Source organism: Lampris incognitus, chromosome 5 (assembly GCF_029633865.1).
Source record: "Lampris incognitus isolate fLamInc1 chromosome 5, fLamInc1.hap2, whole genome shotgun sequence".
NCBI classification, from domain to species: Eukaryota; Metazoa; Chordata; class Actinopteri; order Lampriformes; family Lampridae; genus Lampris; species Lampris incognitus.
In genome coordinates this window covers 33,300,887-33,402,239 of record NC_079215.1, presented here as the reverse complement: position 1 = coordinate 33,402,239, position 101,353 = coordinate 33,300,887, and the positions used below count along the sequence as shown (strand labels likewise).

Here is a 101,353-nt window from a genome sequence, read left to right as displayed (position 1 = left end):
ACACAATTGTGACACCCTGTACTGTGTTAATCATGCAGATCTTCAGAGCCAAGTAGAGTACAAACATGTACTTTACTGTACATTAACAGTGTGTGTGAAAAACAGAGTTGCATCTCACCTGATAGTCTGATCAAAGGAAGCACTGAGAATCTGACTACAGTCTTTGGAGAAACTCAGACATGAGACGCCTTTACTGTGAGCCCGCTCAAACCTGCGCAGACATAAGCCACTCTGGATCTTCCACACCTGGACCCACATACCCCAAAACACAATCATTAGGGGAAGACAAAAGGATCTTTGGTTGATTTCTCTTGATCACAAAAAACAACTTGTTTCACATAGTCTTGTATTTTGTTGACAGGCTATCAATTAAAAAAACATTGTCTGGCATCTTTTATTTGCCACTGTCTTGTGTCGCGTATCTCACAAAGGTACAGTAATGATGTTGCTGAAAAATTCAATCCACCAAAGACAGAATGACCTAGAAAGGTTCGTCAGATTTGAGCAACAGTTCTCATCAAAACATTGATCAACATTCAAAGAAAGACGCTATGACTGGTCACATATGTGTAAATAAACAAAAGCAGTCCATAACAACAAATAAACAAATAATATTTTGGACATATTAAAAAGGCAAGACCTTTATTTTGCCATTCTGAGCCCCAGTGGCCAGTAGTTCTGCATCCTCACTGAAGCACATGCAGAGCACGGCATCGTCCATCATCATGTAGCTATCTTGTACCTGGTACGATAAATCCTAAGTCACCAGAAAAACATAGGTGTATATACACAGAGTGAAATCATTTTATGATAAATGATTAATAAACCTATATATTTGTGAAAATGAACAAAAATAAACACTGCAGTAGCCAGAGACTACTCAAAGACAATATTTGTGAGGATATTGGAAAGATTTTACCTTGCTAATTTTTCCAGTGTTGAAGTTCCAGGCCTCAATGAACCCATCCACTGATCCAGTTATTAAGTACTTGCCATCGGGGGAGAACCGGGCACATTCCACGTGGGACCTTTGCCCAAACTACATGAGAAACAATGCAAACACAACATACTTACCTATCTCTGTTGTCCTATGAGTACAGTATGATCCCCTTTTGGGGGTTGCAGACCAGCTGGGTAACCAGGTACTTATGATTCCAAAACACTAAGAAGTTTTATTGGTATTTTTAAGCATTAAGCAAGGCTGTTGTCTGTAATATCCATGCTGGATCCTTTAACCTTGTGCATCGAACAGCAAGGGCAGGCAAATTCAAGCCAGTCCATCTGGATGCCAAGTGGTTAACAAACAGCCACTGACTTATGGGGTTGCCCTCCAGTAAGAAAAGCAATTATCTCTATCTGTGTGTGTGTGTGTGTGTGTGTGTGTGTGTGTGTGTGTGTGTGTGTGTGTGTGTGTGTGTGTGTGTGTGTGTGTGTGTGTGTGTGTGTGTGTGTGTGTGTGTGTGTGTGTGTGTGTGTGTGTGTGTGAAAAATGTCGGTGGGTGGTTTTTCTAAGAGATCAAAAGTTTACAAAGTAAAGTGGTAAATGACTCATCAATCAGGCGAGCTCACTTGCTTAAAACACCCTACTAAAAAAAACGACAGTTCCTGGCTGCATTGGCTCTGTATTGTGAGGATTTATTATTTGTATGGCAACCACTTTCGAGAGGAAGGCCAAAGAGGAGGTTTGTGGATGTGGTGAGGGAGGACAGGTGGCTGGTGTGACACAGGAAGATGCAGAGGACAGGAAGAGATGGAAATGGATGATCCGCTGTGACGACTCCTAACCGGAGCAGCCGAAAGAGGAAGAAGAAGATGGTAACCACTTCCAGTTCTAAAGTAAAATTGGAGCATCAACTATCAACTACCACACTTGGGGCAAAGCACAATTCACATAAAAATCTGAACACGAATTCACACTGACCTAACATAATAATGAGCACTATATCAGATAATACAACAAAATATCAATTTGGGTGTGTGCTCATCCACCTTGATGTGATGGTAAAGTTGAGTTGGAAAGCTTTCTTTGCTTGGATTTCTCTCTGAAGCTTTTGTCTCGGACATCTGGATTTTCATCTCTTGGGTCAGGTGACCCTGGTGGTGCTGTATCCTCAGAGACTGAGAGACAAAGGGATGTACAGATAAAACAGAGAAAAAGCTGACCATTTAATTTTCACTTATAACCAATAAGCAAGACACAGAGGGTTTGGATGGTGGTTTCCAATCCAGGCCATTGGGGGGGGGGGGGCACAGTACTGCTGGTTTTCTATCATGCTGAGTAGTTTATTACATTCACCTGTTGTATCAGACATTACTGTCTAATCAAGAAGTGCTTCTCAGTAAGTGTACTTGTGGGTCTACCTGGGTGTCCTTGTAAACTTGTGAAATGTCATTTGTCACAGCCCAAGTACTGTCCCGAAACACAAGTTTGTATTTAGCTAAGAGCATTTCAAATGCCTGGACATCTTCGTGATCCACCCACTAAATTGACTATGCATCTTTGAGATACTCAAAGATCCCAAAACCCGCAACTGTAAATTATTGACTTCTGAGAAAATTTGTGATGAGAAATGTAGTAGATTTTTAAAAAATTGCCATTTTTGGAAAAGTAATACCAACTTTTTCATAGCTGGGTTGCCTCACAAGTTGGGGGTACTGCACAATACCAGCAATCCCCTCTCCTCTCAATCTGTAAATGGAGCATTCTTTGTGTTTGTGTTCTTGCGAGCTTGCCGAACTTGTCAAACACAAGGTAATATTTGGAGTAACACTGCACTGAGAAACAGCCCCTGATTGGATGGCTGGAATATCTGACACAACAGGTGAATACAACCGACTATCTGGGAAAATAGAAAAACAGCAGCACCAGGGTGTCTGAGGACCTGAATGAGAACCACTGCTTTAGGGCATCAGTGTGGCAACTTTTTGTCAACGCTCAGATGGTGCAGTGCATGTACTCACGCTGACTTGTTCCAGTAGACCCATAAGACGGGACGGGGGCACCACACTGACCTCCTTCACCAACGCCTGGGCTATTGCCCTGCGGCGCTTCACCTTGCTGCTGCCCTTTGGGTACGCCTGTGGCAAGAGAGAGAGAGAGAGAGAGAGAGAGAGAGAGAGAGAGAGAGAGAGAGAGAGAGAGAGAGAGAGAGAGAGAGAGAGAGAGAGAGAGAGAGGGAGATGAGAGAGAGAGAGAGAGAGAGAGAGAGACAGAGAGAGAGACAGAGAGAGAGAGAGAGACAGAGAGAGAGATTATTGGATGGTACGGATGGCTTTGACAATTAGGCAACTTGGCATAGTTGTTCAAATGTGCAAAGATGCAGGGGTCGAACCTCGCGTGGGTCGAAGTAGGAGCGAGTTAGCAAGCTCTGCAGGTGTGTGTACCTCTCTGACTGGGTCTGCTTCATCATGATCATGGGGTCAGTTTGCCTCATTAGCGAGCGGGCTGCTCCCTCCTCTCTCATTTCAATGAGTTCAAGAACCACCTGCCAGAGAAATCAGTGCCCATTCATTTCAGTCTGAACTTTACTACAGCTGTGCCAGCTGCACGCAGAGAAACCTATCATGAGTTATATCCAAGCGATGCCATGCAACCTCACCTGCTCATAAAGGTCAATAAGTATGTTATCAGGCAGTTTGAGGGACTCAATGGCTAACAGTACTGAGTCCCAGTGTCCTTTGTTGATGTCTGCAATGAAGCTGTCGATGCTTTCCACGGTGTTGAGTGAGACAGTGGTTTCCTCCTGCAGAGTGGTCAGCGTCCGATAGAGGTTGTTCTCTTTCAGATATTGCATTATCAGACGAATCACACTAAAAATATAGAAGTGGGATAATTGTTATCGCCAGAAGATGTTTATACAACCTGGTGAGCCTTCCTACAAAGCCTGTAGTAATCTACCACTACTGGACATGTACAGGATGTAATGATAGAAAAAAAATTGCATTATGACAACTTTATTTGGGCACTGAACTTTCCCCCCCACCTCTTTACAGTATCTCATATAGTCGGTAACTTTCTGAGTGGTCAAGTATCAAAGTTTAATAATAAGGCTAGACTGCAAAATTATAAGAAACAATGCAGTCATGCTGAGAGAAGGTCGCTTGAGGACTTATTACCTGGAGACTGGATTTAAACCTCTGCCCAGGGATCATATTCAGGTTTATTTGGTCTTTGACAGTTTTTGTAGTACATGCACCATTTAACCTTCCCCTTCTCCAATACGACAAACCAGCTCAAATCGCTCCCCGAATCTCTCGTGTATAACGTTACATAACTCAAGCCAATGGCAATTTCTGCTCGTCGGCTATGAGAAGCTGAAAGATAATACAAGTGGCATGACATATCTATGACATCCTGACGACGGAGTGCGCCGTTATGACAGCTCTGCGGATTTAAGGCTACACAGCGACGACGGATAAAAACAAGCACCACGTGCGCTGCCAAGCAGCGTCCAACGCGAACAACTAACATGTGCACGAGCAGCTCCGTCACTTTATTCATGCCAAAACACATCGGGAGTGAACTTTATTTGAATGTCTACTCATTAATCTTTTAATTTATCATTTTTGCTTCTTGCGCCTCTTCACCACCAAGAGAAAACATCAGTACACACGGCAGAGGCATATAAAGGCTTGGTTTTCCAATCACAGGTTAAAGAAAACTAGAAGCTGTCACCTTCATCTGTTAGCCACTCCAGCTTTAAACCTTTAAACGGGAAGGAATAAACAGAAATATTAAACAAGCACTTACTCTGCAGATTCCACCTCCAAAGCCATGATGTCTCTCTCTCTCTCTCTCTCTCTCTCTCTCTCTCTCTCTCTCTCTCTCTCTCTCTCTCTTTCTCAGTTCCTCTACTATCTCTCTCTTTCCCTGTTTCTCTCTCTCTCTCTTTCTGTCTGTCTGTCTGTCTCTGTCTCTGTCTTTCTCGTCTCTCTCTTTCTCTGTTTCTCTCTCGCTCTCTCTCGGTGTATGGCTTTCCGTTGCTGCAGCTGGACTCGGTCTACTGCTGCCGCGGCTCTCGGGGCTCCGCTACAGAAACACGTGAAAGACGTATATTGGGGGACCACCCACTATACACGTGCGTTTGTGTTTCGCATTTCACGGTAACGTTACAGTCTCGTCCCAAAAACCCCTGTGCCTGCCACCGAGCCCACCAAGTCTCCCTCGGCGATCGGCACACGTCTGATGCATGCTAATGAGAAACGTGTTTTTGGGGTTTTTTTCCCCCCTGAGCACGTTGGCTGCAGCAGACACGACCGGACTCCGAGATGCTGCAGACACAGCACCATGGACAGCCCTCGTGTCCGGAAGCGTGCCAATACTGCTCTGACTGTTTTTTTTAATGTTGTGATCGAGAGAGAGAGAGAGAGAGAGAGAGAGAGAGAGAGAGAGAGAGAGAGAGAGAGAGAGAGAGAGAGAGAGAGAGAGAGAGAGAGAGAGAGAGAGAGAGAGAGAGAGAGAGAGAGAGAGAGAGAGAGAGAGAGAGAGAGAGAGAGAGAGAGAGAGAGATTTGTGGTAACCGCCTCGCCCTCACCATTTTTTCCTCCTCCCTGTGATGAGCCGTTTAGATGTTGATCGATTTGCGACCGGACACCTAAGGGCACCTTCCATGTACTCCGAGTCATTAAAGACTGTATCATTATTTGAGAGTAAACGCGAGTGCGTAAAATGCTTCCACTTGCCGCTATTTAGGACATTAGTCTACGTGGTCTACTCATTCATTCATTCATTCATTCATTCATCTTCAGCCGCTTCTCCGGGGTCGGGTCGCGGTGGCAGCAACCTAAGCAAGGCACTCCAGACGTCCCTCTCCCCAGCAACGCCCTCCAGCTCCTCCTGGGAGATCCCAAGGCGTTTCCAGGCCAGATTGGACATGTAGTCCTTCCAGCGAGTTCTGGGTGTAGTACCCCGGAGTCTCCGCCCAGTTGGCCGTGCCCGGTAAACCTCCAAAGAAAGGCGCCCAGGGGGGCATCCTAATCAGATGCCCGAACCACCTTAACTGGCTCCTTCGATGCGAAGAAGCATGGGCTCTACTCCGAGCTGCCTCCGGATGTCCGAGCTCCTCACCCTATCCAAAATCAGCCTTAGAGATGGGGTGAGGGTGTGTTCTTCCGTCGGACACAAGAAACTCATTTCAGCCGCTTGTATCCGCGATCTCACCCTTTCGGTCACTACCCAAAGCTCATGACCATAGGTGAGGGTTGGAACGAAGGTAGAAATATGACCTTATAAATTGGCTTCCAATTTATGTCTTTTTTTGTCTGTGAGAAATACCTTGACATAGATTTGGATGTGGTGTTATACTGGCTGCGTGGTTTGCTCTTTTCCCTTGCTTTGTAAATGTGGCTGTTGTTGCTTGCAGCTTTCCTTACATCCGTTGGGTCAATGAACTCAGACAAACCTTGATCTGCTCCATTACGTGCGGCCATCCTCCACCACTATGGAAACACTGTCATGTCGTCTGCCCAGCTAGTTGCAGTGCATTTAAAATAAGCATCTGAGCACAGACATGTTTCATATCTGTATCACATGTTTGAATTCCCCATGATGTAAATAAGCTTTAATTGCAGAAGATTCCTTAAGTAGTTTCCCAGGTGGCAAAGGAAGGGCAGAACAATACTAGTACTGCTTGTCTCTTCCACCATTCAGAAATCGTGCCTTGCTATGAAGAATGCACATATTTTGGGGCACTGTTTTTCTTTTCTTTGTCTTTCAGTGATGCTTGTCTTCTGTGCAGTGACTGGTTCATGCAAGGCCCAACATATTGCTCTTTGTGATTTTGAGAAACATAATTTTGTAGTGGTTATGGGGCTGTAATGATCTGTGCCCTCTGGCTATGTTAACTTATAACATTAATAAAGCAAGGACGACTTCTCTCGTGCTGGGTGTTTATTCACCGACCGGATTCCCACTGACGTTGTTACGTACATCACGTGACTTTGTTGTGGCGCTACGGAAAGCCGTAAGGGACATCAGCAAATCAAATATTACTAGCAAATATTACATCTCCCTTTTTCTGAAAAGTGCTGCTTTCTCTGCAGAGATACAGACCACGTTGAGCACGTTTATAAGCGAATACAATCTTAATAAGAAAGAATATGAAAGTGGAACTCTTATATAACTGGACTGCAACAAGTAGTGTAAAACATTTCCTTCACTGTCTAAATGTGACACCGTAATAACATTTCATCTTTTTTTTTCATTTCATTACTGGTAACTGCAAACAGCAGGTAGGTACACAAGGTAAGTGAACGCTGTAAATATTTCTTTTCAAAACATAGCAGGTATAGTACAGGTTGGTGTAAAATTCTCTTTTTTTTAACATTCATAAGTCAAGGATTTGTCTTGGTTTGATCGTGCGACCTGACCTCGTGGTGTAACCAGGCTGTGTGTCTGGTTGTCGCTGATTGTTCGTGTCTGGAGGTTCAGCATGCTCTGGCTGATGGGCTTGTGTGTTGCTGTTAGCGCTGGTAACAGTCTGCTGTGAAGTGTGTGTGTGTGTAGTGTGAGTGTTCACTCTGCTTTGTCGCAGGTGTTGACGGTTGCGTTGGTAGATCTGACCTTCTTTGGTTTGGATGTGGTAGCTCCTGTCTGTGTTCGCTGGTCTTTCCACAGTTGCAGGTCTCCAGGATCCATCCTCCTGCCGGAAGCGGATTGGTGTGCCTGCGGGCAGGTGGGGCAGAGGTTTGGCTGTTCGGTTGTAGTATGCCTGCTGGCGCTGTTGACATACCTCTCTCCTTTCGTGAACATCCTCCTGACTGGCGATCTGTGTCTGCAGGTGTTTTGCTGTTGATGGGAGAATGGACCGCAGCCTCCGACTCATCAGTAGCTGTGCCGGTGATTTCAGGTTGTCCACCAGTGTGTTGCGATACTCCAGTAAGCTCATGTAGGGGTCTTTGTTCTCAGCTTTGGCTTTGTCCAGGATGCGTTTGGCCGTCTGGACAGTCTTCTCGGAGAGGCCGTTGCTCTGTGGGTAGTGGGGGCTTGTGGTGTACCTGAGAAACCCCATGTCTGTGAGAAGTTGCGGAACTCACCAGAGCTGTAGCACGGACCGTTGTCGCTTATGATAGTCTCGGGGATTCCGTGTCGAGCCATTGCTGCTTTCAGCTTCATGATGACGGCAGATGAGGTGCAGCTGTAAAGTCTCTCTAGCTCGAAGAATATGGAGTAGTAGTCCACAGTGACTATGAAGTCCTGTGAGTTCCATGTGAATAGGTCTGTGCCTATCACTTGCCACGGCCGCTCGGGTATGGCGTGTGACATCATTGGTTCCTTTGCATTTGCGCTGCGCCGTTCTTGGCATATGCTGCAGTCTGCTACCGCATCCTCGATCTGTTTCCCCATGCCAGGCCAGAACAGTAAGTCTCTTGCTCGGCATTTGCTTTTTTCCACGCCAAGGTGGCTGGCATGGATGCGCTGTATCATGTCCTTGCGAAGCTTTTGGGGGACAATGATTCTCTCACCTTTGAACAGGATACCGTCCATTTCTGAGATTTCTGCTCTGTGGTTCCAGTATTCCTGGATGCTGGGCGGGCACTTTTTCTTTGTGTCTGGCCAGCCACTGAGTGTGGCTCGTCTGAGTGTGGTGAGCTGTGGATCTTGCGCTGTTTCCTGCTTGATTTCTGTGAGTCTTGTGTCGCTCACAGGGATGTTGCTGAGGACTGTGTGCACTTGGGCCTCCATCCCTTCCTGTAGGTCACTGTCGTGCTGTTCTATTGACTTGCGTGACAGTGTGTCGGCCACTGGTATGTCCTTACCGGGGCGGTGGATGATTTGGATGTCGTATTTTTGGAGCGCCAGGATCATCCGTTGCAGCCGGGGTGGTGCTGCTGCCAGTGGCTTTTTTAGTATTGCCTCCAGAGGCTTGTGGTCTGACTCCACAATCACTTTTCGTCCGTACATGTACTCGTGGAACCTCTTGCAGCCGAAGACCACAGCGTAGAGCTCCTTCTCTATCTGTGCATAGTTTTCTTCAGTGCTGTTGAGTGACTTGGACGCATAGGCAATTGGTTTGCCATCTTGGAGCATGACAGCCCCAAGGCCACTTTTGGATGCATCCACTTGGAGTCGCAGCTCTTTCTGCGGGTCGAAATATGAGAGTACTGGACCTGGGTGCTGTGTAATGAGATTCTTCATCTCTTGGAACGCCTTGTCGTGGACTGCATCCCACACAAACTCACTGTCCTGTTTCAGAAGCTGTCTGAGGGGTGAGTTTATCTGTGAGAGGTGTGGAGCGAATCTGGCGAGGTAGTTGATCATGCCGAGGACTGTCTCCAGCTCTGCTTTGTTCTGTGGGGGTTGCATGTCCTTGACCGCCTTCACCTTGTGTGGGTCTGGTTTGATGCCTTCGTGTGAGAGCGTGTGGCCGAAGTAGCTTACCTCGGACACGCATATGTGACAGTTGTCGGGGTTGAGCCTCACCCCTCGCTCCCTTGTGCGCTTCAGCATCGCTCTGAGACGCTGGTCATGTTCCTCTTTAGTCTTGCCGAACACTAGTATGTCGTCCACTATGGCTGTCACACCGTCCAATCCTTCATATGTTTCATCCACGCGTCTCTGGAACTCGTCTTGAGCGGACACGATTCCGAATGGCAGTCTGAGGAAACGATACCTGCCAAACACTGTGTTAAATGTCGTCAACATTGAGGATTCAGTGCTCAGTTTGATGGCCCAATAGCCTGACCGCGCGTCTAACACGCTAAAGTACTCAGCTCCAGCGAGCTTTGTGGTGGCGTCCTCCAGCGTGGGGAGGGGGTAGTGAGGTCGTTGTATCACTTTGTTAAGAGCTCTGGGGTCTAAACACACTCTAAGTTTGCCTGTCTTTGGCTTCTCAACAATGACGAGTGCGTTCACCCATTCTGTGGGTTCTGTTACCTTACAGATTATGCCGCCTTTCTCCATGCTGTCAAGCTCGTCCCTCAGTTTGCTGCGTAGGGCGATGGGGATTCTGCGTGGCGGGCAGACGACCGGCGTTGCATCTGGTGTGACGCGGAAGGTGCACTCGCCTGGGAACTCTCCTATTCCCTGGAAAACATCTGCATACTCATCCATTATGCTCTGTGATGTGACATTGTTTTCCTCGCTCACAGCCATCACTATTTTTACCAAGTTTAGGTCACGGCATGTTTTCATCGCCATGACTGGTGGGGCGTTTGTGTCAATGACGTAAAAGTCCAGCATCATTGCATTGTCTCTGTACTTACATTTGAGTTTGCATGTGCCTTTCACGCTCAGCGCGCCTCCTCCATATTCAGTGAGTCTGTGTATTGCTGGTTTCAGTGTCACATTTTTGAACAGCGCCTGGAACAGGTTGGTGGGAATAGTATTGGCCTGTGCCCCAGTGTCTAGTTTAAACTTTACCTTCTGGGGAGGTGTGCCAATTCCAACCTCTACGTAAGCCTGCTCGTTGCTTTTTCCGTTGTTCTCTATTGAGATGCAGTCTATGTACAGCTCTGTCTGTTCTCCCACAGCGGTGCTCTCCACTGTAATGTTGTCGAAGTACAGTTCTTCCTGCTCTCTGTCAGTGGTGTACTCTTCTGGGTTCTCTCCGACGGCATGTACTGTGCCGCGGTAGTACTTTGTCTGTCCCTGGGAGCTAGACTTGCATACTTTAGCAAAATGATTGAGCTTCTTGCATTTAATGCATTGTTTACCCTTAGCTGGGAAAGTGGCTTTAGCGCCGTGTAGCCCTCCACAATAGCTACACGCCCTAGCGGCGGTGCTAACGTTACCTTCCCTTTGTCTGAAGTTAGCGTTAGCTGCTTTGGGTGCGTTCGGTTTGTAAGTCTTTCTGCCTATTGCGTGCACCGTTTCATGTGTGCTGCCCTGGCCCATAAACTTTAGCTGTTGCTTTGCTAGATCGTGTGAGCGGGCTACATCTATGGCTTTTTCTAGCGTTAGCTCAGCTCCCTGGCTAAGTAGCTTTTCTCTCACTCTGGGTGAGTTGGTAGCAAACACGATGCGGTCCCTGACCATCTCGTCGGCATTTGGGTAGCCACAGTCTTTGACTAGGAGCTTTAGCTCAGTTACAAATTGTTCGAAGGATTCACTCTCTCCCTGCATCTTTTCATGAAATGTATATCTGGCATAAATCGGGTTTGCTTTGGGGGTGATGTACTCAGTGTACTTATCGTAGTAAGTTTCTAGCTTCTTGGCTTGTTCTCCGCTGAGTGTCCAAGTGTTGTGCACATCGCGCCCTTTTTCCCCTATCCAGAGCAGGAGGTAGCTGCATTTCTCCTCTTCGTTCTTCCCGCGCAGGGGGCCCTTGAACATTAGCTCCGTTGTTTGTCGAAATCGTCTCCATGCTTCAGGTAAGTTCGCCGATTCCCAGTCCATCCGTGGAGCTGGAACGCCGTACGAATCCATATTGGGTATTTAAACTCCGCTACTCTGACACCATGTAATGATCTGTGCCCTCTGGCTATGTTAACTTATAACATTAATAAAGCAAGGACGACTTCTCTCGTGCTGGGTGTTTATTCACCGACCGGATTCCCACTGACGTTGTTACGTACATCACGTGACTTTGTTGTGGCGCTACGGAAAGCCTTAAGGGACATTAGCAAATCAAATATTACTAGCAAATATTACAGGGGCTACATAATTCCCCTTATTGAGCTAGTAGGAACGTTAGTTTACAGCTGCTGTTTCCTCGGTTCGGGTTTACAGTGACACACTTCCGCTGCGCGGTTTTTTTTTTGTTGTTGTTGTTGTAACGGTGGAAGGAATAAATGGTGCACGTTGTGTAGCCGAAAGAGAAAGTTGTCACGACTCCTGCTTGAGCTCCTCTACACTGGTGACCCCGACGTTTTTCTCTTGGTAGTTATCAGAGACAATCTTTCGAACGAACATGGTTGACGAAATCAACGCGGTTTCTCTCAAATTGCCAGAGTTCTGGGAGTCATCGGCAACGACATGGTTCGCCCAGGCGGAAGCGCAGTTTGCTATCCGCAAAATAACGGATGATGCTACTAAATACTACTACGTGGTATCGGCGCTCGGATGTTCGACTGCAACTAGAGTGGTGAGTCTCCTTACAAATCCTCCGGCGGCAGACAAATACAAGGGGCTCAAAGATCACCTCTTGAAGATTTTTGAAGTTTCCGACGCCGAGAGGGCCCACCGTCTCTTTTCTCTGCAAGGCTTGGGTGACAGCAGGCCATCCGAGCTCATGGACAAAATGCTGAATCTGCTGGGACCGGCGCACACACCTGATTTCCTCTTTGTACAACTGTTTCTGCGACAACTGCCTGCTCAGGTGCGGGCGGCTTTGGCTAACACCAGCAATACCGATTGCCGCAAGCTAGCTGAAGAAGCTGGCAAGTTCTTCCTGGCCAGCCAACAGCAGCATTGGGCGTCCGCGCTCACCCCTGCCCACCCCCACACGCCACCACCTGGTGACTCCATGGTGGTTGCCGTGGCAACCCCCGGTCGGCGACAGGAGCCCGGCCTGTGCTTTTACCATGCAAAGTTCGGGGCCAAGGCGAAAAAGTGCACCTCCCCGTGCAATTTTAGCTCGTCGGGAAACGCCAAGGCCGGCGCTCACTAGTGGCCATGGGCGTCGGCGTGGAGGACAACAGGCTACTTTTCCTACGAGACTCCATCTCGGGGCGGCGTTTCCTATGCGACACTGGGGCGCAGAGGAGTGTCGTACCTGCATCGAGTGTGGACGCCCTGTCGGGCGCTCACGGCCCTCCCATGGAAGCTGCTAACGGCAGCTCTATCCGTACGTACGGCACGAGGCACATTGACATGTGTTTTAACGGACAGCGGTTCAGCTGGGATTTTGTCACCGCCGACGTGGCATCTCCCCTCCTCGGTGAAGATTTTCTTTGTGCTCATGGGCTGCTGGTGGACGTCAGGAATCGACGCCTGATTGACGCCGTCACCTTCGCTTCACACGCGTGTGCGCTCAGCGATACAGGCTCCGTCAGGCTGTCCAGCATGCTCTCCAATGAGGACGTGTTTCTCCATCTTCTCTCCGAGTTCCCTGACCTCACTCAGCCCACATTCTCGTCATCTACGACCAAACATGAGGTTGAGCACCACATCGTCACCACCGGCCCGCCGGTGCACGCCCGAGCTCGGCGCCTCGACCCGACCAAGCTCTCTGTCGCCAAGGCGGAGTTTGAGAACATGGAGCGCCTCGGCATCATCCGTCGCTCCAGCAGCCCGTGGGCTTCACCCCTCCACGTAGTGCCTAAGACTGGCGGTGGGTGGCGTCCATGTGGTGACTACCGTCGGCTCAATGACGCAACAACACCGGACCGCTACCCGGTCCCTCATATCCAAGATTTCTCCGCCCACCTGGCTGGGAAAGTGATCTTTTCCAAGGTGGACCTCGTCCGTGGATACCACCAGGTGCCCGTCCATCCCGCTGATGTCCCCAAAACGGCTGTGACAACTCCGTTCGGACTGTTCGAGTTCATGCGCATGCCGTTCGGGCTTAAGAACGCCGCGCAGTCCTTCCAACGCCTCATGGACTCAGTGTTGCGGGACCTGCCTTTCCTCTTTGTGTACCTGGATGACATCCTGGTCGCTAGCATCTCCGTGTCCGAGCACTTGTCCCACCTCAGAGCCCTTTTCGAGAGACTCAGCCTGCACGGGTTGATAGTTAACCCGGCCAAATGCCAGTTTGGTCTGAGCACCATCGACTTCCTGGGCCACCGGGTCACCAAGGACGGGGCGGCCCCCCTTCCATCTAAGGTGGAGGCCATCGCAGACTTTCCACGCCCACACACGGCCCAGTCCCTCCGGGAGTTCATTGGCATGGTGTCCTTCTACCACCGGTTTATCCCTCGGGCTGCCGATCTCATCCGCCCCCTATATGAGGCTCTGAAGGGCACAGCCCCCAAACACGCTGTGGACTGGTCTGCAGAGAGGGACACGGCTTTTAAGGATGTGAAGGCTGCCCTGGCTGACGCGGCGATGCTGGCACACCCTGTGTCTGGAGCGCCCATTGCCATCACGACGGATGCTTCGGACTACGCTGTGGGCGCGGTTTACGAGCAGTGGGTGAGCGGTGCGTGGCAGCCGCTTGCCTTCTTCAGCCGGCAGTTGAACCTGAGAGAGCGCAAATACAGCACCTTTGATCGTGAGCTGCTTGGCCTTTTCCTCGCTGTTAGGCACTTTCATTTCCTACTGGAGGGCCGTCAGTTCACAGCTTTCGTCGGTCACAAACCGCTGGTGTTCGCGATGGGCAAGGTGGCAGAGCCGTGGTCAACCCGCCAGCAGCGACAGTTGGCCTTCATCTCAGAGTTTACCACCAACGTGAGGCATGTCGCTGGGAAGTCCAACCCGGTCGCTGACTGTCTCTCCCGGGCCATCGCTGGTGCCGCCCATTTGGGACTCGACTACAGCCAGATGGCGTCTGACCAGGCCGCCGACTCAGGAGTGCAGGCATGCAGGACCGCCGACACAGGGCTGCAGTTGGAGGATGTGGCTTTCGACGACGCCGGCGCCACGCTCCTGTGCGACGTCTCTACGGGTCAGCCCCGACCAGTCGTTCCGACTGCTTGGAGGCGACGGGTCTTCGACGCAGTCCGTGGGCTGTCTCACCCTGGCAGAAAGCCTTCACAGAGGGTGGTGGCGGCAAAGTTTGTCTGGCATGGACTCAAAAAGGATGTGAGGGACTGGGCTGACACCTGTGTGGAGTGCCAACGCTCCAAAGTGCTCTGGCACGTCAAAGCGCCCCTGATACCTTTCACGGTACCTGAGAGGAGGTTCGACCACGTGAATGTGGACCTGGTAGGCCCCCTACCTCCCTCCCGTGGTTTCACATACCTGCTCACCATGGTCGACAGGACCACGCGATGGCCAGAGGCCGTCCCGCTTTCGTCCACGACAGCGACTGAGGTTGCCCGAGCGTTCATCGGAACCTGGGTCGCCCGCTTTGGCACCCCATCTGACCTCTCCTCGGACAGAGGGCCGCAATTCACGTCAGCGCTCTGGGAGGAGATCGCCGCGGGTTTAGGGGTGAGGCTCCATCGCACCACAGCATATCGCCCTCAGGCGAATGGATTGGTCGAGAGGTTCCATCGCTCGATGAAGGCCGCATTGCGGGCTACCCTCAAGGACGACCGCTGGGTCGACAAACTGCCTTGGGTCATGCTTGGGCTCAGGACAGCTCCCAAGGAGGACCTCCAGTCCTCATCCGCCGAACTGGTCTACGGACAGCCACTTCGGGTCCCGGGGGATTTCCTTCCCACCGCCACAGCTCCCTGGTCCGCCAGATGCCAACGGACTGCGCTGCAGGAGGAAGCCAGGGCTTTTGCACCGGTACCCACTTCTCAGCATGGCGGCTCTCAGTCCTATGTCCCCACGGAGCTGCGGTCGGCAGAGTATGTTTTCATCCGTCACGACGCGCACCGCGGTCCCCTGCAGCCACCCTACGACGGCCCATTTCGGGTACGGGACACTGGAGATAAGCACTTTGTGGTGGAGGTTGGCAGCAGGCTGGAGCGGGTTTCTGTGGACCGCCTCAAGCCTGCTCACCTGGACTTAGACCGCCCTGTTGGTCTTGCCCTGCCCCCACGGCGGGGGCGCTCCCCTGCTCTGCCCCCCTCCCCCGGCGAGCCGCCCCCTGCTTCCCCAGCCCCTCCCTTTCCCCGGTCCAGCTGTGAGGACTCTGCTTCTTTGCCTGCGGTTAACCAGCCCCCAGCTCCTGTTGAGCGGAGCCGTTGGGACAGAGAGATCCGCCCCCCGCGCCACACTGACTTTTCGTATTAAGGCGAATTCTGGGGGGACGTGTGTAATGGTTATGGGGCTACATAATTCCCCTTATTGAGCTAGTAGGAACGTTACTTTACAGCTGCTGTTTCCTCGGTTCGGGTTTACAGTGACACACTTCCGCTGCGCGGGTTTTTTGTTGTGATGGTGGAAGGAATAAATGGTGCACGTTGTGTAGCCGAAAGAGAAAGTTGTCACGACTCCTGCTTGAGCTCCTCTACAATTTATTAATTTCTGGTGTATCTTATGTTAGCATGGCCACTGGGTTTCTCTCGGAAAATTTGTGTGGAAGTATCTCTGGAAATAAACTGAATCATACCCTATTGTTTTACCATATCCCACCTAACTACAATAAATGCCAATATAGGCCCACTGCCTCTCAATGATAAATGGCATGTTTGATTTTGTTGAGCAGGGTTGGCTGCACCAGTCTGGTAAGAGTATGTCAAGGAGCACACATCATACATAGCCAGTGAAATAAACCTGAGGGTGTTCTGAGTTATATCACCTATAACTGCTCTCTCTCTCTTCTTTGGGATAGGTCTATGGTTCTTCAAATTAGGCAATGCATGTAGATCAGGGGGCGGCACGGTGGCACAGTGGTTAGCACGGTTCCCTCACAGCAAGAGGGTCCTGGGTTTGAGCCCCGGGGTAGTCCGACCTTGGTGGGTCATCCTGGAATGTCCTCTGTGTGGAGTTTGCATGTTCTGTCCGTGTCTACGTGGGTTTCCTCCCACAGTCCAAAGACATGTGTAACCGAGCTATTTTCTCGCCCGGTGTACTGCACCACAAGGCGACATCACTAACCGCTCGACTAAAGGGCCAGACCCCCTAGTCGATCGGCCAGCGGGTCTTATTAGTAGTTTACAGTCCTCACCCTCTCCCGGAAGCGCGCCCTCGCGCTTTGTTATTCCCGCGCTCCGAAGAGACTTCTGAGGATCTGCACGCTTCCGGATCCCACCGCTGCCACCAATGTAACCGAGCTATTTTCTCGCCCGGTGCGGGATTCGACACGGAGTGTACTGCACCACAAGGCGACATCACTAACCGCTCGACTAAAGGGTAATGTAACCGGTTATTTTTTCGCCCGGTGCGGGATTCCTCACGGGGCGTACTGCACCACAAGGCAGGATAAGCGGTTCAGATAATGGATGGATGTAGATCAGGTGAAAGGAGTGGCAATTGTGACTACATTTACACGCTGCAGAAAAGAAGGCAGATTTATGATATTGTAGTGTAACCAGGTTAAAATTAATGTTTTCATTTTATTTTGTTTGAGTATGAAATATCACCAAATCCTGTCTGTGTGCTGTTATTTGTGTTTACTACATTTTATTTTATGTCATTTACTTTTATGTATGTTTTCCAACGACCGTCATATACATGTACTGTCGCTTTAAGAGAGAGGTCTTGTGGGTACACGGAAGAGGGAACGCGGGAGAGGCCATTTTTGTTTTGTGGGAGGAGTCTCAAGCAGCAATCGAGCCGAGCCACACGTGTTTCTTACCGTAGGACAGTTTTGCTGGTTGAGGAGAACGTAACCTTGAGTATCCCTGTAAGAAGATACTGCAAGCTGTAGGATAAAATACTTGTTTATCCTTTCTTACATCGGAGTCCCGTGGACGGTTTCTCCTTCTAACGCACACGAGTGAAGTTCGGGCAGTGGTTGAACTTCGACCCCCACGTCCGTAAGAAACACCGCTCCCGCTGAGGACTGGACGTTTGTCGAAGGGTTTGAAACCAAAATAAATGGCAAGGTGGGCCAAATAGAGTCCTGTGTGTCCCCCCCCCCCTCCTTCCTTGATCATGATGATGATGATGATGATGATGAGAGACTGAGGGCCCCCACAACACCTGGGGCCCCACCCAACTAGAACACAACGCAGAGTTAATGATGAGAGTGACGGGCATGCAGCAGGCTGACCAGCATAGAACAGCATAGGACTGCCCCCGTTACATTGGTGCCGTGATCCTCCTGGATCCTGAGAGTGACATCAGTTGCTCGCCGCGGGAGGCTGCTGTCGTCATCAAGCCCCAGACGTCCTCAGGTATTTCTATAGACTGTACGCTCATGTTACAGTGGACTGGAGTTGAGCTGTGTGGACACTGGACAGTCATAGCTGTGGTTACCATGGACTGGGCTTGTGAACAGGACATTTGTATATACTGAAGGAAGAAAAACACACGAAAAAAAAAAAGGAAAAAAAAGGTTAATGTTGATGTGATTGAAGGACTCGTGTGAATAATCTATTGGTGAATTTGTTGATTGTGTGTGATTGTTTCAATCTCTTAGTGATTTCTAGATTCAATTATTTAAATGAATTGAGCTTTTCACTTTTTTATTTTATTTTTTATTTTATCTGAGTGTTAGAGGTAGGAACATGGCAGAGGGTGGTTCGTACGTAGGTGGGGGTAACATTGCTGATCAGGATCTTTTGGATCGCCAGTGTGCTATGGAGAGGGGGTACCAGTTAGATGTGGGTGGGGGTTTACGGCTAGGTGTAGGTAGGAGTTTCGGGCAGCTCTTAGAGGGCGGGGAACCAGACACCAGAGCACCAGGGCCTAGAGACCCGACCACATTTGGCACTCCTCAGTTCACCTCCACACGCTACGTAGAACGGGCCAGGCCAGGTGTCAGCGAAGGGGCTGTGCTAGGTAACAGCGAGCAGCCAGTGGGTGAGTTAGCCATGCTCATTACTCGGTTAGCAGAGAAGATAGGAGAGTCAATCACTGCTAAGCTGCAGGAAACACAAGTGCTTAGAAACACACACACAGACAGTGCTAGGTCTGCTGAACAGCGTTTGGAGACAGCTCCTAGTGTTAGAGTAGTAATGCAGACAGACGCTAGGGAGCCTCCTATTTTCAGGGGCGATAGCTCTGATAAGTTTACAGTTCATGAGTGGGAGAGCCTTATGACTTTGTATTTGAGGAAGCGAGCCATTCCAGTTAGTGAGCAGTCACATGAGATTCTAGCTAAGCTTATGGGGAAAGCAGGGGACGTGGTGAGGATAAAGCTGCGCAACACATCTGTCGACCACATAGCGAACCCCCACATTATTTTTGATGTACTGAAGCAACACTTTAGTGACCTCACATACTCGAGCATGCCCCTGGCGGACTTTTACAGTACGCTGCCCAAGCCAGGTGAGGACGCTATGGAGTATTGGATTAGGCTTAATAAAACAGTGGAGGTGGCTGACGAATGCTTGAAGTGGCAGGGCCGTAGTATTGAAGAGCCAAGCCACAAGGTAAGCATGATGTTTATCAAACACTGTCCAGATCAGTCTCTTGCCAATGTTTTTAAGTTCAAGTCCGCAGGGAAATGGTCTGCTAGCGAGATCCAGGAGAGGCTTGATGAGCACATGCTGGAGAGGAAGTCCCGTGTTGCTGCAGGTGGACAACGTGAAGCAGGCGCGGTAGAGCGTAGGTTCCATTCACAGGTTCATGTCCCTGTAGTCGACATGGCTCCCGACTTGAACACGACCGTGCCGGTGGTGCCATCTCCCGTCCCGGCTCATGCGTCATCTCCTATACCATTTTGTGCAAGGTCTCCTACACCGTCTCCCGCACCGTCTCCCGCACCTGTCTCTGGCGGTGATGACTATATGAGGAGTTTGGTGAGCTTGCTAGACCGTTTGGTCACAATGCAGACTCAGGTTCCAGTTAGCGCTGCAGTCCGGACACCGACGCTGACTCAACCGCCAGCTAACGCCGCAGGGCGGGTGCCAGACGCACCACAGAGGTTGTGCAGGGTTTGTAAGTCTCCGGATCACTCCACATTTTCCCACTGCAGCCGGGAGAACCGATGTATAAACTGTTTGTCTCCTGGTCATTGGAAGAGGGACTGTCCTCACCCTCAGCCGCCCAACCAGCTCCGTTCTCAGCCTGGTGGAAGAGCTGGTCGTCAGTCTCGTCCGTTAAACTACTAAACCCACACCTAGAGAGGGATGGTGTGGGTAATGCAGATGTATCCCTCACTGATGTCTCCGACCTGGCTCACTTGTATGAAGACAAGTGTGCCAAAGCACCTCAGGGTTCGCGTATGGTCATTCAGGCGACACAGAGGATTCAGGCTTTCAGTGACTTGTTCTATGCTCCTGTTCTTGTCAACCAGACTGTGCAGCTTAATGGCATGTTGGATACTGGCTCTATGTCATGCAGTATCAGTGAAAATGCAGTAGAGAAGCTCCGCTCTGGGGGTGTTTTACCTGAGAAGCAGCAGCCTGAAGAGAACATTGTCTTGATTGGCTGCGGTGGTCTGGAGACTAGGCCTGATGGTTTTTATGACCTCAACATGCAGCTTTATGGTGTTTCCTTTGTCATACCCACTCTGGTCGTGCCCGGTCAGCATGATGATCTGATAGTCGGCACAAACGTCATTAAACATGTGGCCCATGTACTCAAGAGTGGTACTGAGTACTGGGACATCGCGTCCAGACAGGAACATCCGTCTAGTCCTGACGTTGAACAGTTCTTGTCCATGTTCACGAATGTAGAGCGCTGGAGGGGTGGTGCAGTTCCTGAGAAGATAGGTACTGTTAAGCTCACCCAGGCCGTGACACTCTTACCGAGGCACGAGCACTTAGTCTGGGGCAGACTTCCTGCTAAGGTGCCTATGTCAGCTGGAAGCACTGTTGTTGTGGAGCCGACAGACTCCAAGGCCATGCCACGCAGTGTCCTCGTAGGTCGACTTGTCACACCGCTCTGGGGTGATAGGTGGGTACCCATGACTGTTGTCAATCCATCTGACAAAGCCATCACACTGAAAAGGAACTGCAAGTTGGCTGATGTGTTTCCATGCTTGGCGATTGAGGACTTTAATGTTTTCCAGGGACTGCAATCAGTTGCAGGGAGGCATGAGTCCAACGCCACAGATAGTGCCTGTCCCCCTGTCCAGCCGGCTAGGAGTTTGTCAGAGCTCGGACTCAGTGACATTGACCTCAGCTCCTGTCAGGTTAGTGAGGCATGCAAGTCCCAGCTCACTCAGCTGCTCACCGAGTACCATGACATCTTCTCCAGGGACTCTCTGGACTGTGGCGAGGTCACAGGATACACACATCGCATCCATCTGGTGGATGGGCGCCCCTTTCGCTTGCCCTACAGGAGGGTTCCCCCAGCCCACTATCAGAAGTTGAGACAGGTTCTCACTGATATGGAGGAGAAAGGGATTATCCGGAAGTCCTCGAGCGCATACGCTTCACCGCTGGTTATGGTATGGAAGAAGGATGGCGGGCTTCGGATCTGCACTGATTTCAGATGGCTGAATGCTCGGACCTTGAAAGACGCTCATCCCTTGCCACACCAGTCGGACTGTCTTGCCGCGCTGGGTGGTAACTGCCTCTTTAGTACGATGGACCTCACCTCTGGCTTCTTCAACATCCCAATGCATGAAGATGACAAGAAGTACACTGCTTTCACGACTCCCCTTGGGTTGCATGAATACAATCGCATGCCACAGGGCCTTTGTAATAGCCCTGCAGCCTTCATGAGAATGATGATTGGGATCTTTGGGGATCTGAACTTCATGAAGCTTTTGTGCTATCTTGATGATCTTCTTGTCTTCGCGCCGTCAGAGGTTGAGGCTCTGTCGAGGCTCCGCACTGTGTTTCAGAGGTTGAGGGAGAACAACTTGAAACTGGCTCCGAAGAAGTGTCATCTGCTGCAGAAGCGGGTGCGGTTTTTGGGCCACGTGGTTGATGGCGGAGGTGTGTCTGTCGATCCCTCCAAAGTAGAGGTCATCTCCAACATGACAGTGCAGGATCTCATGGAAGGTGATGGGTGCACGCTTTCTGTTCGTAGGATCAAATCTTTCCTTGGTATGGTATTTTACTACCAGCATTTCCTCCCGAACTGCTCCTCCGTGGCTAAGCCCCTGTTCGCCCTTACAGCTGGACAAAAGAGGAGGGGGAGGTCAGCTAAGGATAAGAAGCCCCATGGCAGCTTCCGTAAGCTTACCTCCGCAGACTGGACGGTGGAATGTGGGGAAGCATTTGATCTGTTGAAGACGATGTTACTGGAGTGTGTGGTGCTTGCCCATCCAGACTTTGAGGTGCCTTTCATTTTGTCGGTCGATGCGTCTTTGGACGGACTCGGCGCGGTGCCGTCTCAAGTGCCCCGAGGAGAGTCCAAGGCCAGACCTGTTGGTTTTGCAAGCAAGTCCCTCAGTGCCTCACAGCGGAAGTATCCAGCTCATAGACTGGAGTTCATGGCGCTGAAGTGGAGTGTTTGTGAAAAGTTCAGCCACTGGCTGAAGGGTCAAAGCTTCACCGTTTGGACAGATAATAATCCGCTGACTTATCTCCTAACGAAGCCGAAGCTTGACGCGTGTGAGATCCGCTGGGTGTCTAAGTTGGCGTCTTACACTTTCGATCTCAAACACCTGCCAGGGAAGAAAAACGTGGTGGCGGATGCCTTGAGTCGCGACCCTTTTTCCAAGCCCGTCAGTCAGAGGCTACTTAGGGAGCCCTACCCGGCCCTTGTTCAGGAAGCCGACGGGGTTGAGGGGGACTCTGTGCAGGATGTTTTCAGACTCAGTTGCCAGTCCCAAACACTGAGTAGTGCGCGATCTGGGTTTGCTTGTGATGCAGCTGAGGTCAGGGCTTTTTGTCAAGCCAAATGTGACTGGCCTGATGCATCAGTATTCACAGCACTCAGTTTGGTCCAGCACGTTCAGCATCTGTCGGGTGGTCAGGATACACTGCCAATGTTATCCACCGAGGAGCTCAGGTTGAGTCAGGAGCAGGACCCCTGCATCTCCAAGGTGTTGCCCTTTGTCGCTGTTCGGAAGCGGCCATCGAGACGTGAGAGGCATGGTGCTGACCAGAAGGTCCTCAGGCTGTTGAAACAGTGGGAGAAGTTGGAAGTCAATGATGGTGTCTTGTACAGGGTGACAAAGGACCCAGTGTCCAAGCAGAGGAGGTCTCAGTATGTTTTACCTCTGAGTCTGAAAGACAAGGCACTGTCTGGCATCCACGATCACGCTGGTCATCAGGGCCAGGACCGTACTCTCTCTCTTGCAAGGCAGCGTTTTTATTGGCCTGACATGGAGAGGGATATCAGAGCATATGTCAGATGCTGTCGGAGATGTGTGTTTGGGAAGACCCCAGAGCCAGCTGCTTGCGCGCCCCTGGAGAGCATTAAAACTTCCGCACCGATGCAGCTTGTGTGTATGGATTTCTGGTCCGCTGAGGACAGTAAGCAGCGGTCAGTCGATGTCTTAGTGGTTACTGACCACTTCACTAAGCTTGCTCACGCGTTCCCCTGCACTAATCAGACAGCGAAGCAGGTCGCCAAGAAACTCTGGGATCATGTATTCTGTGTTTACGGGTTTCCAGAGAGAATACATTCTGACCAGGGCACAAACTTTGAGAGTAACCTGATTGCAGAGCTTCTCAAGTTGGCGGGTGTAGCGAAGTCCCACACGACGGCCTACCATCCTATGGGTAATGGCGGGACAGAGCGTTTTAATCGCACGATGGGGAATATGCGCCGTTCCCTTCCGCTTCAGCAGAAGCAACAGTGGCCTCAGCAGATCCATTCTCTCACGCTCGCGTACAATGCCACTGTTCACGAGACCACGGGTTATGCACCTTTCTTCCTGATGTATGGGCGTGTCCCAAGACTGCCGGTGGATGTTATGTTCAGGCAGGTTTTGCATGATCCTCACGTTGTTGACTATGACTCTTATGCTCAGTCTCTGCTTTCCTGTCTAAGGAGTGCAATGGAGATCGCTCAGAAGCACTCCACGGCTGAGCAGCAGCATCAGGCGCGACAGTACAACAGACATGCCAAGGGCACTGTCCTGTCTGTCGGGGATCGTGTTTTGGTTGCGAACCAGAGTGAGCGAGGGAAGAGAAAGTTGGCTGACAAATGGGAGAACGGAGTGTACACGGTTGTCGGTGTCAACCCCAATATCCACGTCTACAAGATTCAGGATGCAGAGGGGCACACCAGAGTGGTGCACAGGAACCGTTTGTTGGAGGTCAACTTCTTGCCCCTTCCTGAGTTAGATCAGGGTGAGGAGTCCAGTACAACCAGTCAGTTGCTTGACTGCGCAGAGTCCGATGAGGAGGACAGTGCAGATGGCCTGACGGTCTCAGGGGATGCAGTGGGGCTAGCAGTCTCATCACTTGGAGACTCGCCTAGATCTGAGTGGGCAGAAGCGGAAGAGTTCATTCCGTCTAGTCTGGTAGTCAGTCCTGTGGGGGCCACTGCTCAGACTCCACCCAACACACACGCACCACACAACACACATGCACCACACATAGAGGCATCACACTCACTCGATGTTGGTGTTATATCTCACACTGATTCGCACACAGAAGCACCACACTCACTCGATACAGATGTTGCAGCTCGCACTGTCTCACGCACACAAGTAGAGAGCGATGGTCGGGTTAGGACACGCACAGGGAGGGTGGTGAGGTCAGTGAACAGGTTAATAGAATCTATGGCTCAGATGCCATTTCTACGGAGTGTGAGGGTTTGAACTTTGATGGAGGTTGGAGTCATTCAAACTAGTTTAATGTGAGTTATTAGGTGTCTATCAGACAGGGTTGTTTTGGGCCAAGTGCATGGTGTGGCGTATCAGGCGTCACATTGATCTAGGGGAATACTGAGACTTGATCAACCTCATTATTTTCTGAACCTCGTAACCGAGGTAGCTCCTAAGTTGACTGGAGGACTAGGTCCTTCTTTTCACTTGTGCCAGTAGTCAGTGATGGGCTTTTCCTTTCCTCTTTCTCTTTTTATCCTGCTGTCAGGATGTTGGTGAATTTCAGGAGGGGTGAATGTAACCAGGTTAAAATTAATGTTTTTATTTTATTTTGTTTGAGTATGAAATATCACCAAATCCTGTCTGTGTGCTGTTATTTGTGTTTACTACATTTTGTTTTATGTCATTTACTTTTATGTACGTTTTCCAACGACCGTCATATACATGTACTGTCGCTTTAAGAGAGAGGTCTTGTGGGTACACGGAAGAGGGAACGCGGGAGAGGCCATTTTTGTTTTGTGGGAGGAGTCTCAAGCAGCAATCGAGCCGAGCCACACGTGTTTCTTACCGTAGGACAGTTTTGCTGGTTGAGGAGAACGTAACCTTGAGTATCCCTGTAAGAAGATACTGCAAGCTGTAGGATAAAATACTTGTTTATCCTTTCTTACATCGGAGTCCCGTGGACGGTTTCTCCTTCTAACGCACACGAGTGAAGTTCGGGCAGTGGTTGAACTTCGACCCCCACGTCCGTAAGAAACACCGCTCCCGCTGAGGACTGGACGTTTGTCGAAGGGTTTGAAACCAAAATAAATGGCAAGGTGGGCCAAATAGAGTCCTGTGTGTCCCCCCCCCCTCCTTCCTTGATCATGATGATGATGATGATGAGAGACTGAGGGCCCCCACAACACCTGGGGCCCCACCCAACTAGAACACAACGCAGAGCTAATGATGAGAGTGACGGGCATGCAGCAGGCTGACCAGCATAGGACTGCCCCCGTTACAGTAGCAAATTTGGGGGCCAGTCTGAGAGACCGCCACAGCCGGGACGCGAACTAGTGGTTCCCGCTTCACAAGCGACAACGTTAACCAGTCGACTAAAGGATTCGACCTGTTAGTCAAGGACCAACGTGTCTACTTATCCATGCACGTTACAATATCAAATTTTCAAAGGCTGTTTGTCTCAGAAACCGCAGTATGATATTTCATCAACGACAGAAAATAAACGCTCCAATGAGCTGAGTGACATACGGGTGGGGTCATAGTCACACCAGGTGGATGTCAGGATCGTGACACGTTTTCCCGGTCGAAAGTATAAACGTGGCAAATGCTACACCCGAGGCCTCATCCATTCGTCCATCCATCCATTATCCGAACCGCTTATTACAAAGAAATATGCCATGAGCCTTTACATAAGACGACTTTATAGGGCCCACAGTAGCCCCTACGATCAGCTGTGCCCTGTGCTTAGGTGAATGTTCGCTGACTACTCACATTAAAAAAAAACTTCTACGTCATCGCCTTGGTTCACCTGTTGACATACCACGAGAACAGCGTTCCCACAGGTGAGCAGCCAGAAGCCCCATCAAACTATGTCCCACATTTCATTGGATCAGGAGGAAAGATAGCTTTACACCAGCGTGTTTAGAACTAGTATTTGTTGCAACGTAAGTACTTTATCCTTTACGTTTAATGGTGTTCTTGTGCAACACGATATATTTGGGGTAAAAGTGATTGTTATTCTACGTGTGACCGAAAAAGTTTCTTGTTTTGTGTTTTTTTTATTTCTTTTAATCAAAGTACGGAGAAATATGCCGAGGAACAACAAGTTGAATCAGGTGAATGTAATCCTTGCCATTTCCACCTCTCCTGTCCTCTCCCGTTTTAGCACCAGCCGCATTTTGCGCTGCTCCTCGGCAACCCCCCTTGTTAAAATGTAAACGTTTCATCTGGTGCGTTTTTAATGTTGTTTTGAAACCGTAAACTTGAAGTTAATTCGCTGAGGCCATTTCTCCTTCTTGTATCAGAATGCGTTGGTCAGATTGGCCAAGTTGTCCGTGGTCCGCTCAGCCTGCGTCTGTGTGTCGGAGTTTTACGCCGACGCCAAGTCCAGACACGCCGGCGTCAAGTCCGCGTGTGATGAGGTGGAGAGTCGCATGAAGACGCTCAACCAAGTTGCCTATGGAGGGATTTCTCCTCTCATTGACAAACTGGAGCCCCAGGGTAAGCAGTGTTACTCCTGCATATGTTTTTAGTTCATCGCAAGCTATTGGTCACGAATTTCAAACGCAAGCCCCCCCCATTTAAACCCAATGGTCACTGTAATGATTTGATATAAAAACTGCTTGATTTGGAGTCTGAGGTTTTATTTTCTTGTTTGTTGACCTGTTTGACACTTTTAACCAATGTTGATTAAATATTTCCTTTTGTGACGGTTAAACTCCTGGACAGTGTTTTGTTTTCGTTTTTTTGGGGGGGGGGTTGGAGGTGAGGGTTGACTCGACCGTAATTGCTTATGAAATTCATTACCTGGCTTATTAATCCATTCATTGTAAGAATGTGAGAAAGGTGAGGTATGCATGTGAGGACCCATTTTAAAAGTTGACTGACGTCGAGGGGCAAACACGTCGGACGTGGAGAAACAACTATTTGTGGCCTTTTGTTTGCCGGTCATAATATCCAGAATCGGGCCAGTGTGTAACCTCAACAGCGTCAAAAACCACTGCTCATTCAGTCAGCATACTCTCAGCATACTCTCACCTTATAATGAAGGTGGATGCTTGAGTTCTGGGTTTGACTTCCCTGCTAAATACAGACAAAACATCTGCTGTGCTAAATGTATGGAGTTCCCCCCCGGAGAGGGCTGCAGACTACCACATGCCTCCTCCGATACATGTGGAGTTGCAAGCTGCTTCTTTTCACCTGACAGTGAGGAGTCTCGCCAGGAGGACGTAGCGCGTGGGGGGGGGGTCATGCTATTCCCCCCCCCCCGAACAGGCGCCCCGACCGACTACACGAGGCGCTAGTGCAGCGATCAGAACACATACCCACATCCGGCTTCCCACCCGCAGACACCGCCAACTGTGTCTGTGGGGATGCGTGACCAAGCCGGAGGTAACACGGAGATTCGAACCGGCGATCCCCGTGTTGGTAGGCAACGGAATAGACCGCCACGCTACCTGGACGCGCCAGTGCTCCGCCTTAAGGACAGTATTCATTGTTGTACAAAAATAAAAGTTTTTTTCTGTGGCATCCTCTGTCCTGGAATTTTTTTTATTTTTAGTTTCCATTGTGAATGATATAGCATGCAAAGGTCTGGATTGGATGGAGACTGCATTCCCCGTGCTCCAGAAACCTACACATCAGGTCACTTTTTTTTCCCTTAAGTACAAATAACAGTATAAACAGCAGTTTATCAGAAACCAAGGTACAGGAATCACCTCTGTGCTTTTTACCCTGTACATCACCCAGATTGTTGCCAGTGCCAAGAATAAAATGCATGAGGTCAAGGATATGGCGAGCATTGTAAGCAATGGAACCATGGACTGTGTTCAACATACGATCACTTGGGTGACTGGGAAGATGCAGGTAGACTTGTCTGATCCTGTCAACGAGATGGCTGGTGACAGCAGGCTTAACCACTCACTAGTGGAAACCACTAGTGAGTGGTCTCCCTAGTGGAAACCACTAGTGAGACCACTAGTCACACTGTCAGTGTGACTAGTGTGGGAGTGGACTCCGTATTAAGCATAGCAGAGGCTCTGGTCGCCCAATTGCTTCCTTTGACTAACGCAGATATATATGGGTGAGTGAATGTTAAATGTGAAAGTCACAGTGGCTGCCATAAATGATGACAGTCAAAGCTTAGTCTCTTGTATTCAAACTTAATCATGGATGCAGGTATGACAGCATGTTTCTGTCCTCCATTATACACTGCTCAAAAAAATAAAGGGAACACATAAGCAATGCAATGTAGCTCCAAGTCAATCACACTTTTGAGATATCAACCTGTCCAGTTAGGAAGCAACACTGATTTGTGAATCAATTTCACCTGCTGGTAAATTGTCTAATTTCCACCTGGTGGAAATTAGACAATTTGCAAGACAACCCCTATAAAAGGAATGGCTTTGCAGGTGGTGGCCACAGACCATTTGCCTGTCCTCATCTTTTCTGGCCGATCTTTGGTTAGTTTTTCATTTTGCTAGTGCCCTCACCACTAGAGGTGGCATGAGGCGGTATCTGCAACCTACAGAAGTTGCTCAGGTAGTGCAGCTCATCCAGGATGGCACATCAATGCGTGCTGTGGCAAGAAGATTTGATGTGTCTCCCAGCACAGTGTCCAGAGCATGGAGGAGGTACCAGGAGACAGGCCAGTACACCAGGAGACGTGGAGGGGGCCGCAGGAGGACAACAACCCCGCAGCAGGACCGCTATCTGGTCCTTTGTGCAAGGAGGAACAGGAGGAGCACTGCCGGAGCCCTACAAAACGACCTTCAACAGGCCACTAATGTGCAGGTTTCTGCTCAAACAGTGAGAAACAGAATGCATGAGGATGGTATGAGGGCCCGACGTCCACAATTTGGGTCTGTGCTCACAGCCCAACACCGTGCAGCCCGACTGACCTTTGCCAGAGAACATCTTGGTTGGCAGATTCGCCATTGGCGCCCTGTGCTCTTCACAGATGAGAGCAGGTTCACACTGAACACATGTGACAGACGTGAGAGAGTCTGGAGACGCTGTGGAGAACGTTCTGCTGCCTGCAACATCCTTCAGCATGACCGGTTTGGCAGTGGGTCAGTGATGGTCTGGGGAGGCATATCCTTGGAGGGCCGCACAGACCTCTACGTGCTAGCCAGAGGTACCATGACTGCCATTAGGTACCGGGATGAGATCCTCAGACCCATTGTCAGACCATATGCTGGTGCAGTGGGCCCTGGGTTCCTGCTCATGCATGACAATGCTCGTCCTCATGTGGCCAGTGTGTCAGCAGTTCCTGTATGTCGAGGGCATTGATGCTATGGACTGACCTGCACGTTCCCCAGACCTGAATCCAATCGAGCACCTCTGGGACATCATGTCTCGTACCATCCGCCAACGCGATGTCGCACCACAGACTGTCCAGGAGTTGACCGATGCCCTGATCCAGGTCTGGGAGGAGATCCCTCAGGAGACCATCCGTCGTCTCATCAGGAGCATGCCCAGACGTTGTAGGGAGTGCATACAGGCACATGGAGGCCACACACACTACTGAGCCTCATTTTGAATCGTCTTGAAGAATTTCCACAGAAGTTGGATCAGCCTATGTTCTCATTTTCCACTTTGATTTTGAGTATGATTCTGAATCCAGACCTTAATGGGCTAATGATTTTGATTTCCATTGATCATTCTTAGGTTATTTTGCTCTAAACACATTCCTCTGTTTAATAAATAAAGATTTTCAGCTGAAATATTTCATTCATCAAGGTCTATATTGTGTTTTTAGGTGTTCCCTTTATTTTTTGAGCAGTATACTTATCTAGAACAAGAAGCTAAGGCATTGGAAGTTGCCGCAGTCGGCACCAGTTGCCATGTGCGAGTGGCCACACTCACTGCCAAGCTGTATAGAAGAACCTGCCATAAGGTTGGAGCCCAGATGCACGTTAAGGTTTGCAGTGAGGAGACTCGTGGATTTCGGGCAAAGAGGGGTGGGGTACAAATTAGCATTGTCTTCATATTGGATTCAGGATCACTTGGTTCATTTACTATGGAGCTAGCACAGAACCAAGTTGAATTGGCACAAGACTCAAGTCACTTTTCTTCACAGATTACATAATTTGTGGTCAGTATATATGCACACAATGTGCTTTGTGCTGTTAAATTCTCTAGAAGGCAATAACATGCTTGGACAGTGAATCAGTGTATCATTTCTACACATTGTTGGAAAAAAAGGAAATGTATTTATTTCCCCGTATTTGTTCAGTAAAACAATGTAATATGCTATGCAGGAGATGCTCGGCGTAATGGTATCTAAAGAGTGTCCTGCTCAGACTAAGCAAGTAATGAAGGTATGGAGGTTGCTTTTAATAATTTCTGATTGCATATGTGCAATCTTAGTTAATCATCACTTTACTTATTGTTTAGACAGCTTTTCATCATCAACCCATTGCTTGGGTTTTAATGCAGTAAGCCATTTCTGACGTTAAGAGCTGAAGTTCAGAGACTCCAGTAATGGTTAACTAATTAGTTTGTCCTCTGCTCAACAGGTTGTGCGTAGCATTAGCTGGTCTCCTGGATTGGTTCAACAAATGCAGACCAGCGGGCTGACTTTTGCCTGGGGCCTTCTCAGCCTGCCACAGCATATTCAGCATCAGGCTCTTTCTGTGTACTTCTTTATCTCACAAGTGTACAATTTATGCTGCCAAATGCATGAAAAACGGAGACGCAAGTGCAAGGTTTCCCTTGACTCTGCTCTTGCCTCAAACAACAGCTCCTCCACTTCACATTTGGGTCCTTTTACTTCTGAAACGTGTCCTGTACTCGAAGTTGCAGTGAGTAGTCGAAGGAGAAAGAAGCCTAAGATTACTCCTTTTGACCAGTGCAATGCAAAGAATGAGCATCCTTGATGTTGACCTGGTGATTTCAATTAGGTCTTCCTACTTCACTGCCACTGGTCTTTTTTTGAATGTTGTCAACTGACTGACCTAAGATTTAAAGATGCATATTGTCAATTGTTCAATGCAACTTCCCTAATCTTATAATTATCCCCATGTCTTTTAAATTGGAACTTGGCTTTTGATGTCAATAATGTAAAGAGTATAAAAATACTCGTCTCATCCAAATGAAACTATATAAACATTACCTGAACTCTTGCCTTTACAATTTACCCAGATTCTTGAGGGACTTTTCTTACACTTGACAGTAGTTATGGTTTAGAATCGTACAAACATTGATCACGTGTAAAACTTTACCACTTTCCTGCTAAGGGGCAATCATTCCAAGACTTAAAAAAACATATCCTAGGAAGTGAAAACCTGACATATTGCAATGCAGCTGATGCAGTACATCAGCTGTCTTTTCTGCATTTGAGCAGGAAGTCTTGTAGCATTAGCCTACAGCCATGCATTTCCTGGGACCAACAGATTTGGCAAGAAAACTAAATGGAAAGGACAGTCAAACTTGATAAAGGTTTGACTTGTCTATCGTTAGGGTTTAAGTAATGACATGTCAGTTAGTAAATATTTAAGCCCAGCAATACAAACGTTTAATAACCATTTTTTCAGTACTGTTTGCAGTGTTGGCTTTTTTATGTTCAATTTAACAATGGATAACCTTGAAGAACTCGATACACAAGAACATTTGAGCAAAGTCTTTATTTCATTTCTATAATTTTACTTTTGGCTGGACTCAGACTTGGATGTGGATGCTCTCAGGGAAGAAAGACGGCGCCTCTTGGCAATCTGTTCCTGGCGCTTCTCCTTGGCCTCCTGTTGCCACAAAGAAATATCAGAAACAAGAGCTTCAGTTTACATCACCGAAAATGACAAAATGCTAGATCTCTAACCTAACGGCTAGTCAAGGGAAGACTGGAAGTCTACACTAGGGATCGACCGATTATCGGCTTAGTTGTCATTTTTCATATCTGCATATTTTTATCGGTCAGCCAATTTTTTTAATCACATTGAAAATGTTTTATTTCCTTACATAGAGGTTTTGAAACAATCAGATGGAGATGTGAAAAGAGGAGAAACTTGTAGAAAAACAGCAAGCAAGAATGGTCAGGCTATGTGTTCAAAAGAACAACTACAGCATTATCAGGAGTAAAATTTATTAGACACCAATAAATGCAGCAATCAAATTTCACTGAACATTAGATTAAATTGTCAGATAGTGCCTTGAACAATGCACTTGATTTTTATCTTTTTCAAATATTTTCTATTAAACATATGTTCACGTAAAGGCAGCCTTGTGTTAAAGGCTGTGTTGCTGTAAATTTTGGCGCATTTTTTTTGACATTTACTGCAACTGAATATTGGCCCCAAATACTATCTGCCTCTATAACATTAACTACATTCTCTCAACCGCAGAACATCCATCTGGTTCTGCTGAGGTGCGGTGTAATAATGTGCACTGCATAGGTGCACTTGTGCGAAGGAATAGACATTCTGCGGTTGCGAGAATGTAGTTCCACATGGGAGGGTTTTGTCCGTGTCCCATTCCTCAACTTCCACGCCGGCTACTCCTGCTGAATCTCCAAACTGGCAGCGCACAGACGCCCATCTACTGCAGTTAATACATTGACTATTGATAAATGCCTAATGCAACCCCACTTAAAAAAAACCCCATCACTTTAAAGATATGAGAAAGGGAACATAACACTAATGTACACTTTTCCATTCAGTCAAAGCCCGCTAGGAGTACCTTAATCAATTTATGTGGAATTATTTCATAAATTATTCAGTTTGATAAAAGTTTACTTCCTGCTGTCCATGCTGTTTAATTCATTCCATTGTCATGTTTTGGTAGTTATTTTTTAATTGAAAAACAATTCCACTCATTGTTATCTAGTGCCTTGAACATCATGCACTTTATTTTTTCAAATATTTTCTGTTTTACGCAAAATTCAAATAAACATATGTTCATTTAAAGGCAGCCTTGTGTTGGGGTTTGCCTTGCTGTAAATTTTGGCACAACATTTTTTATACATATACTGCAACTGAATATCGGCCCCAAATATCAGCTGCCATAACTTACCAATAATCAATATTAGTATCGGCCCTGAAAAAAACGTCAGTCGACCTCGAGTCTACACCTCACAATCTGTCAGTTAGCCAACTTCAGATTACAGTAATCAAAACCAAGACAATCAAATTTTAAATGAGAAACATTCTTGCTTGAATATGAACTAGTATTGGTGGAATTCTTAATTCTAATGAATTTAGTATTTACACAATCTGCAAAAGGCTCTTGGCACACAATACATATGGGTTTCAATGAGAAGGTGGTATATTTTACAGAACTTCCAAGTTGCAAAAGATTTAGATATATTCTTAAAATAGGCTTTATCGAGTACCAAACACAGTGTACAACAAATCTGCAATTCACCTGCTAATGCAAACAAGAATCAATTTGGCGCCTGCAAATGAAGGATGCTACACCCAAATTGGGGGACATTATATAACAATAGGCTTGGGTTATAACTACATTTGGAAGTTAGCAACGAATTCTAGAGAGGGATGAGGGAGTCTTTAATTCCTGAGGGGAAATTATTCTTTGCATCAACTGTGACAAGAAATGGGTAGTCACAGTGCTGTGCCCATGGACGAACTATCAAGTTCTGAGTACCTGATACCCAACACCTAATACTGTACGTCTTTCGACGCTGGAAGAAAGGGAAGTAATGAACACGGATGAAACCCATGTGAACACGGTGAGAACATGGCAACTCCACAGAAGGTGGACCTGGGGCCAAATGTATACAACTGTATATTTAGGTATAGAAATATGTATACACACAAAACAGGAAATATGCATAGTCTTTTCATCAGATTTATAAAACCCCATGTATGTCTGTTCTCACGTTTTTTTTCTCCCCTAACACCCGTCATCCTGAAATTGTGCGCACGTGTATGAGCCTTTTGACCGTGTCCACAATTTACTATAAATGGCTTCCAATACACCCCAAATTGCCTGGTGTGCATACAAACGGCCAGCATTTAGTTTAGTTTTGAGGAGAAATGGCAGAAGCTTTAAAGAAGCAATTGAATAAGTGCAATTTAACAGACTATAAACTTGAAATAATGGTTGGGAGAAAACATTATTTGGAAGCCTAAGCTTTGGCATTACCAACAAAATGAAACGCGTTGAATGGCAGAAAGTAACCGAAGCAGTTAACGCTGTTTGTTTCTGATACACGGACCCTGGAGGAGATGTTAAAAAAAAAAAGAAGTCACACCTGAAGGTGTTGGTTATTCTGACTTCCCAATAACACAGAATAACCTTTATTTATATACAGATCATGCACTATTTCTTTGTTTATTCATCTTTGAAGATTATTATCCTTATAATTGTATTAACGCTTAGTGAAAAACATTTACTCAAGATAGAACGAAATTAAGGGTTGACAAAAAAAAAAAAGGTTGGTAACCATTGACGCATCACTGTCATCCTAGTGAAGGTTTTTTTAAACTACAGATTACATCATAACACAATGTAGTGAAAGAAAAAAGCTCTGAATAAAATGTCACCCAAATTCACACCTTTCTCATCTTTTTTTGCCAACTCACAGCATCACACTAATCAGACTCAAAAGACTGCATATATGGTACGCTTGATGTGAAAGTTGTGTACTGGTACACAGATTCTCACCACCCGTGGATTTTTATACATTCAGAAACCATTTCTAAATTTTTAAATGATTACTTAGATGACTCCACCCTAACAGACTTGTAAGAGTCAGTAATTAGATATTCATGTGTCAACCTACAGGCATCTTAAGAGCACCAAGCAGAAATTGTTAAACAAAACAGTGCATGCGCACAAATGATCGTTAGGGATCAAAATTAGAAATTAGCTGGACAATGCCATAAATCATAACAGTTATGCTTAGAGATTAATATTGGCCTGAAAAATCCAAGTTTTTATCCCACTCTTAAATGAATAACAGAAATGATCAAATTTTCAGAAACAGTGAAGAGCTTCGGCTTACATCACCAGAAATGCTAGATCTCTACTACTAACCTCGTGGCTACAGTACCGTCAAGGGAAGACAGTTATCAAAATACCTAAGTACACAAAAATCTACACCTCACAATCTGTCAGTTAGCAAACTTCAGATTACAGTAATCAAAACCAAGGCACAATCAAATTTTAAATAGAGCTGAGAAAAACTAATTCTTGCTTGAATTTCAACTAGTATTGGTGGAATTCTTAATTTGCATGACTAGCATTTACACAATCTTCAAAAAGCTCTTGGCACGCAAAATAAGAAATACATGGATTTCAATGAGAATATGCGATACATTTAACAGAATCTCAAGTTGCAAAAGATTAAGATACATCCTTAAAACAGACTTTATCGAGTATCAGAAACAGATTCTTGAATGTAAAACAAATCTACTGCTGCAGTTCACCTTTTAATGCAAACAGGAATCAATTTGCCACCTTCAAATGAAGGATGCTACTTTAACTACAACCAAAGTGAGGGATTTAGTAGAACCCTCTGATATAGAACAGTAGGCTTGGGTTATAATAATCATTACATTTGGAAATGTGCAGCAAAAAGAGGGGTGATAGAATAGCAAGTCTAATCCCTGTGGAGAAATTCTCTGCATTTCACCAATCCTAGGACTATGATGAGAAATGAAATGGGTAGCCACAGTGCCCATGGACCAACTTCCAAGTTCTGAGTATCTGACACCCAACATGTAATACTGCATGTCTTCTGATGTTGGAGGAAAGGCAAGTATGAACCCGGATGAAATCCATGCGAACACGGTGAGAACATGCAAACGCCATTCAAAGTGGACCTAGACGAGAACTCAAACCCAGAAACTCTTGCAAGGCGACAGGTGCTATATTCATATGTCAACCTACAGGCATCTCAGAGCACCAAGTAGAAATCGTATAACAAAGAGAACATATTAGGTGCAATCATTGAAAGTGCACACAAATGATAGTAGTTGGGGATTTTAACTGTAAATTAGCTGGATAATGCCACAAATCATTTTAACAGCTATGCTTAGAGAACATCTAATATTAGGCCTGGAAAAACAAGTTTTTATCCCTTTTTTGAATGAGCAATACCTAAGAGTTAACAGTCTACAATCATGTCACGCATCTATTTACTGACGCAGAGTAAGACCTCTTAAATTTTTGCAAGTTTAATCTGGAACCTTTTTTAATGTTAAGAAATTTAAAAAGTCCATACCTTCATTCTCTTGGCCAGCAACTTGGCATACTCTGATGCCTCTTCCTTGTTCTTCTGGGTGCGCTTTCTCTTGAGGGCGATGCGGCGGCGCTTATGCTGCAACACACGTGGCGTCACCAATCTCTGGATCCTGGGGGCCTTGGTTCTGGGCTTCTTGCCTTGTAGGAGAAAATGGGGAAAGAGAGTTAACAAGGGAATGGAATTCTCTCTCATCAAAGTATCCTCAGTATGGCTAACCTAAAACTATAACAATGGTGGCAAAGTTGTTTCTCAGAATTTAAATTTCCCGCTAACTACCTACTGATGTGCAGGGCGTAGAAACGAGTACTGGGTTCTTTCAGTTTGTGACACCAGGTGCCTACTGGTTTCCCAACACCAGTCTCCTCTAACCATGCCCATCTAATTGGTGGCTTTACATTTTTTTTTTAAAAAAAAAACCCCACTCCATATTTCAGCAGCGAATTTTTAAATCTTGTGCAAAGCAGATGAGTGGAATTAGGAGTGGCTACCTCAGTAAGGTGTCTTATTGAGGTAGCCACTCCTAATTGGATAAGAAACATCCCATACTTGCAAACCACTAGGAACTGTGAAACAGTAGGTTGCACAGCCACAAAAATAGACAACAGCAGAGAGAGAATATTGCATTTGTTTGGGTTTTGCAAATGAGCTTGAAATGTGGTATTATTTTGTGAATCCAAAACGACCATACGACAGATAAGTCTGCCAATATATGACACAGTATAGAAGATGGTGACTGAAGATCAAATACTTTCATTTATGGAGTGGCACTGAATCTTTGCCTTCTGAAAGCTACATTAACAGGGAGAAGGATTACTTTGGCACTTCATGGTAACCAAATTAACATCAACTCATACAGCAGTTTACCTAGGAGAACTGCACCCACTATAGGGTAAAGACCATGTAACCATGCCGCTTGACACCAATTGTTAAATCTTCAAACTGTTTCCAGGCCAAGTTCAGGAGAAGAACAAATTTTTGGTTACAGCCGAGAAAACTGATCTGGTTTGGTATATTTATGCAAACAATCAAAGTGATGACTTTTCCCTTTGTCAAGGAATGATAAATTGTGCATTTGAGTTTAGTTCTGTGGCCAAAAGCTTGTTAGATGTACATTCTTAACACCTGACAATTAAATAGCTAACTAGTCGACTCCCGTATTTTCACAATGTGTGTCTGGTGTGTGTCTGTGTGGGAGTCTATAAACGGCCAAACTAAAGCACTTGGGGCCTTGATTCTTTTTGGAGGTTATTGGGGATGATCAGGGGCACCTATAAAAAATAGCAGAACATTAAAATTATGCATAATATGCGGAATATTCATAAAATATGTGGAATCCCTTCATAATCCTGAGCAGTTCAACAAGATGGTGGGCTCTGGCTACGTCACGACTCGGCTCTTTCCGCCGTTCGCACAAACCTCGCGTTCTTAACGGGTTGCTGGATGGCGGTCGGAGACAGCGAGCAGCGTTGGAGATAGAAAGCGTCCGTGAAATAAGCCACAACGTCAGAGTCGCATTTGCATGGGTCGAGCACGGGCGTATATGGCAGCTGTCACGTGAAGTGAACTCAATAAAGTTTTCTGTTTTTCAATGTAAATCAGCGCATGCGGGCGGTTCGGGTTTTGGCGGGTCTGACAAACAATAAAGTTGTCCGCTGTTGCGCGCGTGGAAGTGTCCGAGTGTCTTATCTGATGAATCAGATTTAAAGGCCCAAACATACTCGGGCGGAACGTACGCGGAGCGGACTCCACTAGGAATGTCCGCAGTCATTTGGGCTTCCCTAGTCGAGCACACTTCCGCGCTGTAGTTTCCTGTAAAACTGTCCGTGAAACACTACATTACCCACAATGCTTGCGTGTTGTTTACACTCTTCTGTCATGGCGTCCAACACTGACGACGAGGAAGAGATGCTCTTGCCTGCTGGCTCTACAAGAAAATAAACTGAAGAGACGGTGGTATGTATCCTCTCTGTGACGTGTCGTACAGGTGTGGGTACGTTCGCACCTTCTACTCATATATTTTCGGAATGTGTGTGTGTGGCGTTAGTGTGTGTGTGTTAGTGTAGATAGCGGGACCGAAAACTAAAGCATTTACGATCCTAATTCTTTTTAGAGGTGGTAGGTATTGTTTCAGAGAGTAAGGGAAAAATCCCAGAAAATTACAATTATGCATAATTATGCATAAATATGCATTTTTCTAAAAATGGCTAAAAACCACTTCTTGGCATTTCAGATGATTCTGAGCATTTGGGGGAAGGGAGTTGGAGTAGGGGGGGGGGGGGGGTTAGGGGCAGGGGGAAGGCGGTTTGCTGGCAGGATGAAGAGGAGGGAGATTTAGACGGGTGGATAGCTAATAAACATCATGATCACCGCAACTTGGTTGCGGGTCACTTACTAGTTACTAATACTTGTGATTGACCTCTATTTTAAAAACGCCATGTCAAATGGAGTAATATCATAAGGTGACTGATATCGATGGCTTTTTAAATAACTATCACTCCAAACATAATAAGATACTAAATTGAGTCTTGAGAGCAATCGTGTGAAAAGCCAAGCACTGTTTACTTGAGGGGGAAAAAAAAACCCTACACGTGAAAAATTCTCAAACTTCCAAAGAAATAGGCCAAGCTCACCTTCTTTAGTCAGGGGTCTCCTCACAACATACTGCCTTACATCATCTTCCTTAGCCAGGTTAAAGAGCTTTCGGATCTTGCTGGCCCTCTTGGGACCAAGGCGGCGAGGGACAGTGCTGTCGGTCAGCCCAGGAATTTCCTTCTCGCCTGGAAAGCAAACAATTAGGAAGAAGATAGGACTTAATCAAACCGTTAAGAGATATTCCAGTCTAATTTTGTCCATCTTCATATGAAGACTGAAGAGAAATATAATACTGGTTTCAGTTTAATATCGACTTAAAGTTCATAATAAGTTATTACAGAAATCAAAGAATGGGAAAGCCAAGCAGTTTGACCAGCTATGGTTTTGAGTCAGGTCACATCTGGAAAAGCAGCTCTACAGTTAATCTAGCAACACACTGTCCCCCCTTGATGACTACAGGCCAGTCAAAAAGGGTCTACTGGTGTGCTATAAACATTATTTTGAAGGCAAATATTAGGAACCAACCCAAAATTCTATAAGCCCCCCACAAAAAAAGAAAACAAGCCCCAATTAGGTAATATCCCTTAGCTTGAATTACTTCCCCTGAGATTCAAGACTAAAGCCAACCTGTAAATTTGTACACAAATATAAACTTGGTTCATATCTTCAGTTTTCTATTGGCTAACAAGACTTTTGCATCAAATTCTGCTCTCATAGATGAGCATTTCTCTGTACACTATTGTCTTTTCTCACCCCAAACATTTTTCGGTAGCACTTGTGTTTGTACAGCTTCATGGACCATTAAATAAATACTTGAGAAAATTTTGGCATCCTTAAACCTCAATGCGGACAATTCTTTTGGTTTTTTTTATCAGTGTGTGAGCATTTTTCTATATCTCATCTGTACACCATTTTAAAATATGGGAAAAAAGGGACATGGAGATAAGTCAAATAGAATATTGTACAACTGTAGTTACAATGACACTACAGCATTTAATTGTCTTGACAGGTTATGGAAAGTGTTGCAAAGACTCAGATTGAGAGCAATAGTGCATTAAAGTGTCTGCGTCTCTTTAAATAACCCCACCAGTACACAAATAGTTCATATTTTGATGGAAATACTACAGAAGAGCAGTTATTTAGACTATGATAATAAAAACGTTATGTAGCAATGTCTTATTCAGGATATCTTCTTAATCAGACAGTGAAATTTTGGTGTACATGTAAACAATCATTCATAGCACTTTTACTGCTACTGATGTAGGGAGAAACACAGGACCCACCATCTTCAACCAGCCAATATCATAGTGTCATTTATGATTTAAACCATTAAAAATGCAGAAAACAACACGTATTGCATTAAATAGCAAGTTATTCCAAACGTGTCAAAATTTCCAAACTACAAAAAGAAATTATAATCAAAGAACAGTTACCCATTAACATTAAAAAATCTGTACAGTGTTACTTCTTTAGTTCATTACCTTTCTTGATGATGACCAAGTTGAGAACACTAAGGTTGGCGTCGACTATGCAGCCACGGACAGACTTGCGCTTGCGCTCACCAGTCCTGCGGGGACGGTAGCAGGAGTGGCCTTTGCTCAGCAGCAGGCGCACACGACCGTGAGTCAGTACACCCTGCTTCATGGGGAAGCCCTGCTTGTCGTTGCCTCCACTGATGCGCACCACATAGCCCTAAATACAAAAAGGAGTATTCATGGTGTGTTGCATGAGATGCAGACTGTCCCTGTATGAAAACTCACCTGTTGTGAGTTACATGCTAAAAGCCATCACAGAGATACACAAACAGGAGACAACAATTTGCAATACACCCTCCTGGAGGAAGGGCAAAAAATAAATAAATAAATAAAATAAAAAACACATCCCTGGAGTGGTTGATTGTGTTGATGGAGGAGACTGGATTGTGAGAGCAATGCAGTTCAACCTATCACAATTATGACCAGGTCGCATCTGGTAATGCAGCTCTGCAATTACTTTGGCAACATGCTGTCCCCCCTTAAAGACTACAGAACAGTCAGAAAGGGTCTACTGATGTGCAATATTAAACTCGTAATATATGAAACACCTGCCATTGCAAGATAACAAGTGGTGAACTTTCTATTTGAACCTTAACTTTTCAAAAGGGTATAAAAATGAGAGGAAAAAAATAACTTACCTTCCACTCATCTCCCAGAGGGTCAGCTGCCACCTCAGTGGCCATACGCTTCTCATAGAAAGTGCGCAGCTTGCGCTCATCATCAACTTCAATAAGTTTCTGACAGCCAGTAGCGGGGAATGAGATGTTCAGCTGAAAGATAATAAATTACACCGTGGATTAGTTTATGTTTATTACCTAGTATCATCGGCCATCTCTACTATGTGCAATAGCGAATTCCTTTAGAGGTGGGCGGTATTGGCTGCACTTACAGAATAGCAAACTTGGAAATGAATAAACAGTAGATAAATGTGCAGAGGACTCAATACAACGGAGATGAGTTTGCGTACCTTGACGTAAATGTGTCCAAATAAAAACTATTGGCTAGCACCGGTGGCGTTTAAAGCTATATTTATGGCCTAATAAGTGTGGTTCCTGCTAATATTAACAAGTTAACTTATTGCAGATCTGTGACTAGACAGCGACGATGAAAATTAAAGGGTAGCATTAACTTGAAACAAATAAGTCCACATTTCTTGAAGTGGCCCGCCATGTTTCCAAAAGATGCCTACACCGGCCTACACAGTGCTTGCTAGCTCCCAGTCCAATCAATAGGCATCCTGAGAGGTAACGTTGTATTTAGTACAATAAAACAAAGCGTTAAAAAGTTCATAATCAATACTTCAAACAAATTTGGATAGTTCGATAAAAACAACAGAGCAAAATAAAAATAAATATGTAGGAACTTGGTACCTTCATCTTGCTAAACCGACCCAGCGACGGTCCGCCACGGAAAAGAGGCCGGATATCCGCCTCGATGTTTCACATAGACACGAAGAGATATCGCGATATCGTATACTGTCTTTGGTTGTATTCGAATACTTGGACTCTACTAGATATTATTTTCGCATTGAAAATATTATTGTAAACAAATGTTGAACCACATACTAATATATTTTATATTTAAATTAATGAAGAACTGTACACACAGTTAGAGTGATTGGAGGGCAATGAATATCGCGTCGTTTGTCAAATGGTTCATATATCTTCGAAGATAATACAGCCAGACTTTTTTTTTATCTCGAAACCTACAGCAGAGTTTTATTAATAGATATCTCAGACATTTTGACAAAAAAGGTTTATCAACACAGTTGACACTGCGCATGCGTTGGTCGAAAGGTTGCCCGATATTACGACAAGCGGTTGTCACTAAATGGAGTTGAGCGTCACGGCAAGTGACAGATGGGAGGACGGCAATCCGACATCGATTTGTTTGATACAGCGCATACTGGGACTAGCAATACACACCGAGGCGAATATGTCAAAATTAGATATTTAGTCAGCCGGCCGTCCGTAATTGACCCCCCACCCCCCCAGCCCCGACTGCTTTATCTATAACGGTGACGGGGAGTCTCGTCTGCACTGTCCGCAGGAGGAACAAGTCAAGACATGAGCAACGTTAATCTTATTTTTTGGGACCAGTTGCAAGCTGGTAGCTCCGAGGTGGACTGGTGTGAAGGCAATTACCTTATCTACCCGAGCATTGCTGAATTTTACAACACGGTTGGTTGTCATAATTACATTTGTAGCCCCCTTTGTTGTCTCTGTTTGGTTTTGCACTATGCTCTTTTGTTTACAGCCACACGCACGCCGCTAAATGGCTCCGACGGCTTCTCGGTCGCGAGCTCAAGTGCGATCCTTGTTGTTATGATGTTAGACTTCGAACCGTTTGTAAAGTTCAAGGCACCAGTATACAACAGCGATTGTGCTTTGTGCAGCAATTACTGATGTAAATCATGGTAGAGTTTACAGATTAGTTTGCTGTTAGGTACCAGAATACCCATTTTCACTTTGTTTTTCTTGCTTCTCTGTGCTTGTAACTTCAAATACCACAGAGATTCTCCAAAATAGGACTGAGAATATTCATGGCACTTTTGAAAAGCATAACATTTGTTTGGTTAACGGCGATGTCATTGCTTACATGTTTCGCCTTATTTGTCATTTCAGATAAGCAACATATTGTTTTTTATTCTTCCGCCTATTTTAATGTGCTTGTTCCGCCAATATGCAACGCATTTCAACAGTGGGATCTACCTCATATGGATTCTGCTAGTTGTAGTTGGTAAGTTGTCTTCCACGTTGTCTCTTACCCCTTCATCTGTTTGTTACATTGAGGTCCCTCCATTAGTCTGAACCATAAATGTGGGTGATCAAACTAGACTGTTTGTTCTGTAAGATGACACGTGGAAAGAGACCACCTGAGATCATGACACCCCTTTAACATAAACAGTGGGCCCAAAATCCTTTTTTTTTAAATTTAGGTTTAAAAGAACCATATTCCAAATCAGATCAAATGTTATTTGTATGATTGAATGATTGTATAGCGCATTTCACAAAATGAATGTCTCAATGATGCTTCACGTAGAGGTTGGAGGACAATAAAATAAAAACAGATTTAATCATTACAATTCCTAAAATGTAAACATGTTAAAAGTGAAAAACAAAAATGAAATAAGATAAAAGGAATAAAAACAAAAAAACAAACCAAAATAAATATGTCAACCGTCAGACTTCCGAATCTTGACTGGCAGTTCATTCCATACCAGAGGGGCTCTATAAGCAAACACTGTACCACCCATCGTAACTTATCTGTTCTTAGTTTTAAAAAGTGAAAGCATAGACCACTGTATGACCCTGTTTTATTTATTTATGTATTTCTCATATTACAAGGTCAAAATGGCTCCCATTGAGTGAAAATCAAGAATGAAAACCAGTTTGAATACATATTTGAACACCTTATGATAAAACAACCTCGTAACATATGGGGGTTGGATGACTAAGCCTGTTGTCTAGTTAAGTTGACAGCATATCTACTTATGGAATAGTGTAACTGTATGTACCTTTCTGTCTGAGAGACAGTACAATGCCCTTTCCCTAACCGCTGTACTGAAAACACCCCTTTTGCACTGTCAGCATAGATAGAGAAAGTTTCATGAGAGGCAACCCCCACTGCTAATGTCCTTGAGAGGTGACCATAGGATTAGAGGACAGCATAAGTAGCCATTGTACAGACTTTCCCTAGAGATGAAGCCAGTGTCAGTCACAGCCACTGGAAAGCTTCATGATGTGTGAATCAAATGCTAAATAGGTAACTAAAGCTGAAACTAAACTGTTTTTTCCCCCAGTCTTTTGATCTGCGCATGAGAAAGAGAGCAGTCCGATATATTCTATGTAACCTCGTTTAAGAAGCAGGTCAATGTCTTTACATTGTTTAGCTCGCCCACTCCAATCTGTACATTTTGTGGTGTGGTGTACTTTTTTGCAGAATGGGATGTGTTACAAAGACCGAAGTGTATCAAATCAGGCATGCTTTATGCACAGGGCCATTTTATACATATATATATATATATAAAAATCCTGCTTTGAAAACCCCTGAAACTCTTCTACCATCTGTGGGGTTTAAAATGGAATCTGAGCACAATAGGAAAACAAAGTTGCATGTTCCACTATAAAAATAACTTCAGCTGCTTAGCCCAGTGCACTCTGGCCCGACTTGTGAGGTCAGTTTTTCAGATGTGCTTGAGGCCAAAAGTATTGGCAGTTTTCCCCATATTTTCTGCAATAAATGGAAACGGGAAAACATTTTGGCCCACATGTTTTTGTGGAGTTGATTTACTTAAAAAAGCGGATTAAAAAAAAAGAGTGAAGCAAAAAAAACTAAGCACTTTTTAATGAATAAAGGAGACACCGCTACCCATTTCCTGTGTAGCTGTGTCTCAGATTCATTTCACTTTACCTGTGTTAAACTGCAGATGACTTCTGAGGGGGCATTCACAATTAGTAAATTCTGAATCAATTTTTCTTAAACCAGGACAGGAAAAGAAACTTGATGTGGATATCAGAAATAAAATCATTACAAAGCATGGAAGTTTACTAAATTGGAAATCTATTTCCAAAGTCAGTGGAATTTCTGTTTTAACAAGCTCACAATCTGTAGCACATGGAACAATAGTCAAACTCTCAGGGCTTGGGTGTAAGAAGAAAACTGGCCACAGGACTCGGCAACAGTTCAATCAGGAGAGACATAGTGAATGTAAGTAAAGATCAAGTGGAAATTAAGTCATTTCAAGAAAGTCTTTGGCACTTAGACTCAACAGAGAGATTTTTTTTAATTGAGGGGTTTCAGCCCTGAGCAGCAGCATAATAAATCCCCCCATGGAGTCCAGACACTGGTGGTGGTGGCTGATTACTTCTGCTGAGATGATAAGGCTGATGATGCGGATGAGGCGATGAATCCAATGATCTGCAAGGACTAGGCGGTGATGGGGAGGTGAAGGGGCGCACATAACAGCAGCACGAACACACTAGAGGCGGAGAGAGAAACATATTTAAAATGACAGCAGCAAGATGATAGGCTAACCATGCAGGTGTGTTGCTGTGCTATTGGATAGATGAGAACAGTGATGTGAGCCGCTGATAGTGCAATTGACAGCTCCAGACAATGACAGCAAGGGAAAATATGGGTGAGCATGTATGAGAAATGAGAAGGGCAGGATAAAATAAGAAATACAACTACAGGCCCATGCATGCAAAAGCTAGTCTTCCAGATTGAACTTTTGTTAAAGCTCCATTTAGACAGAATTGTTGGAGGAAAAAATTGCCATGCACATCTGAGGAACTTAAGTTTGATCTGGGAAAGTCAGGTACAAATGTTTCAACTCATACCATCTGCAGGACACTAAACCAAAAAGTATGATGTAGTTTGATGCCCAGGGTACCCCACTGCTGAAGAAAAGACAAGATATATTAAAGCCTGACTGGCTTTATCTCCCAATCAAGCCTAAATCTTACTGTAAAAATATTCTGTTCACAGATCAAATAAAATTACAACTCTGGAAATGCAATTTGTCTAGGAGACAGGCAAATCAAGCATTTTTTGGAAAGAACAACTTCCTCACAATCAAACATGAAGGAGGTTTCATAAGCAGTTGAGTGGCTTTGCAGCCTCTAGTACTGGAGGCCTTGAACAAGTGCATGACATCATGAAACCCAAAGACTATCAAGACATTGCATGACATTGCTGAATGTAATATCCTGAAACTGGGCCTTCATCGAAGAGCTTGGTCCTCAAGCTGTTCCTAGAAGATCCTGAGGACCAAGATCATAATCCAAGAAGGTCCTTGGATTATGATCTCTAACATACGTTCAAAAAGCACTCAGGATTAGGTCAGAAAGAAATGACGGACTGTCCTGGAGCGGCCTGCAATGAGTACTGTTCTGAATTTCATGAGACGTTTATGCTTGCCTGAAAATGGCAGTGGGAAAAAGGTGCCCTGCAATCATTTAAGTATTAGAGTGGTTTGCTGTAGATCAGTGTGGAAAGGTGTCAGTGGGGAAAAAATGCCTTTTTGTAAACGACAATGCAAAGATTTACTTTTTTGGTTCACTATTTTCATTCTTCCTGAATTGTAAATCAACCTGATAAATGTGTGGGAGCCCAAATGTTACCCTGTTTCAGTTTATTTCATAAGAGAAGTTGAAAACTGCTATTGCTGCAGTGACAATAATTTTGGTCCAAAGTGCAGTTTTCAACATAACACTGAGTATATTTATGTATTTAGTATATTTATCTATTGGGTGTTAAAAGCATTCTGAAGTCACTAGATTGGATGTTCTCTTTAATGAAGTTCAGCTTTGTTCTCGGGTTACAGTGGCTCTATTGGATGATCGGAAATCCCTGAGTGCCCTAAAAAGTTGTTGTATTTAGAGTATCTAATGTCTGCAAGAAGCAGGGTCTTTCATTGAGGAATTTCTTGAAATGTAACAATGTCCTGTAGCGCTTCCTATGAAAACAGATCATCGTGATATGGGAGGGCCTGTGGGACCCTGATAACAAAGGGGCAATGACTGCTCCATCCTACTCAGAATTTGAACATTGTTGATTACAGGGCTGATTTGTAGTTAACCCTTTTAAATACCATTATAGTAGTATTTTAAGCCTTTGTTAAAAACAAAAAAACAAAGAGGAACTTGTACTCCTTATCTGTCAGCATTCCCTTTTATTACTGTTAATTTAATGGAGGAAGCTATTTTTTTTGCCTTGAACTGAGTCATAATGATGAGTGATAGACATCCTATCACACACACCATAAATCCATACCCCCACGATAATTTCCTGCCTGTGAGTGCAGTAATGGATTCCAGGGCCTGAACAGGGTTTGTTCCCTAATGATACACATTGTTTTCTCAACTGCATATTCAGTGAACTGTTTTCAATTCGATGTATGTTCGGTTATCATTCCTGCTGCCAGTTGACACACAGCATGGCTGATGGTGTTTTTTTTTCTTTCCTCCAAGCATCTTCAACAGCTTCAGGTCATTTTTTAAAAATTTATTTTCTGAGTTGGTATTTGTATTTCTTTTGTTCTCTCCTCTAGGTATTGGGTCTACATATTTTCATGCCACACTCAGCTTCCTTGGCCAAATGCTGGATGAGTTGGCCATCCTGTGGGTGCTAATGTGTGCCATTGGCATGTGGTTCCCAAAGAGATACCTCCCGAGGATGTTCAGGAAGGATCGGTAAGTTATTCATGCATGATACGTTGGATTGATTTCCATTTTTTATGCATCTCTTTCAGATGTCAAAAGATTTCTAACCTACTTGCAATGTGTATTGTGTCATACTATTTGAGCAATATTACAGCTATGTTGGACATGGCTACATAAAACACTACGTGTCGGGTGCATTTTAATAAATTGAATTTAAATAAAAACAAATATTTTTTTATTTTAAATATTAAATATAATATTTAAATAAAATTTTTACATTTAATTTAAAATTAGATTTAAATAGAAAACTTCAATATTTACTAATGAACGCAGCACAGACAATGAGGGTTCATACGGGGAGGTTCTATTTTAGATTGAATTCTTTATAACATGTATGTTATGAAGATTAAAGTTACGTATTAATTATAAATAAACATTAACAGACATTTCCTAACGATAATTTCTGTGAATCAAATCAATATAAAGTGCATCCGGAAAGTATTCACACCCCTTCACTTTCCCCACATTTTCTTATGTAACAGCCTTATTCCAAAATGGATTAAATTCCTGTTTTTCCCTCATCAATCTACACACAATATCCCATAATGACAAAGTGAAAAAGGTTTTGTAGAAATTTTTGCAAATGTATTAAAAATAAAAAACTGAAATATTGCATGTACATAAGTATTCACATCCTTTGCTATGACACTCAAAATTGAGCTCAGGTTCATCCTGTTTCCACTAATCATCCCTGAGATGTTTCTACATCATGATTGGAGTCCACCCGTAGTAAATTCAATTGATTGGACATGATTTGGAAAGGCACACACCTGTCTATATAAGGTCCCACTGTTGACAGTGCATGTCAGAGCAGAAACCAAGCCATGAAGTCAAAGGAATTGTCTGTGGACCTCCGAGACAGGATTGTTTCGAGGCACAGATCTGGGGAAGGGTACAAAAAAAAATCTACAGCTTTGAAGGTCCCGAAGAACACAGTGGTCTCCATCATTCGTAAATGGAAGAAGTTTGGATCCACCAGGACTCTTCCTAAAGCTGGCCGCCCAGCCAAACTGAGCAATCGGGGGAGAAGGGCCTTGGTCAGGGAGGTGACCAAGAACCCGATGGTCACTCTGACAGAGCTCCAGCGTTCCTCTGTGGAGATGGGAGAACCTTCCAGAAGGACAACCATCTCTGCAGCACTCTACCAATCAGGCCTTTATGGTAGAGTGGCCAGACAGAAGCCTCTACTCAGTAAAAGGCACATGACAGCCCGCTTGGAGTTTGCCAGAAAGCACCTAAAGGACTCTCAGACCATGAGAAACAAGATTCTCTGGTCTGATGAAACCAAGATTGAATTCTTTGGCCTGAATGCCAAACGTCACGTCTGGAGGAAACCAGGCACCTCTCATCACCTTGCTAATACCATCCCTACAGTGAAGCATGGTGGGGACAGCATCATGCTGTGGGGATGTTTTTCAGTGGTAGGAGCTGGGAGACTAGTCAGGATCGAGGGAAAGATGAATGGAGCAAAGTACAGAGAGATCCTTGATGAAAACCTGCTCCAGAGCGCTCAGGACCTCAGACTGGGGCGAAGGTTTACCTTTCAACACGACAACGACCCTAAGCACACAGCCAAGACAACGAAGGAGTGGCTTCGGGACAAGTCTGTGAATGTCCTTGAGTGGCCCAGCCAGAGCCCAGACTTGAACCCCATTGAACATCTCTGGAAAGACCTGAAAATAGCTGTGCAGCAACGCTCCCCATCTAACCTTACAGAGCTCGAGAGGATCTGCACAGAAGAATGGGAGAAATACCCCGAATATAGGTGTGCCAAGCTTGTAGCTTCATACTCAAGAAGACTTGAGGCTGTAATCGCTGCCGAGGGTGCCTCAACCAAGTACTGAGTAAAGAGTGTGAATACTTATGTACATGCAATATTTCAGTTTTTTATTTTTAATGAATTTGCAAAAATTTCTACAAATTTTTTTCACTTTGTCATTATGGGGTATTGTATGTAGATTGATGAGAAAAAAAAGGAATTTAATCCATTTTGGAATAAGGCTGTAACATAACAAAATGTGGGGAAAGTGAAAGGGTGTGAATACTTTCCGGATGCACTGTATATCATTACGTTAACAAAATAATAGAAAACAGTAGAGCACCGAAAACATCGGGCCACTCCAGTGAATGTTTGCAGAAATGAGGGTCCCCATACAGGACATCTGTAGTAAGCATGTGTGGAGCCCCTACATTCCCCAATGGTTTGCAGCACTGAGGGTCTTAATACAGGTTAACAACAGCTACATTTTCCAAACATTTTAGTGTGATTTGATTCATTTAACATAAATTTTGTCCATTTCAGTAAGAATTATTTCCTTCTTCCATTGAGCAAGGTTATTTGTTGGGTTCCCTTTTGGCCAATATTTGTAAAGTCATGTGTCCACTGGTATGGGCAGTGTTTAATTATAGGCCTGTTCAAGTTAGCTGACGCCACTAAAAGCTGCATCACATGTCTTTACTTCTCTTTCCATTGTCACAGAGCCATCATGCTGCTTTTCACCTTAGGTTTGTCACATCAAAGATGAAGCCATTGCTTTTATACACTGCTTGAATTTTGGTCTTGTGAAACTGTGTTTTATGTTGTATGTTATCAGCTAAGATTGAATTGGTAAGAATAGCAATATCTAAAAAAAAATTAAAAAAAATACAAGTGCTTTGTCACAAAAGTCTGGGTCTTCCATTAATTGCATTTCATTTGCTATTCATAGAAGACATCAATGATGCCTATTGCTTTGCTTTTCCCATTCAGGTCAAGGTTCAAAGTGGTCATTGGCATCTTGTCTGGCATTACCACTGGGTTGGCATTTGTTAAACCTGTTGTCAACTCATTGTCACTAATGACCTTGGGCATCCCCTGCACTGCACTGCTCATTACCGAGCTCAAAAGGTTAGTTTAGCACATTGAATGCGCTATAAAAAGCACAAATACTATATGTATGCATGTTTAGGAGTGAGCATGGGTGATGATGCATGGGAACGAGTGATGTTTGCAGTGCATGTGTGTCTGTGCTTGTGCAAAGAGCAAACTCCATATCCCCATGTTAGGATATTGTCAGACTGAGTTGTATGATTTGACAGAAGGACATCAGAGATGACGCTCACATTTCATCATCAGAGTTCATGTGGGTAGTCGTCAGTCACGAGTAACCTTTGGCCTATTGTTCCCACACTGACCGCCATAATATGCTGCTGTTGGTTTCCTTGCCATTCTCCTAGATAATTTATGATGTGAAAGAATGGTATAAAACACAAACATCCAGCTGTGCTTGTTTATTTTGTATCGATGCACTTGTGTTCAAGCACATTTATGTGTACTTTGTGTCTCGGTAATGAAGGGGCCTGCTCCATTTTCCAATTCCCACAACCTTGACTCACTGCCTTCATTCATCTATTGTTAAACCTTTTGGTAATTCTTGACATACTTGGCGATGCCAGTCATCTATACTGGCTGTTGTTTTTGTTCTGATAAGTGGGTAAGACTTCCTGTTGCCTTGACTGATTGACTGCCCCTGTTTGGGGAGTTTATTGGTAACTGTTTTCAGAAAGACTGGTGCACAAGTGTTTTTTTTGTTTTTTTTTCACAAAACCACTACTTTGGCAACAAAAAAAAGGTAATGTAATTGGTGGTGCACAGATACTAGTAGTAGGTATTGACCTTAGTGCACAATTACATGTCAGTGGCTTAGGCTGGAGCTGCCAAAACTGTACAGTGTTGATGCTGAAATACTTAGAAAATGTGAAATTAAACATTTTGATATATATATATATATATATATATATATATATATATATATCTCCGTAGAATATGAAGTATGTTTTCAAAATAAATGGGAAGATGCAATATCTATCTATACATATCCTTGAAAATGTAGGTTATTGCTCTACCTATCTTTTTCCTCCCGTCTTTCTGTTGTCTCCTGATCAAGGTCACAAGTGTTCATATTAATTTTATAGTTTTCATATTTCTTCATCAAGCAAGGTTGTTGGGAGTCATCGTCTCTTGACGACATATTCACAGCACAGTCAAAGTTGATCAGATCACAACAGGAAGAGCTCTTCTCTAAATCGTCTACACACTGCGTCTTGCTTCGCTTCCTCCATATACAAGTGTTTCCTTCGTCCATTCCCCAGAGTAAAAGAAGCTTTGCAGTCATTTTTTATCCTAAATAGACTAAATGCTTTACCAGTTAGTCATCTCTACCACGAAACGGTCAACTCTGCTTGTAACACCACCTGACGTTACCCTACATGAGTCATATTTTATTTGCTTTGGTTTTGCTGCTTGTGGTCGCAATATGCCGTGGGTCCTCTGTAGGGTTTCTTTTGCTGAGCGAGTTGCTGCTGATGTTTACTTTCTGTTAGTGTGTGTTGGTAGGTGAAGATGGGTGATGGCTTACTTTAAGGCAGTTCTTTGACGCAGTGGTTTGTGTTATTGGTTTGTAGTGTCGCAGTGGTTAGCGTTGTCGCCTCACAGCAAGAAGGTCCTGGTTTTTAACCCCAGGGTTGTCCAACCTTGGGGGTTATTCCAGGTCATCCTCTGTGTGGAGTTTGTATGTTCTCCCCATGTCTGTGGTGGGTTTTCTCCGGGTGCTCCGGTTTCCTCCCACAATCAAAAAGACATGCATGTTAGGGTCAATACTTCTGTCTGTGCCCCTGACCGAGGCATGGCAAGACAAACTGGAGTTGGTCCCCGGGCGCTGCACGGCATCTGCCCACTGCTCCTAGCTACACAGCTATGATGGATTAAATGCAGAGCGTAATTTCCCTATGGGGATCAATAAAGTATCTCAAAATCAAAAATCAAATCAAAAACTATATTGGTTGATTGATACAGATGCGGGTTCATCTCTTCAGTCGACATAGACAGTGTTAAAACCCAACATCTACTGATATGATGTAGGGCTGACACGCTCACATCCTTTTTCCTTCCTGAAAATTAAAAGAAAAAACAAAACATTTGCACGTCATGTCATTATTTTCAAACTTCCTTTTGCTGATATGCAGCCAGGATGATAGATTGCTTTTTTTTTTGTTGTCTTGGGGCCTGTTAAGTAAGATAGTGTCAGGTTGCACTAAATGACTCCATGTACCCCAACTAGCTGTGTTGTCCAGGAAAAAGACAATGGTTATGCAGAATGAAACCTCAAAATTGTGAAATTTTTTGTGTTTGTCAAGTACTCTGCTTTTTAACCAAAGGTGGCAAAACTGTTTTTCAAAGTATCATGCCACTGTGCATCGTGTGTTTATACACAGTCTAAATGAACTGTAAACTTGCCCTGCCCTGTCTTTTTGTTTTGTTACCCAGCATGTCCTTCACCTCGGCTGTAGGGCTGTGATTGGTATGTCTGAGGAGGACAAGGCTAAGAATAGCTATTCAGCTCTGTGGATTAGTGCACGTCGCTTTGGGTCAGTGGTGGAGTCATTTGGAGACATTCATGCTGTATGCCAGACCAAAACATTTTGTGCTGGTACAAATCAAGTAAAGCTCAGCAAAACAAATTCAGCACAAATAGCAAGGTGTTTTGCACACTAAACACAGTAATTACTGGTTGATTTTCAGTCTAAATTCACACGATTACATCGCATTGTACAATATATGTAGAGTAAAAAAAAATCTATTTCCTCTTATCTCAATTAGTGGATCTATTTATGAAAACAAATACATACATGCAAATGCCAGTGTATCTTTTATTATTTTTTTAGACCCCCCCCCTTTTCTCCCCAATTATACTTGGCCAATTACCCCATTTTCCAAGCTGTCCCCGTCGCTGCTTCACCCCCTCTGCCGATCCAGGGAGGGCTGCAGACTACCACATGTCTCCTCCGATACATGTGGAGTCGCCAGCCGCTTCTTTTCACCTGACAGTGAGGAGTTTCACCAGGGGGACGTAGCATGTGGGAGGATCACGCTATTCCCCCCAGTTCCCCCCTCCCGAACAGAGGCCCCGGCTGACCAGAGGAGGCGCTAGTGCAGCGACCAGGACACATGACCACATCAGGCTTCCCACCCGCAGACGCAGCCAATTGTTTCTGTAGGGACGCCCGACCAAGCCGGAGGTAACACAGGGATTTGATCTAGCGATCCCCGTGTTGGTAGGCAACGGAATAGACTGCCACGCCACCTGGACGGCCCCAAACCTCATTATTTGTGTGCATTGCCTTGGCTATGTTGCTCTTTTTCTTGTTCATGAAAGTGCCAAGAGAACTACAGCACAGACTGCTGGGCTATTACCATGAGATGTGTCTGCAGGACAGCAGGCACAATAGATGAAATCAAACAGGAATTAAACTTAAATGCAAAGCAGTAAGACAAAGGGCATACTGTTAATTTGTCGTTTGTCAGTGTGTCTGGGTGTGCATGAATGTAAGTGTGTTTGGATTACGATGGAAAATGTAGATAATATATGCATGAAAGAGTTAACACTATTTGGTAACACATACGTACCTCAAATTTAATCCTGATTACACTGCAGCCATGACCTGGACCATATTTTTTCTCTTGCTAACGATGATCTGTGCATTAACTTTCCAGTCTCTTTGGTCTATGCAGGTGTGAGAACCCCCGTGTCTTCAAGCTGGGACTAATTTCAGGGATATGGTGGGCACTTGCTCTCCTCTGCTGGATCAGTGACCGGATATTCTGTGAAATGTGGTCCTCTGTCAACTTTCCCTACTTACACTGTGCTTGGTAAGCCTGAAACCAAATGAAGAGATACTATATTGTGTAGGAGTTCGCTTACGCTGCTGCACTTGTGAAAAATATCACACTCTTGTTAAACATAAGCGGATGATAACACTGTTCAAAAAGCACTTTGCTGTCTGGCGTGAGCTGTTCTTACTGTTAAACAACTACTTGTCACTGAATGATTACTACCCCTGCAAGTTCATGGCATGGTGGCTCAGTGGTTAGCGCTGTTGCCTCACAGCAAGAAGGTCCTGGGTTCGAACACCGGGGTTGTCCAACCTTGTGGGTCATCCCAGGTCGTCCTCCATGTGGAGTTTGTATGTTCTCCCTGTTTCTGTGGTGGGTTGTCTCCGGGTGCTCCGGTTTCCCCCACCATCAAAAACACATGCATGTTAGGGTTAATACTCCTGTCTGTGCCCCTGACCGAGGCATGGCAAGACGAACTGGAGTTAGTCCCCAGGCGCTGCACTAGGGGCTGCCCACTGCTCCTAGCCACACAGCTAGGATGGGTTAAATGCAGAAAAAGAATTGCCCCACGGGGATTAATAAAAGTAGTAAAAAACAAAACAAAAAAAGGTCATAGATATGTATACTTTTTGTTTCGTTTGTCAAGATATTTTGGTTCATCCAAATTCTTCTTGGCTCAACAGGCACATCCTCATTTGCCTAGCTTCCTACCTGGGCTGCGTGTGCTTTGCTTACTTTGATGTGGCAACGGAGGCCCCGGAGCAAGGTCCTGTCATCATGTTCTGGCCTAATGAGAAATGGGCCTTCATTGGGGTGCCCTATGTCACCTTGCTATGTGTCCACAAGAAGTCTTCTATCAAGGTGACCTAAGTTGAACAATCTCACCAGGACTGTCTTCACAACATAGACACAAGGTATTTCTTCCATACTTTGAGTCCACCAGCGCTTTAGTGACTGCATAGCGTAAATTATGTATATTTTGACTGATAATAAGGACTAACCTTTTCTTTTCTCCCTGTTGGATTTCTGGTCTCTTCTGTGTTACATAGCAGTGTTTATGCAACTCTTTGTCTAAAGCACAAAAGGCGTGCCAAGGTTTTCTGCCTCGGTGATGTATGTAGAGTGACAAATTCAACAAGAACATTGTCCCGTTATGTTTGTACATGCACACCAGTTTGATTCTTCGGCTTTGTACAGGAGAGCATGCGTTCCATTGAGAGTACAGATGTGTTCTTTATGCATTTCAAGGTTCTACTGAGAACACTTATTTCATGGTAAACCCTTTACTCCAAGAGCCTCATAATGATTATTGCCTTAAAAACATAGTTGTAGCATCTCATAGGTGCAGTTCAGTAGTTAATCATTACAAAATAATTTGCAAAAGCAATAAGACACTGGTGACATTAACTGCTCTTGATGTGTAGGGGCATTAAAGCTCCATGGTGACATTTTGGTTACCCACTGAGCACACTATGCTCAGTGAGTAAATCAGCAAGCTGCTATTAAGTGTTCTGTAAGGTATTACAGAAGCCTTACAAGAACATCATTCATGTAAAGCCTTGTGTATGTTCAGCACATAATGGCTTCAATGTTCCTTACTCTGCCAACTGTTAAGGCTGATCGTCTCCTTGTGTAGGTAATTGATTTCCAGCATGACAGAGTGAGCTTTCAGGATTTTTTTTTTTTAAGTGAATAGATTTCTGTATTTCATTAACTCATAATCTGATGTAGTTATTTAAAGGAACATTTTATGATGAAACATTTTCACTGCCTATATTTGCATTACTCTCTTGGAGCCAGCTAACTTTCGACAAAGCACAAAAAGTAGCTATTTTGTAAAAGCTATGTTAACAATATTTACAGTGTGAAAGGATTGTTGGTACTGTCTATTGCCTTTAGAGTCAGCACCGTACAGTCTACGGGTTTCCTTCTTTTTTCTTTATAATATATTTTTCCCCATTTTTCTCCCCAATTGTACCTGGCCAATTACCCCACTCATTCTGAGCTGTCCTGGTCGCTGCTCCACCCCCTGTGCCAATCTGGGGAGGTCTGCAGACTACCACATGCCTCCTCCGATACATGTGGAGTTGCCAGCCACTTCTTTTCACCTGACAGTGAGGAGTTTTGCCAGGGGGACGTAGCGCGTGGGAGGATTGCGCTATTCCCCCCAGTTCCCCCTCCCCCCAAACAGGTGCACCGACCGATCAGAGGAGGTGTTAGTGCAGCAACCAGGACACATACCCACATCCGGCTTCCCATCCGCAGATACGGCCAATTGTGTCTGTAGGGACACCCGATCAAGCCAGAGGTAACGCAGGGATTCGAACTGGAGGTCACCATGTTGGTAGGCAACGAAATAGACCGCTACACTACCCGGATGCCCCCTACAGGTTTCCTTTAACCAGAGACAGGCTTTACCTTCACTTTCAGCTCATTGACATTATTCAGTCTGAAGATGCTCCAGCCCCCCCCCCCCCCCCCCGATACATTTGACCTCGCATCTCAGAGGTTGAGAACGCTTCTTTGTGAACTTCACCCTGGACCACATTGTCAGCTTTTAAGTTGCGCAGATGGTTTATTCGTTTATTCGGGGTGTAACAGCAGGCGGTGCCATCTTCAGCCCCGATAATCTTAACAACGAGCTTAAAGGGAAGGCACGGAAACCTGTAGACTGTAGTGTTGATTCTGAGTGCGACTGTCAGCACAAGCAATATTTTCTCATTACAGGGATTCGTTTGAGTCACCATTAATATCAAAATATTGTTTAATGCAGCTTTAAAGTGCTGAACATCAAATGTGAAGTTATTAACAATAAATTTGTCAGGTGTAATATTCTCCTGTAACAGTAAGTGCAGTAAAAAATGACTTTTCAAAGGTAGATCTTGTGGAAAATAATTTTAAAATAATGTGTGGAAAAAAGTGGAAAATATTTTGTGATGATAACTTTTAAGTTAAACTTTTTCTCTCGTTGCCATTTCTCAAACCTCTGCTCCAGTGATTTTAGCGATAGCATTACCTTTGCTCCTGTAACCAAACAGTGATAGACAAAGGATGTACCTGTGAAATCCTTTTCAAAAGTTGTTCTACGATACAGCATCTCTCTTTGATGTAGAAAAAGCTCTGATGCAGACATTTTTTTCAGACATTACATGAGAAACATCTCGAGAAGATGGGTTATTTTACTTCTCATAGCTTGTACTATAGACTAGGCCTAGACGTTTTAGGCTCTACATTTTACACACTGGCAATAACAAGTAAGTAATGGGAGAAGCCTTAATGAAGCACAATGTAAACCTATGAACAAACATTGGGTTCAGTCAGTGTACTTGCATTACGTTCTGAAACTTGTTTTGAATTTCAGAAGTTCTCATTTTTGGAGGGACTATTTACTCAGTGTGATGTGCATCATGTACAGTGGATAGAAATTTGGGACTGGTTAGTTTTTAGGACACCTGACGACCTATTAAGTCCAACACAGAAAAATCTGCGTGCAGAATTTACATGTTGAGGATATCATCTGTTGTACAAAAAAATACTATAACTGAAAAACAAAGCATTTTCACCTCAAACCACCATTTTTCACACGGCTGTTGTAAACTGCCTCGGTCTACTCTGTTAAAGCCACGATAACTTTAACAGTTAGCTGGAAACTCCGATCCATCAAATTTCAAATATATGAAGGCTATCACAATGTACAAAGACAGGGAAGAAGAAAGAAATATTCTTTGTTTTCTGAGGTTTTGAAGTAATATTTGTAACAAACGGAAGTTTTGTTTTTTTTAAAGCCAAAACGAGAATTTATATTTTTGCCAGCAAAGCTCAGCCAAATTTAAGGCAAATGTCTAAAGGGTGCATGATTTCAGTATTGTATTATTAGTATGTTTTTACTTTCATCAATTCTAAAAAAAAAGAAAAGAAAAAAAGAGGTTCCTCAATTGTTTTTTTTTTTTCTCTATGCAATTTCAGAAGAACGTTTGAGGACCCTTTCATAACAGTGTTGATTTTATAAAAGTGACTGATTATAAAGTGCAACAGTTTGAATTTTGTGAATGTGAATGGACATGATTTGATCCTACTGAATCATTTAACTGATCCATCCATGCAAGGTGCTTTATTTCTATAAACCGTCTAGCATCCACACACAGCCTACCAAGTTTATGATATTCAGCAGTAATGTTGGCCTGCTCTAGCTATATCGCGTTATGTGGTATAATTTTACACAGCAGGTGTTCGTTCACATGGAGGTTTCAAGAGCCAAATATCTATTTAGAAAGGCTTGGTTTGAATACTTAAGGAATGCGTTTGATGTTTTTTAATAAATGGGTTAATTTCACAAAGAGGACATCAAAGTCTTGACATTAGCTGAAAGAAATAAAGCTAGTACCTTGTTTATTGCTATCTTATGTATTATGATATTCATCTTTATATGAGCTGTGGTTATGATGGCTAAATATTTGTCAGTTTGTCGACAACGAATTTTTCTCAGTCTATCTCTACCTACAATGAAAGTAGATATATTGCACAAAGTATTTATTTTCCTAATTTATCCAGTGTGAAGACATTTCTTTATACTATAACGTCGTTTTTATTGTATTATTTTTATACAATAAACTACCTTTACGCAATACACTGTGCCATTGACTTTTGTGTTATTTTCCCTCCCGTGTTACATGACTGACATGTTGTAATAGCATGTTTCTGTCAAAGCACTCGTCGAGCCTGCAGCTCAGTTTGATTTCTCAGCATGATTTGTAACACAAATGCCATGGTTGCTTGAACCAGAGGCCCGTATGGCAGGCCATTTTACCACTTATTCATTGTAAGGCACTAGTCACCAACATCTAAACACTAGTACTTGTTTTTTAAACACTAGTCACTATTCTGACTGTCACTGTTGTAACTCACTAGTTGCTAAAAATTAGATACTAGGTATATTACAATAAGCATTAGTTACTAATTTGACTATGACTAGTCACTTTTCTCTTACTAGTAAAGATTCAATAAACACTAGTTCTTTTATTTACAAATAGCAAACCTAAAAAGCATTAGTACTTATTCTAATAGAATTTTTCTTAGCTACTAGTAACTTCACAATAGAGAATACTGTTTTAAAAAAGTAAGTACTTGCATTTAATCTTTAGTGACTAGAGCCTAAACAGACCATAGTCCACTAGCCAAATGCAACCCACCATAAAAAGATGGCTGGGGTAATTAGGCACTACTCACTAAAACTTAAACAGTAGTATGTATTGTCTTAAATACCAGTGGTTATTTTGGCTGTCACATGACACTATTGTAAAGTCACTAGTTGGTAAAAATGTCTCTTAAGACAATTCTCCTAGTATTTATTGATATATTAGTAACTAGTATGTGTTAATGCCACTTGCTGTTCTAGTATTTACTAGTGAATGTACCACTGTTACTAATTGCTTTTGAATGAAGCCTAGTAGGTTTTTAAAAATGACTGGTTGCTATTCAGTTCATATAACTTGTATCCAATTTTTTAGCAACTAGTGATTTTACAATAGTGACGAGTGTTTAAAAAATAAGCACTTGTCTTTTTTTTTATTAGTGCCTTAAATGAATAAATAATAAAATGGCCTGTCATGCCCTTAGTCAGTAACTGTTTTGCTTTTCTCAGACAAAACTGTTTGACACTGAGGTGTTTATGTTTGCACCATAAATAAATTAAATTAAATGTCAGTAAAACAGTTAACACACTATAAGGCTATATACATTTTATGTGAACCACCCTTTTCTTAACCTAAAGAAACTGCATATGCTTGAAAACATTAAAGTTTTGTGTTACAGGCAGAGGCTTCTCTTGCTAAAGTGTTTATTCTATGCAGATTAGTTTTTTAAATGTCACAGTTCATATCTGGATGCAGCCTAGATAACTTGTCAGTTCTTATGCGTTTTATTGATGCTTGTAAAGCTTTTGATCGTGTCAATCATAGAACGTTTGTTAAATTGAGTCAAAGAGAGGTGCCTAAATAAAATTGTGAGAATTCTGGTTTATTGGTATGCCTACCAGATTATGCAAGTAAAATGGGGTAATAGTGTTTCAGCCCCATTTGGGGTCTCCAGTTCTCTGCAATTTATACATTGATGATTTGTCCAAGCAGTTGAAAGCCTGTAACACTGGTTGCATGATTGATGACCTTGTTATTCTTAGTCCCTGTAGCGCTGGTCTCCAGCAGCTCGTTAATATATGTTCAGTGTATGGTGTGGAGCATGATATCAAATGCAATGCTAGTAAGAGTGTTGTCATGATCTGCAGAACCAAAGAGGTCAATGGTCCAAAGTTTTCTGATTTTAAATTTTCTGATAATGATCTTGGGGTATGTAATAAGGTGAAATATCTTGGACATTATATTACTGAGCAAATGACAGATGATGATGATGACATTTATAGGCAATGCCGCATGATGTATGCACAAGCAAACACTCACACAAGTTTGGTATGTGTTCAGTTAGTGTGAAGATGTCTCTGTTCAGAGCATATTGTACACCACTTTATACTGCACATCTGTGGTTAAACTACAAAAAAGCAAGTTTACAGAGGCTTCGAGTAGTGATGCTATGAGAATACTACTAAAAAGACCTAGATGGTGTCGTGCAAGTGAGATGTTTGTGGCTGCAGGACTCAGTACCTTTCAGGCTCTTCTAAGAAATCTCATGTATAAATTTATCTGCTGGCTCAGTGACTCTGATAATGTAATCATCAAGGGTTTAACTAATATACGATTCAGTGCCACACGCTACCAATTCCAGCAGTGAGACCACTGGTATAGCTGCCTTCTTATAAGACTGACTTGTTCCTTTTATGTTATTTTATTGTGTTCACTCTGTGTATTAACTAGGGTTTGTCTTTTACCTATTTGTCTTTGTCTGTTGTGGACCCTGGATCTGCAATAAAGTTTTGAATTAAATTGAACTGAATTGAATATCTGGGAAGACACGTTTAGTTTCCCTGCCAAGTTAAGTGATCAAATGGTTACAGGTAAACATTTAAGAAGGCCGTCAAGTCAAAACATCTCCCCTCTAACTTCCATTGGCTGAAACTGGCGCTGGCGAAGGAAGGGTCCCCCCTCTTCTTGCCTGGAAGGGTTCCATCATTCGTCTCAGAACCAATCAATAAAATAACAGCCATGGATGGATCAGATAGAGGAAGACTAGAATCACATGTCACGTCGCTCAAGTAGAGACTGAGGACAGTCTCGCAGCTTTCGTCGCTAAAACTGGATGGAAACAATTAGAGAGATTTAAAAAATTAAAAAACTGCATTGCAGAACAATTTCAAAGTCTTCAGGGTGGCCCTTCGTATTGCTTGTAAACGCTGTCCTAACAGCAACGTGCATTTTATAGGATGGCTCAGCCGCAGTCACCGAAGACAACTCCTTCAAAGTTTGTTGATGTCTGTTGCGTTTGCGGCGAAAAAAATTAAACGATAAAAACAAACACAATCTATAATGTAGTCCATTTTCAATGGTTTAAAAAGCTCTCTGTAACACGGAATTTGTATTACTACGGAGGAGGACGAGGAGAGGCGTCATTTCCGGTAAGGCGTGTCCTTTCCAAAGCAGTAGGTAGGCGCTGTCATTGATTCGGTTCCTTGCTGCAATACGTCAACGTCGCCGCCAAATTGGGCCGGGCAAGCTCGCTAGTAGACGAATACATGTAAACGGGAGCTACGATTTTTCTGGATTAAAAAGCTTTATAAACGTTTACACTTCTCAACCAATTTCAATAAGTCGTTTTTATATTCCAGGGTTTATGATCTACACGAGTACACAAAAGTGTTGTCTCCAGTTACGTAGTGTCGATAGTTGGGTTATCGCTGCTAGACGTTCAAGAGAAGTGTATGTCAACGTTAGGCTTACATGACCTGAATTACTTGTGTGGTGGAAAATAAGTCGTTGTCATAAGGGATAGTTAAAACTCACGTTTGTCAAGCATGTATTTGGCTTATTTTCCCTGGTTAACACTTGTGGAGACGCCGCTATGTGAACAGGTCCCTGATATGAACTAAACTGAAACTAAACCCCTAAGTGCTCTTGATGAGCAGATTGGCGCTTTGCATGGCAGCCTCCGCCATCAGTGTGTGTGACTGGGTAGGTGAATGTTATGCATGCGCTGTAGAAAAGTGCTATATGAATGCTTTTTTTTTTACATTGTGGGTATGGCTTTTTTCTGTCTAGGTCCAGATCATTTTAGCTTTTCTTGTGCTCCAGGTCAGAACACAACTCTTTCACTTTGAAATACTGGGGGGGTCGAAATACTGCATCTTTAAGTATTAAAAATTGACCATCACTGAGAAAAACGGAACAAAATCGACAAATCAAATCATCATCAAATAGGCGGACACTGACAGCCTGCTTTCTATATTCTTATAAGAGTGACAGGGTACAGATACTATACTCAAAGACGGACAATTACAGACAAAGACAATTGTAAGATAATAAGATAGACCTTTATTGATTCCCAGAGTGGAAATTCAGATGTTAAAGCAGTATATCATATCTACACGATATGGTAAATAAAAAATAAGTAAAACTATAGTATAGTATAAATAGTAAGGAATACAAGTGTAATATAGTATTGTGGAGGATGAAAGAAAGGAGACGAGACCGCTTCTCCTTTTGACCACACAGCCGTGAGGTCGTTTATTTCCTCCAACTAACTCTAAGTCAACAGTTCATTCTGCTTCAAACCTCAGCCTCGTGTCTACCCACAATACCCCTTGCTAACCCCCACCCACTGTCTTAAACGGACTGTCTCTGGCCCGCATGGTGAATATCTAACCTGCAAGTAGGTCACTACACCCCCCCCCCCCACCAAAATTCACCATGACAAAAAAAAATCAACGTGGTGGGGGATGAATAGTGCGGCCAAATCGGCTCCTTTTGACGGGTGTAGGAGCAGGTGGGGGCGTCCACGCCCAGGGGGCTGGGCCAGCTGAACCGGCCTGTCCAAGTCCAGGTAAGCCAATCCACCGAAACCCACTCCTGCTTACCGACGACATCCACAACAAAGTTCTCAGCCCCCGCCGCCAGGAAACGGAAGGGGCCATCGTAGGGGGGTCGCAGGGGGTGGGTGTCATGGCGGATGAAGACGTACCCGGCCGACTGCAGGTTCTTGCCGCGAAGTTGGGACTGGAGTGAAAACGCCGGCAGCGTCCTGTAACACAGCCCGTTGGCGGGCAGCAGACCAGGGTGCCGCGCCGTCTGGGAGAAATTCCCCCGAGACCCGCAGTGGCTGGTCGTAAACCAGTTCGGCCGAGGAGGACTGGAGGTCTTCCTTAGGGGCGGTCCGCAGGCCAAGCATGACCCATGGGAGCCGGTTGACCCAGCTACTGTCTGTCAGGCTGGCCCGAAGAGCGGCCTTCATAGAACGATGAAACCGCTCACATAAACCGTTGCCCTGAGGGTTGTACGCCGTGGTGCGGTGCAGCTTCACCCCTAGGCTTTCAGCGACTGCAGTCCAGAGCTCGGATGTCATCACCTCTGTTCCCTTCACCAACATGTCCATTGAAGTCCGCTCCAATCACCATTCTCTCCTCCTTGGGTACACTCTCCACCACGTCATCCAACTCACTCCAGAATCTTCTTTCTCTTCCATCTCACACCCAACTTGCGGGGCATATGCACTGATAACATTCAGCAATACACCTTCGATTTCCAGCTTCATACTCATCACTCTGTCTGACACTGTCTTCGCCTCCAGCACACTCTTGACATACTCTTCCTTCAGAATTACCCCTACCCCATTTGTCCTCCCATTCGCACTGTGGTAGAAGAGTTTGAACCCACCTCCGATACTCCTGGCCTTACTCCCCTTCCACCTGGTCTCTTGCACACGCAGTGTGCCTACCTTTCTTCTTTCCATCATATCAGCCAGCTCTCTCCTTTTACCAGTCATAGCGCCAATATTCAAAGTTCTGACTCTCTTCTCCACACTCCTACCCTTCGTCCTCTCTCGCTGCCTCTGGACCTGCCTTCCCCCTCTCCTTCTCCTTCACCCAACAGTAGAATAGTTTCCACCGGCACCCTGCTGGTTAACAGTACCGGTGGCGGTCATTGGTAGCCCGGGCCTCGACCGATCTGGTATGGAAATCTTGTTTATGATCCGCATATTTGATTTGGCAAAGATTTTATGCCGGATGCCCTTCCTGACGCAACCCCCCCCCCCCAATTGGGACCGGAAGAATGCACTGGTTTGTGCATCCTCAGTTTTGTCATTCACCGATATATAATATTGGATAATTTTCCTCAATAAATAAATGACCAAGTATAAGTATAATATCTCATTTGTTTAATTGGGTTCTCTCTCTCTCTCTTTTCAATTGGGTTCTCTAATTTTCCTCAATAAATAAATGACCAAATATAACTGTCTCATTTGTTTAATTTGGGTTCTCTTTATCTACTTTTAGGACTTGTGTGAAAATCTGATGATGTTTTAGGTCACATTTATGCAGAAATATAGAAAATTCTAAAGGGTTCGCAAACTTTCAAGCACCACTGTATCATAAATCCTAATATAATAATATTGTGCAATTATAATGCAGATATCGCAGTCAGTCCTCAATATGATATTGATTCAGATATGGACAACTAAGTGGGCAAGACATTTTGACAGGTTAAAAAAAGTGAAGGGTTTTCGTTTTCCCTTTAAACATATGGGATGAAATGTACTAAACAATACTGTAACGTGCATGGATACCAAATACTAAACAACACAACAGACTGATACTGTGCAACACTCAAGGGCCATTTGAGAATTCATGATATTATGACATTTAATGACACTGAATTATTTTTCACCACCTAGGTAATTCAGTTCATGTAAACCTAACGCTGATACACACTCTTGAGCGTCTAGCAGCGGTTATAGCCTAACTATCAAGATTCTAAATTACTGGAGACAAACTTTTTTCTACTCTACGTAGATCATAAACCCTTAAATATTAAAACGACTCATAAACATCGATAAAAAAAATGTAAACGTTATAATGCTTTTAGTCCAGAAAAACCGCAGCTACCCCGTTTACTTATATTTTTATATTTACTAGCGATTTTGCCCGGTCCAATATGGCGTCGGATCGAGGCACAATCCAGCTGCCAGTGCAGCGTCTATGTCTGGTATCGCGAGACTAGAGGAAGACCAATTTTTAATGTTTTATTTTTGTGGGTCTATTCCAGGGTTGCTTGGTGCCTGCTGAAACATAATTAGGCGAACGATAGTGTTCAAATTATCAACAGACAACGCTCTCCCGCGGCATCGTCCATACCTTCTGCCAGACGAGGTGCAAGATGCTGGTCACAATTAATCGCTAAACAACTGACACATTTGTTGAACCGTGAAGGGTGGGTTTGCAGAACCGATCTGTCAAACGGAGACCATAAATGTGATTCCTTCTGCCGCGATCGTCATTTGTAAAGACGGGCAGATGATGTCTGGGAAGCATTTCAAGGCTCATGAAGTCAGTTGCTGTATCAAATATTTCATATTCGGATTCAATATAATATTCTGGGTAAGTAGCTCGCATCACACCCGTCTTGTTTGCGTTTTTTAGGCCCCGTCATAAAACACATGGAAGATTTCCGCGATCGCCGTTTGTCGCCTAGGCCTGTAATGCTTTATAACGTGGACCTATCAGTTTTGTTGTCAAGTTTCTGTTCACTGTAATGGATTATGAATATAAAACTGCTCCCCGCCTAAATACCGAAGCGTTATGCTTTTGTCAGCGTCGGAAATGTTCGACTCGCTCGTTACACAATTAACAACCGATGAAGTTAAAAAGATTGTTTTTTCTCGTGCCAAATTGTGCCTCTTTCCACTTTACGCCGGTTTTTATAAAACGTGCATGATTACGTCACTAAATATAGGTTTACTTTGGTACACTTCCTTCCGAGTACTGCTACTGACTTGAGTTTTTGTTTTCGTTCCTTGGTCACCGCAGCACCGATGCGGGTTAAGTGTACATTCAGTCCTGCAGGCTACACAGGCCAAGACTATAATAACAATAGGATGAAATGCACAGTATTTCCGAACGTATTTGCAAATGTAAATGCACTTTTTTTTCTTCCCCGGAGTAGAAGATTACAAAAAGGAGGCTTTTCCTGGTTTGCTGTAGTTTACAAAGGCTCTATTCAGAATGCATGGAGCTTGGTGGTTGTTTTGAGCCTTAGTGGTTATTTTCCCATTTTGGCGTAACCTCACCTTTCAGATAGCCTATCGCAAATTTGCATGTTTACTGTGTTTCAGAAATGACATCTTCAGACTAATTAGCTGTATTCCACCTTCATGGAAAACAGCACTTTGTTCTGTGTGGAGTGATGTCTAATCCTCTACTTAAAAAAATAAAAACTCTGATTATCTATTACATGTAAACTCAGTGCTATGTGTCACAGTAATGTTTATTCTAGGGTTTTGTCTAAATTTGTTTGATGACATTTTACATTGTGGACATAACACTACACTTAAGAACTAGACAGCCTATCACACTGATGCAAGAGGCATTCACTCAGTTTTAAAACCTTAGGTTTAATGAGAAATAAGGCTCTTTTTAATCAGACTCATCTCTAAAATTAGAAAACAAATAAGCAAGGGACCAACTCAATATGTAGCTGACCACACGTATGATCATTAAAATTAGCTCTTTTTTTGCACTTTGTTCTGTAAAATGTCCTGCTCCTGAACGTCTGTAACAGTTTTATGTTGTCGTAAGTTTAAGAAATGCTTGTTTTCATATGTTTATATCTGATTTCGAGAGCTTTTATTTTGGGTCATGGCAGCTTTACCACTTAGCATATGCAATTACAATGAATAGATGAACTCTTGATTCATACTACTCTGTAAATAATTGATTCTGGTTCATAAAAATACTGACATTACGGAAGGGGGAATTTGAACAGCCTCAATGTTTATGTTTTCAGACTGGTTTAAAAACCTTCTAGTGTGGACCATCTCTGCTGATACTTCAACCCTTAGATGAGAAATATTTAGCGATGAATCACTGCCAGGAAAACCTCTCTATGGCGTCATGTGTGCATTTCAGTAATGTTTGTCCTGGCCACCATAAGGTCTTGTTGGCTGGCACTGAGGTCAGGGAAGCTTGCACACGTGTAGATCTAGATGCTAAACCATTTGTTATGCCAGATGTAGTCACAGCAAAGGAAACTGTCATCACCCCTCCATCCACCTGTTTCTTCCTTTCTTTGTCTTGTCTGTCTCTGCCCCCTTCTCTCTCTCTCTCTCTCTCTCTCTCTCTCTCTCTCTCTCTCTCTCTCTCTCTCTCTCTCTCTCTCTCTCTCTCTCTGTCTCTCTCTCTCTCCCCCCCCTCTCTCAGTTGCTTGGAGTAGCATTCCTTGGAATTGGACTGTGGGCATGGAGCGAGAAGGTGAGTTCCTTACTCGTGTGCATTCATAAATTTCATTGATGGGCAACAGGAAATAATGAAGGGATATGACCTAAGACTACAGCAGAGGGCCAAAGACAACACATACCAAGAAGTTTTTGAGCTAAGCAATTTACCGTCTGACTTGAGGTCTACACCCACCAATCTGAATGAAATGGAAAGGTGAAAACATCGGTCTTACTTAATCAAAGGGGAATGTCACGCTTTCCTGTGGGAAGATCTTTTGCACAATGGTTTCTGAATGAATCTGATGAATTTCACAGATCCATTGTATTCGCTGTGATGAGGGTGGGGGCAGTGTGTGCATGTGTTTGGGAAGGTGGGGGTGCAGTAGTACACTGTACTGAGTTATGCAATCTCTTGTGTTTTAACTTGTGTTTCCAATCAATTTGTCACCACCACTTCTTCACCTTCCTCTGTCACGTCCACAGGGAGTTTTGTCCAACATCTCATCCATTACAGACCTGGGGGGGTTCGACCCCGTCTGGCTCTTCTTGGTGGTAGGGGGTGTGATGTTCATCCTAGGATTTGCTGGTTGCATCGGCGCACTGAGAGAGAACTCATTCTTGCTAAAATTTGTACGTTTGTATATCATATTTGATCATGTGCTCTGCATGTACAATGACATTTGAAATTATCTCTTTTACTGAGGTCTAATAGTGCCTGACGAACATGGAGATGAATGAATAAAAAATTCTGTGTTCTAGTTCTCCGTGTTCCTGGGCATCATCTTTTTCCTGGAGCTGACTGCAGGAGTCCTAGCTTTTGTTTTTAAAGACTGGATCAAGGACCAGCTGAACTTCTTCATTAACAACAACATCCGGGCCTACCGAGATGACATCGACCTGCAGAACCTTATAGACTTCACCCAGGAATATGTGAGAGTCGCATTTGTTTTAAACGTTGTTTGTTTTACGCTTCTCTTTTTTTTTCCAATCATTTTATTAAGGAATTTGATGCAGGCATAGCTGTTCTTCACTAAAGCACTGCTGGTTTTTGACCTTGATGAATAGTCTGAATCAAAGCAGTTCATCTTAAAGGGACACTGTTGACATATATGCGTGGCTTTAATGTGTCTTTTTGGTCTTTTAGTGGGAATGTTGTGGGGCCTTCGGGGCAGATGATTGGAACTTGAATATCTATTTCAACTGCACCGACTCCAACCCAAGTCGAGAGAAATGTGGAGTTCCCTTTTCCTGCTGTACAAAAGATCCAGCGGTACGTGACCCTAAAACCATTCCCCAACCAAAGCTTTTTAGTTCACAACCTATAAATGCATAATGCTCAACAAGCTTGAGGATATCATTTAGGTCACTGTGTAAGAATACCATAACCACTACAGTTACAAATTCAGAGGGACACTTATTAGCATGTTGAGAATAGGAATTAATTTGGTCTTCACTGTGATTAGATAACTTGGTTGTGTTCACAAGAATCTATGTGACAGCAGCATATGAACCACAGCCATGGCTGTGTTCCAGCAAGATAACCTTCAGCCCCGTGGGGTTGTGCAAGCAGAACACAACGTGGAAGGAAGTGGCTGGGAGGAGATGTTTTGACAAAAGGCTTTTTAGGCTGTCAAAGCACTTGAAGAGACCAAATGCCATTTTCTGCGATGTAAGATATGTTAAAGGCTATTTTAATAAGTTGACCCAGGATCACTCTTTTACCAAAAGAATGGAATACAAACTTGTCCATTTGAGGAAAAAATAATCTACAAATAATTGTAATTAAAACTGTGGAAAAGTCTGCCAATTTAGGGAATGCTGGACCTAGAGAGTGGTTTTGGACACATGCACAGTATTTTTAATATCAATTTATAACTGGAAAGGGGCGTCCGGGTGGTGTGGTGGTCTATTCCGTTGCCTACCAACACGGGGATCGCCATTTCGAATCCCTGTGTTACCTTCGGCTTGGTCGGGCGTCCCTACAGACACAATTGGCTGTGTCTGCGGGTGGGAAGCCGGATGTGGGTATGTATCTTGGTCGCTGCACTAGCGCCTCCTCTGGTTGGTCGAGGTGTCTGTTCGGGGGGGGGCTGGGGGGAATAGCGGGATCCTCCCACACACTATGTCCCCCTGGCAAAACTCCTCACTGTCAGGTGAAAAGAAGCGGCTGGCGACTCCACATGTATCGGACGAGACATGGTAGTCTGCAGCCCTCCCCAGATCAGCAGAGGGGTTGGAGCAGCGACCGGGATGGCTCAGAAGAGTGGGGTAATTGGCCGGGGTACAAGAAAAAGGGGGGGGGGGTTATAACTGGAAGCCAAATGTCAGCTTTTTTCCATCAGCTGGTCATTGACTTTTTTCAGCTGGTTCTGGTGTTTCTGTCTGTCTGTCTGTCCATGTCCAACCTTCAGTCTCTCCGGTATGTGAAAAGCACACACTTTAATTGGTTTTCCATACATAAACACCTGTTGAGTCAATTTACAGCAGGTCCATCTAGTGGGTCAGCAGAGTTACCCCCAAACTCTCAACCTCCAGCAGACATCACAAAGCAGGCTCAGCCGTCACAACAATGTTTTGTGTCACTGTAACATGCAGAAAAATTTCAGTGGCCTATCATTCCCATAGATAGCGCATGAAACTTTCAACGCATAAACATTCAAAAGGAGTGAAATGTCCTGTCTTTTACCCCATGCAATCAAAACACGTATCAGTAGCAAAGCCATCTTCAAACTGATGTTTGCCATTATGAGGCAGTTCTGTGTCAATGTGATCAAAATTTGCTGGTGGACTTTCTGTGAACGTGTGCCCCCTCTTCTGTTCACAGGAGGACGTCATCAACACCCAGTGTGGATACGACATTCGAGCAAAAGCAGTGAGTTGGATCATTTATAATTCACTTAACAGAGACTTATCTTGGCAACAAAATAAATCCCATAAATCCTTAAAACATCCTTAATCTGAGATGTCACCGGTGTACAGTTGTATAGCCTGAAAATGTGCATGTGGAAAATCACGAATACTGTTCCTTAATAGTTTGCAGTTGGACTTTTTGGCTGCATGAGCTCATTGGCTACCCCGCCCAAGCTACAATATTACCCTTTCACTCCATTCCCAGTCCCCAAGTTTTACAGTACAGCAACTGGCTCTCTGTCAATATTCTGAGTGTTCAGGAATTACTCATGGTGAAGCAATGCTTTGGGGTTGAAAAATCAACAACAAAACAAATTACCCCTTCATTTGGTTTGGGAGTACTCCAACACAATGGAAGCAACAGCTATGTTTATTTTCTCAACTTTTAAACCAGGAAAAACAAATGGTGAAGTGTTGAACGTGGGACTGCTTTCATAAGATTCAGACTGGGAAAATTTTGGATTGGGTGTACAACAATATTTGGGTCCCAGCAGGAGGTTGAAGAGTTTTTATTGGATAGTGTCTACAGGGGACCACAGGTTGACCATTCAGTGAGATCTATATAATAATAATGATAATAATAATAAAAGATTTTATTTGTGGGTGTCTTTCAGAGCACTCAAGGACACCTTACAGAACACAGTAAAAACAAGCAGCACTGTATCAGACAGCACAAAATGAAAACAAAGCAGGGTAGACAATAAAAAGTTAATACAACAGATAAGTATAAAATCATCTGCACAAAACTCAATGAAGCATGGATCAGACTGAATATGCCAGTTTGAAAAGGTATGTTTTGAGATGGGATATGGAGGTTGAACAAGCAACACTTAATTTAATTTAAGTGGTCACGTCTTACCAGCCCAAGTATGCTATGACTTGCAAAATGACTCAACACAGAGCACATGACAGTATTTGAGTTTTTTTTGGGGGGGGGGGATTCCCCCCCCTTTTTCTCCCAAATTGTATCTAGCCAGTTACCCCACTCTTTTGAGCCGTCCTGGTCGCTGCTCCATCTCCTCTGCCAAGCCAGAGAGAGACTACCAGATGTCTCCTCCGATACATGTGAAGCGCCAGCCGCTTCTTTTCACTTAACAGTGAGGCGTTTCGCCAGGGGGACGTAGTGCATGGGAGGATCACGCTATTCCCCCCAGTTCCCCCTCCCCCCTGAACAGACTCCCCAACCGACCAGGCGAAGTGCTAGTGCAGTGACCAGGATACATACCCATATCCTGCTTCCCACCCGCAGACACGGCCAATTGTGTCTGTAAGGACACCCAACCAAGCCGGAGTTAACACGGGGATTCGAACCGTTGATCCCCGTGTTGGTAGGCAACAGACTAGACCGCTACACTGCCCGGGCGCCAGTATTTCAGTTTTAACATTAGGCCAAAATAAAATCCAAAAGGTGTCATGAGAGATCGTCAGGTTTTTTGATCTGAATTATTTTTTGTTTATCTGTGGTTATGGTGGGGGTCACATCTACTGTCAGGACTCGGAGCAGAGAACGTTCATCTACATCAAAGGTTGCGTCCCTCAGTTTGAGAAATGGCTTCAAGACAACCTGACTGTGGTTGCTGGCATCTTTATTGGAATTGCATTACTACAGGTAGGTTGGGAAAATGACGAAACGTTTACTGCTTAGATTTGATGTCTGTCTCTTTTTTTTTTTTCATGGTAATGCTTTAATTTAACTACTAAACATTTCTACCTATTTGCAGATTTTTGGAATTTGTTTAGCACAAAATCTTGTGAGTGACATTGAAGCGGTGAGAGAGAGCTGGTACGTAGTAAAAGTGATCATTTAAAGGACATTATCAATAGGTGTAGCAGGTCTTATACACATGCATGGTTGATTAGCATGGGACTCTCATTCATATCTTCATTTTGAATTTCTTCATCTGCTCTGAAATACCTTTCATGTCTCCCACAGTTTGTTTACTTAAAACCTACTACGGCATCCTAAAATGCAAGAAGCATGTACCAAGTAAGCCTTAGTACATTTCATTATCAATAATACAGTAAATGGGATTCTTTATTACTGCATGTATATTTACTAAAATGCCTCCTTCCATAGGTCTCTCCAGCTTGGATGTCACCCATGAAGGGAAATTACTGGAAGGGAAACAATTTTAACGTAATTTGTTAAAATGATCAAGTTGATTGGGCTATGTCTAGAATGAAAACCTGTGCGCCTGTGTATATAACAGTTTTTAATGGAGTTATTTGTGCTCCCATTTTTGAATGAAGCACAACCTCTGAGACCTCATGAAGCTGACATTTAACTACCAATGTTGAACCAATTCTTCGTAGGCAGCGCTGATGGTGCTATGGTAGTACTATCGCTTATGGATGAGGAATCACATCACAGCTCCTGAAGGATCATTAGAAAGTTAAGGGATGTCTTTAACTCTTACTAACAGGAATTACATTGTATACAGGTATTATAAGCGAGGGCTTCATGCTTCAGAGGTAGTGCTTTGCTCAGAATAAGCACTTGGTTCTCTACACGTCACAAGTGCAGTTTTAACACTGCATATGAAGGTGATGTACGAAGGTGAACTGATTCTGACAATGCACTGCATGCCTTTTGTCTGTTGATAGGACATTGGCCAATTTAACTTTATTTCATTAATGTTAAATATTTTGAAGTATTTGTAAAATAGTTACAAGTGTAGTGTTAAATGGCTGCTTAGCACTTTGTGGAATGTTTGACAGAACCTACTTAGAAGCTACAGAGGAGATTGGTATTAGCCCTGTTACAGTTTCCAAGCGCTCATCCTTAATTTCCAAGACCTATCTAGTGTTTTATGATGCCGAGACAGATAACGTTTACTCATGATTCTTCACATGATACGACAGACATAATTCATTTGTAGCAAGTGCTATTTCAAGATGCATTTTGTAAGGTATTAGGCAGTGAAAGAAGGTGAAATGTATTCATGAATCGATAGGGGTCGATAATTAAAGCCAAAAACATTGAAGCTAAAAGCAAGAACATTGTCGTGTCCCACTACAGCTCCTAAATGGCTCTACTAGCATGTAGCTAATGACTGTTACACGGCTTTTTTTTTGTGCTTTTTTTTTTTAGCCAGTTGTTTGTTACCAGACACAACTGAATAGCTAGCTAGCTACCAACAGTGCTCAAGTTCACATATCCAGGCAAATGCCTTTTTACAGGTGCAGGAGGTTGACCATCATACAAATTTTACAGACTGCGTTCATAGTTTAAGGAGGTTAGCTTATATTGTTCCAGAACTTTCTGACCCTTTCCAAAAGCAGCTTGAGAAACGGTGTGTGTTTTTGCACATTGTAAATGGTTTATTGCTTCTTGCACATATTTTTTTGTTGTTGTTGCTCAGTGCTTATTGATTTTATGTTTTATGAATTATGAATGTCTGTTTCCTTAATGAAATCTTCCTATATAATTGTTTGCCTACCTATCTTTTCATGTTCACTTATAAGTTTTCACAGAGGAATCTGATCCATTCATTCACATCACAGTTTGTTCCAAGGCCTACAATGGCATCCTGTCAACTGGTGGTAGTCACCTGAAGACTGAAGACAGACACACTGCTCAGTATATACTTGACAACTAGTGCTGAAAGGCTATCTCACCAGCAATTTTAACCTCAAATTGAGAGAAAATGCATACCGTAGCAATTTCTCAAATCATTATGTAGTCTCAATACTTCAGTGCTAATCAAAGTTGATCTAACCCACGTCTAGATGGATAACTTTAGCCTGTTGCAGGAGAGCCAAACATATTCCTCTGCAGTGTCATTTGCTTCACACTTGTAAAACTCGGGCCACTGCACAACTGATACAATGCCAAGGTGTAGGAAAACCAGTGATTGTTTTTAGTATGAAGGCTGAGGCGGAACTACCGCTGTCTTGTAAGAAATACCGCAGCAATATTAAATCTGCTTTTTTCCACTGAAAGCTTTACTACATTCCTCATTACTTCACAGTGCCATAATTGTGACTAGGTTCATACTCTTGATTATAATATATTATAATTTTGTTTCATGTTCATTTGTAATTCATGTATATAATTAGATAATGCAAAGTTGTAAAAAATATCTGAATAAATGTGGATCTTTGCAGATTTTTAGATAAGTGCCTTGTGTTGGTTAATTTCATATCATGTGCAGCTATTCATGCCCCACTAAATAATTATTATTTTGTCAATTTAGTCATGCAGTTATGTGCGGGTGGCTGTATAGAAACACAATATTTGTTCTCCTTAGTGTGGATTATGCCTCACTACCTCAATGGTCATTACAGAATATAGGCTTGCAGCAGGTGGAAGAAGTTAAAACTACAAACTACTCGGTGTCAAGTTATTTGCAATTATGATCTTTTCAGATGGAAAAAAATGGTAAATGGACTGTATTTATATAGTGATTTTCTAGTCTACAGACCACTCAAAACGCTTTTCAGTGTATGCCTCACATTCACCCATTCACACACACACACACACACACACACACACACATTCATAAACTTGGATGGTGGAGGCTGCCATGCAAGGCGCCAACCTGCTCATCATAAGCAGTTAGGGTTTCAGTGTCTTGCTCAAGGACACTTTGACATGCTGTCTGGAGGAGCCGGGGATTGAAACCAGCGATCTTCTGATTACTGATGACCCACTATACCTCCTGAGCCATGCCGAACATCGACATCTCTGCCTCTGTCAAACAAACGCCTTACGGACCATGTTCACGTAAAGCATATTAGGTCTTCACTGACTATGAAGATAATCTTTCCATAAGAAACACTTCTTTATTTTTCATGAGGGAAATCAATGGATCTCTTTGTGTGCAATGGTATGTTATTTTCATTTACTGGCAATACAAAACGATTTTGGTTTTGAGTGGATTCATCCCTTTGAAATGTTTTGGTTTTGACTATATCTCTGTTTTGTTTATTATAATTGTAAGTGTGTAAATTTTCTTACAGTAAAATTTGTTGTAACGTAAATCTACCAGTAATGACGGTTTTCTTTGACTTTATTCCATTCACTGTTTTATAATTTACAGGGTTCAAAAGTTGCATCCAACTACCCACATTACCTCCAATACATAAATGATCCTTTTTAAATCAAGGTATTGGAATTGGTTTTCTTGTAATGGTGAAGAAATGTCAAGCATAATTGCCGGTGACTACATCTCTCTGTCAGCATGCCGGTGGATCTTTTTAAAATTCAGTAAGCACATATTCTTACTTGCTAGATTAATAAACACTGCCTTTGTAAGCTTCATGACTGTCCTATTGCATCCGCAGCAGGGGTGTGGGTCAATATCTTGTAACAGCAGCCAATTAAAAGCATTTCAGTATATTGTTAGGAAGAAGTAGGAAGCCATTTCCACCCAGTGATTATACCTTTGCAGTTCTTCGCCTGCCATTTGTAAATGTGAAGGTACTTGCCATCCACAACCAATCCAAATCTCCATACCCAGCTCTTGTTAGATGGCCACTAGTAGTACATGTTGGCCCTCTGTTTCTTCCTTCAGCCGTAAGAGGGCAGGAGAGAGCAGTGTAGGGTTGTAGGCCAGCACCATTTTTCTCAGCAGATAAACCTCATCCTCTCAATGTGGCAGTTCAAAGGTCAGTAGGTTACACATTATTTAGGTGGAAATCTCTCTCTCTCTCTCTCTCTCTCTCTCTCTCTCTCTCTCTCTCTCTCTCTCTCTCTCTCTCTCTCTCTCTCGTGCATCACAAATAATTACTTAGATTTCAATTTACCATTTAGATACACATGCTGCTTTGTTCTGCTATCTGGGATGTATGGTAAACACGTGCAGTCAATGACCTGGCCTTTGGTCGGGTTCCTTAGTATTGCCTGGGGAAAACCCTGACTCAAGACAAGGATTTGCTGGTACATTTCACAATATCAATAACAGCTATCAGCACCAAAAACACCCTCTCACCGATATGATCCCAGGCCCGAATTCTGCTCCCTCGAACAAACTAGATTAATTTACTCCACATTTACGTAAGAGTCTATTGCTGTGAGTAGTGATTGCGATAATGATAATTATGACCACAGTTTCTAATAGAATTACTTTTATTATTTCCTCTTTTTCTCTGTCATTGCCTCAAGTGAGTGAAACATGGTGTGCAGAGTTACGGGATTTTGCAGGAAGGTTAAAACATTTAGAGGAACTTAGTAATGAAGAAACGTCCACATTTATGTTTCACACTGTGCCGTGAGAAAAAAGAAATGCCTTGAAAGACATCATAGTTATGATGTACACCTGACACGTGATGCTTTGTGTGAATGTGTGTGGTAAGTTTATATTGTGGAGGATGAAGGAAAGGAGATGAGACCACGTTTCCTTTTGACCACACAGCCGTGGGGTCGTTTATTTCCTCCAACTAACTCTAAGTGAACAGTTCACAATATTAAAATCTCAAACTCGTGTCTACCCACAATCCCCTTTGCTAATCCCTGAACCCACTGTCTTAAAGGGACTGTCTCTGGTTCACATGGTGAATATCTAACCTGCAAGTAGGTCACTAGAATTCACCATGGCAAAAAGAAGAAAAAAAAATCAACGTGGCGGGGGACAAATAATGCGGCCAAAACGGCTCCTCTTGAAGTGAGTAGGGGCAGGGGGGCATCCATGCCAAGGGGGCTGGGCCAGTTGAACTAGCCTGTCCAAGTCAAGGTGAGCCGGCTTGAGGCGGTCAACTGAAACCCACTCCTGCTTACTGCCAACATCCACCACAAAGTTCCCAGCCCCAGCTGTCAGGACACGGAAGGGGCCATCATAGGGGGGCCATGGGGGGCGTCATGCCGGATGAAGATGTACCCGGCTGACTGCAGGTCCTTGGGGATGTAAGACTGAGGGTGGCTGTGCTGTGAAGTTGGGACTGGAGTGAAAACGCGGGCACCGTCCTGGAACACAGCCCGTTGGCGGGCAGCAGACCAGGGTGCCGCGCCGTCCAGGAGAAATTCCCCCGGGACCTGCAGTGGCTGGCCGTAAACCAGCTTGGCTGACGAGGACTGGAGGCCAAGCATGACCCATGGGAGCTGGTCAACCCAGCTGCTGTCTGTGAGGCTGGCCCGAAGAGCGGCCTACATAGAACGATGAAACCGCTCAGATAAATCGTTGCCCTGCGGGTTGTACGCCGTGGTGTGGTGCAGCTTCACCCCTAGGCTTTCAGCAACTGCAGTCCAGAGCTCGGATGTGAACTGTGGGCCCCGGTCAGACGTAAGGTCAGATGGCGTGCCAAACCGGGCTATCCAGGACCCGATGAACACCCAGCCCACCTCGGCAGACATGGTGGTTGTCAACGGAATAGCCTCTGGCCACCTAGTGGTCCTGTCCACCATGGTGAGGAGGTGAGTGAAACCACGGGAGAAGGGGTCTCACTAGGTCCACATTGACATGGTCAAAACGCCTCCCAGGCCCCGGCAACAGTGCCAGGGGTGCCTTGGTGTGGTGGTGAACCTTGGAGCGCTGACACGCCATGCAGGTGCCTGCCCAGTCCTTGACGTCCTTCCTGAGGCCATGCCACATGAATTTGGCCCCCACCAACTTCGTTGACGCCTTCATGCCTGGGTGTGAAAGGCCATGGATGGTGTTGAAAACCCGTCGCCGTCCCCCAGTGGGCACCATGGGCTGGGGCTGACCCGTGGAGATGTCACAGAGAAGCGTGGCCCTGACGTTGTCGAACACAACATCCCTCATCTGCAGCCCAGTGTCAGCAATCCGGTAGGCCTGCACTTCTGTGTCAGCAGCCTGGTCTGCAGCCGTGACTGCATAGTCGAGTCCCAAGTGGACAGCCCCCACCATCACCTGGGAGAGGCAGTCCTTTCCGGCGACATGCCAGATGTCAGCGGTGAACTCCAAGATGTAAGAGAGCTGGCGCTGCTAGCGCCCAGACCACGGCTCGGTGGGCTTGGCCATGGTTGAAGTCAGGGTCACCAATGCGGAGGATGAAAGAAAGGAGATGAGACCACTTCTGCTTTTGACCACACAACCGTGGGGTCGTTTATTTCCTCCAACTAACTCTAAGTGAACAGTTCACAATATTAAAACCTCAAACTCGTTTCTACCCATAATCCCCCTTGCTAACCCCTGAACCTACTGTCTTAAAGGGGCCGTCTCTGGTCTGCACGGTGAATATCTAACCTGCAAGTAGGCCACTACAATATATTGCAAATACATTTTTCACACAGGTCATTGCTACTCATGTCATTATCTTTTCTAAATGATAGTAGTTGTAATGGCATGCACATGTACTGTCGACACTCCTTCAGGATGTTAAATATGTATCTCCAATGTAATCAATGTGTTTTTTATTTCTGTTTTCAATCTTTATTGCACTGCAGCCTCTCTCTACATTCAAGTTATGTGTCTGGCCTTGGTAATATCAGCATCAAGGTCAAGATCACTCTAGGAGTTAATGAATATGTCATGAGAAGCTTAGTAGTTGCTATGCAGAGTTTGCATCCATCATTGCAAGTGCTTACTGTTTTGATCACCATTCTGCTAACTTGCAGGAACAGCAATGAAACAGTCCTCTATTAAACTCAATGTCTCACTTATTGATGTTGCAGAAGTTTTAATACTACTAGGAATAACATATTCATGCATCCATACATACTTACTTATTATTGCAAACGTGGAGTTTTTCCTCATCTGAGTTGAGGGTCCAAGGATAGTGGGTGTCGAATACAGCACTGATTGTAAAACCCTTTGGGACAAATTTGTGATTTTGGGCTATACAAAATAAACTTGACTTGACTTTAAGGACTGCTAGTGAACCCATAGGTCACAGCATTGTTCTGGTTACTGTATCTGTTTGTTATTAGTAAGAGGTGATGAGATTGCTTTGTCAGATACTGCAGATGGAGTCCAACCGGAGAAGTGGAGCAGTGACTCCTGACTACTGTTTTTTTGAGAGGGAGTCAGGCATTGACAGCTGTTATCTACTGACAGACCAACTTCCTTGCAAGTGATGATGAGGCACAGACATTTGAAGGAAACATCAGATAAGACAAAAGCAGGTAATGTCTGTGTCCTGCTAAAATACACAATCACATATCCAGGAGACTTGGTTTCTTCCCAGATTCTCATCAGGGCAAAATCTGTTAAAGTACACCAGTAATGTGCGCTTTATCATGTTTGTATGCACTGGCAGCACTGCCTCGACCAAACACCAATCCAAATGAAATGCAGATATGGAGCAGCCTGTTGCAACCCCCCCTCAGAGGATGAACTATAGACACTGGGTAGACCAACACTGACACCCACTGGCCGATGTAAATCGTTCATATTCATATCTATCCAGTGATTGTGTCCGGTACAACTGGCAGTATACGTATCTTCTCGCGTTAAATAGAGTTGGTTCCCCTGAACGTGTGTTTGTTATTAAATACGGCAAGCAGAAGGCCATAAGATACCGTCGCAGTTTGAATACCGGTGATCTAACGAGCGTTATAGTGGTTTCATTTTGTATGCCACGCTTGCTGCATCATCATTTTGCAAGTACTTGCAGCAAACTGCCAAAAGATCCTGGGCGATATCCTCGAAATTGAAAACAGAAAAGCCGAAAACCATGAAGTGCCTCTGATGAGTAATGCGATCAAGGTTGCCATTCAGTTAAACGGCCCCTGACAGACAGTCTGACTCCGGGCTGCATATCAATAACTGAACGGCTGGCTCTACCCCCCCCCCCTCCACACACACACACACACCCTCTCAATCTTTACACACGGTGCAGAAAAACATTAAGATAACCCGAAGAAGAAAAAAATTACATAAACTCATTTTCATTCTACAATTGTGAACCGTGGCGGACTGTGGAAGAGAAAGTTAGCTGCGCTTATCTACGGCGTGACGTAAAACTATGCAGTAAAAACCCATTACAAAACTGCATTGCCTATAAAGGCCTTTTAAAGTAAACGTGACACGCACGCTAGCTGAAGCTATCTTCACTGAGCCCCAAGCACTAGCCGCTCTTTCATGGAAGGAAGGGGCAGGACAACAAAGGCTAAATTCATCTCCGCGTCTCAAGAAACGAGGTGAAAGGTTCCGAAATGACGACGTGTCTTCTCCGCTATGGCCGGTGGGTAACTATTGCTAGACGGATGAAGTCTCAGAACCAGATATTTGGCGTTTGTCGAGCGGATAGTTCTCGCGAAAGTGCGTTTGCTTTTCTGCGCTGCTGTTGTTACTGTTGTGTTATTGAGTCAAGGAGTTTTTATTTGTGGCTGAAGTGGGAAAACCCCAGTTTCACTTTGCATGATGAAGCCAATCAACCAGATAATCCCATCCCGATTGATCAACCTCTCCGTAGTCTCAGGTCGTGGCATACACTGCCCCCTACTTAAGTATGTGTGTGTAAAAGCGTCCCCTCGTTCGCTTCATCTGTCTGCAGGAGAAGTGATAGTCAAATCTCTGCTCCACGGGTTAATGATTTGCCGGTTATCTCGTACTTAGTACTTCAGCGTGGAGTTTGGAGTCTGCCCTCCCTTCCGATAAAACATAATTTGAGGGGCTTCGGCTTGCCCAGCCTTTCCCTTTGGCCTTCTATCACCAGCTCAGTCCCTGACTGACGGTTTAATTCATTTGCTGACACGGAGAGAGCCTACAATGTTAACTCTTGTTGCGCTCTTGCTTTGCACTGCGTCCTCTTCCTCAGCCTCTGCAAAAGGTGAGTCTTGGAAACGTTTTGGTGACATTGGTTTGTTTGGTTTGTTTGGTTTGGGTCAGGTCTTTCAGCGGGGATTTTGCTCCAACGCAGGACAATGATCATATTACATATGTAATCCTGAATGTGTTTTTTTGTTTTTTGTTTTTTTACTCAAACAAGACAGAAACATCTACATCCCCATCGAATACTAACATATAAGCTTGTACAGCCATACCGCAGCATGCACTGTCTTCTAATGTATATTCTGTAGATTTCAGAGTCGTTATGAGCCAATTGATTGCTGTTGTAACCACTCCACTGGATATCTTTGAAACAGTGCCACGCAGATGTCACTTAAAGATCCCCATATTGATTTCGTGCTCTTATATTAATAATCGGTTGCAGCGAAAAGCCACCTTGAGAGTGATAATTTCACGTTATTTTTATGATGTTGAGACAATTCATTACATGTGGAAAGATAAAAAAAAACAATCACTGAGATTATAGTTAAAAGGCCTAACCTGGAGATTCACCATAGAAAACGAACATAGAAAATGAATGAAATGAAAATGAATGAATAGCTGTTGTGGGTTTGCCAATAGTCTGTCCTGGGTACCCAATTTGGCTTCATTATCTTCTATTGCTCTGAGTTTCATTATCATATGAAATCAGCACTGCTTTACAATCACCCTGAGCGTGTTACGGTGTCCACAATATCACTGACTAATTCATTGTCAATATAGAAGGTATGGTTTGATGACATCATAGATTAGATAAGTATCCCGTCTCTGATACTTGTGTGGCAAAAAAAAAGAAAAAAAAGAAAAGTATAACGGTACATTATAAAACAGTGCAATACAAAAGAAAACATGCAAATTCTGTTTCAAGGTTTTTTTTTTTTTTTTGCTTGACCGTATTCCAAAAGTTTCTGTCAGTTCTTAGTGACATCGAGACCCAGAGGGGTACATATTTTAGACGTTGTGTTTGTTGAGTTTAGCACCACGTTTCTTGTTGATCAGTGATGCAATCAAAAACTGACACGTCATTCAGTCTTTGCTTGTGGCCTACTGTCACATCATATCAAATGCCTCACACGTATACTTTCTTTTCTGTACACAACAGTCTAAATTAGGGAAGACTGACACTAACATTACCTTGACACAGTCCTTATAGGTCCTTATATGTACACTTGTAATGACATGTAATGACATAACAGCCAAACACATTTAAAATCTTGGTCAATCTTGGTGGGATTGTCAACTTGTAAAACGTGTACTTTTTAAACTTTCAAGATGGACTTTTTACTCAACAAAATGTATGAATCGTACATGTAGATGGCTCTCTTGCGGTGCTGTGAGTTTTGATTTAGATTAACATTGATGAGAATCTTACAGTGAGTTGGTCACACTCACTTCCTATTCACTTCACATTTGTTTCTTCTTTAATTGTCTTTTCTGTGTTGCTTCAGGTGGCAGTGCTAAACTCCGGTTGAATAATGACCAGCTGTACAAATTCAGCTATGCCACTGAGGTTTTGGTAGACAGAGCCAGGGGTTCAAAAGAGGGAAGTGCTGGCTATAGGATTTCAAGTGATGTGGCCGTCAACCTAGTATGGAGAGACCCGAGTAGCAAGGATGACCAGCTAGTTCAGTTGGTGGTAAGTACAACCACATTGTCAGAGGAACACAAATTTAGGCTATGGAGTCATTACATATTTGCTCTCTGAAAATTTCATCATAATCTCAGATGCAAAGATTATCCAAGGATTATTATTGTGTTGCCATTTCATTGATTATTATCAGTGAAATGTCACTGTCAAAGAAGCCAGATTTACCTTTTACTGTAACAAAATAGGGAATTTAAAATCTAAATTTCATGGCGTGTCTTCATCTTGACTTATAACTGTATGTATGCATTTGACATGCTACCTCTTTCTCATTAACAGATGTCAAATATAAAGATTGATAATGCGGTTCATCGGTCTGGGAAGAGCCTCCTTAAGGGTTTGACAACAGAAGGTCTCTTGGGCAAGGCCAACCTAGCAGCTCTGACCACGCCTTTCATGGTGCATCTGAGAAACGGAAAGGTAAGAGCTAGGTAATAACAATATGATTGAGTTAGGGCTGCAACGCATTATTATTTTAATTATCAATTAATCTATCAACGAATTTTTGTTGATTTATCGATTAATCATCTAGTCTATCAAAAATAATGACAAATACCCATCACAAGTTCCCAGAGCCCAAAGCAGCATCTTAAGCGTTTACTTAGTAAGACTAGCATCCAAAAAACCATCAATTTATTGTTTCATAATGACATGAATCAACAAGGCAAGCAAATCTTAGAATTGCTGTAATCAGCAAAATTTTTGATGTTTTTACTTGAAAAATGATTAAAGTAATTAATCAGTTGACAAAATTATAATTGATTAATTTTCTGCTGATCAACTAATCAATTCACTGATTAATTGTTTCAGCACTAGATTAAGTACTTACATTGCTCCTAAATTTATCTAACATACATTTTTTATTCAAAATATTACATGCTTACACAGATTTGTCAGCAGTCTCTTATGCAGGGCAATTAGTTGTGTGCTGATTTCAATTGAGAATGTTAATTTAGAGCCCATTTACAGTCATTTGTAGTTGATTGAATTGGTAGTGTGCTATAATAATAATAATAATAATAATAATTAATGATAATGGATTACATTTTGGATTATATGGATACAATGGATTACATACATACTAAGTACTTTTGTTCCTACCTAATAGAACATTTCTAATTCCCATTTAACAGCCTACTTTTAATTTTTGTATATGAAATAATGATTACAGTATATGTAAGCATCAATAGGCACAACTGTGCATATGGAAACTGACATCCAGATAATCACACACAATTTCTAATCTTTTACTAAATAGATAATAATGGTACCTTTACGAATAAAACAATTATCAAAACAAAAGTTACAATGCTTTATAAGTAGATTAAAACAAGTAAAAATGAAGATAACAGATAAGAAAATAGTTACATGGCTGTTCTATCGGCAGGTCACAGCGCAGTGGTATCCATTGTTGAAAGCATAATGTGCTCAGAAGCACACTGAAGACTTATTAAAAGTGTGTTAAAGTTATTGCTTTTGTATTCTGCATCCACTTTAGGCCAAAGCATTTTACTCCTATTGGACAGAGCCTTCAGTTGTCAAAAACTTGAAAAGAGGAGTGGCCAGTTTACTGCAGCTGCAGCTTAATACTGGGAAGGTTATTGAGGTAAATGGCGTTATAACTTTGTTCAACACAATTTTTTATGTTTTAATATTTCAACCCGTCACCAACAAACCACCTGAATAATATTTGGTTACAGAATGATGTTTCTGGAAGGTGTACAGTTGAATACAAAGCAGAAAAAGGCCAAGTGACAAGAACCAAGTTTCTGGACTCATGCAAGACTGCAGAGACTGGCTTCACCACACATAGTCAGGTTAGTCAGCATTCAAATCAAACTCAGAACATTAAAATACATCTGCAACTGAACTGTGAAAATGCATCACCTGAATTCATTCTCTTTCAGGTCTTGGGTGTGAGAACAAAGTCCAGTTCTGTTACAGTGTTCACACTTGTGGATGGTTTCGTTCAGTCAGCTAAGGCTGAAGAAACACATATACTTGCTGTCAGTGCCCGCAGATCTACTGGAGCCAAAGTTATATCCCAGTAAAAAACACAGTTGAAAACTTTTAACATAAATGTTGTATAAAAAAAAAAAAAAAAAACTGAACTTGAAGTTGTGATTTTATTGTTCTCCCAGGCAAACACTGACATTGATGGGGACAGAGGCTGGTCCTTTTGAGGCTGCTGGGAAAGATGTTGCCGGAGTGGTCAAGTCACTTGATGCCAGACTGGCAGCTGTTGGTATCATTGCCGAGAAAGTCAAATCCCAGTGCAAGGGGTGTCCATCAGTGAGTGTGTTTTTTGAGTTTCACTAATGGAGTTTTGTTTGTTTCCAAAAAGACAACATTTTTTTCCTATGTAAATATTTAGGGCCAATCGCTTACTTCCCTGAATTGAGATTTTCCCTTGAATATATATATATATATATAGCGGCAGTACAGGCTTGTTTTGTGCGTCGTGCACTCATCAGCTGCATTAAAAGTTTTTTCCCTATATCTATATTGATATTCCGCTCCTCATTAGTTGAACACTTATAACACCATTGACAGTTTCGGAAAAAACGCTATATATATATATATATATATATATATATATATATATATATACTACACACACACACACACATATATATATATATAGAGCGTTTCCCCCCGTAAACCGTCAATGGTGTTGATAAACATGCTCAACTAATGAGGAGCGGAATATCAATATAGATGTAGGAAAAAAAACTTTTAATGCAGTTGATGAGTGCGCAACGCACGAAATAGGCCTGTACTGCAATGTATTGAAACTTTTTACCTGTAACTGTATTGAGATATATATAGATATATATATATATCCAGCCATTATCCAAACCGTTTATCCTGCTCTCAGGGTCGCGGGGATGCTGAAGCCTATCCCAGCAGTCATTGTAATAAATAAAATAAATAAATAAGTAAATAAAAATATATATATTAACACGGATACAGGAAAAAAGATTTTAATGCATAGCAGTACAGGCCTGTTTCGTGCATCTCGCACTCATCAGCACAAAACAGGCCTGTACTGCTATGCATTAAAATCTTTTTTCCTGTATCTGTGTTGATATTCCGCTCCACATTAGTCGAGCACTCAACACCATTGATGTTTTCGGAAAAAAACGCTATATATATATATAATCCAGTGAGTCAAGTAAATTCTTTATGAGACAGTACGAGCCTGTTTCATGCCATAAGCCAGCGGTCGGGAACCTATGGCTCGCGAGCCATATATGGCTCTTCCGGTGACGGCATATGGCTCCCAGACAATTTTGAGTTGAAAATTATTTTTTTTTCAAAAAAATCAGTTTGGAACTGATTTTAAAATACTTGTGATATTTCTTAATAATACTGTGTCATTTTAAAGTAAACAGAAATTAGTTTTGAAGATAAATTTCACGGGTCACGGGTCACCCGTGGGTCGGGTCGGGAACCAATGGCTCGCGAGCATGTCCGGGTCATTGTAAAGGTGAAGAAATCAATTTTATCAGATAGCCAACTAGTTTATCCGCTTCAACCCTTGTAACGGAAAAGATGGCGAAAAGAGAAAAAGACGATGATTACCGTGCATTCCAGGCTGCGTGGACAGAGGAATTTGCATTTGTGGAGAGAGCAGGATCTGCGGTATGTCTAATATGCAATGATAAAATTGCATCGATGAAACGGTCAAATATAAAGCGGCACTTCGATACGCACCATGCTTCATTTGCATCGAAATATCCAGCGGGGGACAGCAGGAAAAGGGCACGCGAGGAGCTACAGCGGAGAGTGCAGACGAGTCAGCAGCAACTACGTGTGTGGACCAAGCAAGGTGACGGGAATTCCGCTAGCTTTGCGGGGGCTTTGGCAATAGTAAGGAATGGAAAGTCATTCACAGATGGCGAGTATGCCAAAACATTCATGCTTGATGTGGCCAATGAACTGTTTGATGACTTCCCAAATAAAGACAAGATAATCAAACGAATAAAAGACATGCCCCTGTCAGCAAGAACTGTGCACGATCGTAGCATCATGATGGCAAATCAAGTCGAGGAAACACAAATTAAGGACATAAACGCCGGGACATACTTTTCTCTCGCGTTAGATGAGTCAACAGACGTTAGCCATCTATCTCAGTGCAGTATCATTGCCAGGGATGCTGCAGGTGACACACTGCGTGAGGAAAGCTTGGCTGTTTTGCCAATGAAAGGGACAACAAGAGGAGAGGATTTATTCATGTCTTTCATGGAGTTTGCTAAAGAAAAAAAACTACCGATGGATAAACTTATTTCTGTCTGTACTGATGGTGCACCCTGTATGTTGGGGAAGAACAAAGGATTTGTAGCGCTTCTCCGTGAACATGAAAAGAGCGCCATCCTAAGTTTTCATTGCATCCTGCACCAGGAGGCGCTTTGCGCTCAGACGTGTGGCCAGGAGCTTGGCGAGGTGATGTCTCTGGTCATTCGAGTGGTCAACTTTATTGTTGCCCGAGCTTTAAATGATCGCCAGTTTAAAGCTCTGTTAGAAGAAGTTGGGAATCATTATCCCGGTCTGCTTTTACACAGCAACGTGCGTTGGTTGTCAAGGGGGAAGGTGCTCAGCCGTTTTGCAGCTTGCCTGAGTGAAATCCGGACTTTTCTTGAAATGAAAGGCGTCAAGCATCCTGAGCTAGACAACACTGACTGGCTCCTGCAGTTTCACTATCTCGTGGACATAACTGGCCATCTGAACCAGCTCAATGTGAAAATGCAAGGTATTGGAAATACAATCTCATCCCTTCAACAAGCAGTGTTTGCATTTGAAAGCAAGCTGGAAGTCTTTCTCAGGGACATTGAAACAGGTCGTCTTCTGCACTTTGAAAGACTGCAACAATTTAGAGATGCATGCTTAGCAAGTGACTCCACTCAACATCTGGATCTCCAGCAGCTAGCTGGCTTTACGTTCAATCTCCTGCAGTCATTCAAAGCACGTTTTGGAGAATTTCGTGCGCGCACTGGTCTTTTCAAGTTCATCACTCATCCACATGAGTGTGCAGTGGACAAAATCGACCTGACATGCATCCCCGGGGTCTCTATCGGAGACTTTGAGCTGGAAGTTGCTGACCTGAAGGCATCAGACATGTGGATGAGTAAGTTCAAGTCACTTAATGGAGAGTTGGAAAGTCTTGCGCGACAGCGAGCAGAGCTGGCGAGGGAACACAAGTGGACAGAAATTAAAAATCTTCAACCTGAAGACCAGCTGATTCTTAAAACTTGGAACGAGCTTCCTGTGACATACCACACAATGCAGCGTGTGAGTATTGCCGTATTGACCATGTTTGGCTCTACATATGCATGTGAACAGTCTTTCTCGCATATGAGGAACATTAAGACCAACCTACGCTCACGTTTAACTGATGGAAGCCTCAACGCCTGCATGAAGCTCAACCTCACCACGTATGAACCAGACTACAAGGCCATCAGCAAAACCATGCAGCACCAGAAGTCGCATTAAAAGTAAGACATATTTAATTTATTATACGTTAAAAATACTATATGGCTCTCAATGAAATATATTTAGAAATATTTGGCTTTTATGGCTCTCCCAGTCAAAAAGGTTCCCGACCCCTGCCATAAGCGATGATTGCTTATGGCATGAAACAGGTTTGCACTGTCTCATAAAGAATTTACTTGACTCACTGGATTATTTTGCTCCTTATTTGTTGAGCACTTTCCTTACCATTGAGTGTTTCTTTTAACAAAGTTTTATATATAGATATGAAACTATGCTACTGTTGGGTGAAGGAGAGGGGTAGGCATGCCCAGAGGCAGTGAGAGAGGAGGAAGGGTAGGAGTGTGGAGGTGAGTCAGAACTTTGAATGTTGGCACTATGACTGGTAAAGGGAGAGAGCTGGCTGATATGATGGAAAGAAGAAAGGTGGAAGGGGAGTAAGGCCAGGAGTATCGGAGATGGGTTCAAAGTCTTCTACCGTGGTGGGAATGGGAGGAGAAATGGGGTAGGGGTAATTCTGAAGGAAGAGTATGTCAAGAGTGTGCTGGAGGTGAAGACAGTGTCAGACAGAGTGATTAGTATGAAGCTGGAAATCAAAGGCGTATTGCTGAATGTTATCAGCGCATATCCCCCGCAAGTTGGGTGTGAGATGGAAGAGAAAGAAGAATTCTGGAGTGAGTCGGATGAAGGGGAGGAGAGTGTACCCAAGGAGGAGAGAGTGGTGATTGGAGCAGACTTCAGTGGGCATGTTGGTGAAGGGAACAGAGGGGATGAGGAGGTGACGGTTAGGTATGGTGTCAAGGAGAGAAATGTGGAAGGACAGATGGTGGTGGATTTTGCGAAAAGGATGGAAATGGCTGTGGTGAATAGGAAAGTGCACACAGTGGGCTATACCTTATGTATAAGACATGATCTGAAAGGGATTGGAGACTGCAAGGTAGTGACAGGGGAGACTGTAGCTAGGCAGCATCGGATGATGGTCTGTAGGATGACTTTGGAGACCAAGAAGAGGAAGTGACTGAAGGCAGAGCCAAGGATCAAATGGTGGAAGTTGAAGAAGGAAGGCTGTTGTGTGGAGTTCGGAACAAATAAGACAGGCACTGGGTGGTAGTGATGAATTGGCTGGGCAACCACTGCAGAAATAGTGAGGGAGACAGCTAGGAAGGTACTTGGTGTGTCATCAGGACAGAGGAAGGGAAGACAAGGAGACTTGGTGGTGGAATGAGGAAGAACAGCAAAATTTACAGAGGAAGAGGTTGACGAAGAAGTGGGATAGTCCGAGATGAAGAAAGTAGACAGGAGTACAAGGAGTTGCAGTGTAAAGTGAAGAGAGAGGTGGCAAAGGCAAGGGCATATGGTGAGTTGTATGAGAGGTTAGACACGAAGGAAGGGGAAAAGGACTTGTACTGATTGGCTAGACAGAGGGACCGAGCTGGGAAGGTTGTGCAGCAGGTTAGGATGATCAAGGATAAAGTTGGAAATGTGCTGACAAGCGAGGAGAGTGTGCTGAGGAGTACTTTGAGGGGCTGATGAATGAAGAAAATGAGAGAGAGAGAAGGTTGGATGATGTGGGGATAGTGAATCAGGAAGTTCAGTGGATTAGCAGTGAGGAAGTGAGGGCAGCTATGAAGAAGATGAAGAGTGGACAGTCAGTTGGTCCTGATGACATACCTGTGGAGGCATGGAGATGTTTAGGAGAGATGGCAGTGGAGTTTTTAACTAGATTGTTTAACACAATCTTGAAAAGTGAGAGGATGCCTGAGGAGGGGAAAAGAAGCATATTGGTACTGATTTTCAAGAACAAGGGTGACGTGCAGAACTGTAGCAGCTACAGCAGTATAAAGTTGATCAGCCACAGTATAAAGATATGGGAAAGAGTAATAGAAGCTAGGTTAAGAGGAGAGGTGACTATTAGCGAGCAGGAGTATAGTTTCATGCCATGAAAGAGCACTACAGATGCGATGTTTGCTTTGAGAATGTTGATTGAGAAGTATAGAGAAGGCCAGAAGGAGTTACATTATATCTTTATGGATTTAGAGAAAGCATATGATGGGGTGCCGACAGAGGAGGTGTGATATTGTATGAGGAAGTCAGGAGTTGCAGAGAAGTATGTAGGAGTGGTCCAGGATACATAAGAGGGAAGTGTGACAATGTTGAGGTGTGCGGTTGGAATGACAGGTGGATTCAAGTTGGAGATGGGATTACATCACAGATTGGCTCTGAGCTCTTTCTTGTTTGCAATGGGGATGGACAGGTTGACGGACGAGATCAGGCAGAAGTCTCCGTGGACTATGATGTTTGCGGATGACATTGTGATCTGTAGTGAGAGTAGGGTGCAGATTGAGGACAGCCTGGAGAGGTAGAGGTATGCACTGGAAAGAAGAGGAATGAAAGTCAGTAGGAGCAAGACGGAATACATATGTGTGAATGAGAGGGAGGACAGTGGAATGGTGAGGATGCAAGGAGTAGAGGTGATGAAGGCCTCTGAGTTTAAATACTTAGGATCAACTGTCCAAAGCAACGGAGAGTGCAGAAGAGATGTGAAGAAGAGAGTGCAGGCAGGATGGAGTGGGTGGAGAAGAGTGTCAGGAGTGATTTGCGACAGAAGGATATCGGCAAGAGTTTAAGGGAAGGTTTACTAGATTGTTGTGAGACCAGCTATGTTATATGGTTTGGAGACAGTGGCACTGACGAAAAGACAGGAGGTGGAGCTGGAGGTGGCAGAGTCTGAAGAAGAGGCAGAAGTCTGTTTTGTCTCACTATGCCCTGAAGAAGGCCCAAGCTGCTACACGTGGGCATTTTTAGGTCCTTTTTGAATATGTCCAAGTCTCAATAAAGACATTTTTAATTACACAGAGTGCCTTGGTCAGAGAGATTTGTTCTCTTTTTCTCATCTGAAACTACTAACCTTGGAACAAAGAGCACCCAACAAATATATTACTTAACTGCAGAGAGGACTGAGCACGCCACTGACTCCAAACATTTGTTAAGATTTTCATTGGGAGTGACAAAGGAGGACAGGATTAGGAACGATTATATTAGAGGGACTGCTCAAGTTGGACAGTTTGGAGACAAAGCAAGAGAGGCAAGATGGAGATGGCTTGGACATATGTGGAGGAGAGATGCTGGGTATATCGGCAGAAGGATGCTGAATATGGAGCTGCCAGGGGAGAGGAAAAGAGGAAGGCCAAAGAAGAGGTTTATGGATGTGATGAGGGAGAACATGCAGGTGGCTGGTGTGACAGAGGAAGATGCAGAGGACAGGAAGAAATGGAAACGGATGATCCACTGTGGCAACCCCTAACGGGAGCAGCCAAAAGTAGTATATATATGTGTGTGTGTGTGTATATGTATGTATATATATATATATATGTATATATATATATATATATATATATATATATATATATAGAGACAGATGTAGAAAACAGAAAATATATGCTGCCCAATGACATTGGATAATGGACGGACGAGAATACATACATACATACATACATACATACATACATACATACATACATACATACATACATACATACATACATACATACATACATACACCATATATGTGTGTGTGTGTGTGTGTGTGTGTGTGTGTGTGTGTGTGTGTATATATGCATGTTATATGTTGAAGACTTTCTGCTACTGTACTCTTATTCTCTTCTTCTGCTCTCTTTCCCCTCTCAGCTTTTTGAACATTGGCAGGCAAATAAGAAGCAGTTTGAGCCCGATAACCTCTCCAAGGCCAAGGCTCCTCGCAGCTTCCTGGCTCTCATCCAGAGCATTAGGAAGGCCTCCAAGGATGAAGTCCTGAAAGTCCTGGGGAGTGCCAGCAAGTCAGCCCTGTAAGCAGACCTTTCCTCCAGCCCCACATCTTAATTACAGTCTCCCATTACTATGTTCTGGTATACGATTCTACTTCCCTCCAAATATTTCATTATGATGTTCAAATTTCATCAAGAAAAGATATAAGGATCAAATTTTGCCATAGCTACTTTCTTTTAGCTTACACATTGATTACTATTGCTCTGTTTAAATTTTCTGCCTTTCTCCATGTTTGCCATTAGACCTCAAGTAGTGGATGCTGTGACCTCCTCTCAGACCTCTGCATCTCTGGATGCCATGCTTGAATTTCTCAACTTCACTGATGCCAAAGGTTTGGTCCTGCAAGAGAGGTTCCTCTATGCATGTGGTTTTGCATCGCATCCCAATGAAAGGATGCTCAAGGCCCTACTGGTGAGTAACCTGTAGCCAACTGCAGAATCAGTACCTCAGTTTTCTTTTTGCAGCAAACCATAAGACTTATCTTCATTTGGAGAAAAAGTGCAATTATTGTTTATGTTTTCCTTTTCAGGATATTTCCAAGGGGAAGATTGGCAGCCCTGACATCAAAGAGTCAGTTGTAATTATAATGGGGGCTCTGGTGCGCAAGCTCTGTCAGAAAGGAGGACATGATTTACCGGTGAGTCATCAGGAAGATATCCTTAATAATTTGATACTGTAAGTACAAATGACTGCTTCACTGAATGTTCTCTTGCAATTAGACTATCCCAAAAACATCAACCTTATGTTTACTTCTCAGACAGTGGCCCAGGTGAAGAAGATGATTTTAGCGGGTCCTGACAGCACAAGGGTTGAGTCAGAAGTCCAAATGTACCTCTTGGCTTTGAAAAACTCTCTGCTCCCTGAGGCCATTCCCATCTTAACTAAATATGCTGAGTCTGAGGTGGGTGCTTACAGCACCATTGCCCTCACCTCCTTGCAGAGATATGATGTCAATCTCATTACTGATGAGGTAAGTCACAACGTGCATAAAATCACAGACATGGTTGCAGGTGAATGTAACTACTGAATTTGGCTATTTAATATTTAATAGAATGCAAAACACGACATTTTTGTCATCCTCTAGGTGAAAAAGACGGTTAATCGGGTTTACCATCAGAACCGACGGATCTATGAGAAGAACGTGAGGGCTGCTGCTGCTGATGTCATCCTCAGCAGCAACCCTTCGTACATAGATGTCAAGAATGTCCTTTTGTCCATCGGAAACCTGCCTCATGAGATGAACAAATACATGCTCTCTAAGATCCAGGACATCCTCCACTTTGAGATGCCTGCCAGGTATATATTATGTCTGTACTTGATGTGGAGGATCTTGTCAACATTGAAATCCAAACTGTAGAATTTATTTTACACAGCATGCTGTTAGTTTCCAAATAGAGAGAATGATAAAGAGCCATTTGTAAGACATATAGTTTATAATCCTCCCCAAAATGATTTCTCTATTATTCATTTCTCAGTAAAGTTGTACGACAAGCTATGAGGGACATGATTTCCCATAACTATGACCGTTTTGCAAAGGTTGGGTCATCCTCCGCTTACTCAGGCTACATGGCACGTGAGTGATTAATTCTTCAGTTCAAACCAACAACCATCTGTTTTTTGTGGTGCTGTCTCATCTGTGAAATTTTAGCCAACATTGCTGTTAAAAACAGAACAAAAGCAATTGTTTCAACATTGACTCCAAATCAGCCCCCGAGACATTCTACCTTCATTTCAGAGATGAATATGAAGAAATGTGTAATCTAGAGATCTAGAGATGAGGATAAAAACTCAATGTTGATATTTATTGTGGTAGTCATGGATATTCAACATTGTAAGGTAGACAGGGCTCTTCACATTTGATAAATATATGAGGATGCCCTTGTGGTTTTGTTTGTGAGTCAGAGACTTGTTGTCTAATGATTTTTATGCATATCACAAATTACAGCTCACAGTTTCTGTAACTGCATGTAAATGTTCTTATATGCATGCCTGGATACACTAAATAAATCACTAAATAAATGCAACATCAATATATTTAAAACAACAAAATCCCCTTCCTGCAGAATCCACTGATGTTATGTCCGCATACAGTTTGGACATCTTGTATTCAGGCTCTGGAATTCTGAGGAGAAGCAATATGAACATTTACGGTGCTAGTAATGGAGTCCAACTACATGGTTTACAGGTGAAGCAACCACATGTAACGTAATTACTGTAACTGGCGTAAAACATGCTCATGATGTTGTAACAGTGTGATTGAAAAGTAGATTTCTATGCCATATCCAAAATGACATTTTACACAGTAGTTTAAGTAAAATATAGGAGCAAATCAGTATCAGATGTGTTGTTTGATATCTAGATGCCAGTGCCTGCTCTCAGTGCAATTCCTCATGTTTTCCAGGTAGCCATTGAGGCCCAAGGTCTGGAGTCTCTGATTGCTGCCACGCCTGATGAGGGCGAACAAGACTTGGAGTCCTTTGCTGGCATGTCAGCTCTGCTGTTTGATGTCCAGTTGAGGCCAGTCACCTTCTTCAAGGGTTACAGTGATCTCATGTCCAAAATATTCTCAATGTCAGGGGAACCCATGAATGTCGTAAAAGGTCTTATTCTGCTGACGGACCATTCTGAGGTAATCACCAAGTAAAATGTTTGAAATGGGCCCAGCGGACTTACTAATCACTTTAAGTTACTGTGAAATTCATGAAGAAATGTGCCAAGGGAATATTTATTTTTCAATATGAATTTGATGGCAAATGGAATTACAATTATAAGGGACAGATTTACCAAGAATTTTGTGGTCTTTTTTCTCTTGGTTAAAGGCTTTTGCACCCAAGTCAGAAATTTTCATCCAAAAATGTCACCCTTAAAAACACATTACCTCATGTCTTGTCCATTAAGTTAACACACTAACTCCAGAAAAGTCCTCTGCCATTAATATTTTTGGAACAGTTTTGATTTTCTGCATTTTTTTTCACATCCCGCATTAAGCTCTCGAATGTTTTTAGAGTTGTTGGACCATGATTTAAAAAAAATGCATACAAAAAATTTGGTCTCAGAGTCGAAAGGCCTTAACCAAGATGCTGCAGGATTACTTTTCCCTGGTTTAGTGAACAAATGTTGATTTATGCAGATATCCCTTTGTTGGTTATATATCACCAACAAAAATGTCTAAATATATCCTACCTTTCTGTGCTACACCTTATCACTACTAGTTTGTGTTAGTGCACAGTGGGGACCCTTGCTGGGGTCTCTTAAACTGTATTTTCCAAAATACCATTTAAAGTGGTGCTAGACATGCATAAAGCCTATCCCAAATAAGCACTCTAAAAATAGAGATGCCATCATGCTCATTTATTTATATCCACTCTTAGCAAGCAAATAGTAAAGAAAGAAAATGTAATGGTGCATGGTTACTACAGAGGAAATAATTAGCATGGTCTGTAAATCTGGCCCTTTGAGTCTTAAGATTGATTCAAACTAAACTAAGTTTTCCTGCTTATTTTGTTCCGACCTTTCATTTCCCTCCTCTCATCACTGCACCTGTCCCACAGGTCATTCAGCTCCAGTCTGGTCTGAAGGCCAGTGCAGAGTTTCAGGGAGGCCTGGCCATCGACATCTCTGGTGGTATGGAGATCAGTCTGTGGTACAGAGAATCCAAAACCAGTGTCAACAACAGGTAGGGTACACATTATTCCACAGTGCCCCTTTAAATGTAATACATCTGCTGTCTGTGACAGTGTTTGTTTTATGGGTAAATCAACATTACTCCAGACTGGCTTTAACATAAAATGCCATTTAAGTGGACAGCAGACAATTTAATATGAGATATGGGTGACATAAGATAGAAAGAAAACATCTGACTTACTAAACTTTTTTAACCATATCTGTTGTGTTTACATTGAGCAAGTATGTAATGTGGAGGTAGGGCAAAGGCCATTGTGATAGAAATGATTCTTAACTGAAATCAACTTCAGTAATTTCAAAGAGAAACACTTTCTTAGAGGGCTGGGCTTTATCTGTACCATAAATAGCTTCATGTTAATATTAAATCTATGTGAACATTAGAGGGTCTATAAGTGTGGCCTGATTCATTTCTTCCACTGTCATATTGGACATATTCCAGAATTGTGTCTGCGACTATTCATATCTGCCTCATTACTGGGTATGCGTGGGTATGACGTCAGGTGTGTCACACCTCTGAGTTCTCTATTTTAGACAACTACTGTTCATGCATAACAGTAATTGTTAAAATTGAAGCACAATGCATCATCAGTCTGGAACTGAGTATCTCATATAGAATTTGGTGACGTAATGGGATTTAATTTCAGTATTCATATCTTGTGTTATTTTCCTGTGCCTGACAATCAAGCATACGTTAGTGAACATTCATTTGTGTCCTGTATAACCCATCAAAAAGGACAGTTTGAAGAGGTTTTCTCACACACCTATGAATAAGGTCCCACTGGTGCTGAGCTCCACCTGAAATGAATTGCAAACAAATAAGTGACTGCAAAAAAAACACTGCCCCCCCCCCCCCGATGGCTTGTGGTTTGGATGTAGATTTGGGGGGGGTTGATGCCTTTCTTCAAACACATAATCCCAATATGTCTCATATTAGCCAATACGGAACAAAAATGTTATTTCTGACAAAGCCTAGCACACTTATATTTGTCAGAATTCTTCTTTTAATAGAGTCACATAAACTCCCAGACAGTATTGTTTATTTCTATGAAGGCTGACATATTGGTATTACAGGATGAGTTTATTCCAGTCTGCAGGTGAATGGCAGAGGCAGGTGAATGGATCAGCATAGTTATACCTCTTTCATTCTGACAACAGACAGGCAGGCTATCTATAGGAGCTAAATAAACCACAGTGGCATCTATGCCAAGGCATGACACCATGGGCAAACTTACAAAGATTGGATTTTAAGTGTTCATAAGACATAAGGCATTCATTTTTTTTTTGGAAATTGTTTCACATTAGTTGAGTTGAAATTATACATGTTATAATTAGAATACAATCTGATTATTTTAGCATTTGAAACACATTTCATTACAGAATGCATACATGGTGAAAATGTATGACTTGGTACCATTACATATAGTGGCTCATAAATTATACGAGGATTTAGTTGAAATCAAATGTGTTCAGCTAGGCTATGCTTTGACATATGATTGGGACCTTGCCTAAGGGTTTCATTTTCATAAAATGTTCAACTGAATTTGTTTACAGGGGGGCTCTAGTGGTCATTGGCAATGTGACGGTGGACATGGACTTTGTCAAAACAGGGTTGGAGGTCAGCTTTGAAACAGAGGTATCGCTAGACTTCATCACAACTGTCCAGTTCTCAGAATATCCATTCCTGGTGTGCATGCAGATGGATAAGACAACTTTCCCCTTCAGGTACCATGTGACCTTGTTGCCAGACACTCTTTCTAAAACAAGAAGAAAATTAATGTCAATAAGTAAGAATTTCACAATCCTCTTGGAAACCAAAAGGGACTCAGCCCATACGAAGCCTAACAGCTATTCAATACCTAATTCTGTTTTCAGTGAATACCTGACCAAGTATGAGAGCCTCCCTTCAGGAAAGAGATTTGTGATGCGCAAGAACAGGAAGCAGCTTGTCCCTGGTTCTGAATTTCCTCTTCATCAAGAGAATTCCAACATGTGCAAGAAGGTTTTTGACTCCAACTGGTAAAGAAGAAATTATAAACTATCAAAGATGGCGTTGCCATTCTTATGGCCCAGTTTTTTAACAAAGTCAATATTCTCACTCAAAGAACATTTATTTCATACAGGGACATTTTTCATACCTCAGCCCCAAGCTGTTTAATGACCAAATGAGGGAAAGGGGTGGTTTTCTAACAACGGATGCAATGTTTACATTCCCTGAGTATTTAAGTCATTGTAATTTTATGTTGTTTAAAAATCGAGAATTGTGTTTTTATCGGTTTGTTTGAATATCTATTTATAACAGGAGCATGTGTTTGCTTTGTTTGATACATAATACTCAGTTTGATTAGTACCTCTGTGGTTTTCACCAACACAGATACAGTATGTAAATATCACACTAAACGCGAAATACAAGTACTCCTGTATTTTGACATTCCTGTTTCATCAATACAGACCATTGATAGCCTTGAGCAATCGATGCTTAACAATATGTCACTGTGAACATATCAGTACAACAGAAAAAAGTCTGCTACAAACCAGAATATTTTTAATTTTTCATAATCATGTAGGTAAATGTTTTATTGCTCTGATTCCGATCATTTGTGCATATAGTTTGTTCCTCAAATTTACAGTGTTTGAGATGAAATTATTCACAAAACTAGGCAATCACTATTTTGATATATCTTTTTGTACAAGGACATAGTAATTCTGTATTTTTGAAAACGTTTTGACAGTTAGAAAAAAATTTGAACAACTTTATTAACTCCCGTTTCCTTTTCTTGAAATTATGTTGCTAGATTTGTAATTGTCAGACGTTAAATATGCACTGGAAGCACCGTGCTTTTGAACTTGGCCTCCATATTCAGATTTTCAGATTCAGATTGTGCAAAAAGAACAAAAAGAAAATAAAAATAATAAAAGCAACATGTGTTGATTAATAAATAAATAAGTAATACATAAACACACACACAGAGCTTTGGAAATATTGACATCTATAAGTGATCTATAGGACTTGCATCATATTGCCTTGTCAGTTGACATTGCTGAATAACAAGCTGTATAGCTTGACTGATCAATGTGACAGCTATATTGCTCAGCCAACACATTACTATTCTCCCATGACATCGGACTATTTGATTTTCTGACCTGATTAGATAAAACTCAAATCCCTAATCCTATTATTGTAGATGATTGGTGGATTTGTTACTTTTCTGTGTAGGAATAACGAATGTTGCTAATAATGAGTCATTATAATTAATCTAATACGTGAAATAATTTCCAGGTTGTACATCCCACATGAACAATACATCACCGAGAAATGAACAAAGAGGATTTTCTATCTCTAGCATTCATCTACAGTATTTCCTAAAAAGTGGAAAGTCAGATACATTATAATGCCACGGTGGTTTCAAAGTGACTTTTTTTCCCTTCTCTTAATAGCAAAGTATAGTTTGTCAGAATACATGAGCCGCACTTCAGAGGCCAAAGATGAGGCAAACTGATGTTGACCCAGGTAAGGAAATAAATCTTGACTTTTCTTGTGTCACCGGTGACATCAGAGCCGCCACTGGCATCCAAAGCACAACAACTGGGGCCTTAATGTAGATTCTTCAGAAACCACAGAGAGCAGCTGGGGGTGAGGCGGTGTCTGCCAGTCTCTCTGTAGCCAAGGCAACCGAGTCAACAAACCAGCAAACTGTCAGGTTAAACTTAAGCCCGGGTCGGGTGATGTTTCAGTGTCACCGGCAAGCTAACCTCGCACACTGGTGGATGCCAAAGCTTTAATGAGTATTTCTAGTAGCATCTGTTTGATTCCTTTTGACCCTTGTCATTTGTTTTTATGTTTCAGTATTGGAGTCCCCCCCCCTCTTTTTTTTTTCCGAACACCGCATAGCCATAGAGCCAAGATATTAAAGGTGGGGGAGATGATGGGGTAAAAGTTACAAATACAACACACAGCTACATAGAAGCCTGACACTTCTCACAGCATGCACTAGATATGAAATTGCTCTTTTTCGTGATTTTGTTTTTCTCTTAGACTACCAACTTATTCGGTTCTTGTCTATACAATTATCCATCCATCCACCCATTATCCAAACCACTTATCCTGCTCTAAGGGTCACAGGGATGCTGGAGCCTATCCCAACAGTCATTGGGCAGCAGGCGGGGAGACACCCTGGACAGACCACCAGTCCATACAATTATGATAAAATAAAACATACTGTACCTTTACTGGCTTATGCTGGACACAGCTTGGATTTCAGCACACTTGTGCAAATTCTATGAAGGTATTAGAGTATTGCAGTAATTCCGAGTTTTATGAGGGGATTTTTCTTGGGATTCCTCTGGTGGGTCTCATCTTCATAGTTCGGAAAACCTGAGTTGTGACTGTTTAAATATGACCGTTTCCACTGCCAGGGACGTAATGAGTCACATCACTCCTCAACATCATCTGTGATTTGCCCTTTGATAAGGCCTCAGAATTAAGGACATTTTGTTTGGGGGGTGGGGTCTATAAGCGCAGACACACACAAGAAAGGGGGAGTTGCTGGTTGACATCAGATCGTCCCTCCGATCAGCAGACTCAACCCTTTTCTTTTTTTCTTCTTTTGCATATGTAATGTGTCTGTGGACGAAAGTGCCTGGACATGTAAGCATGCAGGACTACACGTCTATGGCAGAGTTCAACCAGCAGGGGTGCAATGTTTGCCTATTCACCCTTTGCAGACACGTCACAATTATCACGTGACGAGGGAGACTGCGCCATGACGGACGGCAGTAAGTGATAGACCGGGAAATTCAAAAGCGAACAAAAACAAACAAAATATTGCGACGGATGAGTAGCTATTATAGTTTAAATTTAAGTGATGGCTACCAATAGTCAGAGTAATGTTGTGGAGTTGTCCTGTGAAGTGAGTCACCTTGTAGGACGGCACAAAGAGCGATATGTGGAGAAGCTAGCGATAGCAGGGTTAGCTACCGACCTGTACCTTCTTCCTACCGATGTGTTCACGGATCTAGCAAAATCGTCCAGTCTGTCCGAGTTCAATCCACACGATCTGTACCACTATGTTACCAACTGAGTGTCCACATACACAGGTGCTGACCTAAAAGCATACAAAAGTCTGGATGCTTACCGGTTCTTTGTAGCTGGTTGGGTTACAGAATCGCGGTGCTACGCTCACAGCAGGGGGATGTACCTCATAATGGCAAAGGTACGACCTCGTGGGAAAATGAAGGCTCGATTTACGGCACAAGGGAAGTGCGTCAACCCCTGTGCAACCACAATAGGGAGAGGATAGCGCTTTGGGGGCGTCCGGGTAGCGTAGCGGTCTATTCCGTTGCCTACCAGCACGGGGATCGTCGTAGTCCATGGGCCAGAGCCCAAAATTACCTATTTCGGTACACTCAAGGTGGCAAAACTTACTTATAATTTTTGAAAGGATCCATGTCTGTAGATGATATTTTGGTATGATAACCATTCCTGAGTGGCAGCTGTATCACAGTTATCAGCTCATGAAGTTAACCACCCGCTAAACTAAATTGCATTTTAGACGCTGTTGCATATCCTGGTTTAGCCTCATGGTCAGGACATTTTTCAATGTTCTATAATATTG

The 101,353-nt window shown here is 43.5% G+C and overlaps 6 protein-coding genes across 8 annotated transcripts in view; 4 read left to right on the top strand and 2 right to left on the bottom strand.

Moving 5' to 3' along the window:
* Nucleotides 1–4,776, bottom strand: part of LOC130113231 (WD40 repeat-containing protein SMU1-like) — a 9,955-nt gene extending 5,179 nt beyond the window's left edge. The window contains exons 1-8 of the mRNA XM_056280792.1: nucleotides 4,751–4,776; nucleotides 3,600–3,810; nucleotides 3,333–3,485; nucleotides 2,968–3,078; nucleotides 1,990–2,118; nucleotides 920–1,039; nucleotides 641–757; nucleotides 119–246 (exon numbers count right to left, since the gene is read on the bottom strand). Of these exons, the coding sequence (XP_056136767.1) occupies nucleotides 119–246; nucleotides 641–757; nucleotides 920–1,039; nucleotides 1,990–2,118; nucleotides 2,968–3,078; nucleotides 3,333–3,485; nucleotides 3,600–3,810; nucleotides 4,751–4,776 (995 nt within the window). The remainder of the gene's footprint in view (nucleotides 1–118; nucleotides 247–640; nucleotides 758–919; nucleotides 1,040–1,989; nucleotides 2,119–2,967; nucleotides 3,079–3,332; nucleotides 3,486–3,599; nucleotides 3,811–4,750) is intronic.
* Nucleotides 4,777–26,029: 21,253 nt separating this feature from the next.
* LOC130112966 (perilipin-2-like) lies at nucleotides 26,030–30,820 on the top strand. Its single transcript, XM_056280486.1, has 7 exons — nucleotides 26,030–26,056; nucleotides 26,246–26,441; nucleotides 27,502–27,584; nucleotides 27,690–27,836; nucleotides 27,914–28,009; nucleotides 29,725–29,907; nucleotides 30,461–30,820. The coding sequence occupies exons 1-7, from the start codon at nucleotides 26,030–26,032 to the stop codon at nucleotides 30,818–30,820; spliced, it is 1,092 nt and encodes a 363-aa protein (XP_056136461.1).
* Nucleotides 30,821–31,548: 728 nt separating this feature from the next.
* Nucleotides 31,549–41,696, bottom strand: rps6 (ribosomal protein S6). Its single transcript, XM_056279711.1, has 6 exons — nucleotides 41,642–41,696; nucleotides 40,910–41,041; nucleotides 40,218–40,428; nucleotides 38,775–38,921; nucleotides 36,124–36,281; nucleotides 31,549–31,681 (listed from the first exon to the last, which is right to left on the bottom strand). The coding sequence occupies exons 1-6, from the start codon at nucleotides 41,645–41,647 to the stop codon at nucleotides 31,586–31,588; spliced, it is 750 nt and encodes a 249-aa protein (XP_056135686.1). The 5' UTR covers nucleotides 41,648–41,696; the 3' UTR covers nucleotides 31,549–31,585.
* Nucleotides 41,697–42,119: 423 nt separating this feature from the next.
* acer2 (alkaline ceramidase 2) lies at nucleotides 42,120–58,768 on the top strand. 2 transcript variants are annotated; one of them, XM_056280098.1, is made up of 6 exons: nucleotides 42,120–42,451; nucleotides 42,896–43,010; nucleotides 47,326–47,467; nucleotides 50,247–50,384; nucleotides 54,048–54,185; nucleotides 54,833–58,768. In XM_056280098.1, the coding sequence occupies exons 1-6, from the start codon at nucleotides 42,338–42,340 to the stop codon at nucleotides 55,017–55,019; spliced, it is 834 nt and encodes a 277-aa protein (XP_056136073.1). In that variant the 5' UTR covers nucleotides 42,120–42,337; the 3' UTR covers nucleotides 55,020–58,768. The 2 variants fall into 2 exon arrangements, with proteins under 2 accessions (XP_056136073.1, XP_056136074.1); XM_056280099.1 differs by lacking the exon at nucleotides 50,247–50,384.
* Nucleotides 58,769–65,261: 6,493 nt separating this feature from the next.
* LOC130112476 (tetraspanin-5) lies at nucleotides 65,262–75,399 on the top strand. Its single transcript, XM_056279834.1, has 10 exons — nucleotides 65,262–65,682; nucleotides 67,501–67,551; nucleotides 68,001–68,147; nucleotides 68,277–68,447; nucleotides 68,662–68,787; nucleotides 70,342–70,389; nucleotides 71,920–72,036; nucleotides 72,149–72,210; nucleotides 72,361–72,414; nucleotides 72,505–75,399. The coding sequence occupies exons 1-9, from the start codon at nucleotides 65,599–65,601 to the stop codon at nucleotides 72,371–72,373; spliced, it is 819 nt and encodes a 272-aa protein (XP_056135809.1). The 5' UTR covers nucleotides 65,262–65,598; the 3' UTR covers nucleotides 72,374–72,414; nucleotides 72,505–75,399.
* A 5,019-nt stretch (nucleotides 75,400–80,418) lies between these two features.
* On the top strand, nucleotides 80,419–98,654 carry mttp (microsomal triglyceride transfer protein). 2 transcript variants are annotated; one of them, XM_056280217.1, is made up of 18 exons: nucleotides 80,419–80,510; nucleotides 82,546–82,733; nucleotides 83,022–83,162; nucleotides 84,241–84,348; nucleotides 84,443–84,559; nucleotides 84,650–84,789; nucleotides 84,884–85,034; nucleotides 91,920–92,077; nucleotides 92,300–92,468; nucleotides 92,587–92,694; nucleotides 92,815–93,027; nucleotides 93,142–93,353; nucleotides 93,533–93,630; nucleotides 94,121–94,242; nucleotides 94,459–94,686; nucleotides 95,609–95,733; nucleotides 97,293–97,463; nucleotides 97,614–98,654. In XM_056280217.1, the coding sequence occupies exons 1-18, from the start codon at nucleotides 80,504–80,506 to the stop codon at nucleotides 97,759–97,761; spliced, it is 2,604 nt and encodes an 867-aa protein (XP_056136192.1). In that variant the 5' UTR covers nucleotides 80,419–80,503; the 3' UTR covers nucleotides 97,762–98,654. The 2 variants fall into 2 exon arrangements, with proteins under 2 accessions (XP_056136192.1, XP_056136191.1); XM_056280216.1 differs by lacking the exon at nucleotides 80,419–80,510 and adding an exon at nucleotides 80,971–81,098.
* The last annotated feature ends 2,699 nt before the right edge of the window (nucleotides 98,655–101,353 follow it).

Coding starts and splice junctions, on each gene's coding strand:
- LOC130112966 (XM_056280486.1), top strand. CDS start 26,030: ATGCCGAGGAACAACAAGTTGAATCAG. Junction 26,442..27,501: donor TGACAAACTGGAGCCCCAGG/GTAAGCAGTGTT, acceptor TTTTATTTTTAG/TTTCCATTGTGAATGATATA. Junction 29,908..30,460: donor TTCGGGCAAAGAGGGGTGGG/GTACAAATTAGC, acceptor TCTGCTCAACAG/GTTGTGCGTAGCATTAGCTG.
- rps6 (XM_056279711.1), bottom strand. Junction 40,429..40,909: donor CTCTGGGAGATGAGTGGAAG/GTAAGTTATTTT, acceptor TTTTGTATTTAG/GGCTATGTGGTGCGCATCAG. Junction 31,682..36,123: donor TGCTGGCCAAGAGAATGAAG/GTATGGACTTTT, acceptor TTGTGGCAACAG/GAGGCCAAGGAGAAGCGCCA.
- acer2 (XM_056280098.1), top strand. CDS start 42,338: ATGAGCAACGTTAATCTTATTTTTTGGGACCAGTTGCAAGCTGGTAGC. Junction 43,011..47,325: donor GATTCTGCTAGTTGTAGTTG/GTAAGTTGTCTT, acceptor TCTCTCCTCTAG/GTATTGGGTCTACATATTTT. Junction 50,385..54,047: donor CTCATTACCGAGCTCAAAAG/GTTAGTTTAGCA, acceptor TGGTCTATGCAG/GTGTGAGAACCCCCGTGTCT.
- LOC130112476 (XM_056279834.1), top strand. CDS start 65,599: ATGATGTCTGGGAAGCATTTCAAGGCTCATGAAGTCAGTTGCTGTATC. Junction 70,390..71,919: donor ACGACATTCGAGCAAAAGCA/GTGAGTTGGATC, acceptor ATCTACTGTCAG/GACTCGGAGCAGAGAACGTT. Junction 72,037..72,148: donor TTGGAATTGCATTACTACAG/GTAGGTTGGGAA, acceptor ACCTATTTGCAG/ATTTTTGGAATTTGTTTAGC.
- mttp (XM_056280216.1), top strand. CDS start 81,038: ATGTTAACTCTTGTTGCGCTCTTGCTTTGCACTGCGTCCTCTTCCTCA. Junction 93,631..94,120: donor TTACTCAGGCTACATGGCAC/GTGAGTGATTAA, acceptor CCCTTCCTGCAG/AATCCACTGATGTTATGTCC. Junction 95,734..97,292: donor AAAACCAGTGTCAACAACAG/GTAGGGTACACA, acceptor ATTTGTTTACAG/GGGGGCTCTAGTGGTCATTG.